The 142,555-nt window shown below is 46.1% G+C and overlaps 5 protein-coding genes and 2 long non-coding RNA genes across 7 annotated transcripts; 5 read left to right on the top strand and 2 right to left on the bottom strand.

The window, feature by feature from the left end:
* The first annotated feature begins 8,265 nt into the window (after nt 1–8,265).
* Nucleotides 8,266–13,509, top strand: LOC123393964 (testis-specific Y-encoded protein 4-like). Its single transcript, XM_045087321.1, has 6 exons — nt 8,266–8,281; nt 8,835–8,908; nt 10,629–11,468; nt 12,868–12,945; nt 13,106–13,234; nt 13,420–13,509. Exons 1-6 carry the CDS (start codon nt 8,266–8,268, stop codon nt 13,507–13,509), a joined length of 1,227 nt encoding a protein of 408 aa, XP_044943256.1.
* Nucleotides 13,510–19,513: 6,004 nt separating this feature from the next.
* LOC123393963 (testis-specific Y-encoded protein 1-like) lies at nt 19,514–21,664 on the top strand. The gene is made up of 5 exons (XM_045087320.1): nt 19,514–19,665; nt 19,838–20,078; nt 20,112–20,373; nt 21,250–21,346; nt 21,460–21,664. The coding sequence occupies exons 1-5, from the start codon at nt 19,514–19,516 to the stop codon at nt 21,662–21,664; spliced, it is 957 nt and encodes a 318-aa protein (XP_044943255.1).
* Nucleotides 21,665–37,793: 16,129 nt separating this feature from the next.
* Nucleotides 37,794–46,517, top strand: LOC123393962 (RNA-binding motif protein, X chromosome-like). The gene is made up of 7 exons (XM_045087319.1): nt 37,794–37,802; nt 39,659–39,833; nt 41,213–41,365; nt 44,188–44,302; nt 45,172–45,297; nt 45,375–45,463; nt 45,947–46,517. Exons 1-7 carry the CDS (start codon nt 37,794–37,796, stop codon nt 46,246–46,248), a joined length of 969 nt encoding a protein of 322 aa, XP_044943254.1. The 3' UTR covers nt 46,249–46,517.
* Nucleotides 46,518–67,300: 20,783 nt separating this feature from the next.
* LOC123393973 lies at nt 67,301–68,279 on the top strand. Its single transcript, XR_006608778.1, has 3 exons — nt 67,301–67,369; nt 67,474–67,565; nt 68,222–68,279. It is a non-coding gene; the product is annotated as an uncharacterized LOC123393973 (long non-coding RNA).
* A 7,597-nt stretch (nt 68,280–75,876) lies between these two features.
* LOC123393972 lies at nt 75,877–76,981 on the top strand. The gene is made up of 3 exons (XR_006608777.1): nt 75,877–75,896; nt 76,002–76,093; nt 76,756–76,981. It is a non-coding gene; the product is annotated as an uncharacterized LOC123393972 (long non-coding RNA).
* Nucleotides 76,982–83,435: 6,454 nt separating this feature from the next.
* On the bottom strand, nt 83,436–105,855 carry LOC123393969 (polyserase-2-like). Its single transcript, XM_045087326.1, has 8 exons — nt 105,690–105,855; nt 104,228–104,487; nt 103,928–104,061; nt 103,522–103,822; nt 93,633–93,768; nt 92,933–93,180; nt 85,003–85,136; nt 83,436–84,078 (listed from the first exon to the last, which is right to left on the bottom strand). The coding sequence occupies exons 1-8, from the start codon at nt 105,782–105,784 to the stop codon at nt 83,806–83,808; spliced, it is 1,581 nt and encodes a 526-aa protein (XP_044943261.1). The 5' UTR covers nt 105,785–105,855; the 3' UTR covers nt 83,436–83,805.
* Nucleotides 105,856–106,357: 502 nt separating this feature from the next.
* LOC123393961 lies at nt 106,358–121,024 on the bottom strand. Its single transcript, XM_045087317.1, has 6 exons — nt 120,919–121,024; nt 120,436–120,598; nt 119,849–120,096; nt 119,314–119,450; nt 107,441–115,886; nt 106,358–106,578 (listed from the first exon to the last, which is right to left on the bottom strand). The coding sequence occupies exons 1-6, from the start codon at nt 120,974–120,976 to the stop codon at nt 106,358–106,360; spliced, it is 9,273 nt and encodes a 3,090-aa protein (XP_044943252.1). The 5' UTR covers nt 120,977–121,024.
* Nucleotides 121,025–142,555: the final 21,531 nt, after the last annotated feature.

Here is a 142,555-nt window from a genome sequence, read left to right as displayed (position 1 = left end):
TGTGTCCTCTGGGTCTATACGCCTTGCAAAGTATGAATTCAGCTGGAGGCCTACCCGTCCTTCCCGCCCTGCCTAACCCTTCCTCGCAGCTCCCTGCCTGTCTCTCCCTCCCTCCCCATTGGAGCACACTCCTCTCCCACCTGCCCCTGTGCCTCTCTTCCCTTCTCTCCCTCCCTCCCATTCCGCCAGCTCTTCTTCTCTGGGCTTCTCTCTCTCTCCTCCCAGACTCCCTCTCATCCCCCTCCCGCTGTCCCCACCAGAGCCTTCTCCCTCTCCAGGGCTTTGCTCCTTTTCCTGCAGTAATCCCAGGAGGAGCCTCCTCCAACGGCTTGGGCAGGAAGGCACATGCTGGTCAGTTTAGATTGTACCAGGAATTCCGCAGTCTGCGCAGTCTCAAGGACTGTCTCAGACATTTTTTTCATCTCCCCATAGACAGCCATGCATTTTTCTCCCTGCAGGGGTGTTTGTTTGTGTTGAGAAGCAGATTGAGAGAGTGACACTTGTGGCGACCACACACCCTGCACTTAGCGCCAAGGGAGTTCCTCCTGCTTCTTTGCGGTCAAAATCCCTCCCCAGGACACACTGACCCGTTCCTTTTAAAGGAGGCCCTCCCATGATGCAACCACAAGGCTGATGGCCTTGCCGTCACTCAGGAGGCCTTCCTGACCCCTCAGGCGGCATGTGTCCTATCCCGCCCACCACAGTACCCCCGTCCCCCCTTGGCTCTTGGACTCTATGAGGTGTGGTTCGGACCGGAAGGACGTGGTGAGTACCAGAGAAAGGGCACATGTGCTGTCAGTGCTCACTTGTCCGTCCCCTCCCCGGCTGGTACTCCACTCAGTGGCGGACACAGACTAAGGCAGAACTTGGAGCAGAGCTAGAGGAAAGACACAAGAGCCCTAGCAAGAAAGTCCGGTGATGAAGGAGAAAGCAAAGAGGAAAAGAGACACAGAGAAAAAGGGAAAGGAGTCGGACAGAGGAAAGCACAGTGGGAGAGTTTGGCCACTGGCTTGGTCAGACAGTGTGCAGAGTTTCTCTTTGGATTAAAAGTCTGGCCCATTAGCATGCTTCCCAGTCTGATCGCGGACCTCCCCTGAAGCTGCTTTGCGGCTCTGTGGGCACCCAGGTGGCCAGGGTCCTTGGCTCTTTTCGCTAATTTAATTCAGGGAAAGTATTTTGTGTGCGGTGTCCTTCTTTAAGGAAAGCCGGGTGGGAGGTGGTGGGCTCGGGAGGCAGATGGTCCCAGCACCCAGCACCTTGGTGGTAGGCTCCTATTCCCTCCACCACTGGGCAGGTCAAGGGGAAAACCACAGGACAGTGATGTGGCTCAGTTGGAGCACCAGCTGATGCCCCCAGGGCTTTTCTCCCATTCTGCTGAGAAGGTGCTCGGGAGGCGTTCGGGGCAGACACGGGATTCAGCTGCTGGATTTCAATTGCGGGTGACAGGCGAGGGGTCCTGGACGGACTGATGAGAAAGGGGCGAGTGGCCCTGTGATAACCTGGGCACTTGTGGGGAAGGCCTGAGATGTGTCTCCGAAAAAAAAAAAATATAACGAGAGGGGTTTGAGAGGCGCGGAAGCCACCCCGGTGGCGGGCAAGGGCAGGCTTCCTGGCTGGCACTGGGGCCTGCCAGGGACAAGCCCCCTGCCCCATAGCTGGTTAGACCTCGGAGGAACCAGCGTTCTGCGCAGGGATCGGAGTCTGTATCCCTCCCGGGCCGCATGCGTGACTACCCGCGCGAGCACGCTGTGTCCGCTATCTCAGCCCCGGATGCACGGAGGCCCTGTGCACATGCGTGCCCCAGACCCGCGCACTCGGATAAGAGGCAGCTGCCCACCCTGGTTCCCAGGTGTCCGAGCTGAACCTGCGGGTGCCCCATTCATCGCCTGCCCTCCGCAGCTGCCCAGGCTCAGGGCCACGGCCACATGGAGAGGGAGTCGTGGTCCTGGGAAGGCGGGGCTGCCTCAGAATCCGGGACCACCTTGGTCCCAGACGGGGGCGGGGTGAGGAGGCGGCTGCCCTCAGGGAGACCGGCTCCCGCGGGCATGCGGAGGTGGTGGTCACGGCTGTGCATGAAGCTGAGGCCCAGCAGGGCCGAGAGGAGGCTGTGGGGGCCAGGAGTTGGTGCTGGTGGTGGAGGATATCGTGGCGGATGAGGAGGTGCCGGCGGTGGAAGACGAGGATGTGCTGGCGGTGGAAGACGAGGAGGTGGGCGCACGCAGAGCGGGTGGAAAAGAAGCGGAAGGAGATGTCGCAGGCAGAGCCGGTGGCCAGGCCCGACACAGCCTGGCCGCACTTGCCGCTCTGCAGGTGGTTCAGGAAGCGCTCCGCTCTGTGGATGTCCAAGCCACCAGGGCCTACTTGCGGCTCAAGCGCAGGATGAATCAGAAGCGGAGTGGTACCTGGCTTGAAGGAGGGCCATCATCCAGGGCATCCCTGGCTTCTGGGCACGCGCCGTATACTTCCTTCATCGCGCCGGCTGGGTTTTGGCTCCTGTGGACCACAGTGGGAGCAGGGCAGAAGGGAGCAGAGCCTGAGCCAGGGGCAGGAGTGCTGAGAAGAAGGGCCCCGCTCCCCCATCCAAGGGCCCCACCCCTCCAGGAGTGGGCACCTGCCAGCAGTAGTCCCCACTGCCAGCAGTGGGCGAAACCCCAGAGGAGTGGGCACAACCTTCTACTGCACAGCCTAGGTGCCGGGGTGTAGTAGAGGGTGGTCCCCCGGGAGGACGAGGGTGCGGGCATGGGCGTTGGTGGGAAAGGCAGGGGCTGAGACCTGTGGAGTCCTCTCTGAGTAGACGCTCCGGGCCAGTGCTTTGTTGCTGTGCACCCCAAGGCCTTGGCTGTACAGAACCCGTTTCAACACTCTCGACTCCTAGTGATGCCCAGTCCCACATGGCTCAGAGCACATGTTGGAAGGAAAGGATTTGGGGGTAAATGGGGCAGATGGAGAGGCTGCCCGCATCATTCCGTGTCCTACAAACCGTGTATCGTTGCAGAGTTCCCGGGAGACCTAGGGTTCTGTGGTGCGCTTGCACTCATTGAGAGTCAGTCAGCAGGCTGCCTGATTTCAGCGGGCCCCGGGACCCTGGACACGGTGCCTGGGTGCTACAAACTCTGTCTCCACAGGCCCTCCAGAAGCCGGCCGAGGCCCCTGGCCCAGGTGCTCCCAGACACGTTTCCTCGCTCCCTGCCTCTCCCTCTCCATGTCCCCCACCCGCGCTCGCTCGCTCGCGCGCTCTCTCTCTCTCTCTCTCTCTCTCAACCCTCCCAGCCCTCCGTCTACGTCTGTCGTCAGGGTTTGGGTGTCTCTGTCTCTCTGTCTCCTTCCACCCGCCCTACCCCATTCCTCCGTGTGTGGCTGACTCTGCCAGGCCCTTGCTCGGGACCCTGGGTGTGCAGCCATGCTGCACGCGAGCGGAGCAGCCCCCTTGTGGGCACAGAAGGTCCCTCAAGGGCCCAGGGCCTCGGGTGAGCACACAAGCAAACGGGGCCGTGAGGGGGACCGAGCCCATCCAGACATCCAGAGTGGTTACTGACTGCCTCCTGGCCCCGCTGAGCACGGGCACAGGCCAGAGAGGACATAGGCAGGGAGAGCGGGCGGGCTCTTGGCCTTGCCCTCTTGGGCCCCGGGAGCTTCAGCCGTGTTGATCCTCCAAGCCAGAATGACGTGATCGTTAAGGAGTATCACCTTAGCATCAGCGGTAGGTGTGGGCTTGAGGTGCAGAGGAGCTGGCGGAGGGCTTCCCGGCATGAGGGCCCGGGGGTGGAAAGGGAGGAGTGTGGGGTCCTCGGGGCATTGCAGGGATTTGGTACAGGAAGGGGGACAGGTCGTCTGTTGAGAGCGAGAGCTGGCGTGGGTCCTAGGCCTCGGAGAGCCTCCCTTAAGTTTCCTCGTCCCGCAGGATATCGGGAGACTCGTTGCACTCCAGTCCGGTGGTTCTGGGATTATGAACGTGGTGCTGCCAGCCGCAGGCGAGACCCCAGCGGCCTGAACTTCTTCAACTGGTTGTGTGACCCCAGCTGCCCAGGGTCCAACTGGATCGCCGGGGTGAGGCCCCTGCGCCTTCGTCAGCAGCGCAGATGCTGGAGTCCCGACTGCTGGGGAACGGGATGGGGGGCCCCGTGCTCAGCTCACCTTTTGTCCCCTACCAGATCATCATCGAGGACCTGTGGCCCAATCCCTTGCAGTACTACCCGAGGCAGGAAGGCGGCCTCTGGGAATGAGCTGAGAGGACGACCTGTCGGTGAGGAGCCAGGAGGGCTGGGTCCAGAGCCCTGTGGGCAGGGGTGCCAGGGGACAGTCAATTTAGTGGCGGGGAAACTGAGGCTCAGAGGAGCTTGGACCCATGGAGCAGGTGGCAGGGTGGGAAGTGAGCCTGCGGGAACTCAGAGCGCACACACAGGGCCGAGGATGGGTCTAGTCCGGCAGGTTCATGCCTGCCATGCTGTCCTTTGGAAAACCCCTGGCCAATCCGGACAAGCAAGGCTCCCCCAGCCCATTTTCCTGAAGTGTCTCCCATGGCTGTCGGCCTCTCTCTCGGTCCTCCTGCCGCTCGTTCGGTTGGCGATGGCCTGCCTGTCTTTGGGAGTCGGGCTCCTTGTCCCAGCCCACTCTTGGACCACGACTCCCTGACGGCCATCCACATGCCTGAGCACCGCGTGTCCCTCCCACATCGTTCACATGTCCTTGGGAATGGTCCCAGGCCATCCCAAGCAGGGTCACGGTGCCCTGGCTGTGGAGGAACTGGGATCCCATGAGTACAAGGCATGCTCACAACATCACGTTCACTATCCCTGGCATCATACATTTTCACAAATAGCTAAGACTTTTGTGTGTATTTTCATGTTTCTCTGTGTGTGTGTGTGTGTGTGTGTGTGTGTGTGTGTGTCTGTGTGTGTGTGTGTCAAGGCATGGCAGCTGTGTGGAAGTGGACATCACAGAGCATGCGCGTTGCACCACCAAGAAGAATCTGATGAGGCCTCCACCGTTGAGAAACCTGCATGGGCTCTTCTCCGTGGTGCTCATCCTGCACGGGACAGCAAAAGGGACAAGGATCAGCAGGGGCAGCGCTAGAGAGGATCCTGCCCCTAGCTGCAGGGTCAGGGAGAAGGGCCATAAACAAGTTACAAAGCACCTTGTGTCCATGTGTGGTTTTTATATTGGGGGCACACAGGAAATGGCAAGGAGGCAATAAGCCTGGTGGGACCCTCCAACCCCCCCCCTGTTGTTGGATTCCATGGGTGGGGTGATGGAGAGCAAGGGGCCAGGGCACAGCCGTTCTTGGCCTGCGGACAGAACCCCACCCTTCCAAGCAGGATCTGACAGAGGAAGGGAAGAGGCGGGTACTCTTGGGAAGTCTTGTTCTGTAGAGCGGGGCGCACAGGAGGGGTAAGGTGCTCCCGAGTGGGGCCCTGGGGTCCCCTGGGCTCCTCGTACCACCGTATTCACATGGCTTGGAGAGCTTTTTCTGTTGCCCTTCAACCTGGAACTGTGCCCTGCATTGCTGAGTTGCAATGCTATGCATCTTCTTGGTCAGCTCCAGCGCAAAACCAAGGGTCGTGGGAGGAGCAAAGATGAGGCTGTCGCTCACGGTCCCTCCCTGTGGCAACAGATCCTCTCCTGCAGTGCAGGGGACAGTTCCACGGATGTGTGAGGCAACGCAGGTGTGCTCCATGGGATGGCGGACATCCTGAGTGTTTATGTGTGAGGGAGCCGCTGAGGGCAGGTCTGCGCCTGTACACGGACCTGTGTCCGTGTGTGTGTGTGTGTGTGTGTGTGTGCGTGTGTGTGAAGGGGCAATGGGGAATGGCCCTATGCCCTCGACCATGTGTATGCATTGTGTGCCTCCCCTCAGTAAACAACCTGTAGTGCATGTGTGTGTGTCTGTGTCTTTCTGGGGCCTCCTTTGTACAAGGGCTGGACAGCTATGGTGTGTGTTGTGGGTGTATGTTTCCATGCGCAGTTCTGTGTCCAGTGTTTGGGCTGAGGGTGCTTGAGTCCGTGACAGAGATAGGATGTGTGCTGGCAATGAGTGTGGGTTTGCATGGGCTTTTGTGCGTGTGCGTGCACGTGTGGGTGTGCTTGAGCGGTTGAGTGTGCATTTCTATGTCAGGGAGGTCGTGTGTTTTCCTCGCATGTGTCTGCATCCTCAGGGAGTGTGCGTTGGAGTATGTGTTTTAGACTGGTGAGAATGTCTGTGTGTCCAATTCTGTGGATGTTTATGGATTGCAGGGCACCAGGGGCAATCTTCTTTTTTGAGCAGGGTCAACAGTGTACGCCTATGCCGGAGACCTTGGATGTGTTGTCGTGTGTGCGTGTGCTTGCAAGCATAGCTGTGTGTGGGGGAGGGCAGGGATGCATGCCTGCGTGTGCTCCGTGTGTGTGTTTTGTGTATGAGCGTAGAGCTCGTTGTGATTGTATAAGTGTGTCAGTTTGTGTGTGTGTGTGTGTGTGTATGAGAGATTGAGAGAGCGCTACGTGTGTGTTCTTTATGACACAGATGATGGGTTTTGTTTACATGCTTCTGTACCCTTAGGGCTATGAGCGTGTGTGCATGCGCTGATGTGTCACGTTTTTATGCCTGTGGGCTCGAGGCCATAGAGGTGGTGGGGTATGCATGTTAGTGTTTTTGGGCACACACGTGTATGATTTTTATGGTGAGGCCAAATGCGTATGCCTGTGCCAGAGTCCTTGTGGCAACTGGGTGTGTCCCGAGTGTTTTTGCAAGCGCCTATGTGTCTCCATGCAAGGGATGGTGTGCAGGCCTCAGATCCATATGCACGAGTGTGTATGTAGTGTGTACAGTGGGTTCGCAAACCGCTCGCCTGTCTGCGTGTGTGTGTGTGTGTGTGTGCAGGCTTGCGTACACGTGCGTTCTTTGAGGATGCAGAACAAGGGTTTTGCTTACATTCTTCCCTTTCCTCAAGGGTAAGTTTGTGTGAGTGTGCATGCTCCGATGTGCTGGGGTCAGTTGTGTATGCCTGTCTGCCAGAGGCTTTGGATGAGGTCTCTTGTGTGTGTGTGACTACGAGTGTCCCAGGTCACACCTGGGAACGTCCTTTTGAGTTGGGACCAAATGTCTATGCCTGTGCCAGAGACGTTCTGTGAGAGCTCTATGGTGTGTGTGTGTGTGTGTGTGTGCTTACGAGCACCTCTGTGCCAGCATGCATGTCTGGTGTACATGCCTGAGTTGCAGAGATACATGTGTGTATTTAGTGTGTTCGGTGTTTTTGCGTGAGCACGTGTGTATGTGTGTGTCTGTGTGTTTGAAAGGAGCCCGATGGGGTGTGTTTGTATTTTCACTCTGTGTGTGTGTGTGTGTGTGTGTGTGCGCGCGTATGTGTGCAGCCGTGTGTGTGTGTCTGTGTGTACATGTGCCATCTCCTTTCTTTTGTTTCAGGGGCCAGGTATGGGAATGCAGAGCCCCCTTCTGAGTGCCTGAATGCCCGTGTGTCCGTGTGTGTGTGTCTGAATATCTGTGCCACCCAGGGAGGTTCACGCTGCTGAGATGCATATGAGGAAGCATCGCCCTTGACCAGAAGCCGTGCAAACTTCCCACGGAGCCTGGTGCCGGGGTGAAAGACAAGGTCGACTGAGGCCCCCGAGGAAAACCACTGAAATGTAGAAGACCGATGTCACCCGTGTTCCTGTATGTTCCTGTGTGGAGGCTCACGAATGAGCTCCTTCTCAGAAAGGAGCAGGTGGTGTGCCTGAGCTCCTGGTGTAAGGTTGGTGCTTACGATGCTGCCTTGGAATCCCCATTCCGAGGAAGGGATGGGCCCTCATGCTTGCCCAGAGGTCTAGGACACAGAAGCTCTGGGACGGCATCCCAGCGGGGGGAGGTCCTGCCCGTGCGGATGGTGGTGCTGGGCAGCGGGAGTTGATGAACAAAAGGCCAGCTATCAGGTCTCATGTCTTCCCTGGGGTAAAGACAGAGTTCAAGTCTAGGGAAGGATGAGCCAGCGCCAAACATGGCCAGTGTCTGGGTTTGGGGGATGGCGATGCCAGTCCTCCAGAGGGCTCCCTGGGGATGTCCTCAAGCACATCCACTGCACACAGCAGGGCTGGGCCTGTAGTTCATTTTCCCTTGGACCCCAGTGCCCGTGCTCGCTACCGGTCTGGCAAGGGGCCTGCCTCTTGCTGACACGGTCATCCTCTCCGGCACAGAAACAATGCTGTGGAGGGAGTGGAGGCCAGGCCTGTGCCGTCACGTCTCTGATGTCGCATCCCTGCCTGGGCCCATATCAGCGCAGCTGGGCCTGCATAATGGCCTTTGGCCCTGGTGAGTCTCTGCTTTGCCACAGATGCGGGGCCGTTGGCCCGACTTGGGTTTGTATGAATTTCTCTCGCGGAGACAATCTGCCTGGGCCCTGGGCCCCGTGTTCTTCAACGTGGAGTGAGATGAGGCCGGGGCTGTCTCAGTAGTCTTCGAGGAGTCCTTGGCTGCCAGCGCCGTAAGCCATGTGTTGACGCATCCTTGGGAACAGAGGAACAGCCCCGCTCTTACTGCCGGCCAGCGAGGGGGAGGGATCTCCGGGGCCACGCCTAGGTCATCAGGTCACTCATCACTCTCACTCGTCCCACTTTCAAATGCTCTGTGGCTACGGGACGAAAAGGTCAGTCTCTCGCACGGAGCGTAGGCAGGGGCAGCTTTTTAAAGGCTGCCCGTTGTGCCGTCGTCTACATCGTCCTAGATGGCTTGAAGACTCCTTACTGACCGGGGCCGCTTGGCGCCCACGATTGCTAGACCCGGTTCCTGTGTAAGCCCCTGTCTGTTTCCACCCTCTCCTCCGCCGCCGTGACTTCCTCTTTGGCTGTCTGACCGGTGTTTTCAGGGAACACGATTGCTGACCTCTTTGACACCACTGGATGGAGCTCTGCTCAGCGGACCGTTGGCTTCCGCAATCGGGTGTGTGTTGGGGGGGGTCCCTTCTGCATAGGTGGTTGTCTTTCGGGCCAGTACGCCTTGCACCCTCTGTACGACCAAAGCCTCCCTCTGTGCCTCCGGCCTTCCTCGCTCTGTCGCTGTGTCTCCCTCCCCACATCTGCACACTCGTGTCCGTCCTCAACTCTGTCCGTCCTTCCCATCGCCCCCCTCGCTCCCCAGCTCTTCTTCTCCCCCTGGGCTATGGTGCCTCTCCTCCCAGGCTCCCTGTCTCCCCCCTCTCTCTGTCACCACCGCAGCCTCCCCCATCTGCAAGGCTGTGCTGTTTCGAGGGCACTTCTGCCTCAGGACCCTCAGGACCCTCCTCTAGGTCAGTTTGGATTGCACCAGTCACGCCAATGCCGGGACCTTTTCAGGGACAGTCTCAGATAATTTGCCTGCTCGCCACAGGCGGCCATGCCTTTTTCTCACTGCAGGCGTCCCTCTCTGCACTGACAGCTAACATGGGCAACGGAGACACTTGGGCCCACCAAGCAGCCTGCCCTTCATCTCCAGGAAGCTCCTCCTGCTTCTTTCTCGGCTCCAAAACCCCAAGGACACACCCACCCATCCTTGGTATGTGAGGCCCTCCCATGAGGCAAGCGCAAGGCTGGCAGCCTTGCCATGCCCCGCGGGGACTTCCTCACACCTCTGGTGGCCGGCATCCTATGTGGCCCATGATCCCCCCCCTGGAGTGCACCTGCATGAGGGGTGGTTCGGACCGAAGGACCTGTTGAGAAAGGACACAATTGCTGTCAATGCGCACCTGGTTGTTGCGCCATCCCCTCCCCGGCTGGTACTCCACTCAGCGAGGGACCCAGACAAAGGGAGCACTCGGAGCAAAGTTGCAAGGAAGACCCCGAGAGCCCTTGCATGAAGGTCTGGCGGCGACGGAAGAGAACGCAAAGAGGAAAATAGGCACAGACGGGAGAGGGAAAGAGGTCGGGCAGAGGAAAGTCCAGCGGGAGCGGGTTTTAGCAGCGGCGGGCTCCCAGAAAGATGCAGTTGGTCCTCGGACTTAAAGTCTGGCCCGTTTGCATGCCTCCCAGTGCCAGTGGGGGAGCTGGCTGAGGCGGGCCTAGAAGCTCTGTGTGCACCCTGGTGGCCAGGGACTGTGGCTCTTGGCTACGTAATTTCAGGGCACGGACATTGTGTGCAGATTCCTTCTCTGAAGGAAAGCTGGGTGGAGCGGGGTGGTGCTGGGCTGTGGAGGGGGGTGGCCCCTGCACGCAGCAGCTTGGTGGTAGGCTCCTGGCTCCCTCCCCCGCTGGGTTGTTCCAGGGCAAATGCGCGACAACAGTGACGCGGTTCCGTTGGAGCATCAGCCAATACCCCCAGGGCTTTCCCCGGGTTCCGCTAAGAAGGAGCGTGGGAGGCTTTCGGGCTGCGGGGAGACATGGGATTCAGCCGCTGGATTTCAAATGCTAGCGACAGGCGAGGGTCCCCGAGGGACGGATGTGAAAGGGAAGAGCGGGACTGTGACACGAGGGCACCAGGCGGGAAGGCCTGCGAGGTGTCTGTGCAGAAACGTTAGGGGTTGGGAGGCGCGGAGGGCACCGCGGAGGAGCGTCCCGGGCGGCCTTCCAGGCTAGCTCTGTCGCCTGCAAGGGCCCAGGAGGGAGGTGGCCACGCCCACGGCCCTATCCCGGGCGATTCCCGGGAGCACCCCCATCCTCTTGGGGTTCGGAGTCTCTGTCGCTCCCAGGACGCATGCGTGACTCCTCCCGGCCCGCCCCGCCGCGCGCCGCTTGGCGGCGGCACCCACCGCCCCGGGTCCCTGTGCGCATGCGTGCCCCAGGCCCGCGCACTCAGACAGGCGGCCGCTGCCCACCGCCGACGCCGGGCGCGGACCAGAACCTGCGGTTCCCGCCTCCATCGCCTGCCCTTCGCAGCTGCCTCGGTTGAGGGGCCCGGCCACATGGAGAGGGAGTCGAGGTCCGGGAAAGGCGGAGCTGCCCCAGAATCCGGGACCACCTTGGTCCCAGACGGGGCCGGTGAGGAGGCGGCTGCCCTCAGGGAGACCGGCTCCTGTGGGCACGCGGGGGCGCTTCTGGCCCTGGAGGCTGCCGGTTTGGTGGCCGCGACTGTGCGGGAAGCTGAGGCCCCGCGTGGCCCAGAGGAGGCCGGCGCTGGGCAGGTGTTGGTGCTTGTGGTGCAGGATATCGTGGGGGAGGTGGAGGTGGTGGCCCTGGAAGACGAGGAGGTGGTGGCCGTGGAAGACGAGGAGGTGCTGGCGGTGCAAGACAAGGAGGTGCTGGCGGTGGAAGACGAGGTGGTGCTGGCGGTGGAAGACGAGGAGGTGGCAGAAGCAGAGCAGGTCGAGGAGCCGAAGGAGCTGTCGCAGGCAGAGGTGGTGCCGCGGCCCGACACAGCCGGGGCCGCCCTTGCCGCGCTGCAGGTGGTTCAGGAAGCGCTCCGCTCTGTGGATGTCCAAGCCACCAAGGCCTACCTGCGGCTCAAGCGCAGGATGAATCAGAAGCGGAGTGGTCACCTGGCTCGAAGGAGGGCCATCATCCAGGGCATCCCTGGCTTCTGGGCACGCGCCGTATCCTTCCTTCATCGCGCCGGCTGCGTTTTGGCCCCTGGGGAGGACAGTGGGAGCAGGGCAGCAGGGAGCAGAGCCTGAGCCTGAGCCAGGGGCTAGAGAAGTGCAAAGCTGGGCCGGGCTCCCCCATCCATGGCCCCCACCCCTCCAGCAATGGGCACCTGCCAGCAGTAGGCCGCTGGGCACGCAGGGAGCGCAAAGCCCCGAGCCCTGGGCCTACCCTTCTACTGCACTGCCTAGGGGGCCGGGGTCCAGCAATGGGTGGTCCGGGAGGAGGTGGGTGCGGCGAGTGCGTGTTGGGGGGAAAGCCAGAGCCTGGGACCTGTGGAGTCCTCTGTGAGTGGAAGCTTCGGGCCAGTGCTTTGGGGCTGCAGCACCCCCACACGCCTCTGCGGTCCCAGAACCCGTGTCAACACTCTGGACTCCTAGTGAAGCCCAGCCCACTTGGCTCAGAGCACATGTTGGAAGGAAAGGATTTGGGGGTAAATGGGGCAGATGGAGAGGCTGCTCGCCTCATTCCGTGTCCTTCAAACCATGTATCGTTGCCGAGTTCCCGGAGACCTAGGGTTCTGTGGTGCGCTTGCACTCATTGAGAGTCAGTCAGCAGGCTTCCTGATTTCAGCGGGCCCTGGGATCCTGGACTCGGTGCCCCGTGTGCTACCAACTCTGTCTCCACAGGCCCTTCTGAAGCCGCCCGAGGCCCCTGGCCCAGGTGCTCCCAGACACGTTTCCTCCCTCCCTGGCTCTCCCTCTCCATGTCCCCCACCCACGCTTGCGCGCGCTCTCTCTCTCTCTCTCTCTCTCTCTATCTCTCTCAACACTCCCAGCCCTCCGTCTACGTCTGTCGTCAGGGTTTGGGTGTCTCTGTCTCTCTGTCTTCTTCCTCCCGCCCTACCCCTTTCCTCCCTGTGTGGCTGACTCTGCCAGGCCCTTGCTCAGGACGCTGGGTGTGCAGCCATGCTGCAAGCGAGCGGAGCAGCCTCCTTGTGGGCACAGAAGGTCCCTCAAGGGCCCAGGGCCTCAGATGAGCACACAGGCAAACGGGGCCTTGAGGGGGACCGAGCCCATCCAGACATCCAGAGTGGTGACAGACTGCCTCCTGGCCCCGCTGAGCACGGGCACAGGCCAGAGAGGACATAGGCAGGGAGAGCGGGCGGGCTCTTGGCCTTGCCCTCTTGGGCCCCGGGAGCCTCAGCCCAGTTGATCCTCCAAGCCCTGCGATGCCCCAGGGCAGAGCATGGGTGACAAAAGGGCAAGCGCTGGGTAGGTTGGGAGGGGCCAGTGCCTGCTGTTTCTGCACAGGCCGCCTTCCGTCCCTGTCTCTCAGTGGGGAAGGGCCGGGGCATTCCTGGTTCTCTTCCCGGCGCCCTTGACGTGGAGGCTCCTTGACCCAAGGCAGATCCTGAATCACCCCCAGTTATCAGCTGTGATAGGTGACCAGGACACAGACATGCTCAGCTACATGACCAATTTAGAGGTTAGCCCTGGAGCCTGAGGCCAGCGGTGGTGCCTTGGGAGTGGGGGTTGAGCTGGAGTGGGTGCGTTTGAGTTGCTGAGAGTTGCGGTCAGTCAGTCAGGCAGAACACCTAGGGTCAACGACCCCTCCCCCTCCCCCTTCTCTTGCTTTCCTGCGGCAGGTGGAGGAACTGGGTCGTCCCAAGTACCGCTGCAGGTTGATGTTTTACTTTGGGAGCAACCCCTACTTCCAGAACGACGTGATCGTTAAGGAGTATCACCTTAGCATCGGCGGTAGGTGTGGGCTTGAGGTGCAGAGGAGCTGGCGGAGGGCTTCCCGGCATGAGGGCCCGGGGGGGAAAAAGGAGGAGTGTGGGGGTCCTCGGGGCAGTGCAGGGATTTGGCACAGGAAGGGGGACAGGTCGTCGGTTGAGAGCGAGAGCTGGCGTGGGTCCTAGGCCTCGGAGAGCCTCCCTTAAGTTTCCTCGTCCCGCAGGATATCGGGAGACTAGTTGCACTCCAGTCCGGTGGTTCTGGGATTATGAACGTGGTGCTGCCAGCCGCAGGCGAGACCCCAGCGGCCTGAACTTCTTCAACTGGTTGTGTGACCCCAGCTGCCCAGGGTCCAACTGGATCACCGGGGTGAGGCCCCTGCGCCTTCGTCAGCAGCGCAGATGCTGGAGTCCCGACTGCTGGGGAATGGGGTCGGGGGGCCCCCGTGCTCAGCTCACCTTTTGTCCCCTACCAGATCATCATCGAGGACCTGTGGCCCAATCCCTTGCAGTACTACCCGAGGCAGGAAGGCGGCCTCTGGGAATGAGCTGAGAGGACGACCTGTCGGTGAGGAGCCAGGAGGGCTGGGTCCAGAGCCCTGTGGGCAGGGGTGCCAGGGGACAGTCAATTTAGTGGCGGGGAAACTGAGGCTCAGAGGAGCTTGGACCCATGGAGCAGGTGGCAGGGTGGGAAGTGAGCCTGCGGGAACTCAGAGTGCACACACAGGGCCGAGGATGGGTCTAGTCCGGCAGGTTCATGCCTGCCATGCTGTCCTTCGGAAAACCCCTGGCCAATCCAGACAAGCAAGGCTCCCCCAGCCCATTTTCCTGAAGTGTCTCCCATGGCTGTCGGCCTCTCTCTCGGTCCTCCTGCCGCTCGTTCGGTTGGCGATGGCCTGCCTGTCTTTGGGAGTCGGGCTCCTTGTCCCAGCCGACTCTTGGACCACGACTCCCTGACGGCCGTCCACATGCCTGAGCACCGCGTGTCCTCCCACATCGTTCACATGTCCTTGGGAATGGTCCCAGGCTATGCCAAACAGGGTCACGGTGCCCTGGCTGTGGAGGAACTGGGATCCCACGAGTACAGGGCACGCTCACAACATCACGTTCACTATCCCTGGCATCATACATTTTCACAAATAGCTAAGACTTTTGTGTGTATTTTCATGTTTCTCTGTGTGTGTGTGTGTGTCTGTGTGTGTGTGTGTCAAGGCATGGCAGCTGTGTGGAAGTGGACATCACAGAGCATCCGCGTTGCACCACCAAGAAGAATCTGATGAGGCCTCCACCGTTGAGAGACCTGCATGGGCTCTTCTCCGTGGTGCTCATCCTGCACGGGACAGCAAAAGGGACAAGGATCAGTAGGAGCAGCGCTAGAGAGGATCCTGTCCCTAGCTGCAGGGTCAGGGAGAAGGGCCATAAACAAGTTACAAAGCACCTTGTGTCCATGTGTGGTTTTATATTGGGGGCACAGGAAATGGCAAGGAGGCAATAAGCCTGGTGGGACCCTCCAACCCCCATCCTGTTGGATTCCATGGGTGGGGTGATGGAGAGCAAGGGGCCAGGGCACAGCCGTTCTTGGCCTGCGGACAGAACCCCACCCTTCCAAGCAGGATCTGGCAGAGGAAGGGAAGAGGCGGGTCTCTCTTGGGAAGTCTTGTTCTGTAGAGCGGGGCGCACAGGAGGGGTAAGGTGCTCCCGAGTGGGGCCCTGGGGTCCCCTGGGCTCCTCGTACCACCGTATTCACATGGCTTGGAGAGCTTTTTCTGTTGCCCTTCAACCTGGAACTGTGCCCTGCATTGCTGAGTTGCAATGCCATGCAGCTTCTTGGTCAGCTCCAGCGCAAAACCAAGGGTCGTGGGAGGAGCAAAGATGAGGCTGTCGCTCACGGTCCCTCCCTGTGGCAACAGATCCTCCTGCAGTGCAGGGGACAGTTCCACGGATGTGTGAGGCAACGCAGGTGTGCTCCATGGGATGGCGGACATCCTGAGTGTTTATGTGTGAGGGAGCCGCTGAGGGCAGGTCCGCGCCTGCACACGGACGTGTGTGTGTGTGTGTGTGTGTGTGTGTGTGTGTGTGTGTGTGTGAAGGTGCAATGGGGAATGGCCCTATGCCCTCGACCATGTGTATGCATTGTGTGCCTCCCCTCAGTAAACAACCTGTAGTGCATGTGTGTGTGTGTCTGTGTCTCTCTGGGGCCTCCTTTGTACAAGGGCTGGACAGCTATGGTGTGTGTTGTGGGTGTATGTTTCCATGCGCAGTTCTGTGTCCAGTGTTTGGGCTGAGGGTGCTTGAGTCCGTGACAGAGATAGGATGTGTGCTGGCAATGAGTGTGGGTTTGCATGGGCTTTTGTGCGTGTGCGTGCACGTGTGGGTGTGCTTGAGCGGTTGAGTGTGCATTTCTATGTCAGGGAGGTCGTGTGTTTTCCTCGCATGTGTCTGCATCCTCAGGGAGTGTGCGTTGGAGTATGTGTTTTAGGCAGGTGAGAATGTCTGTGTGTCCAATTCTGTGGATGTTTATGGATTGCAGGGCACCAGGGGCAGACTTCATTTTTGAGCAGGGTCAACAGTGTACGCCTATGCCGGAGACCTTGGATGTGTTGTCGTGTGTGCGTGTGCTTGCAAGCATAGCTGTGTGTGGGGGAGGGCAGGGATGCATGCCTGCGTGTGCTCCGTGTGTGTGTTTTGTGTATGAGCGTAGAGCTCGTTGTGATTGTATAAGTGTGTCAGTGTGTGTGTGTGTGTGTGTGTGTGTATGAGAGATTGAGAGAGTGGCTACGTGTGTGTTCTTTATGACACAGATGATGGGTTTTGTTTACATGCTTCTGTACCCTTAGGGCTATGAGCGTGTGTGCATGCGCCGATGTGTCACGTTTTTATGCCTGTGGGCTCGAGGCCATAGAGGTGGTGGGGTATGCATGTTAGTGTTTTTGGGCACACACGTGTATGATTTTTATGGTGAGGCCAAATGCCTGTGCCAGAGTCCTTGTGGCAACTGGGTGTGTCCCGAGTGTTTTTGCAAGCGCCTATGTGTCTCCATGCAAGGGATGGTGTGCAGGCCTCAGATCCATATGCACGAGTGTGTATGTAGTGTGTACAGTGGGTTCACAAACCGCTCGCCTGTCTGCGTGTGTGTGTGTGTGTGTGTGTGTGTGTGTGTGCAGGCTTGCGTACACGTGCGTTCTTTGAGGATGCAGACAAGGGTTTTGCTTACATTCTTCCCTTTCCTAAGGGTGAGTTTGTGTGAGTGTGCATGCTCCGATGTGCTGGGGTCAGTTGTTTATGCCTGTCTGCCAGAGGCTTTGGATGTGGTCTCTTGTGTGTGTGTGACTGCGAGTGTCCCAGGTCACACCTGGGAACGTCCTTTTGAGTTGGGACCAAATGTCTATGCCTGTGCCAGAGACGTTCTGTGAGAGCTCTATGGTGTGTGTGTGTGTGTGTGTGTGTGTGTGTGCTTACGAGCACCTCTGTGCCAGCATGCATGTCTGATGTACATGCCTGAGTTGCAGAGATACATGTGTGTATTTAGTGTGTTCGGTGTTTTTGCGTGAGCACGTGTGTATGTGTGTGTCTGTGTGTTTGAAAGGAGCCCGATGGGGTGTGTTTGTATTTTCACTCTGTGTGTGTGTGTGTGTGTGCGCGCGCGTATGTGTGCAGCCGTGTGTGTGTCTGTGTGTACATGTGCCATCTCCTTTCTTTGGTTTCAGGGGCCAGGTGTGGGAATGCAGAGCCCCCTTCTGAGTGCCTGAGTGCCCGTGTGTCCGTGTGTGTGTGTCTGAATATCTGTGCCACCCAGGGAGGTTCACGCTGCTGAGATGCATATGAGGAAGCATCGCCCTTGACCAGAAGCCGTGCAAACTTCCCACGGAGCCTGGTGCCGGGGTGAAAGACAAGGTCGACTGAGGCCCCCGAGGAAAACCACTGAAATGTAGAAGACCGATGTCACCCGTGTTCCTGTATGTTCCTGTGTGGAGGCTCACGAATGAGCTCCTTCTCAGAAAGGAGCAGGTGGTGTGCCTGAGCTCCTGGTGTAAGGTTGGTGCTTACGATGCTGCCTTGGAATCCCCATTCCAAGGAAGGGATGGGCCCTCATGCTTGCCCAGAGGTCTAGGACACAGAAGCTCTGGGACGGCATCCCAGCGGGGGGAGGTCCTGCCCGTGCGGATGGTGGTGCTGGGCAGCGGGAGTTGATGAACAAAAGGCCAGCTATCAGGTCTCATGTCTTCCCTGGGGTAAAGACAGAGTTCAAGTCTAGGGAAGGATGAGCCAGCGCCAAACATGGCCAGTGTCTGGGTTTGGGGGGATGGCGATGCCAGTCCTCCAGAGGGCTCCCTGGGGATGTCCTCAAGCACATCCACTGCACACAGCAGGGCTGGGCCTGTAGTTCATTTTCCCTTGGACCCCAGTGCCCGTGCTCGCTACCGGTCTGGCAAGGGGCCTGCCTCTTGCTGACACGGTCATCCTCTCCGGCACAGAAACAATGCTGTGGAGGGAGTGGAGGCCAGGCCTGTGCCGTCACGTCTCTGATGTCGCATCCCTGCCTGGGCCCATATCAGCGCAGCTGGGCCTGCATAATGGCCTTTGGCCCTGGTGAGTCTCTGCTTTGCCACAGATGCGGGGCCGTTGGCCCGACTTGGGTTTGTATGAATTTCTCTCGCGGAGACAATCTGCCTGGGCCCTGGGCCCCGTGTTCTTCAACGTGGAGTGAGATGAGGCCGGGGCTGTCTCAGTAGTCTTCGAGGAGTCCTTGGCTGCCAGCGCCGTAAGCCATGTGTTGACGCATCCTTGGGAACAGAGGAACAGCCCCGCTCTTACTGCCGGCCAGCGAGGGGGAGGGATCTCCGGGGCCACGCCTAGGTCATCAGGTCACTCATCACTCTCACTCGTCCCACTTTCAAATGCTCTGTGGCTACGGGACGAAAAGGTCAGTCTCTCGCACGGAGCGTAGGCAGGGGCAGCTTTTTAAAGGCTGCCCGTTGTGCCGTCGTCTACATCGTCCTAGATGGCTGTGAAGACTCCTTACTGACCGGGGCCGCCTGGCGCCCACGATTGCTAGACCCGGTTCCTGTGTAAGCCCCTGTCTGTTTCCACCCTCTCCTCCGCCGCCGTGACTTCCTCTTTGGCTGTCTGACAGGTGTTTTCAGGGAACACGATTGCTGACCTCTTTGACACCACTGGATGGAGCTCTGCTCAGCGGACCGTTGGCTTCTGCAATCGGGTGTGTGTTGGGGGGGGTCCCCGCGGGGACTTCCTCACACCTCTGGTGGCCTGCGTCCTATGTGGCCCATGATCCCCCCCCTGGAGTGCACCTGCATGAGGGGTGGTTCGGACCCGAAGGACCTACTGAGAAAGAACACATGTGCTGTCAATGCGCACCTGGTTGGTGCACCATCCCCTCCCCGGCTGGTACTCCACTCAGCGAGGGACCCAGACAAAGGGAGCACTCGGAGCAAAGTTGCAAGGAAGACCCCGAGAGCCCTTGCATGAAGGTCTGGCGGCGACGGAAGAGAACGCCAAGAGGAAAGGAGACATAGACGGGAGAGGGAAAGAGGTCGGGCAGAGGAAAGTCCAGCGGGAGCGGGTTTTAGCAGCGGCGGGCTCCCCGAAAGATGCAGTTGGTCCTGGGACTTAAAGTCTGGCCCGTCAGCATGCCTCCCAGTGCCAGTGGGGGAGCTGGCTGAGGCCGGCTTAGAAGTTCTGTGTGCACCCTGGTGGCCATGGACTGTGGCTCATGGCTACGTAATTTCAGGGCAAGGACATTGTGTGTAGATTCCTTCTCTGAACGAAAGCTGTGTGGAGCGTGGTGGTGCTGGGGTGTGGAGGGGGGTGGCCCCTGCACGCAGCAGCTTGGTGGTAGGCTCCTGGCTCCCTCCCCCGCTGGGTTGTTCCTGGGTAAAAGCCCGACAACAGTGACGCGGCTCCTTTGAGCACCAGCCGATGCCCCCAGGGCTTTCCCCTGGTTGCGCTAAGAAGGAGCATGGGAGGCTTTCGGGCTGCGGGGAGACACGGGATTCAGCCGCTGGATTTCAAATGCTAGCGACAGGCGAGGGTTCCCAGAGGGACGGATGTGAAAGGGACGAGCGGGACTGTAACACGAGGGCACCGGCGGGAAGGCCTGCGAGGTGTCTGTGCAGAAACGTTAGGGGTTGGGAGGCGCGGAGGGCACCGCGGGGGAGCGTCCCGGGCAGCCTTCCAGGCTAGCTCTGGCACCTGCAAGGGCCCAGGAGGGAGGTGGCCACGCCCACGGCCCTATCCCGGGCGATTCCCGGGAGCACCCCCATCCTCTTGGGGTTCGAGTGTCTGTCGCTCCCAGGACGCATGCGTGACTCCTCCCGGCCCGCCCCGCTGCGCGCCGCTTGGCGGCGGCACCCACCGCCCCGGGTCCCTGTGCGCATGCGTGCCCCAGGCCCGCGCACTCAGACAGGCGGCTGCTGCCCACCGCCGACGCCGGGCTTGGACCAGAACCTGCGGTTCCCGCCTCCATCGCCTGCCCTCCGCAGCTGCCTGGGTTGAGGGGCAAGGCCACATGGAGTAGGGGTCGAGGTCCGGGTAAGGCGGAGCTGCCCCAGAATCCGGGACAACCTTAGTCCCAGACGGGGGCGGTGAGGAGGCGGCTGCCCTCAGGGAGACTGGCTCCTGTAGGCACGCAGGGGCGCTTCTGGCCCTGGAGGCTGCCGGTTTGGTGGCCGCGGCTGTGCGGGAAGCTGAGGCCCCGCGTGGCCCAGAGGAGGCCGGCGCTGGGCAAGTGTTGGTGCTTGTGGTGCAGGATATCATGGGGGAGGTGGAGGTGGTGGCCCTGGAAGACGAGGAGGTGGTGGCCGTGGAAGACGAGGAGGTGCTGGCGGTGGAAGACGAGGAGGTGCTGGCGGTGCAAGACGAGGAGGTGGCAGAAGCAGAGTAGGTCGAGAAGCCGAAGGAGCTGTCGCAGGCAGAGCCGGTGCCGCGGCCCGACACAGCCGGGACCGCCCTTGCCGCGCTGCAGGTGGTTCAGGAAGCGCTCCGCTCTGTGGATGTCCAAGCCACCAAGGCCTACCTGCGGCTCAAGCGCAGGATGAATCAGAAGCGGAGTGGTCACCTGGCTCGAAGGAGGGCCATCATCCAGGGCATCCCTGGCTTCTGGGCACGCGCCGTATCCTTCCTTCATCGCGCCGGCTGGGTTTTGGCCCCTGGGGAGGACAGTGGGACCAGGGCAGCAGGGAGCAGAGCCTGAGCCTGAGCCAGGGGCTAGAGAAGTGCGAAGCTGGGCCGGGCTCCCCCATCCATGGCCCCCACCCCTCCAGCAATGGGCACCTGCCAGCAGTAGGCCGCTGGGCACGCAGGGAGCGCAAAGCCCCGAGCCCTGGGCCTACCCTTCTACTGCACTGCCTAGGGGGCCGGGGTCCAGCAGTGGGTGGTCCGGGAGGAGGTGGGTGCGGCGAGTGCGTGTTGGGGGGAAAGCCAGAACCTGGGACCTGTGGAGTCCTCTGTGAGTGGAAGCTTCGGCCAGTGCTTTGGGGCTGCAGCACCCCCACACGCCTCTGCGGTCCCGGAACCCGTGTCAACACTCTGGACTCCTAGTGAAGCCCAGCCCACTTGGCTCAGAGCACATGTTGGAAGGAAAGGATTTGGGGGTAAATGGGGCAGATGGAGAGGCTGCCCGCCTCATTCCGTGTCCTTCAAACCATGTATCGTTGCCGAGTTCCCGGGAGACCTAGGGTTCTGTGGTGCGCTTGCACTCATTGAGAGTCAGTCAGCAGGCTGCCTGATTTCAGCGGGCCCCGGGACCCTGGACACGGTGCCCCGGGTGCTACCAACTCTGTCTCCACAGGCCCTCCTGAAGCCGGCCGAGGCCCCTGGCCCAGGTGCTCCCAGACACGTTTCCTCCCTCCCTGCCTCTCCCTCTCCATGTCCCCCACCCGCGCTTGCGCTCTCTCTCTCTCTCTCTCTCTCTCTCTCTCTCTCTCAACACTCCCAGCCCTACGTCTACGTCTGTCGACCGGGTTTGGGTGTCTCTGTCTCTCTGTCTCCTTCCTCCCGCCGTACCCCTTTCCTCCCTGTGTGGCTAATTCTCCCAGGCCCTTGCTCGGGACCCTGGGTGTGCAGCCATGCTGCAAGTGAGCGGAGCAGCCCCCTTGTGGGCACAGAAGGTCCCTCAAGGGCCCAGGGCCTCGGGTGAGCACACACGCAAACGGGGCCGTGAGGGGGACTGACCCCATCCAGACATCCAGAGTGGTGACTGACTGCCTCCTGGCCCTGAACTTCTTCGTCTGTTTGTCTGACCCCAGCTTCCCAGGGTCCAACAGGATCGCCGGGGTGAGGCCCCTGCAGTCTTCATCAGCAGCGCAGATGTTGGAGTCCCGGCTGCTGGGGAACGGGGTCGGGGGCCCCGTGCTCAGCTCACCTTTTGTCCCCTACCAGATCATCATCGAGGACCTGTGGCTCAATCCCTTGCAGTACTACCCGAGGCAGGAAGGCGGCCTCTGGGAATGAGCTGAGAGGACGACCTGTCGGTGAGGAGCCAGGAGGGCTGGGTCCAGAGCCCTGTGGGCAGGGGTGCCAGGGGACAGTCAATTTAGTGGCGGGGAAACTGAGGCTCAGAGGAGCTTGGACCCATGGAGCAGGTGGCAGGGTGGGAAGTGAGCCTGCGGGAACTCAGAGCGCACACACAGGGCCGAGGATGGGTCTAGTCCGGCAGGTTCATGCCTGCCATGCTGTCCTTCGGAAAACCCCTGGCCAATCCGGACAAGCAAGGCTCCCCCAGCCCATTTTCCTGAAGTGTCTCCCATGGCTGTCGGCCTCTCTCTCGGTCCTCCTGCCGCTCGTTCGGTTGGCGATGGCCTGCCTGTCTTTGGGAGTCGGGCTCCTTGTCCCAGCCCACTCTTGGACCACGACTCCCTGACGGCCGTCCACATGCCTGAGCACTGCGTGTCCTCCCACATCGTTCACATGTCCTTGGGAATGGTCCCAGGCCATCCCAAGCAGGGTCACGGTGCCCTGGCTGTGGAGGAACTGGGATCCCACGAGTACAAGGCATGCTCACAACATCACGTTCACTATCCCTGGCATCATACATTTTCACAGATAGCTAAGACTTTTGTGTGTATTTTCATGTTTCTCTGTGTGTGTGCGTGTGTGTGTGTGTATGTCTGTCTGTGTGGGTGTGTCAAGGCATGGCAGCTGTGTGGATGTGGACATCACAGAGCATCCGCGTTGCACCACCAAGAAGAATCTGAGGAGGCCTCCACCGTTGAGAGACCTGCATGGGCTCTTCTCCGTGGTGCTCATCCTGCACGGGACAGCAAAAGGGACAAGGATCAGCAGGGGCAGCACTAGAGAGGATCCTGCCCCTAGCTGCAGGGTCAGGGAGAAGGGCCATAAACAAGTTACAAAGCACCTTGTGTCCATGTGTGGTTTTATATTGGGGGCACAGGAAATGGCAAGGAGGCAATAAGCCTGGTGGGACCCTCCAACCCCCATCCTGTTGGATTCCATGGGTGGGGTGATGGAGAGCAAGGGGCCAGGGCACAGCCGTTCTTGGCCTGCGGACAGAACCCCACCCTTCCAAGCAGGATGTGGCAGAGGAAGGGAAGAGGCAGGTCTCTCTTGGGAAGTCTTGTTCTGTAGAGCGGGGCGCACAGGAGGGGTAAGGTGCTCCCGAGTGGGGCCCTGGGGTCCCCTGGGCTGCTCGTACCACCGTATTTACATGGTTTGGAGAGCTTTTTCTGTTGCCCTTCAACCTGGAACTGTGCCTTGCATTGCATGCCATGCATGATCTTAGTCAGCTCCAGCACAAAACCAAGGGTCGTGGGAGGACCAAGGATGAGGTGATCACTCACGGTCCCTCCCTGTGGCAAACGATCCTCCTGCAGCGCGGGGGACGGTTCCACGGATGTGTGAGGGAATGCAGGTGTGCACCATGGGATGGGTGACATCCTGAGTATTTATATGTGAGGGAGCCTTTGAGGGCAGATCCACGCTTGCACACGGACGTGTGTGTTTGTGTTGTGTGTGAATGGGCAATGGTGAATGGCCCTATGCCCTCGACCATGTGTATGCATTGTGTGCCTCCTCTTCAGTAAAGAACCTGTAGTGTGTGTGTGTGTGTCTGTGTCTCTCTGGGGCCTTTTTTGTACAAGGGCTGGAGAGCTATGGTGTGTGTTGTGGGTGTATGTTTCCATGTGCACTTCTGTGTCCAGTGTTTGGGCTGAGGGTGCATGAGTCCGTGACAGAGATAGGATGTGTGCAGGGAATGCATGTGGGTTTGCATGGGCTTTTGTGCGCGTGCGTGCACGTGTGGGTGTGTTTGAGCGGTTGAGTGTGCATTTCTATGTCAGGGAAGTCGTTTGTTTTCCTCGCATGTGTCTGCATCCTCAGGGAGTGTGCGTTGGAGTATGTGTTTTAGACAGGCGAGATTGCCCGTGTGTCCAATTCTGTGGATGTTTATGGATTGCGGGGGACCAGGGACAGACTTCTCTTTTGACAGTGTCAACTGTGTACGCCTATGCCGGAACCTTGTATGTGTTGTCCGTGTGTGTGTGCTTGCAAGCATAGCTGTGTGTTTTGGAGGGCAGGGATGTATGCCTGAGCATGCTCCCTGTGTGTGTTTGGTGTATGTAGTGGAGAGCTCATTGTGTTTGTATAAGCATGAACATGGTGTGTGTGTGTGTGAGTGAGAGAGAGAGAGAGAGAGAGAGAGGCTCCGTGTGTGTTCTTTATGACACAGATGATGGGTTTTGCTTACATGCTTCTGTACCCTTAGGGCTATGTGTGTGTGTGCATGCTGAGATGTGTCACGGTTAGTTGTAGATGCCTCTGGGCAGAGGCCATAGATGTGTTGGAGTATGCATGTTATTGTTTTTGGGCACACACGTGAATGTTTTTTATGGTGAGGCCAAATACGTATGCATGTGCCGGAGACCTTGTGTGAATTGGGTTTGTCCCATGTATTTTTGCAAGCGACTATGTGTCTGCATGCAAGGGATGGTGTGCAGGCCTCAGATCCATGTGCATGAATGTGTATTTAGTGTGTACAGTGGGTTCGCATGACCACATGCATATGTGTGTGTGTCTGTGTGTGTTTGTGTGTGCAGGCTTGTGTACATGTGTGTTCTTTTTGGATGCAGAACAAGGGTTTTGCTTACATTCTTCCCCATGTGTTGTGTGAGGTGCATGCTCCGATGTGCTGGGGTCAGTTGTGTATGCCTGTCTGCCAGAGACTTTGGATGTTGTCTCTTGTGTTGTGACTACGAGTGACTGTTGTCACACCTGTGTACGTCTATTTGAATTGGGACCAAACATGTATGCATGAGAGAGCTCTGTGGTGTGTGTGTGTGTGTGTGTGTGTGTGTTTACAAGCACCTCTGTGCCTGCATGCATGTCTGGTGTACTTGCCTGAGTTCCAGAGATACATGTGTGTATTTAGTGTGTTCGGTGCATTTGCATGAGCACGTGTGTATGTCTGTGTCTGTGAGTGTGAATGGAGCCCGTTCGGATGTGTTTGTATTTTCACTCTGTGTGAGTGTGTGCGTGTGTGTGTGTGTGTCTGTGCAGCAGTGTGTGTGCCTGTGTGTACATGTGCCATCTCCTTTCTTTTGTTTCAGCGACCATGTGTGGGAACGCAGAGCCCCCTTCTGAGTGCCTGAGTGCCCGTGTGTCTGTGTCTGTCTGTCCCTGTGAACCAGGGAGGTTCACGCTGCTGAGATGCATATGAGGAAGCATCGCCCTTGACCAGAAGCCGTGAAAACTTCCCACGGAGCCTGGTGCCGGGGTGAAAGACAAGGTCGACTGAGGCCCCCGAGGAAAACCACTGAAATGTAGAAGACCGATGTCACCCGTGTTCCTGTATGTTCCTGTGTGGAGGCTCACGAATGAGCTCCTTCTCAGAAAGGAGCAGGTGGTGTGCCTGAGCTCCTGGTGTAAGGTTGGTGCTTACGATGCTGCCTTGGAATCCCCATTCCGAGGAAGGGATGGGCTCTCATGCTTGCCCAGAGGTCTAGGACACATAAGCTCTGGGACGGCATCCCAGCGGGGGGAGGTCCTGCCCGTGCGGATGGTGGTGCTGGGCAGCGGGAGTTGATGAACAAAAGGCCAGCTATCAGGTCTCATGTCTTCCCTGGGGTAAAGACAGAGTTCAAGGCTAGGGAAGGATGAGCCAGCGGCAAACGTGGCCAGTGTCTGGGTTTGGGGGATGGCGATGCCAGTCCTCCAGAGGGCTCCCTGGGGATGTCCTCAAGCACATCCACTGCACACAGCAGGGCTGGGCCTATAGTTTCATTTTCCCTTGGACCCCAGGGCCCGTGCTCGCTACCAGTCTGGCAAGGGGCCTGCCTCTTGGTGACACGGTCATCCTCTCTGGCGCAGAAACAATGCTGTGGAGTGGAGGCCAGGCCCCGTGGAGGGACTGTTGGGTGCAGACAGGGTTACTGGCAACTTAGGAACGACAATGGTCTCCTTCTGGCCCAGGAGGCCGGAGGGAGAGTAAATGGCTGGGAAAGCTGTGCGTCTCACATGTGTGTGCCCGCACGCGCACACATACACACACACGCACACACACACACACACAGGCACACCATTGGTTTAAAACCCCCACCCCTGCCACGACTATTTGGCCACTCACAGGCTCTGACACATACACTCAGGGTCAACACCGGTCCATCTCCCTCCCCACAAACACACAGTGATTCAGTCACTCTCATATCTTGCCCTGCACACACTCACTCACCCTCCCAGGCACACACCGTCGCACACTCATGTGTCTAGGGACACACTCATACCGATCCACCCACGCTGCCCCGTGATCCCCAGTTCCCTGCTTCCCTAGGACCATGGCTTGGGGCCCCCCAGATGGTCAACAGAGGAGAGGGCGGAATATTGCCAAATGCAAGACCCAGGACACCCACCCGGGTGCTGTCTGTCCCGTGCTGCCCCTGAGCCTGATACGCCTCCTTCCCCTGGTCTGAAGGCAAGTGCCCAATGCCCTCTATCCGCTTATGCTCTACCCCCTACCCTCTATGCTCCCCAAAGGGAAATGCCCTGATAGGCACACCTAGTCCTCCCCAACACCCCAGGCATCATGAACCCCCTTTTGAAGGGCTGAGTGTGCGCCGGCTGCTTCGACCGTCTTGGGCACCGTCCATCTTCTGAGGACATAGCCGTGTGCGCAGTCCCACGGACACACCTATGGCATGCACAGTACCTGTCGCAAGCCTCATCCAGGAGGTGTTGAGACGAGCCCCTGGGTCGCGCCACCCCTGAGCCGTGTCTACTCACCTGAGACACGTCTGCCCAGGGAGGCTGGCAGAGGTTCCAGTCTGCGGCCAGGACAGTGGGGGAGGTATGAGCGTTCGCCTGCCAGGCGCTTCTCTACCCCCAGCTAACATAGAGGCTCCAAGGGCAGCAGCCCTGAGGGTGAGGTTCCCGAGGATCCTTTCTGCCCTTCAGCAGGCCCAGCCCCCTGCCCACATTTGGTAGAGGAACCTTTCCTGTTGCAGTGGCTCTTTCCCAAAGGAGGGATTGGTGGTCAAACGTCACGGATGCTTCTTGTCCCTGCATTGTGCAATGGGAAACGCCTGTTCCGGGTCAGGCTGTGGCATGGATGAGCTGTATGAGCAAGCCTTGCCTCTTGCAGGGTGGGTGGACGTGCCTGAGACTCCAGGAGGGAAGGCTTCTCTCTCTGGGAGCGTAGGGGAGACCGATCTTTTGGGACACTTGGTCTGCAAATGCCGGAGTATCCTCGACGGGCTCCCACATGCTGCCACCTGGCTCTGCTTGTGTTCGTCAGCTGAGAGTGCCGTACGTGTTGTTTCTTCTTTGAGCAGCGGGAGCGGGACAGCTCCCGTGTAGAGCCTGGTCTTAAGGGGTCCTCGGTCCGGGCCATTTCAGGGACCACAGTGGATTCCTCTACGCTTGTGGCATTTGGTAGGGTGTTTGTCAAGGACGTGAAGCCTAGGGGAGAGGAGGGCACAGGGTCCCCCACCCCTAAGCATCTGTCACCTGGGCTCTGGGCACTGGGCTGATGTGGAAGCCTGGCCTGGCCCCTCTCCCGTCCCGGCCCTGCTGGGACAGAAGGGTGAGGCTGTGGAGGGCGGATCCCTTCAGACGCCAGGGAGCCCCCCATAGTGGCAGTACATGGAGGGTGAGGGCGTCTCGGCCCAGGTCCCCACCACTAAAACAGGGAGCCAGGACAGCTAAAGTCAAAACCGCACTTGCTTTCCATTTTACCACCTAGACAGGAGCATGAGGGTATCCTGTTTAGAAGCCCCTGCAAGACTGACTTGTACAACATAAGCCTAAACAAAGCCAGTAAACATGAAACATTGGTCCCTGTCCCATGTTGAGGCAGCGGGTGTCCAGATGCCAGCCCATCAGCCCCATTGACTTGATGATCAAAGCCTTTCTGTGCTCACGCTTCCATATGCAGTTATGTGTACGTGGAAGGCCATACCTGTGTGGTAGTGTTACATCTACCTGCATAGATGTGCATGTATGGGCACACACAGAAAACTTGGTCTGAACACACGTGGGCGTGTCAGCCCACGGCTGTACTGAACACCGCTGGCACCTCAGAATGCAGCTGGCATGAACTCTGCACAGCTCGAACCCCTGCGATAACATTAGTCCGGCCGCCCTAGGAGTGGAGCCATGGCGCAGAGCCATGCATCCACCGCGGATTCAGGAGACGGAGCTGAAGAAGACCTGTGAGAGGGTACAGAAGAAGCCGTGGCCTCAAGAATCGGTATGGAACTGCCGGCATACGTTGAGGATGTAGAATCCCCAGAGCAACCACAACAGGTACCTCCAAGTCCAGGCCACTATACATGTGGCACTTTGACAACTGAGTCCACTGAGATATGGTGTAAAAAATCCGTTTGTTCCTGTAATGTTGGGAGTCATTGGCTTGCATTGGCCCCAAACCAAAAGTCCCAAGCCTAATTTGTACATCCGAAGCCACAGTTTGGGTATTCTCTCTCCACGCGTAGAGGCCAGCGCTGAGGATGTGATGGCCCAACCTACTCTTCCACTGATGATCTGACTTGGCTGGCCCGCAGATGGGAAGGCGAGGGAGGACATGTTCTCCTCTGCAGGCCAGGCAAACTGGGAACCCCTCCCATGGCATTTGTAGTGTTGGCAGAATGCAATGCAAGGTGCTCTTTCCCTAATGGTGAAGGTGCATGCATACATGCTTTGTGTCACCTGAATGCCAGCCACAGCATCTTGCTGTCCGGCCTTCTTAAGGGTACACACTGTAGTCACCTGGCTGATGGCAACTCTCACCACCTTCTCCACAGGATTCGCCCACACATTGTCTCACGGGATAGGCATCTGGGTCTGCTTTGCTGTATTATTGTGGCTCCATGAAAGACTCATGCTGTCTGTCTCCCAAGGTGGGTCAGTGGAATTTCTTTGTACAAAAATAAAATTGTCTCTGATGATCATACCTTTACAGACAATTGTATTCGTGATTTTTCATTTTTCCTAGACTTTCTTTTTTCTTAATTTTAATTTCAATTGCAGTTAATTATATCATGCTATATTACATGCATGTGTTTTTATTGATTCTTCAGTTTCATACAACTATCTTGCCTTTATATACATGTTCTCTGCTTAATTTTTATAATCTTTATAATCCAAGCCACTCTCTGTTGTCTTCTTACCGAGGGGATTTTTAATAATTCAGGTTCTGTTTCTTGTTTTCCTTTTCTTAGCCCTCTGTTAAATTGTTTTATTACATCAGGGAATTCCAAACAAAACTACTCAATACTTTTTTTTTTTTTTTACTACTCAATTCTTTTTAGTTTTATTTTTATGTAGGCTTTGTGTGCATTGTACAATAATCTATGTTTTTACTACTTGAAACTATAAAATACTCTTTATTCTTAACAAATAAAATAGGTTTATTTGTATATGTTTTGGAGTACATGGGCCCCCTAAAGTCATACATAGTGAGAATATAATATGTGTGTGTTTGTTGATGAAATTTATTTTTTTATTATCTTATTCACTATTACACAAATGTCATTTTGGACAGTTCTAAATTTTTGAAATTTCAAATTGTTAAACTCGGTAGACTCTCATTTCAATAGAATAGATGCATTTATAAGGAATAACTGTGGAGAACCTAGGGTTTTAATTCAACTGGTTTGTTTTAATTTATGTTCTAATCTCTTTTTTAAATCACAATGTGACTGGAGTAGTAGTGTTCAGGACAACCACTGGTTTACAACAGACTCTGCATTGCAAGAATCATTAATGATGAAAGTGGTAGTGTTGTTGCCTGTTTATGAAGACTGGATGACTTTGGCTTTTCCACCCAAGGCATGACTGCCTGGTTTAGGGGATGACCTGCTTTTGCTGATGTGGATAATATCCAGGAAAAGTGTGGGCTGACAATGGTAGCAAGTGCCTTTAGACTGGTAAGGCCTATCTGTCTCCAGCTGCCATTTCCAGACACTGGTCTGCACATAACAGCACTTCCAGGAGTCACAGGTTCCTATGAAAGGTAATAGTAGAATTTTGGTTAAATCACTATGTTTTTTAAAGATTTCTCAGAAAGAAGAGAGAGAGAGTGTGTGAGCGCACAAGCAGGGAGAGTGGCAGACAGAGGGAGAGAGAGACTCCCTGCTGAGCAAGAAGCTTGATGTGGCACTTGATTCCAGGACTCTGAGATCATGACCTGAGCTGAAGACAGATGCTTCACCTATGGAGCCACCCAGGCATCCCTAAATCATTAATATTAGACTTTGTTAGTTGTAAAAAAGTAAAACTATTGAAAAAAATAAAGAGGTCTCATATAGTTACAGAATCCAATCAACATAATTACCAAATAGATTCCTCTCATAGATATACTGCTGATAAAGCTACTGACAGTCCATAAAGATGGTGTTTATAAAGGCAAATTAAGGTTTCACATATGATGAAACTTAGGAGGCAGAAATTAGTAGATGCAGAATTATATGAAATGCCTAATTTCTTTGGAAACTACTAAAAGAACTTTTCAGTGTTGATAGTTAAGAATAACAAATGTCAGGAGCAACTGGGTGGCTCAGTGGGTTAAGCCTCTGCCTTCGGCTCAGGTCATGATCTCAGGGCTCTGAGATTGAGCCCTGCATCAGGCTCTCTGCTCAGCAGGGAGCCTACTCCCCCCCCCCCTGCCTGCCTCTCTGCCTACTTGTGATCTCTCTCTCTATCAAATAAATAAATTTTAAAAAAGAATAACAAGTGTCAGATAAACTGGAGATTAATAACATATTTTTTATGGAAGTTTGTTCTGTAATTTTGTTTTTTTCCCATTCAATAAAAATCCAATTTCTTATATTTCTAACTTATTGATTACATGGTTTACACTTTTATAAATAGAAAAAGTTATAGTTTCTATAAATTAGAATTTTTAAAATAGGAAAAGGAGCTGTATACCACATTTGTATCTAAGCCTTTCGCCTGAGTAATGAAGCAGATAATAGAACTGCCAATGTCAGGGTAGAGGTGGGCACAACTTGAAGCTCCCATCACCTGCATCTGTAACATTTCTGGATCCTCATCAGTCTCTCCTAGAAAAAAAGAGGTAAAAAGTAAGAAATCCAAGGGACATAGGCTGCATTTTAACACAAACTATTAAGATGATACCATGATCACTTTAAATTATCTCTAAATTTTAGTTCTAAGAAATTTCATTTATTTGTTATCACCATCTTACTGCAAAAATTTATCCATTATAATTCCCCTGTTTTTAAATGGCATTTCAAATAATTAACAATTTTATTTTTATTTGTAAAATAAATTTCAGACATATCTAGCTTCATTTTCTTAAATATAAATAAAAACAAAGACCTATGTTTTACTTTATTATAAAGTTAACATACTTAGGAAGCAGTTCATGCTTGTTTTATTTATGGAGCTTGACTGTGCATAGAAAGATTTTCCTTGCATTGTTTTGCACATTTTAAAACTTATGGAATTATTATCAATGCTATCACTTTATAAGTAAAACCAATCCCAGGGTATATCTGATTTTGATTAAAAATTAAAATTAATAATGGAGACACTGCTGGTTAGAGTTCTTACCTGCATTTTAACATCAAAAAAATGGACCCTCAATACTGGCGACAAGATGACGGGGAAGTAGGAGAAAGCGCCTTTTCATCCTATACCCTAAAGTGAGCTGATTACCTACCAAAGAACTCCGATTACCCATGAAATCAGCCTGAGATCAGAATTATACACGTCTGGATCTCTACAGGGGCAGAAGATGCCAGTGGGCAGATAAAGCGGAGTGGGAACGGCGGACTGATATTGAAAGATAAACAAAAGGGGGAGAGAGCCACCAGAGGTGACAGGTTGGAAAGTAATACCCCAATAACAGCGAGAGTGCCCTGCATCTGGGGAGCAGCATTAACTTGGGAGACTTGTTGAAAGCACTCCAAAAGAGCAAAGGATCACGGTGGCGGCGGAGGGGAGAGGGGGAGATTGTGGGAATCAGGGCAGCTAGGGACAGGGGCTTAAGTCCTCAGTCCCAGGAAAGCCACCCCTGGTGCTGAAACCTCCTCCTGATGGAGAAACCAGGTCTTGGACCCTAACCGCCAGCGCGCCCGAGAACGCGAGAGGTCCGGCTCCTGTGAGGGGATGGGAGCCACACCAGATGGCAGAACTCACGAGCCCTGTTATAGAGCCTGAGATGCAAGTGCCCCTCATACTCCCCTGAAAGAGGTACAAAGGCCCAACCAGCACCCTTTGATATGCACCATTGTTCAGAGCCTAAGACATGTGCACCAAACTCTCCCCCCAGAGAGGTGCGCAAAGGCCCAGCCTGGTGCTTTCGGATCTGCACCCTGTTATCAGAGCTTGAGACCCACGCGTGACCCACAGCCTCCCCTGAAAGAGGTGTGCGCAAGCCAGGCACTCTTAGAACCAGAAATAAAGACCAGGCACTACCAGCCCGGGTCAGCGGGAAAATCTCAGTGTGTGATTGCTGCTTGGAACCTCTCCAGTGGTCTGGAGCTCCCAGACAGCTGCTGCTGCCCTCGCTTAGGCTACAAGCAAAAGATCCTGCATCACTAGGGACCGAGACTTGGAACCTGCTCTGCCAGCGGCCAAGGGGGAACTTATTTGGGCTCTGTAGCCAGACTGAGGCTTCTCTCTGAGAGGGAGGTCAGGGTGCACTTTGTTTTCCTCTAAAACTACAAAAACCATCAAAACTGGTCAAGGTGAGAGGAAAAAAAAAAAGTGAACAAGCAAAAACCGCCAGAGAACAAAGGCCTGAAAAAAACCAGTTACCTCAGAGCCCACCCCCTTGGCGGGGGGGCGGGAGGACTTATCTCAGAGAACATCATTGACTGAAAACCTATGTGGGAGGCCCCTCCCCCAGAAAACAATTCAAGAAAGAAAGAAAAAAAAAGGCGACTAGAGAACAACCACCACTACTTCGTAGGAAAACTTTTATTTTTTACTCATTCCACTACTCTGGTTCATTTTTTTTTATATATAAATAATTTTTTTAACCTATTTACCATCACAGCGAGCTGTCCAGTACATCAAATTCCATAATAACTTTCTAACCTGAACTTTTTGATACATACACCTGTGTTTTTCTTTTGCATTTCTATATTTGAATTCCTTTTTTAAAATTTTCATTTAGTTTAGTTTATTCCTTTTTATTGTTATTTTATAATATTCATATAGAGTTAAACTTCAAAGTAATATCCACTTTCCCCAATCAATACTACCCCTATAGCTAAACCAATTTTTAATCCCACTTTATCTTAGGAAGTTGAGTCCTTTAACAAAGATATCAAGATACATCCAGGAAGAATCAAAACAAACTTCCTCGCACACACTGAGAATTTACAACCACTCTCCCATCTTTTTCTTCCACCAGTGTGTTTCTGTGTTTGTCCTGATAGTATATAAATCTTACACTTGGGGTTCTTTTTGATGAGGTTCCTCCTCCTTATTTGCATATATTTATATTTTTTTTCTCTTGTCATACACTTTTATCAGTCTTTTTGTTTGTCTGTTTTTGTTTGTCTACTTCATAAATCTTACCTTGGGGCCCATTTGGGCTGAACCTTCTCTTTCATGTTCCCTTTCCTCTCTCTCTCTCTTTTTCTTTTTCTTTTCTTTTGTCTCTCGTTTGGGTGGCGAATCCTGATTGCTCAGAAGTGTTCCACAGTGCACCTTGACTGCACCATGGTCAATATATCCAGCTATATCTATTCAAACATCTCTCACCAAAATGACTAGGAGGAGGAATGCCCAAAGAAGAAAAATACAGAGGATGGACCTTCTGCAACAGAGCTAATCGCTATCAAAATAGACAATATGTTGGAAAGAGATTTCAGGCTAACAATTATCCAGGCAATAGCTAGGTTGGAAAAGCCATGGATGTCCAAACGGAATTGATTAGGGCCGAGCTGAGCGATGAGAGATGATGTTCAAAATGTTAGGGTGGAGCTTAAAGCTACCAGGGCTGAGGTTCACAATGCTCTCAATGAGTTCCAATCTAATCTAAATTCTCTCAAAGCTGGGGTAATTGAGACAGAAGATAGAATTAGTCATCTGGAGGACAAACAGATAGAAAGGATCAGGAGGAAGCCTAGAACAAACAGCTTAGAAACCACGAAAACAGAATCAGGGAAATAAATGATGCCATGAAATGTTCCAATTATTAGAATAGGAATCCAATTGGAATTTTTGGAATCCCTGAAGGGGAGGAGAAAGAAAGAAGTCTAGAAGATATAGTGGAACAAGTTCTTCACGAAAATTTTCCCAATCTCGTGAATGGAACCAGCGTTCATGTACTAGAGGCCAAAAGGTCTCCACCCAAGATTATTCATTCCAAAAAAAAAAATCACGACACCTGTAGACAAATTGAGGAATTATAATTGTAGGTATAATCTCTTGAAAGCCGCTAGGACAAAGAGGCTCCTTATAACAGAGGAAAGCCCATCAGAATAACGTCAGACCTGTCCACAGAGACAGGGCAAGCCAGAAAGGGCTGGCAAGATATATTCAGAGCACTAAATGAGAAGAACATGCAGCCAAGAGTGCTTTATCCAGCAAGACTGACATTCAAAATGGATGGAGAGATAAAGAGTTTCCAAGACCGGCAAGGCTTAAAAGACTATGCAACCACCAAGCCAAAACTGCAGGAACTATTAAGGGGGGTTCTATAGATGAGGAAAAAATCCTAAGAATAGCATTGAACAGAAATAAAGAGACAATATACAGAAAGAAAGACTTCAGGTAACACTATGTCAATAAAAACGTATCTATCAATAATCACTCTCAATGTGAATGGCCTAAATGTGCCCATAAAATGGCACAGGGTTGCAGATTGGATAAAATGACAGGACCCATCCATACGTTGTCTACAAGAGACCCATTTTGAACCTAAAGATACACCCAAACTGAAAGTGAAGGGATGAAGAACCATCTTACATGCCAACGGGCCTCAAAGAAGGCCGGGTAGTGATTCTCATATCAGATAAATTAGATTTTAACTAAAGACTGTAGTCAGAGATACAGAAGGACATACATAATCCTTAGAGGGACTATCCACCAAGAGGATCCAACAATGGTAAATATCTATGCCCCCAATATGGGAGCAGCCAACTACATAAGAAAGTTGTTAATCAAGATAAAGAATCATATGGATATGAATACATTAATAATAGTAAATCTTAACACGCCCCTGTCAGAAATAGATCACTGAAGCAGAAAATCAATAAAGAAACAAGAGCATTGAATGACACACTGGAACAGATGGACCTCATTGGTTTATACAGGACATTCCACCCTAAAACAACAGAATACTTATTCTTCTCAAGTGCACATGGAACCTTCTCAAGAATAGACCACATACTGGGTCACAAATCAGGACTCAACCGATACCAAAAGAATGAGATGATTCCCTGCATATTCTCAGATCACAATGCTTTGAAACTGGAGCTCAATCACAAGAAAAAGTTCCGAAGGAACTTTTCTTTTGTCTCTCCTGGAAGCTAAAGACCACCTTGCTTAAGAATGCTTAGATCAACCAGGAGATCAAAGAAGAACTGAAACAAATCATGGAAACCAATGCGAATGAAGACACTTCAGTCCAAAACCTATGGGATTCAGCCAAGACAGTCCTAAGGGGGAAAATACATAGCCATCCAAGCTTCCCTCAAAAAAATTGAAAAATCTTGAACACAGCAGCTGTCTCTACACTTTAAAGAACTGGAGAATCAACAACAAAAATCAAACCAACTCCATACATAAGAAGGGAAATCATCAAGATTAGAGCTGAGTCAATGAGGTAGAAACCAGAGATACAGTAGAACATATCAATGAAACTAGAAATTGGATTCTTGGAAGAATCAATAAGACGGATAAACCATTGGCCACACTAATCGAAAAGAAAAGAGAGAAAGCCCAAATTCATAAAATTATGAATGAAAAGGGAGAGATCACAACTAACACCAAGGAAGTAGAAACAATCATCAGAAGCTATTATCAACAGTTATATGCCAATATGCTAGGCAACCTAGATGAACCAGATGCATGCCTGGAAAACTAGGAACTCCCAAAATTGACAACTTGAATGAACGATAGCTAGTAACGAGATTGAAGCAGTGATCAAAAACCTCTCCCCCCCACCAAAAAAAAAGAGCCCAGGACCTGATGGTTCCATGGGGAATTCTACCAAACTCTCAAAGAAGAAATAACACCTATTCTCCTGAAGCTGTTTGAAAAAATTGAAGCAGAAGGAAAACTTCCAGACTCTTTCTATGAAGCCAGCATTACCCTGATCCCCAAACCAGGCAAAGACCTTACCAAAAAGGAGAATTTCAGACCAATATCACTGATGAATATGGATGCTAAGATTCTTAACAAGATCCTAGCCAACAGGATCCAACAGCACATTAAAAAGATATCCACCATGACCAAGTGAGATTCATTCCTGGGCTAAATTAATATGGGAAGAGAGAAGAACCCCATGGTCCTCTCAATTGATGCAAAAAAAGCACTTGATAAAATCCAGCATCTGTTCCTGATTAAAACGCTTCAAAGTATAGGGATAGAGGGAACATTCCTGAGCCTCATCAAATCTATCTATGAAAGACCCACAGCAAATATCATCCTCAATGGGGAAAAGTTGAGGCTTCCCGTTGAGATCAGGAACAAGACAAGGATGCCCACTTTCACCACTCTTATTCAACATAGTATTAGAAGTCTAGCAGCAGCAATCAGATAACAAAGAGAAATAAAAGGTATCCAAATGTGCAAGGAAAAAGTTAAACTCTCACTCTTCACAGATAACATGATTCTTTATATGAAAAACCCAAAAGACTCCACCCCCAAAAAACTACTGGGACTCATACAGCAATTCAGCAACGTGGCAGGATACAAAGTCAATGTCCAGAAATCAGTGGCTTTCTTATACACAACAATGAAAATACAGAAAGAGAAATTAGAGAATCGATTCCATTTACTATAGCTCCAAGAACCATACGATACCTCGGAATAAACCTTACAAAAGGGGTAAAGGATCTGTACTCCTGGAACTGCAGAACACTCATGAAAGAAACTGAAGAAGATACAAAAAGTTGGAAGACCATTCCATGCTCTTGGATCAGAAGAATAAACATTGTTAAAATGTCGATACTGCCTAGCGCAATCTATACTTTTAATGCCATTCTGATCAAAATTCCACTGGTATTCTTCAAAGAGCTGGAGCAAAGAATCCAAAAATTTGGTTGGAATCAGAAGAGTCCCCAGATACGGACCCTCAACTCTATGGTCAATTAATCTTCGACAAAACTGGAAAAAATATACAGTGGAAAAAAGACAGTCTCTTCAATAAATGGTGCTGGGAAAACTAAACAGCTATATGTAGAAGAATGAAACTCGACCATTCTCTTACACCGTACACAAAGATAAACTCAAAATGGATAAAAGACCTCAACGTGAGACAGGAATCCCTCAGACTCCTAGAGGAAAACATAGGCAGTAATCTCTTCGATATCAGCCACAGCAACTTCTTTCAAGATATGTCTCCAAAGGCAAAGGAAACAAAAGCGAAGATGAACTTTTGGGACTTCATCAAAATCAAAAGTTTCTGCACAACCAAGGAAACCGTCAACAAAGCAAAGAGGCAACCCATGGAATGGGAGAAGTTATTCCAAATGACAGGACAGACAAAAGGCTGATATCCAGGATCTATAATGAATTTCTCAAACTCAACACACACAAAACAGACACGCATATCAAAAAATGGGCAGAAGATATGAACAGACACTTCTCCAGTGAAGACATACAAATGGCTATCAGACACATGAAAAAATGTTCATCATCACTAGCCCTAGGGAGATTCAAATCAAAACTACATTGATCTATCACCTTATATCAGTTAGAATGGCCAAAATTAGCAAGACAGTATACAACATGTGTTGGAGGGGATGTGGAGAAAGGGGAACCCTCTTCCTCTGTTGTGGGAATGCAAGTTGGTGCAGCCTCTTTGGAGAACCGTGTGGAGATTCCTCAAGAAATTACAAATAGAAATTCCCTATGACCCTGCAATTGCACCCCTGGGTATTTACCCCAAAGATACAGATGTAGTGAAAAGAAGGCCATCTGTACCCCAATGTTTCTGGTAAAAAGCAGGCTCTCATTACATACTGACATTTTTACTTTTATATTTTATGGCTATTTAGCATGCAGAATTTGGGTTTGGCTAAGGATTTTGTATTATGTATGGAGGTAAATTAGACTTACTTAGAATAATTGATGATTCCTCTGTTTTCTGGTTTTTTAAGGGCAAAGGCATGAGTTTGTATAGACATTAATTACTAAATTCTTTCATTCAGTAGATGTTTTATTGAGAACCTATGTGTTAGCTTTTGATAAAGCAACTGAGTAATGGCTATAAATCACATTAGCTATTTTCTTGCATTTGAGACTGTATAAATAAAAATAATTAGTTCCATAAAAATAATTTAAAATAAAATAATAAATAATGAGCAACTTGTTTTATATGTATAAGAATTTCATAAGAAATAAAAGGAGTAATAGAATGTACAGGGGGAGTGGACAGGACATTGTTTTAATCCATAAAGATCAAGGGTTTTAGGATTTTATAAAACTGTGTTTTATAAAGTAAGCAGCCATACATAACTTTGCAGAAAATATTTTGGACGCAGAAATAGCAAATGTATCCCTGGTGTTGGAACTGCTAGTTGTGACTATTTATTTTGGACTGTGGACCATACCTACCAGAAGCCTTGGTTTAGGATTTGAGATTCTTTTCCCAAAGTAATAAAAAATGGCCAGAAAAAAAAATGGCCAAAATGTTTATTTGGGATAATTATTACAAATTAGGTTTTTAAAAATCAAATTGGCCCGGGAGCACAATAACCTTAGGAGATTAAGAAATACAATATTATCTCTGGAAAATGAGAATAATGAAATACCATATTAACAAATTGCTTTCTAGGGACATACTTAAAGCAAAGCTGAATAATAATGGAGTATGGCAAAACATTAAAACCAAATAGTGTTCTATTAAAAGTGAAGAAAGTTACAACAGTACCTAACAGCTGCAGTCATATTAGGAAATTTCCTTTTAATTTTTAACAGAACAAATACTAAAAAATAATACAGAGTCTAAATCATTTTGAATAAGTAATAGTAACTTCTAATTGACAGTACACATTGATATATCCTTGGGATACTGGAAATTTTAAATGATAGAAATGCAAAAATGGGACCTATGTGCCTCAGTCAGTTAAGAGACTGCCTTCAGCTTAGGTCATGATCCCAGGGTTCTAGGATCAAGTTCCACATCCAGCTCCTTGCTCAGCAGAGATCCTGCTTCACCCTCTGCCTCCTCCTCTCTTTGTCTCTCATGAATAAAGAAAGTATGAAATAAGAAAAATGAAGGGAGTTATACATTAGAAAATGAATATTTTCAGGGAGCCTGGGTGGTTCAGTGGGTGAAACCTCTGTCTTAGGCTCACGTCATAATCTCAGGGTCCTGGGAGTAAGCCCCCCATCCAGCTTTCTGCTTGGCAGGGAGCCTGTACCCTCCCCACCCCTGCATGCTACTCTGCCTCCTTGTAATCTCTCTCTCTCTGTCAAATAAAATATTTTTTAAAAAAGAAAATGTATATTTTCATGATATGTGAGAGCAATTAATTATGATACTAGATACTTGAAGGAGTCTCAATAACCAAGACACATGTATGCATACATATTAGTTATCTTAATAACCAATAAATCTATATATACACTGTATACATATAATACAATAACCAACACATACATGTAATCATTCTATACATAAGAGGATTTAATGGAAAGCAGTTATTAGTTAAATGTCTAATATTTGGCAGATGAAGGACCGGATAGTTGTTTTCTTTAGTTGAACTTGATTTTACGTTCAGTAATGAGTAGATTTGTAAAATTTGCTAAATTGGTGCAATGTCCTGATATTATACTTAATCTCTTTAGTCTTTGGATGGAAAAGCAATTAATGTGGAGCAAGCCAACAAACCATCGTTTGAAAGTGGTGGAAGACGGAAGCCACCACCTCCTCCAAGACACAGAGGCAATCCAAGAAATGTGAGGTGTGGAAGAGGAGGAAGTGGAGGAGCAAGAGGGCGTTCCTCACGTGGAGGACACTTGGGTAATGTGTTAAAAATATAAGGATGCAACCATAGGACTGGAAAACAGTAAGTGTGAATGTATGGAAATACCTTATTTGGGGAAATATCTAGGGGAAACATCTAGAGCTTCTTTATATTTACTCAGAAAAAGATTAAAAGCCACTGCTTCACAAAGACATATGTATCTTTGTTGTGTGTATTGGAGGAATAATGAATCATTGAAAATGGTATTTATAGACTTTTTTAGAGAATATGTTTTTTTGTCCCATTTAAGGCAATTTTGTTTTTATTCACTAAACTGATCTTGAGAATATTTTACGTATTTCTGCCACGTATAAAAATATTCCATGAGAGACTATGGACTCTGAAAAACAATATGAGGGTTTTGAAGGGGCGGAGGGTGGGAGATTGGGGGAGCCAGGTGGTGGGTATTATGGAGGGCACATATGGCATGGAGCACTGGGTGTGGTGCATAAACAATGAATTCCGTTACATTGAAAAGAAATTAATTAAAAAAAAGAATATTCAATTTTTTACCTATGAAAATACTGAGGAATGAGAATACATCTAAACATTTTTCTGGTTAAGAAGGTGAAATGATTCTTGATTATTTAATATGCATTTTTGGATTTTATTTATTTATTTATTTATTTGACAGACAGATCACAAGTAGGCAGAAAGGCAGGCAGAGAGAGAGGGGAAGCAGGCTCCCCGCCGAGCAGAGGGTCCGATGTGGGACTAGATCCCAGCACCCTGAGATCATGACCTGAGCTGAAGGTGGAGGCTTAACCCACAGAGCCACCCAGGCACCCCTTAATATGCATTCCTAATATACCAGTAAAATTGAACATAACAAAATTTTTATTGGCTATTATTTAAGTGCATTATAAGAGTTTTATATTAACTTACTCTTTTAGATAAAGAATTTTGATGTATCTTTCCTTTTAGATTTCAAATATGTTGCTTTATTGTGAATATAAAATGCCTCTAGTTGACTTTTTCTAGGTTTTCCAAACTTTCACAATACGTCTTTGATCTGTATCATGTAAGAAAACACTGTTAATTATGAATACTGAAGACCTTACTTAGTTTTGTTTAGTAAAAATTTTCAAACAATGATTGAAACTTAATTGGAGGGGAGAGGAACCATGACTCACCCTAACCCTAAGGTTAACCCTAACCCTAATAAACAAACTGAGGATTTTAGAGGGGAGGGGAGTGGGGAAAGGGTGAGACTGATGGTGGGTATTAGGAAGGGTGTGTATTGCATGGAGCACTGGGTGTTATACATAAACAATGAATTTTGGTACACTATGTCAAAAACTAATGATATATGGTGAATAACAACACAGTAAAAATGTTGATTTTACTTCACTAAAAATATTTTATTTAAACACAGATGATGGAGAATATTCTCTTAACCTCCACATGAGTTCTTCCAGGGGACCCTTTCCAGTTAAAAGAGGTCCATCTTCCAGAAGCGGAGGTCCTCCTCCTAAAAGATCTGCTCCTTCTGCTCCCGGGCGTAGCAATAGAGGGATTGGAGGAAGAGGTAAATATTGTGAATTACCAAAACAGTAGTTTATTATGAATGAAAATCAGTTATTTTTAGGAAGGTGATTTCAAGAAGCAAAATGGAAAGAAAGTATATGGTCATATTTATTGATCACTATTTATTTTGGTTATGATCTAATTCTTTAGTTTTTAATTTTAGATGCATTAGGTGATTAAGAAACAGTGTTAAGACACTAAGTTTTGTATTAAATTAAATCCACATTTGCTTTAGAATGCCTCTTCATATTTTTAAAATTTCCTGCTAACATGCTTTTGTCACTGGGTTCCTTATATTGCATGATTTCCAGATCAAGATTTTCTTGAAAATTAAAATGTCCTGTGAGAGAGCCTTTTGATGTGTAGCATAGTTGGATTGTGTATTTTGATCATCTGGTTTCTGTTAGTTATTAACTAGTTATAAATAATAAATGCAACTTGCCATATTTTTTCCTTTCTCTATTTGGACCATGATGGTGCTTTACTAAAAAGATTCTGTTTTAAATGCAGATGATGGTGGATACACAATCTGAGCATGAATTCTTTGAAAGTGATGTCCTAATCTAAGTTATTAGAAAGTTCAATTTTAAATTCCTAATTATGTGCAAGTATTGTTTTTTTTTTTTTGTGAACATACTAAGAAATGGATAAAAAGATTAGTTGCTTCCAAGAATCCTCTTCTTGGAAAGGAAATACCTAGTATTAAGGATTACATGATAAATAAATAAAAAACATTTTGTTATTTAGACCATCAGAGATCACTATGGGGTTTGATGGTTACTTAAAAAATAAGCCTTGATAGACTTAAAACATTTAAATAATCGACATATAAACTTTAAATAATTATTTAAGTTGGAGGAAATCATAGAAGTACACTTAGTTATGAAGCTATTATCATATAGTTAAGACATATTTGAAGATACAAGTTCATCACTAAGGTTGATGAAGAGATGTTTTAAACCGTAAGGTAACTGTCCTTAGGAAATTTGAAATCACTTGAGAGAATTTAAAGCAGGCAAGAGATAAGTAGAATAAAATATAAGAACAGATAATTTTAAGAAGGAGGGGTAAGATCTTGGATTAAACAGAGTAGGAATCAAGAGGGTAAAGAATGTCTTAGTATAGAAATAGACAATATATTTTCAAATATAGAGAATGTAAAAAGTTCAGTTATTTAATTTGTCATTGCTGTATCTATCTCTTAGGGTAGAAGTTGTCATTATCAGATTTACCTTTCATATGTAGAAGATAAGTGAAACTAAGTATAATTTGCCGTTGTCTTAAATACAGAAGAAGCCTATACATTTCCTATGAAAGAATTAAAATAAAGGAGGGCTGAATTATAGGAACCAAGAATAATAATTCACCTGTGAAGATAATATTTATGGGATAAAATTTCATATTTAGGATACACTGCTTTCCAAATAAGCTCTTAAATAATAATGCTAAAACAGCACTAGGCATCAACATTGCCATCATTACAAAGACCAAGCTATTAGCCATTTGGTATGATAAATTAGAAAATATATGTAAAGAATTTGGCATCTAGTGCCCCAAGGAAAGGTAGTACTGTTGGTGCAAGTGGGATGAATTGAAATTAGTACTTTTTTTTAATCTGAAAAAAGATACATACATATTTCAGTTAGTAAACAACTTGCAGGTTTTACATGTTTTCTTTGTGCTGTTAATATTCATGAACAATTGGTAGGAAAAGAAAAAGAAGAAAAAGAAAATATCTTTGAGCTGGAGCAGCTTTAATGACTGAATTATGTGAATTTTTTGTTTAAGCTTTTGAGAAACACTGACCACAAAGGAACAGTGGACTACAGAAAGCTATGGGAAATACTGAGGTGATAAGGAATATTTAGGAATTAAAGAGAAAAACAGCATTGTAAATGTGCAGAGAGGTATAGAATGCAGGGTATATCACATATACAGAGTATTAGAAGTTTTGCAGTTGGGGCAGTAAATAGAAGATAATGGAGGGGTGCCTGGGTGGCGCAATGGTTTAAGCACTGCCTTCGGCTCAGGTCATAATCTCAGGGTCCTGGGATTGAGCCCTGCATCAGGCTTTCTGCTCGACAGTGAGCCTGCTTCCCCCTCTCTCTGCCTGCCTATGATGTCTTTCTGTCAAATAAATAAATAAAATCTTTAAAAAATTTAAAAAGGATTATTTAAAAGAGGAAATAATGGAGATACTTGATGAAAGCCAGAAAAGGCATAATTCGTTTCATGTAGTGGAGAGACAGTTTTAAGAAAAACAAGGATTTGTAGTAGAAACATATTTGAAATAATTAAAGTGACTACAGAGAAGACAGTAAAGGAAAGTGATGAATAATGGGATAATTACTTAATACCTTAATGTGACTCATAAATCCCTTTGCTTTGACAATAAGCAAGTATGCTTGGCAGTGTCAGTATGTATACGTGGGTAAACAAGAAAGCACATGGTGGGGAATCTCGAAATCTTAAAAAAAGATTATGAAATGACTAAGGTAAATAGGAAAATAGTTTGACACTTAATTGTAATAGCTTAATAAATACTATGATCTTTGAGGAGCAATTGAAACATATCAGCTAATATGCTGATTTTTTTTTTTTTTTTACCTTCTGATGGTAATTTAAAGATTGCACAAGATGGACAGAGAAGGAGAAGATACCAGAAGATGAGACATTCAGAAATATGTAAAAAGCAGGCAAAAAAAAATCATAAATAGTATCTTAAGGGAGAAACCTTTAAAAATTGTGGAAAGAAATCTGTTTTGAATTTTTCTTTTTTATAAAAGTTACTGAGATACTTATTTAAGAGTTTTTAAATTAAAGGTCCACAAACACGTGGAAGAGAAAATTATAGAGATCCTTCACGCAAAGAGCCAGTCTCTTCCCGGAGAGATGACTACATTTCACCAAGAGATGATGGTTACAATACCAAAGATAGGTAAATGAAAATAAAGTATATAAACTGTTAAGTCATAGTAGATCTTTTTTTGTTTTGAAGCGGAATTCACTAACTAGATATTTTAAAGTTAATAACTCAGTAATACTTAGTACATTTACAATGTTAAGCAGTTACCATCTTTATGTAGTTCTAAAACATTTTTACCATCCCCAGATAACACTTAATGTTACCCACCTGATTCCAGGGCCTAACAAACACCTCTCTTCTGTCTCTGGATTTCCCTATTCTGCATAGATTATTCAAATGCAGTCAAAACATTGTAACATTTTGTGTCGGACTTCTTTGGCACAATTGTTTTTTCAAGAAACATGCATGTTATAGCATGAATCCTTATTATGGATTTTTTATGGGTTTTTATATTTCATTGTATATGCAATTACCACATATTTGCACCATTGTACAGTTGGAAGCATTAATCTACAAATATCTGAATACTGTTTTCAGTTCTTTGGGGCATATATTTAGGTGTGGAGTTTTGGGGTCCTATTGTTATTATGTAATATTTTAAGGAACCACCAGCCTTTCCCACAGGGACTGCGCTATTTTACATTTTTACTATCAATATACAGATTCTAACTTCTTTACATTACTAATATTTAATATTTTCTTTTTTAAAAAATCCAACGTATTAGGTGTAGTAAAGAAGTAACTGGTTTGTGTTTTGATTTGTATTTACCTAATGACTGAGTGAGCATCTTTTGATGTACTTGTCCATTTGTTTATCTTCATTAGAGAAAAGTTTATTCAAGTCTGCCAAATGTTTTGTCTTTTTATTGTCAGTTATTTTATGTATATTCTGGATATAAGAAATTACATTTTAAAAATTTGCTGCTGCTTTATTTTTTAAGTTATTCGAGCAGAGATTATCCAAGTTCCCGAGACACCAAGGATTATGCTCCACCAACCAGAGACTATGCTTACCGTTACTATGGCCATTCAAGTTCTCGGGATGAACATTACTCTAGAGGATATAGGTACTATGAAAATTTAAATTTTTATCAAATAGCTGCTTGCAGTTCTTGTTGCATGAATGCCTTTTATTTTACTTTAGTGATCGTGATGGCTGTGGTGGTGGTCGTGATAGAGATTACTCTGAACATTCAAGTGGAGGCTCTTATAGAGAGTCATATGATAGTTACGGTAAGAGTCCAATTGTTACTGAATATTCATGAAATTAGATTCAGCAGACTAGATTGTTGGGCATATATTGTGACTTTTAATTTCACAGGCAGAACTACAGCATGGCCTTTTATTAGCTTGAAGATTCTTGAATTACTTTTTTATTGTCCATAACAGGTTCCTTTTGAGGGTAAATTGATAGTCTCATCAAAAACTTTTGTCATTTTTAAAGCATGATAAAAATATGAACGTCAGAATTTCAACCCCCTTTTAGAAGCTGTGACAGAACATTTACCATTTAACCTAAAACATGCTACATTTTCATTTCCTTTTAAAATAAAAAATAAAAAATCTCATTAGTGCAGCATATTATCTTTTCACCAGAGGCAGATGAAAACATAATTCTTCCAAATATTTAGTACTTAAACTATGATCATGGGTGTAATGATGCCACAAAAATTGTAGTGTAGTAAGTATTTTACTTTATCATTGACCTTACTACAGGTAGCTCCCGTGGTGCACCATCAGCACGTGGGCCCCCTCTGAGTTATGGTGGAAGCAGTCGCTATGATGATTATAGCAGCACACGTGATGGATATGGTGGAGGTCGGGAAAGTTACTCAAGCAGCCGGAGTGATCTCTATATAAGTCGTGAGCGTGGTGGCAGACAAGAACGAGGGTTTCCACCTTCTATGGATAGGGTGTACCCTTCTCCTCGTGAATCGTATGGTAGCTCAAGTTGTGGGGCTTCCAGAGGAGGTCGTGGGGGGAACCGATCTGAAAGAGGAGGCCGTAGTAGATACTAAAAATAAGTTCTCTACCAATTTAAGGGAAAAATTAAAGAGAAAACTTAACTGCAACCTTTTTTTTCTGTTATTCTAGTACTAATAAAAGAAAAGTGTTACTTAAATGAGAAAGGCATACATTAACTTGCCTTCCATGAATTTTTGGATAAGATGTATAAGATGAAAAAGAAGTATTCAAAGTAATTTCACAATTGTTAATGTTAATTGATGAAAACTAGATAAGCTGTTTGAATGTAATGTTTGCATTGTTAAAATTTTTAGAATAAAAAATGCCATGAAATGTTATTTCTTGTCTGAATTTATTACTGACTTAAAGTAAGGGCAAAAGAAAAAAATAGGAAAACAAATTTTTATGGAAGGTGAAATACACTGTTTGCCTAAAATGTCTTTTACTGACACAAGTAACATACTGAAAAGCAGTATGTTACTTCTCCACAGCAAGGGGAACCTATTTTCTACTTGGGCATACTAAGCCAATTGTGTGTTCTTTTTTGTTAACATAGGTGTGTAAAAGATTTGCTACATCTCCAAAAAGGCTACAAAAGAGTGTGTTTGCCTCATTACTCAAGTGTCCTCCTAAAGAAATGATGTAAGTTGAAAGAAAAATTAGATCTTGCAGGATAAGAAGTTGAGGAAATAAAGAAGTAAGCATCCATTTCTTACCCATATTAAAGCAGCAAATGACAAGGGTGGGAGTAATGATAGTGAAACCAGTTTTTCATCTATATCAAAACTTGAGACAGTTAACTTTAGAGAGAATTAAGATTTAATTAAATAAATGCTCCTAGATTTAAAAACATTGGTAAACAAGCAAAAGTATTGGTAAACAAATTTTTGTTCTGGAATTACTCATGAACTATCTTGGGACTATGTGAAAATGTAACTCAAAGGCTTCATATATACTCTCTTACAAACATTGAGTTTTCGGTAAAATTAGGTGAAAATCAATAGGAAGTTTAAAAATTCATTTTTTTATGTTTGGAAGCTGAGTGTCTACAAAGCCTTGATAAGCCTGCCTAATTGAGTCTGGAAAAATACAGGAAAATTGGATTTTTTAAAGGAAAACCATAAGGGAAAACACATACTGGAGCACTGGAAGTTTAACTAAACTAAAAATTCCCTTATGATACTGAAATGGTAAACGGGGACAAAAGGGAAAAACCCAAATTTTGGACTAAAGTAAAAAATCAATTTCACAAGTACTTCCAAAGTACTTAACTTTTAATTCTTAAAAATGCAGACTAAGGGCATCTGGGTAGCTCAGTTAGGCACATGCATTTGACTCAGGTTATAATCTCAGGGTAATTTGACCCATCCCTGCATGTTTGCCTGCTCAGCCAGGAGTCTTTCTGTTCATCTCATGCTTATGCTACCACATGCATGCATAAGCTCTCATTCTCCTTCACATAGTTGTTAAAAATACAGACCAATTTTACAAGAGGGAAGTATTTTCATGAGTAAATGTTGATTAAGATTGGCAATAGGAATACTCAAAAGTTTAGTTAATTTGAAAAACTTAACCCCAAATAGTATTTTTCAAAGGAACCATTGCCATCTTTGTATATTTGGGTGAGATTTTTACCGTTACGAAGATGTTTTTATTCACTAATGCTGTAGGTGTATGAAGATTGAACAAGAAGGATATGAATTTCTCAGCAATCTTGCCTATTTTTACAGTGGAGGACAGGAAATAGCATCTGTGATATTCCAATCTGGGGGCTTTAAACTCCAGAAAGATTCTTGACAAGATGTTGTCATTATGGTAATATAAGTTACGTGGGAAGAGAATAATAACCCAAAATATAAAATTTCTCTCCCACTCATTAACAAGTTAGAGTAAATGTTGAATGAAAATCATAACCAGAACTGAAAGTGTATTTCCTTAAAGTTTTCATAGGAACATAATTCTCAGGGAATAAATTTAACTGTAATGCAGAGTAGAAATTTATTTAAATTGGACTTTTTAAAAAATTTATTTTTTAGGACTAATTTTTATTTTATAGGACTAATAAAAGGAGATGTTTTTGAGTCGGTTCTACATATAGCTTACATTAGTTGGCTTTGAAAGATAGCAATCATAAAATTCCTAATTGAACAAACTTGAGTCAAAGTTAATTATGGGGATGTCTGCAAGGCTCAGTAGGTTAAAGCCTCCGCCTTCAATTCAGATCATGGTCTCTGTGTCCTGGGATCAAGCCCCACATCTGGCTTTGTGCTCAGCAGGGAGCCTGCCTCCCCCCTCTCTCTGCCTGCCTTTCTGCCTACTTGATCTCTGTCAAATAAATAAAATCTTTAAAATGTTAATTATGTGCTGTTCTTGATTCTAGTCATTAAAACTGGTTTGTTATCTTAAAGCATATTATGCTGCTTTTAGAAACTATGTGTAAACAAGGCCACAACAAGTTTCCTGTGTTTATTGATTCAGGAATCAATGTGCATGATCATTCGTAGGTGCTAAACATAACAGCAGTGTTTAATATAGATTCTCTTAAAAAATGGTAATTTTTTAAAAAATTTTTAAAGGAGCTGTAGGTTGATAAGGAATAAATTTCCTCTTTTTAAAAAATCCTAGCTGGAGTATGAGTGACATTTATATGAGGCAGATTAAGAGGAAAAAATTTAACTTCGTATCAATGGGCAATCTACACAAATATGAAATTCCAAATGATGTAGGAAAAACCTTTGGGTTCAAATCCAATGGCCAAGAAAGAATTATTGAGACATCTTCGGTGCAAAAACGTAAATAAAATACAGGGACAGGACCTGTGGGTAGTAAGCTGCACCAGGGTCATGAGGAATGGCCCATTATATACTTTCAAGTTGGGAGAGGTTTAGGGAGAGTGCAAGTCTCTAAGGAGTCTTAGAAACAAGGATTCCAGGATCTTAAGGGGCTAGCTATTGTTGGGGAAAAAGTCATCTATTACCATCTAATAAAACCCGAGTCATGAGAACCTTCAGATGTATATTTGCGGGCCATATGCTTGGAGAATGATTGCCAACATATAGCTTGGTGGGGGGCAGTAGAGATAAAGAAGTTTCCAGGGGAATTTTTATATGTTAAAGAAGAGTTAAAGGATCTTGGGGGTCAGGATCAGGGGGTCAGATCTTGGTTGTTTTTTTTTAATCTTCTATTGATTTGCATTTCTTCCCTCAAGGGCCCAGATTCCCAGCCCCTTCTTAGCACAGAATATAGTGACATATATTGCATTTATCCTGTCTTTGTGATGTGGGAAACAAAGGCAGAAGAAAAATTATTAAATTCCCTTATTCCCTAGAGCTCACTCACAAGTCCTTGAAACAGGCAGAGTGACATTCCTTGAGGAGCACAACTACCTCCATGTTAATACCTTGCTAAGGGATAACCTCTAATTCTGTTCCATGTAAGAGGGTACCCTATCATTTCATTGTTTTTTCTTTCTGCCTCTGCATATGTAAGTACCAAGCGATAAATTATAGAGGCTTTGAATCTTTTCCCCCTTTTCTCTCTCTTTTTTTTTTTAATTTCCTTTTATTTTAAGCATAACAGTATTCCTTTTTTTTTTTTGCACCACACCCAGTGCTCCATGCAATCCATGCCCTCTATAATACCCACCACCTGGTACCCCAACCTCTCACCCACCGGTCAATTCAAACCCCTCAGATTGTTTTTCAGAGTCCATAGTCTCTCATGATTCACCTCCCCTTCCGATTTCCTCCAACTCCCTTCTCCTAACTCCACATGTCCTCCATGCTATTTGTTATGCTCCACAAATAAGTGAAACCATATGATAATTGACTCTCACTGCTTGACTGATTTCACCCAGCATAATCTCTTTCAGTCCCATCCATGTAGCTACAGAAGTTGGGTATTCATCCTTTCTGATGGAGGCAGAATACTCCATAGTGTATATGGACCCCATCTTCCTTATCCATTCGTCCGTTGAAGGGCATCTTGGTTCTTTCCATAGTTTGGCGACCGAGGCCATTGCTGCTATAAACATTGGGGTACAGATGGCCCTTCTTTTCACAACATCTGTATCTTTGGGGTAAATACCCAATAGTGCAATTGCAGGGTTATAGGGAAGTTCTATTTGTAATTTCTTGAGGAATCTCCACACTGTTCTCCAAAGAGGATGCACCAACTTGCATCCCCACCAACAGTAGAAGAGGGTTCCCCTTTCTCCACATCCCCTCCAACACATGCTGTTTCCTGTTTTGTTAATTTTGGCCATTCTAACTGGTGTAAGGTGATATATCAATGTGGTTTTAATTTGAATCTCCCTGAGGGCTAGTGATGATGAACATTTTTTTCATGTGTCTGATAGTCATTTGTATGTCTTCATTAGAGAAGTGTCCATCCATATCTTTGCCCATTTTTTGATATGCTTGTCTGTTTTGTGTGTGTTAAGTTTGAGGAGTTCATTATAGATCCTGGATATCAACCTTTTGTCTGTACTGTCATTTGCAAATATCTTCTCCCATTCCGTGGGTTGCCTCTTTGTTTTCTTGACTGTTTCCTTGGCTGTGCAGAAGCTCTTGATTTTGATGAAGTCCCAAAAGTTTATTTTCGCTTTTGTTTCCTTTGCCTTTGGAAACATATCTTGAAATATGTTGCTATGGCTCATATCAAAGAGATTACTGCCTATGTTCTCCTCTAGGATTCTGATGGATTCCTGTCTGACATTGAGGTCTTTTATCCATTTTGAGTTTATCTTTGTGTCTGGTGTAAGAGAATGGTTGAGTTTCATTCTTCTACATATAGCTGTCCCGTTTTCCCAGCACCATTTATTGAAGAGACTGTCTTTTTTCCACTGTATTTTTTTTTCCTGTTTTGTTGAAGATTAATTGACCATAGAATTGAGGGTCCATATCTGGGCTCTCTACTCTGTTCCACTGGTCTATGTGTCTGTTTTTATGCCAGTACCATGCTGTCTTGGTGATCCCAGCTTTGTTGTAAAGCTTGAAAGATGCCCTTAGTTTTATTTTTGTTTTTCAACATTTCCTTAGCGAATTGGGGTCTCTTCTGGTTCCAAACAAATTTCTGGATGATTTGCACCAGCTCTTTGAAGAATACCAGTGGGATTTTGATCAGAATAGCATTAAAAGTATATATTGCTCTAGGCAGTATAGAAATCTTAACAATGTTTATTCTTCTGATCCAAGAGCATGGGATGGTCTTCCATCTTTTTGTGTCTTTTTCAATTTCTTTCATGAGTGTTCTGTAGTTCCAGGAGTACAGATCTTTAACCTCTTTGGTTAGGTTTATTTCCAGGTATCTTGTTGTTCTTGGTGCTATAGTAAATGGAATCGATACTCTAATTTCCCTTTCTGTATTTTCATTGTTAGTGTATAAGAAAGTCACTGATTTCTGTACATTGACTTCCAGTAGTTTGGGGGTGGAGTCTTTTGGGTTTTCCATATAAAGAATCCTGTCATCTGCAAAGAGAGAGTTTGACTTCTTCATTGCCAATTTGGATACCTTTTATTTCTCTTTGTTGTCTGATTGTGGTTGCTAGAACTTCTAATGCTATGTTGAACAAGAGTGGTGAGAGTGGGCGCTCTTTCGTGTTCCTGATCTCAATGGGAAGGCTGCAAGCTTTTTCCCATTGAGGATGATATTTGCTGTGGGCCTTTTATAGATAGATTTGATGAAGTTCAGGAATGTTCACTCTATACCTTTACTTTGAAGCATTTTAATAAGGAATGGATGCTGGATTTTGTCAAATGCTTTTTCTGCATCAATTGAGAGGACCATGTGGTTCTTCTCTCTTCCCTTATTAATTTGTTCTATCACATAGATTGATTTGCAAATGTTGAACCATCCTTGTAGCCCAGGGATGAATCCCACCTGATCATGTGGATAATCTTTTTAATGTGCTGTTGGATCCTGTTTGCTAGGATCATGTTGAGAATCTCAGCATCCATATTCATCAGTGATATTGGTCTGAAATTCTCCTTTTGGTAGGGTCTTTTCCTGGTTTGGGGATAAGGATAATGCTGGCTTTATAGAAAGAGTATGGAAGTCTTCCTTCTGCTTCAATTTTTTGAAACAGCTTCAGGAGAATAGGTGTTATTTCTTCTTTGAAAGTTTGGTAGAATTCCCCAGGGCATCCATCAGGTCCTGGGCTCTTGTTTTTGGGAGGTTTTTGATCACCTCTTCAATCTCGTTACTAGATATTGGTCTATTCAGGTTGTTGATTTCTTCCTGGTTTAATTTTGGTAGTTTATAGTTTTCCAGGAATGCACCCATTTCATCTAGGTTGCTTAGCTCATTGGCATATAACTGTTGATAATGACTTCTGATGATTGTTTCTACTTCCTTGGTGTTCATTGTGATCTCTCCCTTTTCATTCATAATTTTATGAATTTGGGCTTTCTCTCTTTTCTTTTCGATTAGTGAGGCCGAAGGTTTGTTGATCTTATTGATTCTTTCAAAAAACCAGCTTCTAGTTTCATTGATATGTTCTACTGTATCTCTGGTTTCTACCTCATTGATCTCAGCTCTAATCTTGATGATTTTCCTTCTTATGTGTGGAGTTGATTTGATTTGTTGTTGATTCTCCCGTTCTTTAAGGTGTAGAGACAGCTGGTGTGTTCTGGAATTTCATTTTTTTGAGCGAAGCTTGGATGGCTATTTATTTCCCCCTTAGGACCGCCTTTGCTGTATCTCATAGGTTTTGGACTGAAGTGTCTTCATTCTCATTGGTTCCCATGAATTGTTTCAGTTCTTCTTTGATCTCCTGGTTGATCCAAGCATTCTTAAGCAAGGTGGTCTTTAGCTTCCAGGTGTTTAAGTTCCTTCGGAGACTTTCCTTATGATTGAGCTCCAGTGTCAAAGCATTGTGATCTGAAAGTATGCAGGGAATCATCTCATTCTTTTGGTATCGGTTGAGTCCTGATTTGTGACCCAGTATGTGGTCTATTCTTGAGAAGGTTCCACGTGCACTTGAGAAGAATGAGTATTCTGTTGTTTTAGGGTGGAATGTTCTGTATATATCTATGAGGTCCATCTGTTCCAGTGTGTCATTCAATGCTCTTGTTTCTTTATTGATTTTCTGCTTCCATGGTCTCTTTCTGAGAGAGGTATGTTAAAATCTCCTATTATTAATGTATTCCTATCAAGATGACACTATCTTGATTAACAGTTTTCTTATGTAATTGGCTGCTCCCATATTGGGGGCATAGATATTTACCATTGTTAGATCATCATGGTCGATAGTCCCTTTAAGATTGATGTAGAGTCCTTCTCCATCTTTAACTACAGTCTTTAGTTTAAAATCTAATTTATCTGATATGAGAGTCACTACCCCGGCCTTCTTTTGAGGCCCATTGGCATGAAAGATACTTCTCCATCCCTTCACTTTCAGTCTAGGTGTATCTTTAGGTTCAAAATGAGTCTCTTGTAGACAACATATGGATGGTTCCTGTCGTTTTATCCAATCTTTAACCCTGTGCCATTTTATGGGCTCATTTAGGCCATTCACATTGAGAATGATTATCGATAGATATGTTTTTATTGACATCGTGTTACCTTTGAAGTCTTTCTTTCTGTAGATTGTCTCTTTATCTGTTCAATGCTAATCTTAGGACTTTTCCTCTTTTATAGAACCCTCCCTTAATATTTCCTGAAGTGTCATGTTGGTGGTTGCATAGTCTTTTAAGCCTTGCTGGTCTTGGAAACTCTTTATATCTCCATCCATTTTGAATGTCAGTCTTGCTGGATAAAGTATTCTTGGCTGCATATTATTCTCATTTAGTGCCCTGAATATATCTTGCCAGCCCTTTCTGGCTTGCTAGGACTGTGGTCAGGTCTGATGTTTTTCTGATGGGCTTCCCTCTATAAGTAAGGAGACTTTTTGTCCTACCGTCTTTCAAGAGATTATACCTACAATTATGATTCCTCAATTTGATTATCAGATGCCTTAATGTTTTTTGGAATGTTTAATCTTGGGTGGAGACCGTTCAGCCTCTAGTACATGAACACTTGTTCAAATCGCAAGATTGTGAAAATTTTCATGAAGAACTTTTCAACTACATCTTCTAGACTTCTTTCTTTCTCCTCCCCTTTTTAGGGATTCCAATAATTCTGAAGTTCGAACTTTTCATGGAATCATTTATTTCCCTGATTCTGTTTTTTGCAGATTCTAAGCTGTTTGTTTCCAGGCTTCCTCCTGATCCTTTCTCTCTACCTGTTTGTCCTCCAGATCACTAATTCTATATTCTGTCTCAGTTACCCTAGCTTTGAGAGAATTTAGATTAGATTGGAACTCATTGAGAGCATTGTGAACCTCAGCCCTGGTAGCTTTTAGCTCTGCCATACATTGAGAACATCATCTCTGGTCACTTTCAGTTCAGCCCTATCAATTGAATTGGTCATCCATGGCTTTCTCCGACCTAGCTATTACCTGGATAATTGTTAGCCTGAATTCTCTTTCCAATATATTTTCTATGTTGATAGCCATGAGCTCTGTTGCAGAAGGTCCATCCTCTGTATTTTTCTTCTGTTGGGCGTTCCTTCTCCTAGTCATTTTGGTGAGAGATGACTGAGCAGATGTAGCGGGATATATTGACTATGGTGCAGTCATGGTGCACCCTGGAACACTTCTGAACAATCAGGATTCCCCACCCAAATGAGAGAAAAGAAAAATAAAAAAAAGGAGAGAGAGAGAGGCAGAGAAAAAAAGGAAGATAAAAGAGAAGGTTCAGCCCAAATGGGCCCCAAGGTAGGGTTTATGAAGCATACAAACAAAAAGACTGATTAAAGTATATGACTAGAGAAAACATTATATATATATATATATATATATATTTCTTTCTTCTTGTCATATATTTATTTGCTATATTTATTTATTTCATTATATATTTATTATATATTATATATTTATTTGCATATATATATGTTATTCCCTTATTTGGTAAATATATAAAGTTTCTTCCTTTATTTGCATATATATATATATATATATATATATATACACACATATATATACACATATATATATATGTATATACACACACACACATGATGCCGGCTCGCAGGCATGACAGTCGGCCAACCAAAACACAGTCCTGCTCATGTAAACACACAACTAAGAGATAGACACCTACATACACGACATCCAACACACGTTCACAAAATCTCACATGCGTGCACTGAAACCGACACACACACAAGTCAAGCACACATGCCCACACACAGAGAGAAACCTACACACACATGCCGGCATGCACATGCTGCACATGTGAACATACCTGGCCCCTATGTACATGCAGTCGCATGAAGCCTCGCAACACTTTCACCCATGGGTGTGCAAACACACAAACACAAAGCATAGACACACACTGTTGCCAGGATGCAGGCATCCACACTTCTCACACACGCAAACACACATATTCGAGCACACGAAAAACACACATACATAACACCAACACACACGATGTCCTACACACAGGGCAGCAAAAGACAACATACAATTCCACACACAACATGTAGAATCATACACACATGGTCCCCAGCTTAGAGGAATGCTCAATTGGCCACAGGTACTTCCTCATGTATGTGCGTGCACACACATACATACACACACACATGTGTGCAGGAGCGGAGCTGCCCTCAGCTGCTCCCACATAGAACACACACCATGTCATCCATCCCATGGAGCACACCTGCATTCCCTCACACATCCGAGGAACAGACTCCTCCGCTGGGTGGTGTTACCCACAGAATGATCTGGAGCCACAGGGACCATGGGGGACCGCCTCCTCTTTGGTCCTCCCACGACCCTTGGTTTTGCACTGGAGCTGACCAAGAGCATGGCATTGCAACTCAGCAATGCAGGGCACAGTTCCAGGTTCAAGGGCAACAGAAAAAGCTCTCCAAGCCATGTGACTACGGTGGTACGAGGAGCCCAGGGAAGGACAGGGCGCCACTCGTGAGCACCTTACCACTCCTGTGTGCCCAGCTCTACAGACAAGACTTCCCAAGAGAGCCCCGCCTCTTCAATCCTCTGCCAGATCCTGCTTGGAAGGGTGGGGCTCTCTCCCCAGGCCAAGAATGGCTGCACCCTGCCCCCTTGCTCTCCATCACCCCCACCCATGGAATCCAACAGGATGGGGGCTGGAGGGTCCCACCAGGCTTATTGCCTCCTTGCCATTTCCTGTGCCCCCAATATAAAACCACACATGAACACAAGGTGCTTTGTAACTTGTTTATGGCCCTTCTCCCTGACCCTGCAGCTAGGGGCAGGATCCTCTCTAGCGCTGCCCCTGCTGATCCTTGTCCATTTTGCTGTCCAGTGAGGGCTGAGCCCCACGGAGACGAGCCCATGCATGTCTCTCAACGGTGGAGGCCTCATCAGATTCTTCTTGGTGGTGCAACGCGGATGCTCTGTGATGTCCACTTCCACACAGCTGCCATGCCTTGACACACACACACAGACACACGCACACACACACACACACAAACACAGAAATATGAAAATATACACAAAAGTCTTAGCTATTTGTGAAAATGTATGATGCCAGGCATAGTGAATGTGATGTTGTGAGCATTTCTTGTCCTCGTGGGATCCTGGTTCCTCCACAGCCAAAGCACCGTACCCTGCTTGGGATGGACGTGGCATATGTGGCCCTTTGACGACTGAGATGTGGTTGGAAGAAACCCATCTATTGCTGTAATGCTGGGGGAGACCGGCTTGCAATGGCACCACACCAGTTGCCCCAAGCCTACCTTGTTGGCCCGAAGCCACACTTTGGGTATCCTCTATCCATGAGTGGGGGCCAGCACTGGGGACGTAATGGCCCAGCCTGAAGTTCAGCTCACGGCCTGACCTGTTCAGCTGCAGGGGAAGGCTAGAGAAGATGTGTTCTCCTCTGCAGGCCAGACAGGCTGGGAACGCCTTCCCCATGGCATTTGAAGTTTCACCCGAAGGCACCGGAAGACACGCTGTCTCTGCAAGTGAAGGTACGGGCCTACGTGCTGTGTCACCTGGGAGCCGGCCTCAGCTTCTTGTCTCCGGCCTTTCATAGGGTGCACCCTGTGGTCTCCTGGCCCACAGACATAATGCCCAACTGCCCATCCACAGGGTTCGCCCAGACGTCGTCTCAGGGGAGGGACATCCGGGTTCCCTTTGCCGTATGCCCTTGCTGCACAAAAGGCACGCCTCCCACCGAGCTCCATGCCAAACACACTGCGTGTCACTGGGTAAGTGTGTGTGCTGTGTCAGTGTGAGTGTGTGTGTGTGTGTGTGTGTGTCTGTGTGTGTTTGCACGCGCACGCGTCGGGCGCAACCAGCTGGGTCCCTTTCCCTGGTCACGTGAACAGTAGCTAGTCACAGAGGGGAAGGGGGCTTTTATTTCATGGGAAAGGAGGTTCTGGGACAGGCTTCTGCATCTTGCTTTCTGAAGCCTCGATCTTCCAGAGACCCTGTGGCCAGAGAGTGGGCAGAGAAACAGCGCCGGGAACACAAACACCGAGATGGACCGGGGAAGAGGGAGAGCAGAGCATGGGGAAAGGACAGGCGGATCGATGGATTGAGCCCTCTCGGTCCCCCTTGTCCTGAGCAGACAAGGACATGGCCTGGGGGAAACAGTGGCCGAAGCACTGGCAGACAGTGCCCCAAACTGGCAGACAGCTTCCCCCCGCTGTCTCCTGGAATGGCACTGCTCTGCAATGCCTGGGCTGACAGTCCCCCGCACGCTAGACCAGGGTCCCCGGTGGTGCCTTCGCTGTCCTCAGTCTTCGAGGATTGCGTGGGGGGGAAGGGCCAGGGACAGTTTCTCCTTGACAGGCTACAAACACCGGGCGGAGAGCGTGCTAAAGGAGGCGACGGGATGGAGGGGAAGGAGTTGTGGGCACTGGGGCCTGGGGCTCCTTAGGTAGAGCCCGAGGCCATCCCGGAGGAGGCGCACTGGCTGCCTCCCTGGCCGCCTCCAGCAGGGGGTGAGGGGCAGGGCCTGTGGCGGCCACGCCCACCGCCTTGAGGCTCCTGGGGCCTGGGGTCCCGCCATTGTCCTGGGCGCGGATCAGGCCTCCTGGGCGCCAAGACCCGAAGCGTGCCGCCTCCACCTCTGCCCCGTGGGCTCCTGGCCGGAAGCCCTTGTGCGCATGCGTCCCAGACTCCGCTGGCTTCCGGGAGGAGACGGCGGACGTCCACCCTCCACCGTTCGCAGGGCCGCAGAGCTCCACTGTCCGGCCGCCTGCGGGAGCCGCGCGCTCACCCGCCCCTGCTCCGTTCCCCTGCAGCTGCCCCAGCCGGGCGCCACGTGGGACACGGGACTGCCCCCGAATCCTGACCAACTCAGTCGAGGGAGAGGTCCATCAGGACGCGGCTGTCCGTGGACATATAGCCCCACCCCGCAAGAGAGGCGAAGGTGCTGCTGGGCCTAGGCGGTGGGATGGCGGCAGAGCCTGGGCAGCAAGAGGAAGGCCGTTGGGAGAGAGAGGGCGCCATCCTGGCGGTGGAGCTTGTGCTCGTCGGGGATGACCTAATGTTGGTGTGGCAACTTGTGGTGGTCGGCGTGGCGGAGGACCCCGGGGAGACTGAGGAGGAGGAGGACGATGACGACGAGGCTAGGGAGGTTGAGAGTGAGGCTGAGGAAGACGGGGAGGCTGAGGAGGGAGAGGAGACCGAGGAGGAGGACGACGAGTTGGAGGAGTCCGAGGAGTCCGAGGAGGAGGCTGAGGAGAACCGGCAGGAGGATGGGGAGGAAGAGGAGGCTGAGGAGACTGGTGCGTGGGAAGTAGCGGAGGAAGAAGGGGAGCTGGGGACTGAGGAGGGGGCGCGCCTGAGGAGGAGATGGAGGACGTGAAGCCCACAGAGGAGGCGGCTGAGGAGAAGGGGACAGAGGAGGGAGAGGAGCCAGAGGAGCCAGAGAAGGAGGAAGAGGAGGCAGAGGAGAAGGCTAGAGAAGCTGAGGAGGTGACGGAAGAGGAAGAGGAGCTTGGGATGGAGAAAAAGACGTGGCAGAAGAGCAGGAGTGGCAGGAGGCTGAGGAGGAAGCCGAAGAGGCTGAGCAGGCCGAGGGTGGCAGGGACAAGGAGAGGGAGGTTGAGGATGTTGAGGAGGAGGAGGTGGTGGAGAAGAAAGAAAGAGATGGAGCCTGAGGGGGAAGAGAAGACTGAGGAAGAGGAGCAGGTGGAGGAGGTGGAGGAGCCTGAAAAGGCTGAGGAAGAGGAGGGCCAGGAGGAGGATGAGGAGGCTGTTGAGGATGAGGTTGCAGAGGTACCTGTGCAGGAGGAGGAGAAGGAAGACAGGAGGGAAGAGGCCTGGGAGGGGAGCCAGAAGGAGGGAGACGCGCAGGAGCTGCAGGAGAAGCGGGAAGGGGAAGAACAAAGCCAGAGGCACGGCCAGGTCCGCCCCCGTCCCCGCTCCAGGCTCTCGCGGCCCTGCAGTCAGAGCTGGAGCCCCTGCACAAAGACGCCAGCGGGGCCTGCTCTGGGCTCAAGCTCAGGTTGTGGCAGAGGCGGCGGCGTCACCTGGAACACCGAAGCGCCCTCATCCGGGGCATCCCTGGCTTCTGGGCCAAGGCTGTATCCTTGCTACCTTCATGGAGGGACCCCGATGTGGCCGGGCTAGTGCAGGAGACTCCTGTGGCAGGGGCCCCGGCTCACGCCTCCGTGTTCGGGACGGTTTCGAATTCCTGCTTCCGGGCGGGGGGTGGTGCCCGGTGGGGCCGCAGGTTGTCCTCGATGTGCCGGGCAGGGGGCCGTGGGTCCAGCTTTCTCTGTTAGCGCCCAGCAGGGAACCACCTGACTTAACGAATGCAGCGGGCCGTGCGGGGGCGCAGGGGGCCTTGACACAATCTGTGAGGAGGGAGTGGGTCCCAGTGGTAGGGACCCAAGGCTGCACTTGCTGTGCAGACTTGCTCCGTTGTTGTAGCTCTTTTCTTCTCCAGCCCTGGGAGAGTCCTTGACCCGAAGCAGTTTGGGAACCACCCGCAGCTGTCAGCCATGCTCAGTGAGCAAGATGAAGGCATACTTGGCTCCATGACGGATTTGCAGGTCTGGCCCGGGAGATGGAGGCCGGCCTGGGGGATGGGAGAAGAGGGGATAACAGAAGCGATTTCTCCCCAAGGCCAGGAGGGCAAGGGTCTGCTGGACAGAGATTTCAACCCTCCTCCCCACTTTGCCGCCCGGCAGGTGGAGGAACTCGGGTCTCCCTGTGATCGCCGCAGGGTCCTGCTCTTCTTTCGCAAGAACTCCTACTTCCGCAATGAAGTCGTTGAGAAGGAGTATGTCCTCAGGGCTGCTGGTAAGGGGGCCTCTGCGTGGAGGGGTGGCAGCAGGTGGAGGCGGCAGGGTTGCACCTGATGCATTAGGCAGCGCCTTCGCACGTACCCATCTTCCTGCAGGGTACGAGCCGTCTCATTCCACTCCCATCCAGTGGCACCCCCCTGTTATGAACGGGAGGCCCGTAGCCGCAGACACCACAACAGCAGCCTAAACTTCTTCAACTGGCTCTCTGACCACAGCTTTGCCGGGTCTAGCAGGATAGCTGAGGTGGGTCCCGGGGAGAGACCGCGCACGTGAACCTGGCTGTGTTCCCCAGCCGACTGGGATGGGCCTCTGAGCCCCGCCCCGTTTCCCCTGCCAGATCGTCATGGACGACCTGTGGCCCAATCCCCTGCAGTACTACATGAGGAAGAAGGCCCCAGCCAGCGGAGGAACTGAGAGGAGTGCAGGTGAGAAGACCGGGGCGTGGGTGCAGAAAATGCTCCGTAGGCCTCCGTGGGACCTGGGCGTCCCACATGAAGAAACGGCGGCTCAGCGGAACGCTCAAGAGGCGGTGACCCCGTGTGCAAAGGGCATCAGCATGAGTCAGGGAGTGCGGTGTCAAACTGGTTCTGCCTGGGAAGCTTGAGGCACGCGGGTCAGGCCACACCAACAAGCAGAGCTGGAGAAGCAGGCGCCTCAGCTTTGGGCACCGCCTCAGTGCCTCTTGCCATCCTTGGCACAGAGTTTGGGTTCCCTGGTGTGAAGGCTCATGCGTCACCCCGTTACCTTTCTGTGTTCATCGGTAGAGTTTTCCCAGCCATCTCCCAGGGCAATCTCCTGTGCCCACCGCAAACATCCAGAGAACACTGGCCAGCATGCACAGAGCTATTTGCTACGTGGTTGGAGGACATGTCAGGCGATCGCCATCGAGGCCCGGGGAGAGGGGCAGGGCAGAATGACCTCTGATCCCCGAAGGGTCTTGAACCCTCTAGCAAACCTGTGTATGGCCCATAGAGGATACTCACCGGCCTCCTCATGTGTGCCTGTGTGCCTGTGTGTCTGTGTGTCTGTGTATCCGTCTCTCCCAGGAACTTCAGCATGTTGAGGTGAATACGCAAGAGCCTTGCGCTTGACCGGAAAGAGTCCAGGACCTTTCAGAGGGAGCCGAATGATCAGCTTGGGCCCTCGAGCAGGGACCCACCTCGAGCCTGGTGTCGGGAAGAAACCCAGGGCCGACTGAGGCCTCCTGTGAATTTATTAAAATGTCGAAGAGCGATGTCAGCCGTGCTTACGTGTGTTACTGTGGGTACGCTCGCACACGGTCTTCTTCATGGGGTGCCGGAGCTCATGGGATTCCCTTCGATGCTTACCACGCTGCCTGGGCATCCTTATTCCGTGGAAGGGAATATGCATGCTTGCCCAGAGGTCTAGGTCACACAAGCTCTGGGACTGCATCCCGGCGTGGCGGAGGTCCTTCCCCCGGGGATGGTGGAGGTGGGCGGGGAGAGGAGATGAGCGAAAGGCCAGCTGACTGAAAGGGCTCATGTCTTCCCTGGGGAAATGACAGAGGACAAGGAAAGGGAAGGACGAGCCAGGGCCAGACATGTCCAGTGTCAAGTTTTGGTAGATGGCGAGGACCCTCTTCCAGAGATGCCCCCTGGTGGATGAGCTCAGACACAGCAAGGGTGGGACGGTAGTTTCATTAGTCTCTTGAACCCCAGAGCCAGTGCTCTCCTTTCTTCTAAACAGGCGTGCCCAGGCCCTTGCTGACACAGTCATCCTCAGCCCCAGATACAGCGGGAGCGAGTGGGGGCCAGGCCCTGTGGAGGGACTGTTGGAGAGGGGAAAGTGGGACGAGGGAAGGTAGGAAAGATGACACTGTCATTCTGGTCCACGTGGCTGGACGGAAGAATGAATGCCAGGGAGAGTGTGTGTCACACACACACACACACACACACACACGGACACCATCGGTTTCAAACCGCCCTAAGCCTCAGAATATTTAGCCACTCACATACCCCGACGCATACACTCAGGAGCAAAGCCAACACCCCGCACCCAACACACGGTGGTTTCGGTCACTCTCATGTCCTGACGTGCACACACTCCCTCACCCTCCCAGGCACCCAAAAGTCACACACTCACATGTCCAGAGACTAGCTCACGGATAGGCAACCCCACGCTGCCCCGTGATCCCCAGTTCGCGGCTTCCCTAGGATTTTGGATCCGTGTCCCCAGATGGTCCGTAGAGGAGAGGGCAGAGTATAGCTGAATGCGAGACCCAGGACACCCACCCGTGTGCTGTCTGACCCATGCTGACCCTGAGGCTGATATGCCTCCTTCCCCAGGGTCTGAAGGAAAGTGCCCAATACCCTCTATCCAGTTAGACCACTAAAAGGGAAATGCCTCCAGAGGGCACACCTAGTCCTCACCAACACCCCATGCAGCATGCTCCCCTGGTTAAGGGCCAAGTGCACACAGGCTGCTCCGACCATGTAGGGCAGCGTCCATCTTCGGAGGTTTTAGCCTCACTCCTCCCACTTTCAAATTCTTTGTGACTTTGGGACTAAAAGGCCAGTCTCTCGTTCGTAGCATAGACGTGGCCAGCTTTTCAAAACCTGCTCGTTCTGCTGTCGTCCACATCGTACTCCAGTGCCGTGAAGCCCCATTACTGAGCAGCCCCATTACTGACACAGGGCAGTCCACAATTGCACTACTTGGTGACTGTGTACTCCCTGACTGTTTCCACCCTCTATTCCTCTGTGACTTCCTCACTCGCTGTCTCATGTTTTCGGGAAACGTGACAGCTGCCCTCCTGGACACCACTGGATTTAGCTCTGCTCAGCCCATTTTTGGCTTTCCCACGATTGGGGGGCGGGTCCCTTCCTCACAGGCAATGTGTCCTCTGGGTCTATACGCCTTGCAAAGTATGAATTCAGCTGGAGGCCTACCCGTCCTTCCCGCCCTGCCTAACCCTTCCTCGCAGCTCCCTGCCTGTCTCTCCCTCCCCATTGGAGCACACTCCTCTCCCACCTGCCCCTGTGCCTCTCTTCCCTTCTCTCCCTCCCTCCCATTCCGCCAGCTCTTCTTCTCTGGGCTTCTCTCTCTCTCCTCCCAGACTCCCTCTCATCCCCCTCCCGCTGTCCCCACCAGAGCCTTCTCCCTCTCCAGGGCTTTGCTCCTTTTCCTGCAGTAATCCCAGGAGGAGCCTCCTCCAACGGCTTGGGCAGGAAGGCACATGCTGGTCAGTTTAGATTGTACCAGGAATTCCGCAGTCTGCGCAGTCTCAAGGACTGTCTCAGACATTTTTCATCTCCCCATAGACAGCCATGCATTTTTCTCCCTGCAGGGGTGTTTGTTTGTGTTGAGAAGCAGATTGAGAGAGTGACACTTGTGGCGACCACACACCCTGCACTTAGCGCCAAGGGAGTTCCTCCTGCTTCTTTGCGGTCAAAATCCCTCCCCAGGACACACTGACCCGTTCCTTTTAAAGGAGGCCCTCCCATGATGCAACCACAAGGCTGATGGCCTTGCCGTCACTCAGGAGGCCTTCCTGACCCCTCAGGCGGCATGTGTCCTATCCCGCCCACCACAGTACCCCCGTCCCCCTTGGCTCTTGGACTCTATGAGGTGTGGTTCGGACCGGAAGGACGTGGTGAGTACCAGAGAAAGGGCACATGTGCTGTCAGTGCTCACTTGTCCGTCCCCTCCCCGGCTGGTACTCCACTCAGTGGCGGACACAGACTAAGGCAGAACTTGGAGCAGAGCTAGAGGAAAGACACAAGAGCCCTAGCAAGAAAGTCCGGTGATGAAGGAGAAAGCAAAGAGGAAAAGAGACACAGAGAAAAAGGGAAAGGAGTCGGACAGAGGAAAGCACAGTGGGAGAGTTTGGCCACTGGCTTGGTCAGACAGTGTGCAGAGTTTCTCTTTGGATTAAAAGTCTGGCCCATTAGCATGCTTCCCAGTCTGATCGCGGACCTCCCCTGAAGCTGCTTTGCGGCTCTGTGGGCACCCAGGTGGCCAGGGTCCTTGGCTCTTTTCGCTAATTTAATTCAGGGAAAGTATTTTGTGTGCGGTGTCCTTCTTTAAGGAAAGCCGGGTGGGAGGTGGTGGGCTCGGGAGGCAGATGGTCCCAGCACCCAGCACCTTGGTGGTAGGCTCCTATTCCCTCCACCACTGGGCAGGTCAAGGGGAAAACCACAGGACAGTGATGTGGCTCAGTTGGAGCACCAGCTGATGCCCCCAGGGCTTTTCTCCCATTCTGCTGAGAAGGTGCTCGGGAGGCGTTCGGGGCAGACACGGGATTCAGCTGCTGGATTTCAATTGCGGGTGACAGGCGAGGGGTCCTGGACGGACTGATGAGAAAGGGGCGAGTGGCCCTGTGATAACCTGGGCACTTGTGGGGAAGGCCTGAGATGTGTCTCCGAAAAAAACGAGAGGGGTTGAGAGGCGCGGAAGCCACCCCGGTGGCGGGCAAGGGCAGGCTTCCTGGCTGGCACTGGGGCCTGCCAGGGACAAGCCCCCTGCCCCATAGCTGGTTAGACCTCGGAGGAACCAGCGTTCTGCGCAGGGATCGGAGTCTGTATCCCTCCCGGGCCGCATGCGTGACTACCCGCGAGCACGCTGTGTCCGCTATCTCAGCCCCGGATGCACGGAGGCCCTGTGCACATGCGTGCCCCAGACCCGCGCACTCGGATAAGAGGCAGCTGCCCACCCTGGTTCCCAGGTGTCCGAGCTGAACCTGCGGGTGCCCCATTCATCGCCTGCCCTCCGCAGCTGCCCAGGCTCAGGGCCACGGCCACATGGAGAGGGAGTCGTGGTCCTGGGAAGGCGGGGCTGCCTCAGAATCCGGGACCACCTTGGTCCCAGACGGGGGCGTGAGGAGGCGGCTGCCCTCAGGGAGACCGGCTCCCGCGGGCATGCGGAGGTGGTGGTCACGGCTGTGCATGAAGCTGAGGCCCAGCAGGGCCGAGAGGAGGCTGTGGGGGCCAGGAGTTGGTGCTGGTGGTGGAGGATATCGTGGCGGATGAGGAGGTGCCGGCGGTGGAAGACGAGGATGTGCTGGCGGTGGAAGACGAGGAGGTGGCGCACGCAGAGCGGGTGGAGAAGCGGAAGGAGATGTCGCAGGCAGAGCCGGTGGCCAGGCCCGACACAGCCTGGCCGCACTTGCCGCTCTGCAGGTGGTTCAGGAAGCGCTCCGCTCTGTGGATGTCCAAGCCACCAGGGCCTACTTGCGGCTCAAGCGCAGGATGAATCAGAAGCGGAGTGGTACCTGGCTTGAAGGAGGGCCATCATCCAGGGCATCCCTGGCTTCTGGGCACGCGCCGTATACTTCCTTCATCGCGCCGGCTGGGTTTTGGCTCCTGTGGACCACAGTGGGAGCAGGGCAGAAGGGAGCAGAGCCTGAGCCAGGGGCAGGAGTGCTGAGAAGAAGGGCCCCGCTCCCCCATCCAAGGGCCCCACCCCTCCAGGAGTGGGCACCTGCCAGCAGTAGTCCCCACTGCCAGCAGTGGGCGAAACCCCAGAGGAGTGGGCACAACCTTCTACTGCACAGCCTAGGTGCCGGGGTGTAGTAGAGGGTGGTCCCGGAGGACGAGGGTGCGGGCATGGGCGTTGGTGGGAAAGGCAGGGGCTGAGACCTGTGGAGTCCTCTCTGAGTAGACGCTCCGGGCCAGGGCTTTGTTGCTGTGCACCCCAAGGCCTTGGCTGTACAGAACCCGTTTCAACACTCTCGACTCCTAGTGATGCCCAGTCCCACATGGCTCAGAGCACATGTTGGAAGGAAAGGATTTGGGGGTAAATGGGGCAGATGGAGAGGCTGCCCGCATCATTCCGTGTCCTACAAACCGTGTATCGTTGCAGAGTTCCCGGGAGACCTAGGGTTCTGTGGTGCGCTTGCACTCATTGAGAGTCAGTCAGCAGGCTGCCTGATTTCAGCGGGCCCCGGGACCCTGGACACGGTGCCTGGGTGCTACAAACTCTGTCTCCACAGGCCCTCCAGAAGCCGGCCGAGGCCCCTGGCCCAGGTGCTCCCAGACACGTTTCCTCGCTCCCCTGCCTCTCCCCTCTCCATGTCCCCCACCCCGCGCTCGCTCGCTCGCTCTCGCGCTCTCTCTCTCTCTCTCTCTCTCTCAACCCTCCCAGCCCTCCGTCTACGTCTGTCGTCAGGGTTTGGGTGTCTCTGTCTCTCTGTCTCCTTCCACCCGCCCTACCCCATTCCTCCCTGTGTGGCTGACTCTGCCAGGCCCTTGCTCGGGACCCTGGGTGTGCAGCCATGCTGCAAGCGAGCGGAGCAGCCCCCTTGTGGGCACAGAAGGTCCCTCAAGGGCCCAGGGCCTCGGGTGAGCACACAAGCAAACGGGGCCGTGAGGGGGACCGAGCCCATCCAGACATCCAGAGTGGTTACTGACTGCCTCCTGGCCCCGCTGAGCACGGGCACAGGCCAGAGAGGACATAGGCAGGGAGAGCGGGCGGGCTCTTGGCCTTGCCCTCTTGGGCCCCGGGAGCTTCAGCCCTGTTGATCCTCCAAGCCAGAATGACGTGATCGTTAAGGAGTATCACCTTAGCATCAGCGGTAGGTGTGGGCTTGAGGTGCAGAGGAGCTGGCGGAGGGCTTCCCGGCATGAGGGCCCGGGGGTGGAAAGGGAGGAGTGTGGGGTCCTCGGGGCATTGCAGGGATTTGGTACAGGAAGGGGGACAGGTCGTCTGTTGAGAGCGAGAGCTGGCGTGGGTCCTAGGCCTCGGAGAGCCTCCCTTAAGTTTCCTCGTCCCGCCCGCAGGATATCGGGAGACTCGTTGCACTCCAGTCCGGTGGTTCTGGGATTATGAACGTGGTGCTGCCAGCCGCAGGCGAGACCCCCCAGCGGCCTGAACTTCTTCAACTGGTTGTGTGACCCCAGCTGCCCAGGGTCCAACAGGATCGCCGGGGTGAGGCCCCTGCGCCTTCGTCAGCAGCGCAGATGCTGGAGTCCCGACTGCTGGGGAACGGGGTCGGGGGCCCCGTGCTCAGCTCACCTTTTGTCCCCTACCAGATCATCATCGAGGACCTGTGGCCCAATCCCTTGCAGTACTACCCGAGGCAGGAAGGCGGCCTCTGGGAATGAGCTGAGAGGACGACCTGTCGGTGAGGAGCCAGGAGGGCTGGGTCAGGAGCCCTGTGGGCAGGGGTGCCAGGGGACAGTCAATTTAGTGGCGGGGAAACTGAGGCTCAGAGGAGCTTGGACCCATGGAGCAGGTGGCAGGGTGGGAAGTGAGCCTGCGGGAACTCAGAGCGCACACACAGGGCCGAGGATGGGTCTAGTCCGGCAGGTTCATGCCTGCCATGCTGTCCTTTGGAAAACCCCTGGCCAATCCGGACAAGCAAGGCTCCCCCAGCCCATTTTCCTGAAGTGTCTCCCATGGCTGTCGGCCTCTCTCTCGGTCCTCCTTCCGCTCGTTCGGTTGGCGATGGCCTGCCTGTCTTTGGGAGTCGGGCTCCTTGTCCCAGCCCACTCTTGGACCACGACTCCCTGACGGCCATCCACATGCCTGAGCACCGCGTGTCCTCCCACATCGTTCACATGTCCTTGGGAATGGTCCCAGGCCATCCCAAGCAGGGTCACGGTGCCCTGGCTGTGGAGGAACTGGGATCCCATGAGTACAAGGCATGCTCACAACATCACGTTCACTATCCCTGGCATCATACATTTTCACAAATAGCTAAGACTTTTGTGTGTATTTTCATGTTTCTCTGTGTGTGTGTGTATGTGTGTGTGTGTGTGTCTGTGTGTGTGTGTCAAGGCATGGCAGCTGTGTGGAAGTGGACATCACAGAGCATGCGCGTTGCACCACCAAGAAGAATCTGATGAGGCCTCCACCGTTGAGAAACCTGCATGGGCTCTTCTCCGTGGTGCTCATCCTGCACGGGACAGCAAAAGGGACAAGGATCAGCAGGGGCAGCGCTAGAGAGGATCCTGCCCCTAGCTGCAGGGTCAGGGAGAAGGGCCATAAACAAGTTACAAAGCACCTTGTGTCCATGTGTGGTTTTATATTGGGGGCACAGGAAATGGCAAGGAGGCAATAAGCCTGGTGGGACCCTCCAACCCCCATCCTGTTGGATTCCATGGGTGGGGTGATGGAGAGCAAGGGGCCAGGGCACAGCCGTTCTTGGCCTGCGGACAGAACCCCACCCTTCCAAGCAGGATGTGGCAGAGGAAGGGAAGAGGCGGGTCTCTCTTGGGAAGTCTTGTTCTGTAGAGCGGGGCGCACAGGAGGGGTAAGGTGCTCCCGAGTGGGGCCCTGGGGTCCCCTGGGCTCCTCGTACCACCGTATTCACATGGCTTGGAGAGCTTTTTCTGTTGCCCTTCAACCTGGAACTGTGCCCTGCATTGCTGAGTTGCAATGCTATGCATCTTCTTGGTCAGCTCCAGCGCAAAACCAAGGGTCGTGGGAGGAGCAAAGATGAGGCTGTCGCTCACGGTCCCTCCCTGTGGCAACAGATCCTCCTGCAGTGCAGGGGACAGTTCCACGGATGTGTGAGGCAACGCAGGTGTGCTCCATGGGATGGCGGACATCCTGAGTGTTTATGTGTGAGGGAGCCGCTGAGGGCAGGTCCGCGCCTGCACACGGACGTGTGTCCGTGTGTGTGTGTGTGTGTGTGTGTGTGTGTGTGTGTGTGTGAAGGGGCAATGGGGAATGGCCCTATGCCCTCACCATGTGTATGCATTGTGTGCCTCCCCTCAGTAAACAACCTGTAGTGCATGTGTGTGTGTCTGTGTCTCTCTGGGGCCTCCTTTGTACAAGGGCTGGACAGCTATGGTGTGTGTTGTGGGTGTATGTTTCCATGCGCAGTTCTGTGTCCAGTGTTTGGGCTGAGGGTGCTTGAGTCCGTGACAGAGATAGGATGTGTGCTGGCAATGAGTGTGGGTTTGCATGGGCTTTTGTGCGTGTGCGTGCACGTGTGGGTGTGCTTGAGCGGTTGAGTGTGCATTTCTATGTCAGGGAGGTCGTGTGTTTTCCTCGCATGTGTCTGCATCCTCAGGGAGTGTGCGTTGGAGTATGTGTTTTAGACAGGTGAGAATGTCTGTGTGTCCAATTCTGTGGATGTTTATGGATTGCAGGGCACCAGGGGCAGACTTCTTTTTTGAGCAGGGTCAACAGTGTACGCCTATGCCGGAGACCTTGGATGTGTTGTCGTGTGTGCGTGTGCTTGCAAGCATAGCTGTGTGTGGGGGAGGGCAGGGATGCATGCCTGCGTGTGCTCCGTGTGTGTGTTTTGTGTATGAGCGTAGAGCTCGTTGTGATTGTATAAGTGTGTCAGTGTGTGTGTGTGTGTGTGTGTGTGTGTATGAGAGATTGAGAGAGTGGCTACGTGTGTGTTCTTTATGACACAGATGATGGGTTTTGTTTACATGCTTCTGTACCCTTAGGGCTATGAGCGTGTGTGCATGCGCCGATGTGTCACGTTTTTATGCCTGTGGGCTCGAGGCCATAGAGGTGGTGGGGTATGCATGTTAGTGTTTTTGGGCACACACGTGTATGATTTTTATGGTGAGGCCAAATGCGTATGCCTGTGCCAGAGTCCTTGTGGCAACTGGGTGTGTCCCGAGTGTTTTTGCAAGCGCCTATGTGTCTCCATGCAAGGGATGGTGTGCAGGCCTCAGATCCATATGCACGAGTGTGTATGTAGTGTGTACAGTGGGTTCACAAACCGCTCGCCTGTCTGCGTGTGTGTGTGTGTGTGTGTGTGTGTGTGTGTGTGTGCAGGCTTGCGTACACGTGCGTTCTTTGAGGATGCAGAACAAGGGTTTTGCTTACATTCTTCCCTTTCCTCAAGGGTAAGTTTGTGTGAGTGTGCATGCTCCGATGTGCTGGGGTCAGTTGTGTATGCCTGTCTGCCAGAGGCTTTGGATGTGGTCTCTTGTGTGTGTGTGACTGCGAGTGTCCCAGGTCACACCTGGGAACGTCCTTTTGAGTTGGGACCAAATGTCTATGCCTGTGCCAGAGACGTTCTGTGAGAGCTCTATGGTGTGTGTGTGTGTGTGTGTGTGTGTGCTTACGAGCACCTCTGTGCCAGCATGCATGTCTGGTGTACATGCCTGAGTTGCAGAGATACATGTGTGTATTTAGTGTGTTCGGTGTGTTTTTTTTTGCGTGAGCACGTGTGTATGTGTGTGTGTCTGTGTGTTTGAAAGGAGCCCGATGGGGTGTGTTTGTATTTTCACTCTGTGTGTGTGTGTGTGTGTGTGTGTGCGCGCGTATGTGTGCAGCCGTGTGTGTGTGTCTGTGTGTACATGTGCCATCTCCTTTCTTTGGTTTCAGGGGCCAGGTGTGGGAATGCAGAGCCCCCTTCTGAGTGCCTGAGTGCCCGTGTGTCCGTGTGTGTGTGTCTGCATATCTGTCCCACCCAGGGAGGTTCACGCTGCTGAGATGCATATGAGGAAGCATCGCCCTTGACCAGAAGCCGTGCAAACTTCCCACGGAGCCTGGTGCCGGGGTGAAAGACAAGGTCGACTGAGGCCCCCGAGGAAAACCACTGAAATGTAGAAGACCGATGTCACCCGTGTTCCTGTATGTTCCTGTGTGGAGGCTCACGAATGAGCTCCTTCTCAGAAAGGAGCAGGTGGTGTGCCTGAGCTCCTGGTGTAAGGTTGGTGCTTACGATGCTGCCTTGGAATCCCCATTCCGAGGAAGGGATGGGCCCTCATGCTTGCCCAGAGGTCTAGGACACAGAAGCTCTGGGACGGCATCCCAGCGGGGGGAGGTCCTGCCCGTGCGGATGGTGGTGCTGGGCAGCGGGAGTTGATGAACAAAAGGCCAGCTATCAGGTCTCATGTCTTCCCTGGGGTAAAGACAGAGTTCAAGGCTAGGGAAGGATGAGCCAGCGCCAAACATGGCCAGTGTCTGGGTTTGGGGGATGGCGATGCCAGTCCTCCAGAGGGCTCCCTGGGGATGTCCTCAAGCACATCCACTGCACACAGCAGGGCTGGGCCTGTAGTTCATTTTCCCTTGGACCCCAGTGCCCGTGCTCGCTACCGGTCTGGCAAGGGGCCTGCCTCTTGCTGACACGGTCATCCTCTCCGGCACAGAAACAATGCTGTGGAGGGAGTGGAGGCCAGGCCTGTGCCGTCACGTCTCTGATGTCGCATCCCTGCCTGGGCCCATATCAGCGCAGCTGGGCCTGCATAATGGCCTTTGGCCCTGGTGAGTCTCTGCTTTGCCACAGATGCGGGGCCGTTGGCCCGACTTGGGTTTGTATGAATTTCTCTCGCGGAGACAATCTGCCTGGGCCCTGGGCCCCGTGTTCTTCAACGTGGAGTGAGATGAGGCCGGGGCTGTCTCAGTAGTCTTCGAGGAGTCCTTGGCTGCCAGCGCCGTAAGCCATGTGTTGACGCATCCTTGGGAACAGAGGAACAGCCCCGCTCTTACTGCCGGCCAGCGAGGGGGAGGGATCTCCGGGGCCACGCCTAGGTCATCAGGTCACTCATCACTCACACTGGTCCCACTTTCAAATGCTCTGTGGCTACGGGACGAAAAGGTCAGTCTCTCGCACGGAGCGTAGGCAGGGGCAGCTTTTTAAAGGCTGCCCGTTGTGCCGTCGTCTACATCATCCTAGATGGCTGTGAAGACTCCTTACTGACCGGGGCCGCCTGGCGCCCACGATTGCTAGACCCGGTTCCTGTGTAAGCCCCTGTCTGTTTCCACCCTCTCCGCCGCCGCCATGACTTCCTTTTTGGCTGTCTGACCAGTGTTTTCAGGGAACACGATTGCTGACCTCTTTGACACCACTGGATGGAGCTCTGCTCAGCGGACCGTTGGCTTCCGCAATCGGGTGTGTGTTGGGGGGGGTCCCTTCTGCATAGGCGGTATGTCTTTCGGGCCAGTACGCCTTGCACCCTCTGTACGACCAAAGCCTCCCTCTGTGCCTCCGGCCTTCCTCGCTCTGTCGCTGTGTCTCCCTCCCCACACCTGCACACTCGTGTCCGTCCTCAACTCTGTCTGTCCTTCCCATCGCCCCCCTCGCTCCCCAGCTCTTCTTCTCCCCCTGGGCTATGGTGATTCTCCTCCCAGGCTCCCTGTCTCCCCCCACTCTCTGTCACCACCGCAGCCTCCCCCATCTGCAAGGCTGTGCTGTTTCGAGGGCACTTCTGCCTCAGGACCCTCAGGACCCTCCTCTAGGTCAGTTTGGATTGCACCAGTCACGCCAACGCAGGGACCTTTTCAGGGACAGTCTCAGATAATTTGCCTGCTCGCCACAGGCGGCCATGCCTTTTTCTCACTGCAGGCGTCCCTCTCTGCACTGACAGCTAACGTGGGCAACGGAGACACTTGGGCCCACCAAGCAGCCTGCCCATCATCTCCAGGAAGCTCCTCCTGCTTCTTTCGGCTCCAAAACCCCCAGGACACCCCCAACCATCCTTGGTATGTGAGGCCCTCCCATGAGGCAAGCACAAGGCTGGCAGCCTTGCCATGCCCCGCGGGGACTTCCTTACACCTCTGGTGTCCGGCGTCCTATATGGCCCATGATCCCCCCCTGGAGTGCACCTGCATGAGGGGTGGTTCGGACCCGAAGGACCTGCTGAAATAGGACACATGTGCTGTCAATGCGCACCTGGTTGGTGCACCATCCCCTCCCCGGCTGGTACTCCACTCAGCGAGGGACCCAGACAAAGGGAGCACTAGGAGCAAAGTTGCAAGGAAGACCCCGAGAGCCCTTGCATGAAGGTCTGGCGGCGACGGAAGAGAACGCAAAGAGGAAAGGAGACACAGACGGGAGAGGGAAAGAGGTCGGGCAGAGGAAAGTCCAGCGGGAGCGGGTTTTAGCAGCGGCGGGCTCCCCGAAAGATGCAGTTGGTCCTCGGACTTAAAGTCTGGCCCGTCAGCATGCCTCCCAGTGCCAGTGGGGGAGCTGGCTGAGGCCGGCTTAGAAGCTCTGTGTGCACCCTGGTGGCCAGGGACTGTGGCTCTTGGCTACGTAATTTCAGGGCAAGGACATTGTGTGCAGATTCCTTCTCTGAAGGACAGCTGGGTGGAGCGGGGTGGTGCTGGGGTGTGGAGGGGGGTGGCCCCTGCACGCAGCAGCTTGGTGGTAGGCTCCTGGCTCCCTCCACCGCTGGGTTGTTCCAGGGTAAAAGCCCGACAACAGTACGCGGCTCCGTTGGAGCACCAGCCGATGCCCCCAGGGCTTTCCTCGGGTTCCACTAAGAAGGAGCGTGGGAGGCTTTCGGGCTGCGGGGAGTCACGGGATTCAGCCGCTGGATTTCAAATGCTAGCGACAGGCGAGGGTTCCCAGAGGGACGGATGTGAAAGGGACGAGCGGGACTGTAACACGAGGGCACCGGCGGGAAGGCCTGCGAGGTGTCTGTGCAGAAACGTTAGGGGTTGGGAGGCGCGGAGGGCACCGCGGGGGAGCGTCCCGGGCGGCCTTCCAGGCTAGCTCTGGCGCCTGCAAGGGCCCAGGAGGGAGGTGGCCACGCCCACGGCCCTATCCCGGGCGATTCCCGGGAGCACCCCCATCCTCTTGGGGTTCGGAGTCTCTGTCGCTCCCAGGACGCATGCGTGACTCCTCCGCTTGGCGGCGGCACCCACCGCCCCGGGTCCCTGTGCGCATGCGTGCCCCAGGCCCGCGCACTCAGACAGGCGGCTGCTGCCCGCCGCCGACGCCGGGCGCGGACCAGAACCTGCGGTTCCCGCCTCCATCGCCTGCCCTCCGCAGCTGCCTGGGTTGAAGGGCAAGGCCACATGGAGTAGGGGTCGAGGTCCGGGTAAGGCGGAGCTGCCCCAGAATCCGGGTCCATCTTGGTCCCAGATGGGGGCGCTTCTGGCCCTGGAAGCTGCCGGTTTGGTGGCCGCGGCTGTGCGGGAAGCTGAGGCCCCGCGTGGGGAGGTGGAGGAGGCCGGCGCTGGGCAGGTGTTGGTGCTTGTGGTGGTGGATATCGTGGGGGAAGACGAGGAGGTGGTGGCGGTGGAAGACGAGGAGGTGCTGGCGGTGGAAGACGAGGAGGTGCTGGCGGTGCAAGACGAGGAGGTGCTGGCGGTGGAAGACGAGGAGGTGCTGGCGGTGGAAGACGAGGAGGTGGCAGAAGCAGAGCAGGTCGAGAAGCCGAAGGAGCTGTCGCAGGCAGAGCCGGTGCCGCGGCCCGACACAGCCGGGGCCGCCCTTGCCGCGCTGCAGGTGGTTCAGGAAGCGCTCCGCTCTGTGGATGTCCAAGCCACCAGGGCCTACCTGCGGCTCAAGCGCAGGATGAATCAGAAGCGGAGTGGTCACCTGGCTCGAAGGAGGGCCATCATCCAGGGCATCCCTGGCTTCTGGGCACGCGCCGTATCCTTCCTTCATCGCGCCGGCTGGGTTTTGGCCCCTGGGGAGGACAGTGGGAGCAGGGCAGCAGGGAGCAGAGCCTGAGCCTGAGCCAGGGGCTAGAGAAGTGCGAAGCTGGGCCGGGCTCCCCCAACCATGGCCCCCACCCCTCCAGCAATGGGCACCTGCCAGCAGTAGGCCGCTGGGCACGCAGGGAGCGCAAAGCCCCGAGCCCTGGGCCTACCCTTCTACTGCACTGCCTAGGGGGCCGGGGTCCAGCAGTGGGTGGTCCGGGAGGAGGTGGGTGCGGCGAGTGCGTGTTGGGGGGAAAGCCAGAGCCTGAGACCTGTGGAGTCCTCTGTGAGTGGAAGCTTCGGGCCAGTGCTTTGGGGCTGCAGCACCCCCACACGCCTCTGCGGTCCCAGAACCCGTGTCAACACTCTGGACTCCTAGTGAAGCCCAGCCCACTTGGCTCAGAGCACATGTTGGAAGGAAAGGATTTGGGGGTAAATGGGGCAGATGGAGAGGCTGCCCGCCTCATTCCGTGTCCTTCAAACCGTGTATCGTTGCCGAGTTCCCGGAGACCTAGGGTTCTGTGGTGCCCTTGCACTCATTGAGAGTCAGTCAGCAGGCTGCCTGATTTCAGCGGGCCCCGGGACCCTGGACTCGGTGCCCCGTGTGCTACCAACTCTGTCTCCACAGGCCCTTCTGAAGCCGGCCGAGGCCCCTGGCCCAGGTGCTCCCAGACACGTTTCCTCCCTCCCTGCCTCTCCCTCTCCATGTCCCCCACCCGCGCTTGCGCTCTCTCTCTCTCTCTCTCTATCTCTCTCAACACTCCCAGCCCTCCGTCTACGTCTGTCGTCAGGGTTTGGGTGTCTCTGTCTCTCTGTCTCCTTCCTCCCGCCGTACCCCTTTCCTCCCTGTGTGGCTAATTCTCCCAGGCCCTTGCTCGGGACCCTGGGTGTGCAGCCATGCTGCAAGTGAGCGGAGCAGCCCCCTTGTGGGCACAGAAGGTCCCTCAAGGGCCCAGGGCCTCGGGTGAGCACACAAGCAAACGGGGCCGTGAGGGGGACTGAGCCCATCCAGACATCCAGAGTGGTGACTGACTGCCTCCTGGCCCTGAACTTCTTCGTCTGTTTGTCTGACCCCAGCTGCCCATGGTCCAACAGGATCGCCGGGGTGAGGCCCCTGCAGCCTTCATCAGCAGCGCAGATGTTGGAGTCCCGGCTGCTGGGGAACGGGGTCGGGGGCCCCGTGCTCAGCTCACCTTTTGTCCCCTACCAGATCATCATCGAGGACCTGTGGCCCAATCCCTTGCAGTACTACCCGAGGCAGGAAGGCGGCCTCTGGGAATGAGCTGAGAGGACGACCTGTCGGTGAGGAGCCAGGAGGGCTGGTTCCAGAGCCCTGTGGGCAGGGGTGCCAGGGGACAGTCAATTTAGTGGCGGGGAAACTGAGGCTCAGAGGAGCTTGGACCCATGGAGCAGGTGGCAGGGTGGGAAGTGAGCCTGCGGGAACTCAGAGCGCACACACAGGGCCGAGGATGGGTCTAGTCCGGCAGGTTCATGCCTGCCATGCTGTCCTTCGGAAAACCCCTGGCCAATCCGGACAAGCAAGGCTCCCCCAGCCCATTTTCCTGAAGTGTCTCCCATGGCTGTCGGCCTCTCTCTCGGTCCTCCTGCCGCTCGTTCGGTTGGCGATGGCCTGCCTGTCTTTGGGAGTCGGGCTCCTTGTCCCAGCCCACTCTTGGACCACGACTCCCTGACGGCCGTCCACATGCCTGAGCACCGCGTGTCCTCCCACATCGTTCACATGTCCTTGGGAATGGTCCCAGGCCATCGCAAGCAGGGTCACGGTGCCCTGGCTGTGGAGGAACTGGGATCCCACGAGTACAAGGCATGCTCACAACATCACGTTCACTATCCCTGGCATCATACATTTTCACAAATAGCTAAGACTTTTGTGTGTATTTTCATGTTTCTCTGTGTGTGTGTGTGTGTGTGTGTGTGTGTGTGTGTCTGTGTGTGTGTGTGTCAAGGCATGGCAGCTGTGTGGAAGTGGACATCACAGAGCATCCGCGTTGCACCACCAAGAAGAATCTGATGAGGCCTCCACCGTTGAGAGACCTGCATGGGCTCTTCTCCGTGGTGCTCATCCTGCACGGGACAGCAAAAGGGACAAGGATCAGCAGGGGCAGCGCTAGAGAGGATCCTGCCCCTAGCTGCAGGGTCAGGGAGAAGGGCCATAAACAAGTTACAAAGCACCTTGTGTCCATGTGTGGTTTTATATTGGGGGCACAGGAAATGGCAAGGAGGCAATAAGCCTGGTGGGACCCTCCAACCCCCATCCTGTTGGATTCCATGGGTGGGGTGATGGAGAGCAAGGGGCCAGGGCACAGCCGTTCTTGGCCTGCGGACAGAACCCCACCCTTCCAAGCAGGATGTGGCAGAGGAAGGGAAGAGGCGGGTCTCTCTTGGGAAGTCTTGTTCTGTAGAGCGGGGCGCACAGGAGGGGTAAGGTGCTCCCGAGTGGGGCCCTGGGGTCCCCTGGGCTCCTCGTACCACCGTATTCACATGGCTTGGAGAGCTTTTTCTGTTGCCCTTCAACCTGGAACTGTGCCTTGCATTGCATGCCATGCATGATCTTGGTCAGCTCCAGCACAAAACCAAGGGTCGTGGGAGGACCAAGGATGAGGTGATCACTCACGGTCCCTCCCTGTGGCAAACGATCCTCCTGCAGCGCGGGGGACAGTTCCACGGATGTGTGAGGGAATGCAGGTGTGCACCATGGGATGGGTGACATCCTGAGTATTTATATGTGAGGGAGCCTTTGAGGGCAGATCCACGCTTGCACACGGACGTGTGTGTTTGTGTTGTGTGTGAATGGGCAATGGTGAATGGCCCTATGCCCTCGACCATGTGTATGCATTGTGTGCCTCCTCTTCAGTAAAGAACCTGTAGTGTGTGTGTGTGTGTCTGTGTCTCTCTGGGGCCTTTTTTGTACAAGGGCTGGAGAGCTATGGTGTGTGTGTGTGTGGGTGTGTATGTTTCCATGTGCACTTCTGTGTCCAGTGTTTGGGCTGAGGGTGCATGAGTCCGTGACAGAGATAGGATGTGTGCAGGGAATGCATGTGGGTTTGCATGGGCTTTTGTGCGCGTGCGTGCACGTGTGGGTGTGTTTGAGAGCGGTTGAGTGTGCATTTCTATGTCAGGGAAGTCGTTTGTTTTCCTCGCATGTGTCTGCATCCTCAGGGAGTGTGCGTTGGAGTATGTGTTTTAGACAGGCGAGAATGCCCGTGTGTCCAATTCTGTGGATGTTTATGGATTGCGGGGGACCAGGGACAGACTTCTTTTTTGACAGTGTCAACTGTGTACGCCTATGCCGGAACCTTGTATGTGTTGTCCGTGTGTGTGTGCTTGCAAGCATAGCTGTGTGTTTTGGAGGGCAGGGATGTATGCCTGAGCATGCTCCCTGTGTGTGTTTGGTGTATGTAGTGGAGAGCTCATTGTGTTTGTATAAGCATGAACATGGTGTGTGTGTGTGTGAGAGAGAGAGAGAGAGAGAGAGGCTCCGTGTGTGTTCTTTATGACACAGATGATGGGTTTTGCTTACATGCTTCTGTACCCTTAGTGCTATGTGTGTGTGTGCATGCTGAGATGTGTCACGGTTAGTTGTAGATGCCTCTGGGCAGAGGCCATAGATGTGTTGGAGTATGCATGTTATTGTTTTTGGGCACACACGTGAATGATTTTTATGGTGAGGCCAAATGCGTATGCATGTGCCGGAGACCTTGTGTGAATTGGGTTTGTCCCATGTATTTTTGCAAGCGACTATGTGTCTGCATGCAAGGGATGGTGTGCAGGCCTCAGATCCATGTGCATGAATGTGTATTTAGTGTGTACAGTGGGTTCGCATGACCACATGCATATGTGTGTGTGTCTGTGTGTGTTTGTGTGTGCAGGCTTGTGTACATGTGTGTTCTTTTTGGATGCAGAACAAGGGTTTTGCTTACATTCTTCCCCATGTGTTGTGTGAGGTGCATGCTCCGATGTGCTGGGGTCAGTTGTGTATGCCTGTCTGCCAGAGGCTTTGGATGTCGTCTCTTGTGTTGTGACTACGAGTGACTGTTGTCACACCTGTGTACGTCTATTTGAATTGGGACCAAACATGTATGCATGAGAGAGCTCTGTGGTGTGTGTGTGTGTGTGTGTGTGTGTGTTTACAAGCACCTCTGTGCCTGCATGCATGTCTGGTGTACATGCCTGAGTTCCAGAGATACATGTGTGTATTTAGTGTGTTCGGTGCATTTGCATGAGCACGTGTGTATGTCTGTGTCTGTGAGTGTGAATGGAGCCCGATGGGGTGTGTTTGTATTTTCACTCTGTGTGAGTGTGTGCGTGTGTGTGTGTGTCTGTGCAGCAGTGTGTGTGCCTGTGTGTACATGTGCCATCTCCATTCTTTTGTTTCAGCGACCATGTGTGGGAACGCAGAGCCCACTTCTGAGTGCCTGAGTGCCCGTGTGTCTGTGTCTGTCTGTCCCTGTGAACCAGGGAGGTTCACGCTGCTGAGATGCATATGAGGAAGCATCGCCCTTGACCAGAAGCCGTGAAAACTTCCCACGGAGCCTGGTGCCGGGGTGAAAGACAAGGTCGACTGAGGCCCCCGAGAAAAACCACTGAAATGTAGAAGACCGATGTCACCCGTGTTCCTGTATGTTCCTGTGTGGAGGCTCACGAATGAGCTCCTTCTCAGAAAGGAGCAGGTGGTGTGCCTGAGCTCCTGGTGTAAGGTTGGTGCTTACGATGCTGCCTTGGAATCCCCATTCCGAGGAAGGGATGGGCTCTCATGCTTGCCCAGAGGTCTAGGACACAGAAGCTCTGGGACGGCATCCCAGCGGGGGGAGGTCCTGCCCGTGCGGATGGTGGTGCTGGGCAGCGGGAGTTGATGAACAAAAGGCCAGCTATCAGGTCTCATGTCTTCCCTGGGGTAAAGACAGAGTTCAAGGCTAGGGAAGGATGAGCCAGCGGCAAACGTGGCCAGTGTCTGGGTTTGGGGGATGGCGATGCCAGTCCTCCAGAGGGCTCCCTGGGGATGTCCTCAAGCACATCCACTGCACACAGCAGGGCTGGGCCTATAGTTTCATTTTCCATTGGACCCCAGGGCCCGTGCTCGCTACCAGTCTGGCAAGGGGCCTGCCTCTTGCTGACACGGTCATCCTCTCTGGCGCAGAAACAATGCTGTGGAGTGGAGGCCAGGCCCCGTGGAGGGACTGTTGGGTGCAGACAGGGTTACTGGCAACTTAGGAACGACAATGCTCTCCTTCTGGCCCAGGAGGCCGGAGGGAGAGTAAATGGCTGGGAAAGCTGTGCGTCTCACATGTGTGTGCCCGCACGCGCACACATACACACACACGCACACACACACACACAGGCACACCATTGGTTTAAAACCCCCCACCCCTGCCACGACTATTTGGCCACTCACAGGCTCTGACACATACACTCAGGGTCAACACCGGTCCATCTCCCTCCCCACAAACACACAGTGATTCAGTCACTCTCATATCTTGCCCTGCACACACTCACTCACCCTCCCAGGCACACACCGTCGCACACTCATGTGTCTAGGGACACACTCATACCGATCCACCCACGCTGCCCCGTGATCCCCAGTTCCCTGCTTCCCTAGGACCATGGCTTGGGGCCCCCCAGATGGTCAACAGAGGAGAGGGCGGAATATTGCCAAATGCAAGACCCAGGACACCCACCCGGGTGCTGTCTGTCCCGTGCTGCCCCTGAGCCTGATACGCCTCCTTCTCCTGGTCTGAAGGCAAGTGCCCAATGCCCTCTATCCGCTTATGCTCTACCCCCTACCCTCTATGCTCCCCAAAGGGAAATGCCCTGATAGGCACACCTAGTCCTCCCCAACACCCCAGGCATCATGAACCCCTTTTGAAGGGCTGAGTGTGCGCCGGCTGCTTCGACCGTCTTGGGCACCGTCCATCTTCTGAGGACATAGCCGTGTGCGCAGTCCCACGGACACACCTATGGCATGCACAGTACCTGTCGCAAGCCTCATCCAGGAGGTGTTGAGACGAGCCCCTGGGTCGCGCCACCCCTGAGCCGTGTCTACTCACCTGAGACACGTCTGCCCAGGGAGGCTGGCAGAGGTTCCAGTCTGCGGCCAGGACAGTGGGGGAGGTATGAGCGTTCGCCTGCCAGGCGCTTCTCTACCCCCAGCTAACATAGAGGCTCCAAGGGCAGCAGCCCTGAGGGTGAGGGTTCCCGAGGATCCTTTCTGCCCTTCAGCAGGCCCAGCCCCCTGCCCACATTTGGTAGAGGAACCTTTCCTGTTGCAGTGGCTCTTTCCCAAAGGAGGGATTGGTGGTCAAACGTCACGGATGCTTCTTGTCCCTGCATTGTGCAATGGGAAACGCCTGTTCCGGGTCAGGCTGTGGCATGGATGAGCTGTATGAGCAAGCCTTGCCTCTTGCAGGGTGGGTGGACGTGCCTGAGACTCCAGGAGGGAAGGCTTCTCTCTCTGGGAGCGTAGGGGAGACCGATCTTTTGGGACACTTGGTCTGCAAATGCCGGAGTATCCTCGACGGGCTCCCACATGCTGCCACCTGGCTCTGCTTGTGTTCGTCAGCTGAGAGTGCCGTACGTGTTGTTTCTTCTTTGAGCAGCGGGGGAGCGGGACAGCTCCCGTGTAGAGCCTGGTCTTAAGGGGTCCTCGGTCCGGGCCATTTCAGGGACCACAGTGGATTCCTCTACGCTTGTGGCATTTGGTAGGGTGTTCTCAAGGACGTGAAGCCTAGGGGAGAGGAGGGCACAGGGTCCCCCACCCCTAAGCATCTGTCACCTGGGCTCTGGGCACTGGGCTGATGTGGAAGCCTGGCCTGGCCCCTCTCCCGTCCCGGCCCTGCTGGGACAGAAGGGTGAGGCTGTGGAGGGCGGATCCCTTCAGACGCCAGGGAGCCCCCCATAGTGGCAGTACATGGAGGGTGAGGGCGTCTCGGCCCAGGTCCCCACCACTAAAACAGGGAGCCAGGACAGCTAAAGTCAAAACCGCACTTGCTTTCCATTTTACCACCTAGACAGGAGCATGAGGGTATCCTGTTTAGAAGCCCCTGCAAGACTGACTTGTACAACATAAGCCTAAACAAAGCCAGTAAACATGAAACATTGGTCCCTGTCCCATGTTGAGGCAGCGGGTGTCCAGATGCCAGCCCATCAGCCCCATTGACTTGATGATCAAAGCCTTTCTGTGCTCACGCTTCCATATGCAGTTATGTGTACGTGGAAGGCCATACCTGTGTGGTAGTGTTACATCTACCTGCATAGATGTGCATGTATGGGCACACACAGAAAACTTGGTCTGAACACACGTGGGCGTGTCAGCCCACGGCTGTACTGAACACCGCTGGCACCTCAGAATGCAGCTGGCATGAACTCTGCACAGCTCGAACCCCTGCGATAACATTAGTCCGGCCGCCCTAGGAGTGGAGCCATGGCGCAGAGCCATGCATCCACCGCGGATTCAGGAGACGGAGCTGAAGAAGACCTGTGAGAGGGTACAGAAGAAGCCGTGGCCTCAAGAATCGGTATGGAACTGCCGGCATACGTTGAGGATGTAGAATCCCCAGAGCAACCACAACAGGTACCTCCAAGTCCAGGCCACTATACATGTGGCACTTTGACAACTGAGTCCACTGAGATATGGTGTAAAAAATCCGTTTGTTCCTGTAATGTTGGGAGTCATTGGCTTGCATTGGCCCCAAACCAAAAGTCCCAAGCCTAATTTGTACATCCGAAGCCACAGTTTGGGTATTCTCTCTCCACGCGTAGAGGCCAGCGCTGAGGATGTGATGGCCCAACCTACTCTTCCACTGATGATCTGACTTGGCTGGCCCGCAGATGGGAAGGCGAGGGAGGACATGTTCTCCTCTGCAGGCCAGGCAAACTGGGAACCCCTCCCATGGCATTTGTAGTGTTGGCAGAATGCAATGCAAGGTGCTCTTTCCCTAATGGTGAAGGTGCATGCATACATGCTTTGTGTCACCTGAATGCCAGCCACAGCATCTTGCTGTCCGGCCTTCTTAAGGGTACACACTGTAGTCACCTGGCTGATGGCAACTCTCACCACCTTCTCCACAGGATTCGCCCACACATTGTCTCACGGGATAGGCATCTGGGTCTGCTTTGCTGTATTATTGTGGCTCCATGAAAGACTCATGCTGTCTGTCTCCCAAGGTGGGTCAGTGGAATTTCTTTGTACAAAAATAAAATTGTCTCTGATGATCATACCTTTACAGACAATTGTATTCGTGATATTTTTTCATTTTTCCTAGACTTTCTTTTTTCTTAATTTTAATTTCAATTGCAGTTAATTATATCATGCTATATTACATGCATGTGTTTTTATTGATTCTTCAGTTTCATACAACTATCTTGCCTTTATATACATGTTCTCTGCTTAATTTTTATAATCTTTATAATCCAAGCCACTCTCTGTTGTCTTCTTACCGAGGGGATTTTTAATAATTCAGGTTCTGTTTCTTGTTTTCCTTTTCTTAGCCCTCTGTTAAATTGTTTTATTACATCAGGGAATTCCAAACAAAACTACTCAATACTTTTTTTTTTTTTTTACTACTCAATTCTTTTTAGTTTTATTTTTATGTAGGCTTTGTGTGCATTGTACAATAATCTATGTTTTTACTACTTGAAACTATAAAATACTCTTTATTCTTAACAAATAAAATAGGTTTATTTGTATATGTTTTGGAGTACATGGGCCCCCTAAAGTCATACATAGTGAGAATATAATATGTGTGTGTTTGTTGATGAAATTTATTTTTTTATTATCTTATTCACTATTACACAAATGTCATTTTGGACAGTTCTAAATTTTTGAAATTTCAAATTGTTAAACTCGGTAGACTCTCATTTCAATAGAATAGATGCATTTATAAGGAATAACTGTGGAGAACCTAGGGTTTTAATTCAACTGGTTTGTTTTAATTTATGTTCTAATCTCTTTTTTAAATCACAATGTGACTGGAGTAGTAGTGTTCAGGACAACCACTGGTTTACAACAGACTCTGCATTGCAAGAATCATTAATGATGAAAGTGGTAGTGTTGTTGCCTGTTTATGAAGACTGGATGACTTTGGCTTTTCCACCCAAGGCATGACTGCCTGGTTTAGGGGATGACCTGCTTTTGCTGATGTGGATAATATCCAGGAAAAGTGTGGGCTGACAATGGTAGCAAGTGCCTTTAGACTGGTAAGGCCTATCTGTCTCCAGCTGCCATTTCCAGACACTGGTCTGCACATAACAGCACTTCCAGGAGTCACAGGTTCCTATGAAAGGTAATAGTAGAATTTTGGTTAAATCACTATGTTTTTTAAAGATTTCTCAGAAAGAAGAGAGAGAGAGTGTGTGAGCGCACAAGCAGGGAGAGTGGCAGACAGAGGGAGAGAGAGACTCCCTGCTGAGCAAGAAGCTTGATGTGGCACTTGATTCCAGGACTCTGAGATCATGACCTGAGCTGAAGACAGATGCTTCACCTATGGAGCCACCCAGGCATCCCTAAATCATTAATATTAGACTTTGTTAGTTGTAAAAAAGTAAAACTATTGAAAAAAATAAAGAGGTCTCATATAGTTACAGAATCCAATCAACATAATTACCAAATAGATTCCTCTCATAGATATACTGCTGATAAAGCTACTGACAGTCCATAAAGATGGTGTTTATAAAGGCAAATTAAGGTTTCACATATGATGAAACTTAGGAGGCAGAAATTAGTAGATGCAGAATTATATGAAATGCCTAATTTCTTTGGAAACTACTAAAAGAACTTTTCAGTGTTGATAGTTAAGAATAACAAATGTCAGGAGCAACTGGGTGGCTCAGTGGGTTAAGCCTCTGCCTTCGGCTCAGGTCATGATCTCAGGGCTCTGAGATTGAGCCCTGCATCAGGCTCTCTGCTCAGCAGGGAGCCTACTCCCCCCCCCCCCCGCCTGCCTCTCTGCCTACTTGTGATCTCTCTCTCTATCAAATAAATAAATTTTAAAAAAGAATAACAAGTGTCAGATAAACTGGAGATTAATAACATATTTTTTATGGAAGTTTGTTCTGTAATTTTGTTTTTTTCCCATTCAATAAAAATCCAATTTCTTATATTTCTAACTTATTGATTACATGGTTTACACTTTTATAAATAGAAAAAGTTATAGTTTCTATAAATTAGAATTTTTAAAATAGGAAAAGGAGCTGTATACCACATTTGTATCTAAGCCTTTCGCCTGAGTAATGAAGCAGATAATAGAACTGCCAATGTCAGGGTAGAGGTGGGCACAACTTGAAGCTCCCATCACCTGCATCTGTAACATTTCTGGATCCTCATCAGTCTCTCCTAGAAAAAAAAGAGGTAAAAAGTAAGAAATCCAAGGGACATAGGCTGCATTTTAACACAAAACTATTAAGATGATACCATGATCACTTTAAATTATCTCTAAATTTTAGTTCTAAGAAATTTCATTTATTTGTTATCACCATCTTACTGCAAAAATTTATCCATTATAATTCCCCTGTTTTTAAATGGCATTTCAAATAATTAACAATTTTATTTTTATTTGTAAAATAAATTTCAGACATATCTAGCTTCATTTTCTTAAATATAAATAAAAACAAAGACCTATGTTTTACTTTATTATAAAGTTAAACATACTTAGGAAGCAGTTCATGCTTGTTTTATTTATGGAGCTTGACTGTGCATAGAAAGATTTTCCTTGCATTGTTTTGCACATTTTAAAACTTATGGAATTATTATGCTATTATTATGCTATCACTTTATAAGTAAAACCAATCCCAGGGTATATCTGATTTTGATTAAAAATTAAAATTAATAATGGAGACACTGCTGGTTAGAGTTCTTACCTGCATTTTAACATCAAAAAAATGGACCCTCAATACTGGCGACAAGATGACGGGGAAGTAGGAGAAAGCGCCTTTTCATCCTATACCCTAAAGTGAGCTGATTACCTACCAAAGAACTCCGATTACCCATGAAATCAGCCTGAGATCAGAATTATACACGTCTGGATCTCTACAGGGGCCAGAAGATGCCAGTGGGCAGATAAAGCGGAGTGGGAACGGCGGACTGATATTGAAAGATAAACAAAAGGGGGAGAGAGCCACCACCAGAGGTGACAGGTTGGAAAGTAATACCCCAATAACAGCGAGAGTGCCCTGCATCTGGGGAGCAGCATTAACTTGGGAGACTTGTTGAAAGCACTCCAAAAGAGCAAAGGATCACGGTGGCGGAGGGGAGAGGGGGAGATTGTGGGAATCAGGGCAGCTAGGGACAGGGGCTTAAGTCCTCAGTCCCAGGAAAGCCACCCCTGGTGCTGAAACCTCCTCCTGATGGAGAAACCAGGTCTTGGACCCTAACCGCCAGCGCGCCCGAGAACGCGAGAGGTCCGGCTCCTGTGAGGGGATGGGAGCCACACCAGATGGCAGAACTCACGAGCCCTGTTATAGAGCCTGAGATGCAAGTGCCCCTCATACTCCCCTGAAAGAGGTACAAAGGCCCAACCAGCACCCTTTGATATGCACCATTGTTCAGAGCCTAAGACATGTGCACCAAACTCTCCCCCCAGAGAAGAGAGGTGCGCAAAGGCCCAGCCTGGTGCTTTCGGATCTGCACCCTGTTATCAGAGCTTGAGACCCATGCGTGACCCACAGCCTCCCCTGAAAGAGGTGTGCGCAAGCCAGGCACTCTTAGAACCAGAAATAAAGACCAGGCACTACCAGCCCGGGTCAGCGGGAAAATCTCAGTGTGTGATTGCTGCTTGGAACCTCTCCAGTGGTCTGGAGCTCCCAGACAGCTGCTGCTGCCCTCGCTTAGGCTACAAGCAAAAGATCCTGCATCACTAGGGACCGAGACTTGGAACCTGCTCTCCCAGCGGCCAAGGGGGAACTTATTTGGGCTCTGTAGCCAGACTGAGGCTTCTCTCTGAGAGGGAGGTCAGGATGCACTTTGTTTTCCTCTAAAACTACAAAAACCATCAAAACTGGTCAAGGTGAGAGAAAAAAAAAAAAAGTGAACAAGCAAAAACCACCAGAGAACAAAGGCCTGAAAAAAACAAGTTACCTCAGAGCCCACCCCCTTGGCAGGGGGGCGGGAGGACTTATCTCAGAGAACATCATTGACTGAAAACCTATGTGGGAGGCCCCTCCCCCAGAAAACAATTCAAGAAAGAAAGAAAAAAAAAAGGTGACTAGAGAACAACCACCACTACTTCGTAGGAAAACTTTTATTTTTTACTCATTCCACTACTCTGGTTCATTTTTTTTTATATATAAATATTTTTTTTAACCTATTTACCATCACAGTGAGCTGTCCAGTACATCAAATTCCATAATAACTTTCTAACCTGAACTTTTTGATACATACACCTGTGTTTTTCTTTTGCATTTCTATATTTGAATTCCTTTTTTAAAATTTTCATTTAGTTTAGTTTATTCCTTTTTATTGTTATTTTATAATATTCATATAGAGTTAAACTTCAAAGTAATATCCACTTTCCCCAATCAATACTACCCCTATAGCTAAACCAATTTTTAATCCCACTTTATCTTAGGAAGTTGAGTCCTTTAACAAAGATATCAAGATACATCCAGGAAGAATCAAAACAAACTTCCTCGCACACACTGAGAATTTACAACCACTCTCCCATCTTTTTCTTCCACCAGTGTTTCTGTGTTTGTCCTGATAGTATATAAATCTTACACTTGGGGTTCTTTTTGATGAGGTTCCTCCTTTATTTGCATATATTTATATTTTTTTTCTCTTGTCATACACTTTTATCAGTCTTTTTGTTTGTCTGTTTTTGTTTGTCTACTTCATAAATCTTACCTTGGGGCCCATTTGGGCTGAACCTTCTCTTTCATGTTCCCTTTCCTCTCTCTCTCTCTTTTTCTTTTTTTCTTTTCTTTTGTCTCTCGTTTGGGTGGCGAATCCTGATTGCTCAGAAGTGTTCCACAGTGCACCTTGACTGCACCATGGTCAATATATCCAGCTATATCTATTCAAACATCTCTCACCAAAATGACTAGGAGGAGGAATGCCCAAAGAAGAAAAATACAGAGGATGGACCTTCTGCAACAGAGCTAATCGCTATCAAAATAGACAATATGTTGGAAAGAGATTTCAGGCTAACAATTATCCAGGCAATAGCTAGGTTGGAAAAGCCATGGATGTCCAAACGGAATTGATTAGGGCCGAGCTGAGCGATGAGAGATGATGTTCAAAATGTTAGGGTGGAGCTTAAAGCTACCAGGGCTGAGGTTCACAATGCTCTCAATGAGTTCCAATCTAATCTAAATTCTCTCAAAGCTAGGGTAATTGAGACAGAAGATAGAATTAGTCATCTGGAGGACAAACAGATAGAAAGGATCAGGAGGAAGCCTAGAACAAACAGCTTAGAAACCACGAAAACAGAATCAGGGAAATAAATGATGCCATGAAATGTTCCAATTATTAGAATAGGAATCCAATTGGAATTTTTGGAATCCCTGAAGGGGAGGAGAAAGAAAGAAGTCTAGAAGATATAGTGGAACAAGTTCTTCACGAAAATTTTCCCAATCTCGTGAATGGAACCAGCGTTCATGTACTAGAGGCCAAAAGGTCTCCACCCAAGATTATTCATTCCAAAAAAAAATCACGACACCTGTAGACAAATTGAGGAATTATAATTGTAGGTATAATCTCTTGAAAGCCGCTAGGACAAAGAGGCTCCTTATAACAGAGGAAAGCCCATCAGAATAACGTCAGACCTGCCCACAGAGACAGGGCAAGCCAGAAAGGGCTGGCAAGATATATTCAGAGCACTAAATGAGAAGAACATGCAGCCAAGAGTGCTTTATCCAGCAAGACTGACATTCAAAATGGATGGAGAGATAAAGAGTTTCCAAGACCGGCAAGGCTTAAAAGACTATGCAACCACCAAGCCAAAACTGCAGGAACTATTAAGGGGGGTTCTATAGATGAGGAAAAAATCCTAAGAATAGCATTGAACAGAAATAAAGAGACAATATACAGAAAGAAAGACTTCAGGTAACACTATGTCAATAAAAACGTATCTATCAATAATCACTCTCAATGTGAATGGCCTAAATGTGCCCATAAAATGGCACAGGGTTGCAGATTGGATAAAATGACAGGACCCATCCATATGTTGTCTACAAGAGACCCATTTTGAACCTAAAGATACACCCAAACTGAAAGTGAAGGGATGAAGAACCATCTTACATGCCAACGGGCCTCAAAGAAGGCCGGGTAGTGATTCTCATATCAGATAAATTAGATTTTAACTAAAGACTGTAGTCAGAGATACAGAAGGACATACATAATCCTTAGAGGGACTATCCACCAAGAGGACCCAACAATGGTAAATATCTATGCCCCCAATATGGGAGCAGCCAACTACATAAGAAAGTTGTTAATCAAGATAAAGAATCATATGGATATGAATACATTAATAATAGTAAATCTTAACACGCCCCTGTCAGAAATAGATCACTGAAGCAGAAAATCAATAAAGAAACAAGAGCATTGAATGACACACTGGAACAGATGGACCTCATTGGTTTATACAGAACATTCCACCCTAAAACAACAGAATACTTATTCTTCTCAAGTGCACATGGAACCTTCTCAAGAATAGACCACATACTGGGTCACAAATCAGGACTCAACCGATACCAAAAGAATGAGATGATTCCCTGCATATTCTCAGATCACAATGCTTTGAAACTGGAGCTCAATCACAAGAAAAAGTTCCGAAGGAACTTTTCTTTTGTCTCTCCTGGAAGCTAAAGACCACCTTGCTTAAGAATGCTTAGATCAACCAGGAGATCAAAGAAGAACTGAAACAAATCATGGAAACCAATGCGAATGAAGACACTTCAGTCCAAAACCTATGGGATTCAGCCAAGACAGTCCTAAGGGGGAAATACATAGCCATCCAAGCTTCCCTCAAAAAAATTGAAAAATCTTGAACACAGCAGCTGTCTCTACACTTTAAAGAACTGGAGAATCAACAACAAATCAAACCAACTCCATACATAAGAAGGGAAATCATCAAGATTAGAGCTGAGTCAATGAGGTAGAAACCAGAGATACAGTAGAACATACCAATGAAACTAGAAATTGGATTCCTGAAAGAATCAATAAGACGGATAAACCACTGGCCACACTAATCGAAAAGAAAAGAGAGAAAGCCCAAATTCATAAAATTATGAATGAAAAGGGAGAGATCACAACTAACACCAAGGAAGTAGAAACAATCATCAGAAGCTATTATCAACAGTTATATGCCAATATGCTAGGCAACCTAGATGAACCAGATGCATGCCTGGAAAACTAGGAACTCCCAAAATTGACAACTTGAATGAACGATAGCTAGTAACGAGATTGAAGCAGTGATCAAAAACCTCTCCCCCCCACCAAAAAAAAAAAGAGCCCAGGACCTGATGGTTCCATGGGGAATTCTACCAAACTCTCAAAGAAGAAATAACACCTATTCTCCTGAAGCTGTTTGAAAAAATTGAAGCAGAAGGAAAACTTCCAGACTCTTTCTATGAAGCCAGCATTACCCTGATCCCCAAACCAGGCAAAGACCTTACCAAAAAGGAGAATTTCAGACCAATATCACTGATGAATATGGATGCTAAGATTCTTAACAAGATCCTAGCCAACAGGATCCAACAGCACATTAAAAAGATATCCACCATGACCAAGTGAGATTCATTCCTGGGCTAAATTAATATGGGAAGAGAGAAGAACCCCATGGTCCTCTCAATTGATGCAGAAAAAGCACTTGATAAAATCCAGCATCTGTTCCTGATTAAAACGCTTCAAAGTATAGGGATAGAGGGAACATTCCTGAGCCTCATCAAATCTATCTATGAAAGACCCACAGCAAATATCATCCTCAATGGGGAAAAGTTGAGGCTTCCCGTTGAGATCAGGAACAAGACAAGGATGCCCACTTTCACCACTCTTATTCAACATAGTATTAGAAGTCTAGCAGCAGCAATCTGATAACAAAGAGAAATAAAAGGTATCCAAATGTGCAAGGAAAAAGTTAAACTCTCTCTCTTCACAGATAACATGATTCTTTATATGAAAAAACCCAAAAGACTCCACCCCCAAACTACTGGGACTCATACAGCAATTAAGCAACATGGCAGGATACAAAGTCAATGTCCAGAAATCAATGGCTTACTTATACACTAACAATGAAAATACAGAAAGAGAAATTAGAGAATCGATTCCATTTACTATAGCTCCAAGAACCATACGATACCTCGGAATAAACCTAACAAAAGGGGTAAAGGATCTGTACTCCTGGAACTGCAGAACACTCATGAAAGAAACTGAAGAAGATACAAAAAGTTGGAAGACCATTCCATGCTCTTGGATCAGAAGAATAAACATTGTTAAAATGTTGATACTGCCTAGCGCAATCTATACTTTTAATGCCATTCTGATGAAAATTCCACTGGTATTCTTCAAAGAGCTGGAGCAAAGAATCCAAAAATTTGGTTGGAATCAGAAGAGTCCCCACATTACTAAGGAAATGTTGAAAAACAAACATAAAACTGGGGCATCACGTTACCTAATTTCAAGCTTTACTACAAAGTTGTGATCACCAAGACATCATGGTACTAGCATAAAAACAGACACATAGACAGTGGAACAGAGTAGAGGGCCTAGATACGGACCCTCAACTCTATGGTCAATTAATCTTCTACAAAACTGGAAAAAATATACAGTGGAAAAAAGACAGTCTCTTCAATAAATGGTGCTGGGAAAACTAAACAGCTATATGTAGAAGAATGAAACTCGACCATTCTCTTACACCGTACACAAAGATAAACTCAAAATGGATAAAAGACCTCAACGTGAGACAGGAATCCCTCAGACTCCTAGAGGAAAACATAGGCAGTAATCTCTTCGATATCAGCCACAGCAACTTCTTTCATGATATGTCTCCAAAGGCAAAGGAAACAAAAGCGAAGATGAACTTTTGGGACTTCATCAAAATCAAAAGTTTCTGCACAACCAAGGAAACTGTCAACAAAGCAAAGAGGCAACCCATGGAATGGGAGAAGTTATTCCTAATGACAGGACAGACAAAAGGCTGATATCCAGGATCTATAATGAATTTCTCAAACTCAACACACACAAAACAGACACGCATATCAAAAAATGGGCAGAAGATATGAACAGACACTTCTCCAGTGAAGACATACAAATGGCTATCAGACACATGAAAAAATGTTCATCATCACTAGCCCTAGGGAGATTCAAATCAAAACTACATTGATCTATCACCTTATATCAGTTAGAATGGCCAAAATTAGCAAGACAGTATACAACATGTGTTGGAGGGGATGTGGAGAAAGGGGAACCCTCTTCCTCTGTTGTGGGAATGCAAGTTGGTGCAGCCTCTTTGGAGAACCGTGTGGAGATTCCTCAAGAAATTGCAAATAGAAATTCCCTATGACCCTGCAATTGCACCCCTGGGTATTTACCCCAAAGATACAGATGTAGTGAAAAGAAGGGCCATCTGTACCCCAATGTTTATAGCAGCAATGTCCATGGTCGCCAAACTGTGGAAAGAACCAAGGTGCCCTTCAACTGATGAATGGTTAAGGAAAATGTGGTCCATATACACTATGGAGTATTATGCATTCATCAAAAAGGATGAATACCCAACTTTTGTAGGAACATGGAGGGAATAGGAAGAGATTATGCTGAGTGAAATAAGTTAAGCAGAGAAAGTCAATTATCATATGGTTTCACTTATTTGTGGAGCATAACAAAAAGCATGGAGGACATGGGGAGTTAGAGAGGAGAAGGGAATTGGGGTAAATTGGGAGGGGAGATGAACCATGAGAGACTATGGACGCTGAAAAACAACTTGAGGTGTTTGAAGTGGCGGGGCGGTGAGAGGTTGGGGTACCAGGTGGTAGATATTATAGAGGGCACGGATTGCATGGAGCACTGGGTGTGGTGAAAAAAATAATGAATACTGTTATGCTGAAAATAAATAAAAAATATATAAAAAAGAAAAATAATGGACCCTCCATCTCACATGTCTTAGAACCACTGTCCTAATACGCAAAGTAACTACTGACCTGGTTTGAGAACTCTTGGCCCAGAAAGCCAGCATTCTGAGCTATTGAAGTTCTTTAGATGTCCCAGGGGTGCTAAGAGCTGAATGGGAGTCTGGACCTCTTGAAGGAGCAGCAGTGCTAGATCATTTCTTGCTGCCCCACTCACCAACCGAAATCTCTCATGCAGTAGAATGTTAGACACCTTAACAACTCTCAGAGATGCTCCAGGGTGCTTCAGGCCCAATATTACAGCAGTATCTTCAGGATTCCTAAGTATGTAATTCAAGACCAATTAGGGTATATTCTAATTATTGGCTCGAAAATATAAAATTAATTTAAAAAAAGAAAATACATATATAATTTAAAAATTATGAATATATTCATTGGGAAATATGAGAACTTAGCAGCCATCAGTTATTAGGCATTCTAATGTATTTCACTAGTTATGAAGTACAATGTTCCTACTTAACCTGTAGGGAATTCGGAACCCTACAAAAACTCAAAATTCATACACAGTGGAATTAGAAAGGTATTAGCTAAGACAGATATCAATCAAGCACATTGAGGCAAATTACTTGCTTGGCCTGATACAAAGATGTTATAGAGATAAGAGATACTGTTTAAAGATAATATGCAGTAAATTAATCCAAAGAAGATTTCTATTAACTAATTTGAAAATACTGTAGTAAAGTGTAGTAAAGTGAAGCAGATGCAAACTTACATGTTTCTGACACAATGGGCAGCAGTGAGAACCCAAGAGCTGCTAACAATGGAACCGCTGCAAATTTGATTGCCACAGCTGATGATCATGGCTTGCCAAGGCATGGTATATCGTAGAGAAATTCGGTCTGCTAAAGCTGAGAATAATAGTAAATTCAGTAGCCCATCTTTAAAAGTTTTCATCCTTCCTAGTCCTGCTAAGCTCATCATTATTATCAAAATTGGCTTGCAAACACAGTCTATATAGTTACATATATGCTACTTCCCTAAAAAGAATAATTGCCTTATTGTTATGTTCCAAATCCATCATTTCTTTATGGCCCATTTTAATTACATTTCATTTGTCAAAATATTAGGAACTATTATAGGTCTCATCCCAAGTGGAATTCTTTTTCAGCTGTTAGCTTACTTAGTTAGGTGTCACTAACATAGTAAACAATAAAAATGACGCAAAATTTTATTTGACTATTTATTAGAGAAATAAATTAAAAAGTTAACTTAAGTGGTACTGGAGGAACTGAGCTTTTAAACCACTTTTAATTTTTAAATACTTTTAACATTTTACTGACACTTAGGAGAGAATGCTGGTGTCACAGAAGGAAGACCCTACAGTCATGTCACCCAGTGAACAAAACTACATAACTATCAAATTATCTGAAATGCAACAGAAATTGATCTGAAGACTGAGAGAACAAATTACACAACTAGAGACAGAAGAAGCCATATTAAGAAGGCAGAAAGTTTGTAGATGTGGTTTAGGAGAAAAATAGATCATGGCCACTGCACTGAGTAGGGAGGCATGGTGGAAAAGAAGGGTGACAGACACACCAGCATGCACATACACAAGGAAAGCAAACCCCTTAGGAATTAGCTTGGAAAGAAAAAGGGGCTGAATGCTGTAATTTCTTGCAACTAGCAGGCTGAAGACTGTAAAGACCTACCAGAGCCAGTAGGCTTGGCTCTGGGAAAGTTCAGAGGCACTGTCACTTCTCCTAGAAAAAAGGCAGGTAAATAGACTGGAACATAGAGTGGGGAAACAGCAATATGAAGAGCATCTGGGGCACACAGCAGAGAGGCTTCATTTTAGAAGATGTCCCAAAGAGGTAGTGTTCACAAAAAGACCATCTCCAGGAATAAAGGATCTAACAGGCACCATTTACTTCCTTTGCCCCTCAGAATAAACACAGGGCCACCTGTGGTAACCAGTGCACATGGTCACTTGCCACACAACTTGTTTACATCAAGCTCCACACCTTTGTGCTCTGGCAGGGCTGCCCTTCTCAGTCAAATTTGTCTCAGTCTCAGTCTGGTGGATTTTTCACCACAGTGGGCTTCCCCATAAGCCCAGCACAAACCCCTGCCTACCCGTATCTCCCAACGTGAGAGTTTTGTGAAGACTTGGCTCCAGAGGCAGTGCAAATACTTTTCATTTCATAAGAAGTCCAAAGCACACATAGTAAAAATCTATCACATTAGGCCAGAGACTAAACACTGCCCAGAGCAGGCAAAGAGAGCCTATATAGAAGACTGGCTGGAATGATAAAGTGGTCAGAATGTAACAAGAGAACAAATGCAGTGCACACTGGTGGCATGCCTAAAAGTGGCAGCCTGTGGAGAACAGGGATACTATACAGCAGGAAATTACATAACCTCTTCTTCCTAAGGTCACTACCATCCAGAAAAGGAAATGTAGTTAACTTCCCCAACACAAAGAAACAAGCACAGATACTTAGAAAAAATCAAAACATGGAGAAATTTATCTTCAATGAAAGAACAAGATAAGGTTAGGGCCAGATGTCTAAGCAAAACAGAACTAAGTAACATGACTGATACAAGATCCAAAATAATGGTCATAATAATACTCACTGAATTGAGAAAAGAGCAGAAGACATCAGTGAAACCACTAACACAAAAAAAATAACATCAGAGAAAAAGAGCTCAATAAATGAATGAGAAATATTCTCATTCGAAGATTAGGATATGAAGATTAGGAACAAAGATTAGGATAGCAGAAACAGAGCAACACATTAATGATCTAGAAAACAGAATAAAGAAGACAGAGAATAATAATGACAGAACTAATTAAGCTGAGCAGAAGAGAGAAGAGAGCAGTACACAAAATGAGAAAAAACCTAGTGACTCCATCAAATGTAGTAACATTCATTTTATAGGAGTCAGAAAGAAGAGAAAAAATGATAAGACTATTTACTTAAAGAGATAGTAGTTGAATCTTCCTTAATCAGGAGAAGAAAATAAATCCAGATCCAAGAAACACAGAAACCACTCAACAAAAAACAGGTCCATGACAATATATTACAGTTAAACTAGCAAATAGAGTGACAAACCAAAATTTTGAAAGCAGCAATATAAAATAAGACAGTTACATACTAGGGAAAGTCCATAAGGAGAAGAGTGGATTTTCAGCAGAAAGCAGTGGCATGATATATTCAAAGCAAAGTGCTAAATGGGAAAAATCTGTAGTCAAGAATATTCTATACAGTAAGGCTATAATTCAGAACAGTTTCCCAGAAAAGGGACAGCTAAAGGAGCTAGTGACCAATAAACCAGTTCTGCAAGAAATATTAAAAGGGGACACTCTGAGGGGAACAGGAGACCAAAAGTTATTGCATGAAGGTAGGAAACATAAAGGCAGTAAAAATGAATATTTTTATAAAATGTTGAGTAAGGAACTAAGAAGATAAAAGAATTTAAAATATAAAAGCATATGGGAAGCCTCAGTGGCTTAGTAAGTTAAGCAGCTGCCTTGGGGTGAGGTCATGATCTCAGAGTCCTGAGATCAAGCCCCGCATGGGGGGAGGGGTCCCTGCTCAGCGGGGAGTCTGCTTCTCCCCTTCCCTCTGCCTGATGCTCCCCCTGCATGTGCTTGCTCTCATTCTCTCTCTCTGTGTCAAATAATAAAACCTTAAAAAATAAAATAAAATTTAAAAGCATCGAGGGCCTGGGTGACTCATTTGGTTGAGCCCCTTGATTTTGGCTCACAGTTGTAAGATCAAGCCTCAAGTCCACCTCCATGTTGGACAGAGAGCCTGTTTAAAATTCGCTTCCTTTCTCTGTACCCCTCCCCTCATATTTGTCATTTCTCATATATATATATATATATATATATATATATATATATGCATATATTAAAATGAAAGGAGGAGAATAATGAATGGTTTTAATGTAAATGACTGTCAACTTAATATAGACTTTTATATGTAGATGTTATTATATACAAACCTAATGGTAACAATAAATCAAAAACACTAACAAATATGGAAAGAATAAAGAGAAAATAATCCAAGTATATTACTAAAGAAAATCAGCAAACCACTAAAGAGGGAAATACAAGATATGATCAAAGAAAATCTTCATAAACAACAACAAAATACATTGATATGTATTTATAAATAATTATGTTGAATGTAAATGGACTGAATATTTCAATCAGAAGACAAAGAGTGACACAAAAGATAAAAAATAAGACCCATTTCTATGCTGTCTACAACAGACCCATTTATACCTAAAGACACTTGTGGATTAAAATTTTAAGGGATGGAGAGACATTTCTCTTATGAATTATTATAAAAAGAAAGCTACAGTGGCAATTTTTTAATGGGACAAACTGGACTTTAAAACAAAGACTGTTAACAAGAGACAAAGAAAGGCACTATACAATCATAAAAGGATAATCCAATAAGATTATGTAACAACTGCAAATATTTATACATCCAGCATGGGAGCACCCAAATACATAAAGCAGTTAATAACATTTAGAAACTCATTAGTAATAAAACAATAATAGTTGGGGCCTTTAACACCACACTTAAATCAATGGACATACCATCCACACAGAAAATCAACAAGGAAACAAGAGTTTTAAATGACATAATGGACCAGATAGACTTAACATATATATGTGTGACATTCCTTCCTAAAGAGCAGAGGGCACACTCTTTCCAAGTGCACGTGAGTCATTGTCTAGAATAGATCACACATAAGACCACAAAACAGGTCTCAACAAATTTTAGATTCAAGTCATACTATGCATCTTTTCTGACCACAGTGCTATAAAAGAAGATGGCATCCACAAGAAAAAAAAAATCTGGAAAGACCAAACATATGTGGAACTTAGAGTCAACCAGGTTATCAGAGAAGGAATTAATAAAGTACATTGAAGCAAATGAAAATGAAATCACAATAGTCCAAAACTGCTGAGCTTTATCAAAAGTGGTCCTAAGAGGGAAATAACATGGGCCTACCTCAACAAGCAAGAATGTCAGAGTGGGAGACAAATCATGACAGACTACGGACTCTGGGAAACAAACTGAGGATTTCAGAGGGGAGGGGGATTGCAGATGGGTCAGCCTGGTGATGGGTACTAAAGAGGGCATGTACTGCATGAAGCACGGGTGTTACATATGCAAATAAGGTCTCATGGAACACTGCATCAAAAACTAATGCAGTGCTGTATGATGACTAACATAACTAGGTAAATAAATAAATAGTCTGAAATAAACCACCTCATCTTACACCTAAAGGAGCTAGAGAAAAAATAATAAACAAAAAAACTAAATCCAGGAGAAGGAAGGAAATTATAAACATGAAAGCAGAAATAAATGATATAGAAACTAAAAATAGTAAAAACAACAACAGTAACAACAACAACAGAACAGATTAATGAAACCAGGAGCTGGTTCTCTGAAAAATACCAATAAAATCAATAATCCTCCAAACAGATTTATCAAGAAGAAAAGAGGAAGAACTAAAATAAATAAAATTACAAATGAAAGAGGAGAAATAACAGCCAACGCCACAAATATACAAATAGATATACAAATAATTATAAGAAAATATGAGAAACTATATGCCAACAAACTGGACAACCTGCAATAAATGGGTAAATTCATAGAAACAGGAAGAAATTGAAAATTTGAAAAGGCTGATTATATATAATCATACAAATTGAATCAGTAATAGTAATGATAAAAAAAAATTCCCTGCAAACAAAAGTCCAGGACCAAATTGCTCCACAGATGAATTCTACCAAAGATTTAGAGGTACTAATGATTCTTCTCAAGCCATTCCATAAAACAGAAAAAGATCATGTCCAAATCCATTCTATGAGGACAGAATTACTCTAAAACCAAAACCAGAGAAACCCTCCACTAAAAAAGACCACAACAGGTCAACATCTATGATGAACATGGATGGAAAAATTCCTGATAAAATACCAGCAAGTCAAATCCAACAATACATTAAATAAATTATTCACCCAATTAAATGAGATTTATTCCTGAGTTGTGGGGAGTTCAATTATCACAAATCAATCAGCATGATATACCACATCAATAAAAGTATTAAAACCATGTGCTATTTCAATATATGCAGAAAAAGCATTTGATAAAGTAAAAATTCATTGATGAATTTAAGTCCTCAACAAGGTAGGTTTATAAGGAACATACTTCAACATAATAAAGGCTGTATATGAAAATTTCACAGTTGACATCATCTGCAATGGTGAAAAACAGAGCTCTCTCGCTAAGGTTAGGGAAAAAAAACAAGGTTATTTATCCACTCTCACCACTGTTATTAAACACAGTATTAGAAATCCTAGCCTCAGAGAATGAGAAATGAAAGAAAAAAAAAAAGGCATCCAAATCACCAAAAAAGAATTAAACTTTCACTATCTGCAGATGACATGACATTCTATATAGAAAACTCACCCTCCAAAAAATTTCAGGTAGAACTGATAAAACAAAGTCAGATGATACAAAATCAAAATACAGAAATATGTTACATTTCTATGACTAAGAATGAGCAGCAAAAAAGGAGAAATTAACTATTTGTAGTTTCACCAAAAACAATAATTATCTAGGAATAAATCTAACCAGAGGGATGCAAGACCTTACTCTGAATTGTAAAGTATGGATGAAAGAATTTGTAGAGCACAGGGAAAAAATGACAAACATTCCATGGTAATGCACTGGAAGACAAATTACTGTGAAATTATCTGCAACCCATAGCAATCTATAAATTTAATGCAATCCTATAAAAACTATAAAATACTATAAAAATCCTATAAAATTTTATTAGAGCTAGAACACTCTAAACATTTGTATAGAACCAAAGAAGAGTTTTATTTTTTTTAATTATTTTTACATACATATGTTTTATTATTATGTTCAGTTAGAAAATTTTTAATTGTCAAAGTGATGTTGAAAAAGAAAAACTAAACTGGAAGCAGCCCAATTCTAGCCTTCAAGTTACATTACAAAGCTCTAATGATAAAAATAGTATTGTACTGGTACAATGTATACAGATACATAATACATAAGAATAGATCAATGAAACAGAATAGAAAACCCAGAAATAAACCTACAATTTTGTCTCAATTAATATTTGACAAAGCAGGAAAGAATATCCAATGGGAAAGGAACTCTTGTCAACAAATGGTGCTGGATAAACTGGACAGACACATCCAGAAGAATGAAACTGGACCATTTTCTTACACCACACACAAAGAAAACCTCAAAGTGGATTAAATATGAGAACTGGAACTATTAAAATTCTAGAAAAGAACACAGATGGTAACTTGTCTTGATATCAGCCACAGAGATTTCTTATTAGACACATCTCCTGAGGCAAAGGAATCGAAAGAAAAATTGAACTACTGGGACTTCATCTAGGTAAAAAAAAATTGTACAGCAAAGGAATCAACAAAAATAAAAGGCAGCCTACAGAACAGGAGAAAATATTTGGAAACAATATATCTGATAAAGGGTTAATATATAAAATAGAAATATAACTTGTTAAAGTCAACACCTAAAAAACCAATAACCCAGTTAAGAAATGGTCAGAAGGCATGAATAAACATGAATAGACATCCAGATGGCTACCAGACACATAAAAAATGTTCAATATATCATTCATCATCAGAGAAATACAGATAAAAACCACCATAAGATATTACCTTACACCTGTCAGAATAACTAAGATAAAATATATAAGAAACAACAAATGTTAGCAAAGATGCAGAGAAAGAGGGGACCTCTTCTCTTGCACTGTTGGTAGGAATGCAAATTGGCACAGCAAACTTGGAAAACGTTCTAGAGACTCCTCAAAACATTAAAAGTAAACTGCCCTATGACTGAGCAATTGTGCTACCAAGTATTTACCCTAAGAATAAAAAGTATTGATTCAGTACTATATCTGCACCCTGATGTTCATAATAGCAATGTCCATAATAGCCAAGATGTGGAAGGAGCCAAGATCCCCATCAGCGGATGAACGGATAAAGAAGATGCAGTGTATATGCATACAACACACACACACACACACACAGACACACACATACACAGTGGAATATTACTCAGACATCAGAAAGGACTGAAATGTTGCCATTTGCAATAACATGTATGGAGATATAGGGTATTATCATAAGCAAAATAAGTCATTCAGAGAAACTCAAATATTATATAATTTCACTTGCATTTGAAATTTAAGAAACAAACAAACAAGCAAACAAAAATGAACAAAGGGACAAAGAACAAGAGAAGCAAAACAAAAAAGAAACTGTTAACTCTTGAGAGCAAACTAAGGATTGCCAGAGGGTAAATGAAGAGAATGGGTGAAATAGTGATGGGGATGAAAGAGTACACTTCTTGTTGCGATGAGCCCATGGCGTAAGGTATATGTGCAGCTGAACTGAGCACCATGGTGTTGTATGGAAGTATAGAATCACTATATCGTAAATTAATTGAAGATAATTTAATACTCTGTATGTTAACTGGATTTTAAATAAAAAATTATAGAAAATAAAACCTTAGGGTGATGTCCAATTGTTACTTTAAGTATGATTTTCAGGTTCATAAGTTGGAAAGTTATGTTTGGAGTTTGTCATAAAAGTTTTGAATTGAAGAAATAGCTCATACATATAAAAATTAAAATATGGAAAAGATATGTATAAAAGGAATAAGGGTAGAGAGTAGCTGAAGGTAGAAACTAGACTATTGAGGGAATTACAGTATCTAAATCGTCAAAGTGATAAAGACTTTGAAATATCTGAGCAAAGTTGAATAATCTCACTTGTGTTTTAAATTATCCTTTACTGTCATTGCAGACAAAAGGTTGATATCCAGGATCTATAAAGAACTCCTCAAACTCAACACACACAAAACAGATGATCATATCAAAAAATGGGCAGAAGAGGGGCACCTGGGTGGCTCAGTGGGTTAAAACCTCTGCCTTCAGCTCAGGTCATGATCCCAGGGTCCTGGGATTGAGCCCCACATCGGGCTCTTTGCTCAGCAGGGAGCCTGCTTCCCCCTCTCTCTCTCTTCCTGCCTCTCTGCCTGCTTGTGATCTCTGTCTGTCAAATAAATAAATAAAATCTTTTAAAAAATGGGCAGAAGATATTAACAGACACTTCTCCAATGAAGACCTACAAATGGCTATCAGACACATGAAAAAATGTTCATCATCACTAGCTATCAGCGAGATTCAAATTTAAACCACATTGAGATACCACCTTACAGCAGTTAGAATGGCCAAAATTAGCAAGACAGGAAACAACATGTGTTAGAGAGGATGTGGAGAAAGGGGAACCCTCTTAACACTGTTGGTGGGAATGCAAGTTGGTGCAGCCTCTTTGGAGAACAGTGTACAGATTCCTTACGAAATTAAAAATAGAACTTCCCTGTGACCCTGCAATTGCACTCCTGGGTATTTACCCCAAAGATACAGATGTAGTGAAAAGAAGGGCCACCTGTACAGCAGCAATGGCCAATATTTATAGCAGCAATGGCCACAGTCGCGAAACTGTGGAAAGAACCAAGATACCCTTCAACTGATGAATGGATGAAGAAGATGTGGACCATATACACGATGGAGTATTATGCCTCCATCTGAAAGGATGAATACCCAACTTTTGTAGCAACATGGACGGGACTGGAAGAGATTATGCTGAGTGATATAAGTCAAGCAGAGAAAGTCAATTATCATATGGTTTCACTTATTTGTGAAGCATAACAAATAGCATGGAGGACATGGGGAGATGGAGAGGAGAAGAGAGTTGGGGTAAATTGGAAGGAGAGGTGAACCATGAGAGACTATGGACTCTGAAAATCAATCTGAGGGTTTTGAAGGGGTGGGGGGTAGGAGGTTGGGGTACCAGGTGGTGGGTACTAGGGAGGGCACAAATTACATGGAGCACTGGGTGTGGTGCAAAAAAAATGAATACCGTTACACTGAAAAGAAATAAAAATAAAATAAAGCATCCTTTACAATGGATATGACAGTAAGAAAATGATAAATAAGTTTAATCAGGTGAAAATATAATATGAAGAAATATGACCATGTTAGAAATAAATTCGTAAGGAAAGAAAAGTGAGGTTGTTAGTGATAATAATGAGATATTTCATAATAGTAAAAGAAAGATGGTTCACAATGTAAGATATTTCAATATATGAATTATTACATATTACAACCAAGAAATTATATATTAACTTGAAATTCTGATATTACATTTATAAGACTCTAAAATAGTAAAGAAGTTTATGCTAGAAGAATTAAAAAGTTTGAGAGTCTATACTCACCTTGTTTCCTCTTTCTATTCTGATAATATCATGAGTATCACAGTAAGAAAATTACTAAAATCATGTAATCTATATAAGAAAGAAATATTATGAACTTTAAATAATACACCAAGTATGAAATACCTTTGAAAGTTATGAGGTTAATGATTCCTATTAATTGGTTGTATTAAAAACTCATGCATTTCTCTGGGAAAAAAAAACTCTCCCCCTCCTTATCTAATTCCCTATCCTTTTCTTTTCTTTCTTTCCTTATTTTTTTAATGCCTCCCTCACTACCATTTTCTTGGGCCTTACTCTGAGGCTGTGGCAGAGAGATGAACTGAGGCTTAATAGAAGCAGGAGTGGCAGTAAAAGCCGAGGCATTCATTGAAGTAGAGACTGAAAGGGAGATGGAAGCAGAAGTAGTCATGGCCCCTTGCTGTGACCATGGTGCATGGCTGGGTCGTGTAACTCCTTGAAGCCAAAAAAGGAACGGGCTCACTTGGCTGAAGACGTAGGGCTTTGTGCAATGTTCATCGAAGTGACTCAAAATTCCCACCTGCACCCATGTGTCCTTTTGTTGTAGATGGCACACCAGAGGTGCCCCTAAGTCACCCTGCAAGAAACAAGAAGAAAATGTCCATGTACATACTAAAGGAGTCTAGGAAGTAACTTCTGGTATTGAAGAAAAACTGCTTTCCACACCCCTCAACTCTATCACCTTACAGCCAGCCTCGCCCATAGCTTTCTTGGCTTCCACACAGAAAGTGAATTCATTCAGCTTGGGCCAAAACTGGGCACATGTGCTGACTTGCAGAATGCTTAGGTGTCTTTTTTGCAGAATTCCAGGACTTCCTAGTAGAAAACATACAATAGAAAGGATTTTAGATTTACACTAGGTGAGGGACAAATATGGCTGAAGTAAAAGATAATGACAAATATTCTATTACATGAGAGTATATGATTTTCTTTCCAAATATATCATACTATGCCATCCCTGTAAATATTAAGCATTACTTACCTCTCATGAGGGACCAACTGGGTAGCCAGCAGTCATACAGCTGTATATTTTTCTCTTGCTCCAGGTTCTCCTCTAGGCAAATAGGAAGCACCAGTGGTTGGAAATGTAGTGGCTGTTTCAGGAAGATTAGCCCAGGACCCAAAGGTCCCTTGGGACCTAGGTAGGGCATGGCACGATGAATGCCTACAGTTTGAGCTTGAGCAAGCTCCTGAAGATCAATAAGTCCCACTTGGACCAGGGCCAGTGCTTCTGAGTTTTTTCTGGGAAGGAAATTTACCAAGCATTTTATTATTACATATTTTGATGTGAAAAAGAACTCTGGAGTTAACATGAGTCAGATAAAGTGTAGGTGAGCATTAATGTACTACTCCTATTCCCTTCATTACTTCTGTCTTATTAGGAACACTACATTTAGACACCTTCAGGGATGAGGAAGTAAATGTTACAATGCACACCATTTCTTTGTCAAAAATTAAATTATTAGGCATCCTAATATTTATTTTTAAATAGTGAAATACATTTTTAAAGTTAGGAGTTGAAATATCTCACTTAACAAAATATAAGTAACTATGCACAGTTCTTTCCTTTCTGGGGACCTTTGTTTTCTTTGCTTTTTTTAATGGGTTAACTTCACTATGTTAAACAAAGAAATAAAACTATACTCAAAAGAGGAAGATGTGGTCCATATACACTATGGAGTATTATGTCTCCATCAGAAAGGATGAATACCCAATTTTTGTAGCAACATGGATGGGACTGGAGGAGATTATGCTGAGTGAACTAAGTCAAGCAGAGAGAGTCAATTATCATATGGTTTCCCTTATTTGTGGAACATAACAAATAGCATGGAGGACATGGGGACTTAGGAGAAGGGAGTTGGGGGAAATTGGAAGGGGAGGTGAAGCATGAGAGACTATGGACTCTGAAAAACAATCTGAGGGTTTTGAAGGGGCGGGTGGTGGGAGGTTGGGGGAACCAGGTGGTGGGTTTTAGAGAGTGCACAGATTGCATGGAGCACTGGGTGTGATGCAAAAATAATGAATACTGTTATGCTGAAAATAAATAAAAAATAAATTATAAAAGAGCATTTTTCAAATAGTTATAATTCTTCTACAGATTCATATTTTTAAGAGATAACAGGTTGAAGTCAGAAAATGGAAAACTGTGAGCCTTACCATTTAAACATTCCATCATTTTATTATAGGTAAAATTATACAAAAATAGGGTATCTTTTTATACACCTATTGATTTGGATCCTGAAATTATCTGTGAAAAACAGGGAAAGCACTAATTTAAGGATACTTAAGGATATGACAAGATACAAGAGGAGATGCTTTCTCTATAGTTAAGAAAATGTATCAGATGAGATTACAGCAAAAATATATACTAAATTTGATTTCTGTAGCAAACAAAGAATATGTACCTTCTTTAAAGAATCTTGAAATGACATATTCAGACTTACATGAAATTTGCACATCTAGCTGTAGTAAGGATCCACTGTTCATTCAGTATAGAACCAGCACAGAAATGGGAGAAAGAGAGTTGCACAGAAACCATCCAAGGAAATTCACCCAATTCAGCTTCCCAGCAGTTGGGGCAGTGGGGAACAAGGCCAGGTCGTAACCCACATTCTGCAGAAGGAATCCATGTTTTTAATAGGTTGAAGTTAGTATTATCACCTCCTTTACCTGAACAGTTTGATTTCCTATATTTTGACTTTATAAAAGTGTTTATAAATTTTCAACTTTAGGAAAATGCTTGAAAAAATATATATTTTTAATCCTATAGAGTTGGGGATGGGAACAGAAATGGCCTGTATACACTCTCTGAAAATAACATGTCTTTTCATTCCTCAAACAGAATAAACCATTCTAAGCACTAGAAGTATGTCAATATTATGCTCTGAAAGGATCTATATTTATAAAACAAACTGATTCTAGCAAAAATTAGTCTTCTCTCAGTATGTGGACATCTGTTAAGATTTTATTATCCATTCCCCATTCTCTTATCAAAAAACTGCTTTGAATTTTGACCTGTCCAAATCCTGGTCCAGGTCCAAGACCTGACCTGACCTATACAGAAATTCTTGTCTTAGGCTCCAACAAAGATCTTGGTCCCAAGGATTATAACTCAAATAGATGCCCTTAACTTGCCTGTGGCTTCATGAGAAATAACAGCTGTCTTGAAGAGCCAGAAAGCCTGGGTACTCTCTTTCCAAACCACACTTAGGCGACATTCAGCCAAAGAAACATTGAATTCCGAATACTTGAGAGGATCTTCTTCAGGCTGTTTTGACTTGGTTCCAGATTGAGATCCAGTCATCAGAGGAGGTTCTTTTGTTAAAAGTGTGGCTGGAGCAGCAAGAAGATATGAAAAAGTATGAGAAAGAATGGTCTTTTTATAAATTTTAAGGAAGACAGTTCCTTGATAGAGCTATCAGGAGAGGAGGCTAAAGGCAGGAGAACAGTTTGAGAAAAGGCTGCTTGAGAAAGAATGAAGCAAGGAGGGAAAATGCAGAATAAAGGGAATGTGCAAGAAGAAATGACCAAACAGAAACGGGACAATGCACATGGTGGTAGGAGAGAACAAGGAAGAAGAAAGGGAAATGATGGAGAGAGGGGGCTAAGAGAAGTAGATGTTACATGAGGGCTTCCATTTGTTTTGATAACTTGTAATTTATTAACAAACTGCATGTAATGAAGGCTTTCAGGAAGCCAAATACTTGAAAAGGGAAGAAAGGGAATGTTTGTGAGCTCACTCAAATGGAGAAAATTGACTTGATACTGCCTTTCTGTTGTACCTATCTCAGTTGACAAAGCTATTAAATATTGATGTGGGGAAGGAATTACTTCTATTGGTAAAAAAGGTACATGTTTAGACCAGGAACCAAAATGGCTAGTTAAGAGAGTTGCTCCAACTATGGACTCTGAAAAACAATCTGAGGGGTTTGAAGTGGTGGGGGGGTGGGAGGTTGGGGTACCAGGTGGTGGGTATTATAGAGGGCACGGATTGCATGGAGCATTGGGTGTGGTGAAAAATAATGAATACTGTTTTTCTGAAAATAAATAAATTAATTAAAAAAGAGAGAGAGAGTTGCTCCATCTGGCTTCAACCTCAGAAGGAGCAAATGATATAATTCTATAAACTTTATAATGCTTTGGGATCCAGTTCTGATTTTGTTATGTTTATGAATAGCAAAGGATGCATTAATACCAGTTTCAGGTTGGGCCCAGGATCTGACTGCTTGAGTTTCAGGATGGATCCAAGGGTGAACCATACCAACTTCAGGCTGCAACCTGGAGCTGAAGATCTGAGATTCGGAATTGGTCCATGGTCTGATTTTATTCATTTGCATGTAGAACCAAGATTTAAGTGCATCAGCTTCTAGCTTCATCCAAGGTCTGACTTTCTGGATTTCGGAGTAGGTCCAGGGTTGATTCACAGTACCTCTCTGCTGAGTCCAGGGGTGATTTGTACCAACTTCAGCCTGACTCCAGGGGTTGGCAGACAAGGAGTCAGATTTAATCCAGGGTCTATTTGTATCACTCTGAGTCTGTAACCAAGATGTAATTGTATCAATCTCAGATAAAGTTGGAGGTTTTACTATTTGCCTTTCTGTCTGGGTCCAAATTTGGATTGTTTCAGTTCCAGTCTGAGTCCATGATCTAATTGTATTAGTTTCAGACTGGTTCCGAGGTTTTATTGAATCCATTTGAGTCTGGAACCAATGTCTTATTACTGTACCAGCTTCTTTCTGGGTAAGGGGGTATATTTCTACATTTTCAGACTGGGTCCATGATCTAATTGTAACAGTTTCAAATTGATTCCAAGGTTGCACTGTACTAATTTCAAGCTTGGTCCAAGATCTGACAGTACTAGTTTCATACTGAGTCCAAGAACTATTTATACCATTTTGAATCCTGGAAAATGTCATTTCAGATTCAAGGTGGGACCAGGGCTTAACTACATTATTTTGACTCAGGTGCCAAAATGTGCCTGAATTTCCTTCAGTCCAGATACTGACTGACTGAGTCTCAGCCTGGATCCAGGGTGTGATTGTATTACTTTTAGACTGGCTCCAGAGGCTGAATATACTAGCTTCAACCTGACTCCATGATGGCAAGACATCATCTCCAGAAAGGGTCCAGGTTCTTATTTTGTCTCTTTCAGACTTATTCCAGAGGGGGAATACACCAATTTTAGTTGGAACCCATGATATGACTGCAGGAATTTCATGTTTGGCCAAGGGCTCAAATCCCCCAATTTCAAACTGTGTCAAAGTACTCACTGTTTGAAATTCTGAGTGGTCCCAGGTTCTTACTCTCTCTGTTTCAGTTTTAAACCAATATATGCTAATATCAGTTTCAGATAGGGGCGAGAGTCTGGCTTCTTGAGACAAAGGCACTATCCATGATACCTGTGTTTCAAATTCAAGTAAAGTCCATATATTGATATTATTAATTCCAGGATGTGTTGATAGAAAAGATGTTTGATTTTCACTTTGAATCAAGGATTGAGTAGTATCATTTTGAGGATGCAATGAAATACTGAATATACTAGCTTCAGGCAGTATCCAGGATTCCTTAGACTCAGATATAAGCCTTGTCCAAAATATGACCATATCAGCTATACTTGGTGTATAAGAATTTACTGCTTGATATTCAGCCCAAGTCCAGGATGTAACCGTGGAAACAGCAGAATGTGTCCAGGTTTTTATTAATGAATATTCATTCTGAGCCCATATGCTCACTGTAGAAGCTTTAGTCTCTGTCAAAGGATTTAGTGGATAGGAAACCTGGGTCCATGGTGTGACTGTAGAAACAAGCGTCACTGTCCACGGATTTATTACTGGAAACATACCTTGGTTCCATGATGTGACTCTAGATGTACCAGCCTCTGTCCAGGGATTTACTGCCGGAGTTACAGCTTGGGTCCATGATGAAACTCTGGAAGTGATAGCCTCTATCCAGGGATTTAATGCTCGGGATACAGCTTGGGTCCATGGAATGAATCTGGATGCCCCAGCCTCTGTCCAGGTATATTTTGCTGGATGTACAGCTTGGGTCCATGAAGTGATTCTGGAAGTGATGGCCTCTGTCCAGAGATTTACTGCTGGAGGTACAACTTGGGTCCATGGAGTGACTCTGGAAGTGATGGCCTCTGTCCAGGGATTGACTGCTGGAGGTAGAGTTTGGGTCCATGGAGTGACACTGGAAGTGATGGCTTCTGTCCAGGGACTTACTGCTGGAGGTACAACTTGGGTCCATGGAGTGATTCTGGAAGTGATGGCCTCTGTCCAGGGATTTACTGCTGGAGGTACAACTTGGGTCCATGGAGTGATTCTGGAAGTGATGGCCTCTGTCCAGGGATTGATTGATGGAGGTACAATTTCATTCCATGGAGTGACTCTGGAAGTGATAGCTTCTCTCCAGGGATTTACTGCTGGAGGTACAGCTTGCGTCCATGGAATGATTCTAGAAGTGAAAGCTTCTGTCCAGATATTTATTGCTATAGGTATAGCTTGGGTCCATGGAGTGACTCTAAAAGTGACAACCTCTGTCCAGGGATTTACTTCTGGAGGTTCAGCTTGGGTAGAAGTGACAGTCCAGGGATTTACTGCTGGAGGCACAGCCTGCGTCCATGGAATGAATCTGGATGCACTAGACTCTGTCCAGGGATTTACTGCTGGATGTACAGCTTGTGTCCATAGAATGTCTCTGGAAGTCACAATCTCTGTCCAGGGATTCAGAGCAAGAGCCTGACCCTGAGTTAATGCTATGACTGTGTCACTCTCAAATTGTGTTCCAGTTTTAACCAGTACAGATTGAATTTGGGTGAATTGTGGAAATATTCCAAAAGTAGACCATGGATTTACTATTTTGGCTTGGGTCCAAATTTTGTCTGGTGAAGCTAACATCTGTGTCCAAGGTTTTGTTCTTGAAGATTCATCCAGGACCCACACTGTGACTGTATCTGCTATAGATTTTGTCCAGGGATTTAATTCTAGAGATTCAGCTTGAGCCCACAATATAATTGTATCAGCTACAGTCTGTGTAAATGAACTTACTGCTGGATATTCAGCTTGTGTCCATGGAATGACTATGGACGCCACAGGCTCTATCCAAGGATTTACTAATGGAGATTCAGTCTGAGTCCACAATGTACCTATACTCCCCTCAACTGATGGGTTTAGGGCTGGAGATTTGTACTCTGTCAAGATATTTACTTCTGGTGATTCAGACTGTGACCATGGATTTATGGCTGGAAACTGAACCTGAGTCCAAGTATTTACTGATGGAGATTTAGTCTGTGTCCATTTTGTGACTCTATCAGCTCTAGGATTTTGATTTACAGCTAGATGTTCAGTCTGCGTCCACAATGGGACTATGGAAGCTATAGCTTCTGTCCAGGGAATTAAGGGTGGAGATTCTGACTGAGTCCACATTTTCACTGTACCTATCTCAGTGTCCAAAGTACTGGACAACTCCAGTGTCCAAAGTTTTACTTCTGAAAATTGATATTTGGTTCCTGGTATGACTTTAACAGATACAGTATCTATCCAGGGATTTATGGTTGGAAAAAATCCCATAGTCCATGGTAAGAATGTTTCAGAAAAAGCCTCTGTCCAGGTGTTTTCTTCTGGCAATTCATTCTGGGTCCATGGTGTGACTAAGTTATTTTCAGGCTGTGTCCAGGGATTTATTGCAAGAGATTCAGCCTGGATCAACAGTGTGACTATAACATTTTCAGGTTGTGTCCAGGGATTTATAGTAGCAGATTCAGGCGGGGTCCATGGTGTGACTGTGTCAGTTTCAGACTGTGTCCATGGATTTACTCTTGAAGACTCAACCTGAGACCATGATCTAAATGTGTTAGTTTCTGGATCTGCCCAGGGATTTAATGCTGGGTATCTACCATGGGTCTTCAGTGTGACTAGATTAGTTTTGGCTTGGGTCCAGAGATTTACTGTAGCAAATTCAGCCTGGGTCCATGGTGTGACTATGTTAGTTTCAGACTGTGTCCAGGGATTCACTGCAGGAGATTCAGTCTGGGTCCACAGTGTGACTATATCAACCCCTATGGTCTGTGTCAAGAGATTTATGATTTCAGAATTTGCCTGGGTCCCGAATGTGACATTACCCATTTCAAATGTTGTCCCGGGATGTACTGAAGGATATTCAACTAGGTTCATTGGTGTTACGGTGTCACCTGAAGCATCTGTCCAAGGATTTACTGCTAGGGACTCACCATGAGTCCATGGTGTGATCGTGTCAGGTTCTGTCCAAGGATTTATTTTTAAAGATTCACCCTGAGTCCACCGTATGATTGCATCAGTTTCAGACTGTGTCCAAGGATATACTAGAGGTGATTCAGCTTGATTCCACAGTATGATTGCATCAGATACTCCCTTTGTCATAGACTTTATTGCCAGAGATTCAGCATAAGTTAGTGGTGTGATTGTGAAAGCTACAGCCTCTGTCCAGGTTTTCACTGATGGAGACTGATCATGAGTCAACAGTGATACTGTGAAAGCTACAGCATCCATCCAGGGATTTACTCCTGCAGATTCAGCCTGGTTCCATGGTATTACTGTGGCAGCTACAACCCCTGTCAGTGAATTTATTGTTGGTGATTTTGTCTGGGTCCATGATGTGAGAGTGGAAGCTATAGTCTCTGTCCAGTGATTTACTACTAGAGTTTCAGTCTGGGTCCACAATGTGATATCAGCCAAAGGGTCTATCCAGGTCTCTAATGCAGGAAATTCATCCCCAGTAAATGATGTGACTGTACTGGATACAGTTTTTGTCCACTGAATTACTGCTGGAGGTTCACTCTGGGTCCACTGTATAACAGTATTGGTTACAGGCTCTGTCCAGGGATTTAATGCTATGGAATCAGTCAGGGTCTGCAGTGTGTCCACATCAGCTATAGATTGTGACCATGGATTTACTACTGGAGATTCAACCTGGGTCGACAGTATAACACTATCAGACACAGTCTCTGCCCAGGGATTTACTGCTGGAGAATCAGCCAGAGTCCATGATGAAATTATTTCAGCTATAGGTTGTGGCCACGAATTTATTACAGGAGTTTCTGCCTGGGTCCAAGCTGTGACTGCATCAGTTTCAGATTGTGCCCAAGGATTTATTTCTAGATTTCCCTTGTTGGTCCACAATGTGGTACTATCAGTTTCATATGGTCTCCAGAAATTTCCTGCTAAAGATTCTGTCAGAGTCCATGTTATAAGTGTATGGGTTTTAGACTTTTTCCAGGAATGTAATAATGGAGGCTCATCCTGAGTCCACACTGCGACTGTATCAGCTACAGGCTGTGTCCAAGAATTTACTGCTAAAGATTCAGTTTGGGTCCACTGAGTGCCTGTCCCAGCTATAGAATCTATCCAGGGATTGACTGCTGGAGATTCAGCCTGAGTCCATAGTAGGACAGTGTTAGTTTCAGACAGTACCCAAGGATTTACTGCTGGGGACTCAACCTGTGTCCATGGCTTGACTATATCACTTTCAGACTGCATCCAGGGGTTTAGTGCTGAGGATTCAACCTGTACCCATGGTGTGACTATATCACTTTCAGACTGCATCCAGGGGTTTAGTGCTGGGGACTCCACCTGCATCCATGGTGTATCAGCTGCAATTTTTACCCAAGGAAGTACTTCTTGAGGTTCACTCTGGACCCACTGTGTGACTGTATCACCTACAGAGTTTGTCCAAGGATTTATGACTAGGGATTCATCTGGGGTCCATGATGTGACTATATCATTTTCAGACTGTATCCTGGGATTCACTGCTGGAGATTCAGCCTGTGTCCTCATGGCTGTATCAACTATAGTCTTTGTTGAAGAATTTATTTCTGAAGGTTCATTATGGTTCCACTGAGTGACTGTATCATCTATAGGTTGTGTCCAGAGACTGGCCACTGGCAGCTCAGGCTGAGTCAACTGTGTAGCTGTATGAGACAAAGGATATGTCAAGAGCTTTTGTCCTGGAAATTCAGTCTTTGCCCATGTAGTATCAGGTAAAACCTCTGTCCTATGATTAATTGCTGGAGCTTCTCCTTGGGTTGAGACTATAACTGTTTCAGTTTCAGTCCGTATCCAAGGATTAACTTCTGGAGTCTCAGCCTGCACCCATGCCCATGGTGTCGATGTATCCCCTTCATTTTGTGTCCCAGAATTGATTATACCTACATATGGCTGAATCCAAGGATTTGTGTCAGATTCAGACTGTGTCCAGAATCTAATTTTATCACCTTCAAGCTTATCCCAGGGCCTTACAGTATAAATGTCCTGATGTATCCAGGCTCTTAACTTGTCTGCCACAGGCTGGTTCCATGGCCGGACTATTTCTGTTTTGGACTGTATCCATGGCTGGGATGCTTGGGATACTGACTCTGTCCATATTGTGGCGGTGTCCACTTGAGTCTGGAACCAATGTCTGACATTGTTAGCCTCAGATTTAGTCCAAAACCCGGCTATGTCACCTTCAGGTTGGGTCCAGAAGTGAGTTGTCTGAAATTCTGTCTCAATCCAAGGTTTTAATGTATGCATTAGAGTTTGAAACCAAGATCTGACTCTATCAGCTTCAAGCTCAGACCAGGAAATGGTTGTTTGAGATTCAGGTTGGCTCCATGTTCTGACTGTATCTGTTTGTATTTGCAACCAAAGTCTAGCTGCATCATCTTCAGGCTTTGTCCAGGGTGTAATTGTATTAACTTTAGATTGTGTCCAGATTTTCAATGTTGATGCTTCAGGTTTCATCCATGGTTGGATGCTACCAGCTTCAGACTGAGTCCATGGTCCTATTATGTCAACTTCAGGCTGAGTCCAAGGGTAAAGTGTTTGAAAGTCTGGCTGGGAACTTGTTCTCATTTGATTAGACCTAGTCCATAACCAAGATCTGGCCATACCAGCTTTAGGCTTGTTCTCAAGTCTGACTGTTTTAATTTCAGTTTGGGTCATGGATCTAATTATATCTGCTTCTGGTGGGGTCCAATATTTGTCTTTACCATTTTCATTCTGGTCGCTAGCTCTGAATATTTGAAACTTAGGCTGAATCCAGGATCTGATTTTTTCAGCTTTAGTCTGTAACCATGGTCTGATTTTATCTGCTTTCAGCTGAGTCAGTTGTTTTCTTGTTTGGGTTTCTGGCTGGGTCCAGGTTTGGACTATGTCAGTTTCAGATTTAGTCAAGGGTCTAATTGTAACAGCTTTAGGCTGAACAAAAGGCTTAATTACATTTGTAATAGTAGGTATCAAAAACCATGTTGTATCTGCAGTTTGAATCTGGGGTTTGAAAACAATAGACTCATCATGTTCAATCAATGGACTTATTCTATCCATTTGACTTGATGCTTTGATAATACTGGTCTTATATTTTTCCCAAGATTTAATATTATTGCTTGAAGATGGAATCCAGGTAAAAGGAATATTAAGTGCTGAGGAAGTCCATAATTGAGCTGACTTAGATTCAGGAAGACTCCAGTATTCATTGGTCTTTTCTATAAGTTCTTGGGATCCACCTAAATTCAAGACTGACTTGAACCAAGGTTCCAAGGTAAGAGTTACTGTAGGATACAGAGATCCATCTGCATTTAGTGTGGAATGGGTCCAGAATTCATTTTTATTAGCTGTTAAAGGAACCCATCCATTCAAGTTGTAAGTTACTGGTTTAAAAGCAGTGTGAACTCTATCAACTACATGGTGTATTTGGCTTCCAACATTCTCTTCAGTAGATTGGATTTGCATCACTGTTTCTGTTTTATCAGGTACAATATGTTTCCAAGGTGCAATGTCAGGGGTAATTTCCAGCCAGGGTCTAGCTAGAGGTTGACCATGAAAAGGAAACCTACTAGATTGAACTTGAGACTGTACGGTATTAACCCCAGAAAGAAGTTGGGATCCATCTATGCCATTTGAAAACAAAACACTGGATATAGCAGAATTAACTAATGGCAGTGTATGAAGCCCAATTTTACCAGCTAAAGGATTAACCCAAGAATTTACTGAATTGGTAATAGTTTGGTTTTGATAGTTCATTGTATTTTTCTGAAGAAGGCCCCAGGGTATAGATTTATCAGGTGTTGGAGGCTTTGGTGTTCCAGAAATAACCAAAATTTCAGAAGTATCAACTGTTGGGGTATTCCAGGGTTCCGACATATCAGAAGGATCCCACTGTTTAGTAACAAGAGATGTCCAAGATTGTATCATTGGGAAGTGGCTAGGTGAGGAGAGCTGATTAGTTTGAAGATGTAACTCTCTACTGCCTGGAAAATAGTCTTGATTATTTGAATGAAAAAATATGGGAGGAGGATTCCGGCGCTGTCTGTTCAGTGGGAAAGTGCCTAATGTTCTCTTCCATGACTGTAGAGAGAATCCAGGGGAGGTCAAAATGGCAGTTTCCCTGTTCAGGCTGAGCCTGTCTAGTGGACCATGTTCTAACCCTGGAGTAAAACTGCAGAGTAGAGAAAAAATAGGATCCAGTGTCTTCTGGGATGTCTTGATAAGCCAGTTCATCCAAGATAAATATGGAGCTGTCTTGATGACAAGAACAGGGTCATAACAGGCCATTGAGGATTCACTGACCAAGCCTACCAGTTTCCAGTGTTTGCCAAAAAGGCAGAGAACAGGACTACCCTGCTGTACCTGAATGAGGAAAAAAGATAAGTCATATTTATATAAGACAAACAGGCAGATAAACATATATAGTAGGTGTATATTAAAATATATGTAACAAATTATATGTAAATATATATATATAAATTATAAAATATATGGCTACATATGTATGTTATAAATAACATTTATGTTATACACATAGTATTATCTATAAATACTTTAAAATATATATAATTTATATATTTTTTACCATATATCCATGTGACATGGTGAACAATAATAAATGTTACCTAGTTCATACTTCACAAAGGTCTAGAATATGATTTACACACACATAATTATAATTCAAATTAAAGGAGAAAAAACAAATGACAGAGGATATGTAGAAAAAACTCCAAAACACTAAATAGCAATTACATATTCAACATTTAGCATTTTCCTTTGTATCACTTATTCTCTTTGCCGAATATTTCTAGGCAGGGCACAACTTATACAATCATTTGTAATGACTATGTTCATTCTTACCACCTCCATTGTCATTACTCTGATTCAGGATGTCATTTCTTATTTTCAAGTCATCATCACTGCTGCTATTCTCTCACACCCAACCTTGTTTCTTGCTTTATTCTCCTTCTGACAGGCAGATATTCAGAGTAAAAGCCAAAGGCATTTTTACTCAGTTCAACATTTTTTCTTTGTTCATTTTAATACCATCATATTTGCTTCATTCTTCACAGAAATTTTTCCAAAGTAGTCTCTTTCTGCCTGGAATTGCCTTCCTTCATGGGATTTACTTGGACTGATCTCTAAAGGGCTTTAAGGTTTTGTTCAAATAGAACATTTTTAAAGACATTCTGCGTTTCTCCTACTTTGGATAGCACATTTTCATCATTTTGGTATCACCAATTATTTTCTTAAAAGTACGTTTTAGGGTTGCCTGGGTGGGTCCGTGGGTTGGGCCTCTGCCTTCAGCTCAGGTTGTGATCCCATGGTTCTGGGATCGAGCCTGCATTGTGCTCTCTGCTTGGCAGGGAGCCTGCTTCTCCCTCTTTTTCTGCCTGATTCTCTGCCTGCTTGTGATATCTCTCTCTGTTTCAAATAAATAAAATATTTTTTTTAAATTTGTTTTATACCCTTAAAGTTTTACTTTTTTATTTCATTCCCATAACTTGGAAATAAGCTTCATGAGGATAAAGATAATTATTATTTTTTTTAAATGTTAAATCTTAAATAGTACCAAATCATGTTTAGGCAATCAATGTTTAATGAATGAATGATCTCTTACAGTTTTTGCAGTTCATGCTAGACTATTTTGAGAAAATAACTGTGAAGAGTATAAAGGTAGGTTACTAGACTTGGTTGGTTAGATTCCTAAGTAAATCTGACTTACTTGATTTTTTAAAGGCTGTGTTTCATACTACTTTCCAAAACAGAAAATGCTTGATTTTTCTGAAATCCACATTTTTGGCATTAAAATTTTTCTGTGACTTTAAGGGCTTCAACATCAATTCCATGCACCATTATTTCATAATATGGTCCAAAAGGTTTTCTTTTCTCACTTTCACTTTTTAAATATTTTTCTAACCATGTTCCCCCTACAAATTTTGCCACTCAAATATTTTCTGTGTATTAAATGGTCATTACATTTGCACATCTTATCTCTATGGCAAAGAGCTACTTTCCTCTCAAAATTTAAAAAATCCCCTTCAGGGTGCCTGGGTGGCTCAGTGGGTTAAGCCGCTGCCTTCGGCTCAGGTCATGATCTCAGGGTCCTGGAATCCAGGCCCGCATTGGGCTCTCTGCTCAGCGGGGAGTCTGCTTCCCTCTCTCTCTCTCTCTCTCTCTGCCTGCCTCTCCATCTACTTGTGATTTCTCTCTGTCAAATAAATAAATAAAATCTTTAAAAAAAAATCCCCTTCAGCTATCCAAATGTAGATATAATTGTCATCTCCACTGTTCACAATAAAGACTTCAATAAGAACATTAACAAAATTATATTTTACCAATATGTTGCACTATTCTCTCCTATTAAATCATAAATTCTGGTGACCTGGCCCAGGCTGGGATCTTCTAAGAACTGGGACCAGGGCTGTTTTCTCTCTGTACTCTATCAATCTGTAATCTAACATGCTGCAGTTACATGGTCTCCCTTAATTTCAAGTTTACCAAATATTGATTTCAACACTGTTTTTTTTCTTTGTTTTTTTGGGTGTGAGAAAGTTTTGGCAATATGTTTGTTAAGAAGAATTTGATATCATTTCGTATCCCTTTTCCAGCACGGATTCTAACATTTCCTTATTTGTAAATTTCAAAAATGTTTTTAATTTTGCCTATCTTATTTTTTTTATTTCAAATTTCTTTGTAGCTATTAGTGACTTCTTAAATTTTATCTGTTACAAACTAAATATTACTCTTTCTAAAATGCAATATATGATCTCCTAGGTAGAACTTTAGGAAAAAAGATCACACTGGTCTTTAAACCTTTCATGTTTATAATATAATGGCAATGTTTATATATTATATGAAACCAACAATTCAAAATCAATAGTATAAATATTGATCTATACAATTTTATGCTTTAAAAGAAATTCTGAATATTTTGTTCATTGCTACTATGATTTCTTTAAACATTTCAACATATTTCTTTTAATTCTTTGAACACATTAATAATGCCTGCTTTGAGATATTTTTCTGCTAAATGCATCTGGCTCTACTCAGAGCCAGTTTCTATTTATTGTTGTTTTTTATAGAAGTACTCAAATTTTCTTGTTCTTTGCCTGTGTCTTGCTTTTGTTGTTGTTAAAAGCTGTATATTTTAGGTAATAAAATTGATTCACTTTTCTAATATATATATGTAGATTTATGTTGGTAGTGGTAGTGGGTACTCCTCATCACTAATTCTGTTAAATATTTTTGCATCTTCAAGATGGAGAAATAATAATTTTATCTCTAACTGAAAACTTTTAAGTACTCAGTGTGTATTTATAAAACTGAATTCTAACAACCCAACTCAATCCAAGGATAACCTGTTCTTCCCATTGCTTTGGATATATTTAAACAAGTTTTATAATAAACAAGTTTTATAAAGAAATTTTACTGATGAAAGTATTCCTGTTTTATTTGTAATCTTAAACATAAATATATCTCTGAATTTTTTCTGACATAATATACATATGTATATATTATTATATATAATCACATGAACATTAACAGTGGGTTGCATGTGAAAGCAAAAAAACTTTCTTTTTCATTAAAGGAATAACATCCAACACGTTATCTAACCCTCTTAAATGTTTAAGTGTACAGTGTAAGATTGTTAACTGTATACACTAGGTTGTTCAGCAGATCGCCAGAACGTATTCACCTTGCATAAGTGAACTTGTATTCATTTTATATTTTACATATGTTTTTATGTCTCCCCCCAATGGTAACTTTGCCCTTATAAAGTAAGTACCCAGCAGTCTTCTTGTGGCTGGCTCCAGATGCATAAATTGTTACTTTTGGTCAGGTGGATGTGTTGATGGTGGCAAAGTGAGAGGTCCAGCAGTTTAACTGACAGCGTTTTGATACTGGTTCCAAAGTTATTGTGCTCTGAGGGAATAGAGATAGAAAGGACTATGAGATATAGGTTATTATATTATTATGATCTATTACTAGGTTGGTATAGCTTCCAATCTTCTAATACAAAATTACCAAGATATTCTGACTTCTCCTTTCCTTCCATCTTATCTCATACAAATTTATCTCATATTTTCTTGGATTTTTTAGCTGTACTTAAATCCTTCTTACATGATGTAACACAGAATATTATAACCTGTGATATCATTACTTTACCTTTTTTACTCCATATAAAGTGGAATAGTATGGATTTAATTATTTACAAGATTCTTTAACTTCCTATTTTATTTTTACATTATTTTGCTTTGCTTTTCTATATCATTATATGAGCTACATTTATGATATGGCAGAACATGACTCTTGTGGCTTACTCTGATATTGGTACACCCTGCAGTGTCTGTACTGGCAGTTATTACAGCTCTTCCAGAAGATGTTGTGAGTCTGATAAAGTGGTATTTTTTTCCCTCTAATAGGGTACTGCAGAAGGACCACTCCTATAACTCCTTTGACTGGATTCATTCCAACTTGTGGATCAAAACTGGGGTGCAGGCATATTTTTTTGCCAATTAAGAAATCTTCTTGGTCAGTGATCCCTGAAATGTCAGAGTGCAAATGTTTCCTAAAGGAATAGAAAAGTGAAGTACAGAATAATGAAGTTAGACTGAGAAAAAACATTTCATTTTACTTCCATTTAAGCTGAAATTTTAATGGAAAGTTTGTACTTAGTTAACAATATAATCCAACAAATTTCTATTTACATGCCTGTAAAATGATGCTCTACACTACACATTGAATAGAATTTGACTTTTAGAACTCCAAACTTCATGTTAATATATTATTTTTCAAAGACAAAGTCCCTTGAATGCATCAGTATCCAATGCGAATAAAATTAATTTTGGAAAAAATATAAAATGTATATATAACTATTATCTCTTATTGTGACTCTAACTGTACTTACAGTTTACTCAGACAGCTGGCTGTGGAGAGGACCCACCACCGATTCAGAATAACACCCTGGCAGGTTTCAGCCATGGACACTAGCCATGGGTTGTTTCTGGATGCTGTCAATGGGGCAAACGTTGGGGTCAATGAGCTTAACCACTGCTTTTGAGAATTGGGTACTAAAAGGGAAGATAAGGAGGGGAAGAAGTAAATATAACATGGAAAAAAAACATCTTTCTGTATGATTAATGAGATTTGTCATCTTACCTTTGTTTGTTGAAGATGGGAAACAAGAGAATATAGAGAATAATGAGAAAGGTAAATAAAAGTGGCAAAATGTAAGATGAGGTGAAAGAGAAGCATAAGTAGTAGCAAATGAGGTAAACATCACGGAGAAAAACAGAAGATATTTAAAAAGATTAAGGAAAATCAAAAATATTTTCCCAGTATTAAGACAAACAAGAAGAGAAAAAAAAAATCCCAATTAGCTGTAACTTACCACCACAGCAGTGAAAAAACAGTCCCCAAAACTGGTAGAGGCAAAGTGGAGATCTCATGTTGGCTCAAGTGGATGTGAATGCAAAACAGTGTTCTACTTGAGTAGCTGCCAGGGTTGAGACTGAAATTACAAGATATAGAATGTTTGACATCATAATACTTATAACTGCCTTCTTATGAGATAACTGCCTTCTTCTATTATGATCACCACACTAGAAATGTTACACACAACAAATTTATTCAAGTAAAATATAATTTAAAAATTAAAAGAAACTTTATTTAGTTCAAGGTTAACCTTCATTTTTGGAGTGAGACAATGAATATCATTCCAACACCCTGTAAAGAATATTACCTATTTGGCATTACCATGTAGCTTTACTTACCTGCCACATATACATGCTAATTAAAAGAATTAGACCCATATGATCTAACACAGAAATAAGTTTATGAAATACTGATTAATAATAGTTTAAAACAATTTACAGATCAGTATAAAAAATGATAGAAACTAAAACTGTGGAAAATTATCTCAAGAGCTGTAGATACTTCTCTCTGATGAAAATCTCATGCAAAGAGCAACAATTCAATAAATTTTACCTAATCTCATATAGAGTGTACTATAAGTTGAACACATAATTCTGAGGAAAGGAAGCCTTGGGCTTCATAGGGTTCTCAATTCAGTGGAAGAATATATTAAGTTAAGATTAGTTTCTGCTGGATAGAATAGAAAACATAAAATTTATTATATTAAAAATGTATATTATATATATGATATATAGATAGCATATAACATCATATCATGATATATATCATATATATCATATATCTAATTGTATATCATATAATCAATATTATCTATATGATATATATCATATATATCGTTAGATATCATATGTCATGATATCTAACAATATATATGATATCTATATGATATCTATATATGTATAATATACAGAGATATATATAGATCTATATCTATATCTAGATATAACATATATATGTATAATATGTTATATATAACATATTATATATGTGGAGATATATATATATAGATATATATGTAGATCTATATATAACATATTATATGTATATGGAGATATATATATCTATAATATGATATCTATATAGATATCATATAACATCATGAGATACCAGTGAAGTCAGCTTCATGATTTTATCTGAGTTCATTCTATCATTCTGGTCAGCAATTTTACTTTGAATTCCATCCTTAAAAAGACTAAAAAATGCTTTATCTCTATGATGCCCTTGTACAGAACAGCAATTAAAAACAGAAGAGAGAGCAAAGACAAAATCTAATGTTTTCCATTTAAGTCTTTATTCCATTTTGAATTTATTTTTGAAAATGGTCCAGTGTCATTCTTCTGCATGTGGCTGTCCAATTTTCCCAACAGCATTTGTGAAGAACCTGTCATTTTTCCTTTGCACATTCATTTCTGCTTTGTTGAAGATTAGTTGGCCATAGAGTTAAGGGTCCATTTCTGGGCTCTCTATTCTGTTCCATAGATCTTTGTGTCTGTCTTAATGACTACAGCTTTGTAATACAGCTGTAATACAGCTGTAATACAGTCTGGATCGTGATGCCTCCAGCTTTGCTTTTCTTTTTTAAGACTGCTTTGATCACTTGGGGTCTTTTCTGGCTGCATACAAATTTTATTTTACATTATTTGAAAATAATGTAAAATAATGTAAATAATGTAAGGTTTATTTGTTCTAGCTCTGTGAAGAATGCTGGTGGTATTTTGACAGAGATTGAATTAAATTTGTACACTGCTTTGGGAACTATGGAAATTTTAACGATGTTTATTTTTCCTATCCGTGAACATGCAGTATTTTTTCATTTCTCTGTGTCCCTTTCAATTTTTTTCACAAGTGTTAAATTTTTGCAGAGTACAGATCTCTTACCTTTCTGGTTAGGATGATTTGCAGGTATCCTATGGTTTGGGTGCAACTGTAAATGAGATTAAATTTTTTTTCCATTATTATGCTGTGTTAGTCACCACATAGTACATCATTAGTTCTGTTTTTTTTATTTCTTTTCAGTGTAACAAAATTCATTGTTTATGCACCACACCCAGTGATCCATGTAATACGTGCCCTCATTAATACCCACCACCTGGCTCACCCAACTTACCACCCTCCGCCCCTTTAAAACCCTCAGGTTGTTCTTCAGAGTCCATAGTCTCTCGTGATTCACCTCCCCTTCCAATTTCCCTCAATTCCCTTCTCTCTATCTCCCGTTGTCCACCATGTTATTTGTTATGCTCCACAAATAAGTGAAACCATATGATAACTGACCCTCTCTGCTTGATTTATTTCACTCAGCATAATCTCTTCCAGCCCCTTCCATGTTGTATAAAAGTTGGGGATTCATCCTTTCTGATGGAGGCATAATACTCCATAGTGTATATGGACCACATCTTCCTTATCCATTCATCCGTTGAACAGCATCTTTGTTCTTTCCACAGTTTGGTGACCATGGCCATTGCTGCTATAAACATTGGGGTACAGATGGCCTTCTTTTCTCTCCATCTGTATCTTTGGGGTAAATACCCAGTAGTGCAGTTGAAGGGTCATAGGGAAGCTCTAGTTTTTGATGTAGTGCTCCATGATTCATTGTTTGCATATAACACTCAGTGCTACATTCAATCTGTGCTCCCCCTAAATAACCCATCACAAGGCTCACCCAACTTTCCACCCCACCTTCTAAAATCCCCAATTTATTTCCTGGAGTCCGTAGTATCTCATGGTTGTTGTTTATTTATTTATTTATTTTAGTTTGTTTACTTAGGCAGCATATAGCACATCATTAATTTCTGGTGTACAGTTCAAAAATTCCTAAGTTGCTTGTAACACCCAGTGCTCATCACGATAGCTGTCCTTCTTAATACTCTAGAAAGGAACACAGGCAGCAACTTCTTAAACCTTGGCTGTATCACTTGCTTACCAGACACGTCTCTGGGAGCAAGGGAAACAAAACCAAAATAAACTTTGGGACCTCATCAAGATATCAATGTTCTGGACAATGAAGGAAACAATCAATAAGACAAAAAGGTAACCAATGTAATTGGAGAGGATATTTGAAAATGACATAGCTGATAAAGGGTTAGTATCCTATTCAAAGTCTATAAAGAAATGATCAAACTCAACACTCAAAAAAATAAAAAAAAATCCAATTAAGAAATGAACAGAAGACATGAACAGACATTTGTCCAAAGAAGACATAAAATGGCCAATAGATACATGAAAAGATCCTCATTGTTCATCATCAGGGAAATACAAATCAAAACTATATTAGGCATAATACTCCATAGTGTATATGGACCACATCTTCCTTATCCATTCATCCGTTGAAGGGCATCCTGGTTCTTTCCACAGTTTGGTGACCGTGGCCGTTGCTGCTATAAACATTGCGGTACAGATGGCCCTTCTTTTCACGATATCTATATCTTTGGGGTAAATACCAAAGTGCAATAGCAGGGTCATAGGGAAGTTCTATTTTTAATTTCTTGAGGTGGTGGGTATTATAGAGGGCACGGATTGCATGGAGCACTGGGTGTGGTGAAAAAATAATGAATACTGTTATGCTGAAAATAAATAAATTTAATTAAAAAAAACTACATTAGGATGTCAACTAACCCCTGTCAGAATGGTTAACATATACAACACAAAAAACAACATGAGTTAAGGATGATGCAGAGAAAGGGGAACCCTCTTATACTGTTGGTGAGAATGCAAACTATTACAGCCACTCTGAAAAAAAGTATGGAGTTTCCTTAAATAGTTAAAAACAGAACTACCTACGACTCAGCAATTGAACCATATATTTATCCACGTACTAATTGCACTAGGTATTTATCCAAAGGATACAAAATTACCAATTAAAAGGGGCACATGCACCGCACTATTTATAGAAGCATTAAATTCCAAAGCTTAACTATGAAAAGAGCCCTAATATACATTGAGTAATGAATGGCTAAGGCATATGTGGTATGCATATAATGAAATATTATCGACCAAGAAAAATAATGCAATTTTGCCATTTACAAAAACATGGATAGAATTAGAGGGGATTATGCTAAGTGAAATAAGTCAGTCAGAGAAAGACAAATACCATATATGTAGAATTAAGAAACAGAACAGATGAACACACGGGAAGGGAATAAAAGAGAAGGCGGGAAATCACAGGAGTTCAACTACAGAGAACAAACAAAGCTTGTTGTAGGTGAGGTGGGCAGAAGATGAGCTAAAATAGGTTATGAATATTAAGGAGGAATTCATTGTGATGAGCATTGGCTGTAATACCTGAAGGGTGAATCCCTTCCTGAAACCAACATTACACTATATGTTATCAGGAATTTAAATAAAAACAACAACAACAACAAAAAAGACAAAAACAAAAACTAATGTCTTCCAACAGATTTAGACATTTAAAAAACTCAATGAGTAGTGTTTTATCTCCCTGTGTTTCCATGACAACTCCATTTTTTTTTCTCCTTCCTTTCTTCACTATTTTGTGAAAGGCACTAATCTAATAATTTAAGGTTTATCAATGGCCTTTAAAATAACAAACTTATAAAGTGATTGTCTTTATATTGTTCATCAGTAAAAATGAGAGCACAAGACTATAATAATAAATAATGGATTCATTGACTATAAAATGCTATTAAACTAATGCATTGAAATCTGGGTGATGAATAAAATTAAGCAAACAAAGTAGGACAAGGAATGGGGTTCCTACTCTTTGTTTAGATGCCTATGTGAAGAAATAAAACACATATTGTCCAAGACTTTTAAGGAAAGCCAGTGTAAATAAAATAAAAATAAGAGAGAGTGGAAGCAACATAAAGATAGAGAGGAAAATATTTACCCAATATTAACAAATCCATAAGGCCCCTCTCTACCTGAAACAGGGATCAGGGGTTTTTTATACTGGGTTTTTAATTATTCTAAAAGGTAACTAGAAATGATGGTGGAGTAGAAACACCTTAAACTCACCGCATCCTATACATATGCCAAGATAAGGACTGCATCAGTGTATCCAACTTAGAAAAGGACTTAGAAAAAACTATCAGATCAGACTATCCACAGTTAATCACAGAAAAGAAGGCCATATAAAAAAGGGTAAGTGGGGAAAAGACCTCACGAGGATCCAAACTCTTGATGAAACACCAAAAATGGGAGGGATACAACAAGCATAGTACAGGAACAGACCCCACACAAGGAACCACAGACACAGGAGGCCTGCACTGAGAAGACGAATCCGCATATCATTTGACTTCAAAAAACAGAGCTTAATTTTCTGAGCTATTAAAATCAGTAGTACTTAACTCTGGGCATTCTAAAAATCAGCAGGTACAAGTCTAGGAGAGCCAGAGGACAAGAAGAAACAGAGCCTCTATCCTTTTTTTTAATTTTTGTTTTTCAGCACAATAGTATTCATTGTTTTTGCACCACACCCAGTGCTACATGCAATCTGTGCACTCTCTAATACCCACCACCTGGTTCCCCCAACCTCCCACCCCCTGCCCCTTCAAACCCCTCAGATTGTTTTTCAGAGTCCATAGTCTCTCATGGTTTATCTCCCCTTTCAATTTCCCTCATCCCCCATTGTCCTCCATGTTATTTGTTATACTCCACAAGTAAGTGAAACCCCATGATAATTGACTCTCTCTGCTTGACTTAGTTCACTCAGCATAATCTCTTCCAGTCCCATCCATGTTGCTACAAAAGTTGGGTATTCATCCTTACTGATGGAGGCATAATACTCCATAGTGTATCGACCACATCTTCGTTATCCATTCGTCTTTTGAAGGACATCTTTGTTCTTTCCACAGTTTGGTGACTGTGGACATTGCTGCTATGAACATTGGGGTACAGATGGCCCTTCTTTTTACTGAGTCTCTATCTTTAAACAATGCCCCTAATATACAGCATAGCGACAGCACTTTGAAAAACTACTAGGGGACACAGGAAGGAAATGTATTTACTAATCTCATAACATGTGCTGGAGGGGCAGGGATCTTTAGGAGACTTCTCGAAGAACAAAAGAGCTAGCATGTACCATTTCCCTCACATTCAGAGTCTAGATGCCCAGACATATAGGAGTCAATGCAAACACTCTTCACTCAGCCTGCTAATTCCACCTGATGTATGCTCCTATGCATTTTCCTATGCTCCTGTGGATCCACTCCATTCAACCTGACCCACTCAACAAGCATCCATCTAAAGTAGCTCTAGACCCAAAATAATTTTGCAAGGAAGCCCAAGCAGGGATTGGTGCCACTCCAAATTGAATCCTGCCATGGTGCATTCATGGTGATAGGAACATAACCAAACTCAGTCATGGTATACAATCTTGTGTGAATGCAGTCCAGCAAATGTGCTGAAGTCAAGCATCTGGTATGACTGAAATATAAGACCATGCTGGCTCTGTATCATGCCTTAACAGCACAGGGTCACAAAGCTTCCCAGTGCATCCATAGCAGACAAAGGGGGACCACGTCATTTCACTGAAGTGAAGGTAAATAAGCCTCAACCAAAATATAGCACAAATCCAGGAACAAATAGGAGATAGCTGTGAACCCTGGGGACACTTCCCTATAGGGCATATAAGACTTCCGAAGACCACTACTTTCAAAACCAGGAGATGTAATTGAACTCCCTAATTTGTAGTCACAAATGAAAGAACGAGACAAAAAGCACAGCAAAAGAGCTAAATGAAATGGAGATAAACAGTATGCATAATAAATAATTTATTTTTTCAAAAATTTAAAATTATTTTTATAACACTGGATTAGTTTTAGATATATGACATAGCTTTTTTAAATTATACTTTTAAACAACTATCGTATAATTGACATGTAACATTCGTTAGTTTCAGGTGTACAACATAAATGACTTTGCATTTGTATATTCTATGAAAAGATCACCATGATAGTTTTAATTCACATTCATCAACACACAGCTACAAGTTTTTTTCTTGTGGTAATATCTCCTTTTTTTAAGATTTGTTTATTTATTCAAGAGAGAGCAAGCATGCATGCCAATGGAGGGGAGGTGCAGAGAAAGAGAATCCTCAAGCAGATTCCAGCTGAGTGTGGAGCCTAGTGCAGGGCTTGATCTCACCACCCTGAGATCATGACCTTGCTGAAACCAAGAGTGGGATGCTCAACTGAGTGAGCCACCCAGTAACACCCAGATCTAAGTTTAAAAGATTTTTTTATTTTGAGAGAAACAGAGAGAGTAGGGGAAGGAGTAAAGGGAGAGAGAATCAATCTTAAGCAGACTCCCTGCTGAACGCAGAGCCCCAGGCGGGACGTGGTCTTACAACCCTGAGATCATACCTGAGCAGAATTTAAAGTAACAATCATAAAATTACTGCTGGATTTGAGAAAAGAGTGGAGACATCAGTGAGACCCTTAACACAAAGAGAGAAAATACAAAAAATAAGCCATCACACATGAAGAACTCAATAACAAATTAGATCAGTGAGCTGGGAGACAAAGTATAGAAAGTAATCAAGCTAAGCAGTAAAAAGGAATAAAAGTATAATATAAAATGTGAATAAGCTAAGGGATCTCTGTGACATTATCAAACATAATGTAGTTACATTATAAGGATCCCAGGAAGTGAAGAAATAGGGTAAAAAAATTATTTGAAGAAGTCAGCTGAAAACTTCCTAAATATGGTGGAGGACACAGACATCCATATCCAGGAGGCACAGAGAGCTCCTGTCAAATAACACCAAAGAAAGCCATCAAACCACAAAGGAAGGGGCCAAGAGAAGAAAGGAAAAGAGAAGAGTTAAAAAAAAAAAAAAAAAGTTTTGGGGGCGCCTGGGTGGCTCAGTGGGTTAGGCCACTGCCTTCGGCTCAGGTCATGATCTCAGGGTCCTGGGATCGAGCCCCGCATCGGGCTCTCTGCTCAGCACGGAGCCTGCTTCCCTCTCTCTCTCTCTCTGCCTGCCTCTCCATCTACTTGTGATTTCTCTCTGTAAAATAAATAAATCTTTTAAAAAAAAGTTTTAAAGATGGCAAAATAATTGTAAATTAATTAAACCCTTCAATAAAAATATATACAGAGACTGAATGGATAAAAAAAAAAAGACCATCTATATGTTATCTAAAGGATTATCACTTCAGACCTAAAAACACATGCAAATAAAAAATGAAGAAATGGCAAAACATTCACAATGTAAATAAAAGCAAAAAGAAAGCTGGAATATTAATACTATACCAGACAAAACAAACTTTAAAGCAAAGACTGTAAGAGGAGACAAAGAAGATGGGAACAGCTAAAAACTTAAGTAACTATTTACAGACATATAGGAAGAAATTACTACTACCACATAAAGCTAGAGGACTTAGTAACCCAATTATATCAATAGATCATCCAATCAACAAGGCAAGATGGAATTGGGAGGGAGACAAACCATAAGTGACTCTTAATCTCACAAAACAAACTGAGGGCTGCTGGGGGGAGGGGGTTTGGGAGAAGGGGGTCGGATTATGGACATTGGGGAGGGTATGTGCTTTGGTGAGTGCTGTGAAGTGTGTAAACCTGGTGATTCACAGACCTGTACCCCTGGGGATAAAAATATATGTTTATAAAAAATTAAAAAATTAAAAAAAAAGTAAAGTAAAAAAAAGATCAACAAGAAAACAGTGGCTTTGAATGACACATAGAACCATATGCATCAAACATATATATTCAGAACACCCAACCCAAAACAACAGAATACACATTCCTTTCAAGTGCACATAGAATAGTTCCCAGAAAACATCACATGTTAAATCACAAAACAGGTCTCAATAAATTCTCTAAGATTAAAATATAAAATCATATGTATCTTTTCTGATCACAATAGTGTAAAATGAAAAATCATTGACAATGAGTAAAAGGGAAAGAATAGTTTATGATACCAGTCTCTGTGAGAGAGATAGGATGATGGGGTAGTAGGAGGACCCTACTTCTGTGTGCATCTAGCTTCCTTGGTTCACTGTTCCGTGCTATCTGCCTTTGAGTTTTTCAACTGCCATCTCTCCAGAGGGAGAGAAGCACCATAGAACTTTATCCTAGTTAAGGCTGCTGACATTTTAAAGTCTAGTCTTCAATCCCTGTTGGCTTTTCCTCCAACACAACTAGTCTTTTCCTCCAACACAACTAGATAACTATCAAATCAGTCTGAAAATGCAAGAATTCAACACACACAAAAAGAACAAGAGGCAGTACCGAAGGCTAGGGACCTAATCAATACAGACATTGGTAATATGTCAGATCTAGAGTTCAGAATGACAATTCTCAAGGTTCTAGCAGGGCTCAAAAAAGGCATGGAAGATATTAGAGAAACCCTCTCGAGAGATATAAAAGCCCTTTCTGGAGAAATAAAAGAACTAAAATCTAACCAAGTTGAAATAAAAAAAGCTATTAATGAGGTGCAATCAAAAATGGAGGCTCTCACTGCTAGGATAAATGAGGCAGAAGAAAGAATTAGTGATATAGAAGACCAAATGACAGAGAATAAAGAAGCTGAGCAAAAGAGGGACAAACAGCTACTGGACCACAAGGGGAGAATTCGAGAGATAAGTGACACCATAAGACGAAACAACATTAGAATAATTGGGATTCCAGAAGAAGAAAGAGAGAGGGGAGCAGAAGGTATACTGGAGAGAATTATTGGGGAGAATTTCCCCAAGATGGCAAAGGGAACGAGCATCAAAATTCAGGAGGTTCAGAGAACGCCCCTCATAATCAATAAGAATAGGCTCACACCCCGTCACCTAATAGTAAAATTTACAAGTCTCAGTGACAAAGAGAATATTCTGAAAGCAGCCCGGGAAAAGAAGTCTGTAACATACAATGGTAAAAATATTAGATTGGCAGCTGACTTATCCACAGAGACCTGGCAGGCCAGAAAGAGCTGGCATGATATTTTCAGAGCACTAAACAGGAAAAACATGCAGCCAAGAATACTATATCCAGCTAGGCTATCATTGAAAATAGAAGGAGAGATTAAAAGCTTCCAGGACAAACAAAAACTGAAAGAATTTGCAAATACCAAACCAGCTCTACAGGAAATATTGAAAGGGGTCCTCTAAGCAAAGAGAGAGCCTATAAGTGGTAGATCAGAAAGGAACAGAGACCATATACAGTAACAGTCACCTTACAGGCAATACAATGGCACTAAATTCATATCTCTCAATAGTTACCCTGAATGTTAATAGGCTAAATGTCCCTGTCAAAAGACACAGGCTATCAGAATGGATAAAAAAACAAAACCCATCTATATGTTGCCTCCAAGAAACTCATTTTAAGCCCGAAGACACCTCCAGATTTAAAGTGAGGGGGTGGAAAAGAATTTACCATGCTAATGGACATCAGAAGAGAGCAGGAGTGGCAATCCTTATACCAGATCAATTAGATTTTAAGCCAAAGACTATAATAAGAGATGAGGAAGGACACTATATCATACTCAAAGTGTCTTTCCAACAAGAAGATTTAACAATTTTAAATATCTATGCCCCTAACGTGGGAGCAGCCAAGTATATAAACCAATTAATAACAAAATCAAAGAAACACATCAATAATAATACAATAATAGTAGAGGACTTTAACACTCCCCTCACTGAAATGGACAGATCATCCAAGCAAAAGATCAGCAAGGAAATAAAGGCCTTAAACGACACACTGGACCAGATGGACATCACAGATATATTCAGAATATTTCATCCCAAATCAACCTGAGGACAGACAGAGCTCTATAATTAGAAGGAGAAAAAAGGCCACATCAAAGAAGGTAGGAACGTGTTTTAAGGGAAGGCTGTTCACACTGTGGAGGAGAGGGAGCAGTTGTCACAGAAATACAAAGAGAAAGAGAGAGAGAGAGAGAGGTGGCGGGGGGGGGGGGAAGACCACACAGGGGAATGCACAAGGAGAACTTTTCCCCAAAATAACTGACTAGGAAAATGAGAAGGGCTGATTTTTGTAATTCTTGCAGCCAGGAAGGATTGAAGACTAGACTTTAAAGGGTCAGCAGGCTTAGCTGAGATAGAGTCTTATGGTGCTCCCCTGCCTCTGGAGAGAAGACAGTTGAACAACTCAAAGGCAGATAGCACAGAAACAGTAAACCAAGGAAAGCCATATGCACACAGAAGGTGGATTGCTCACTCTTCTTACAGATAATCTGTTAAAGCCACTGTTCACAGAGGTTCTCTGGGGACAAAGTGTATAAAAGGTGCCATTTCCCTCCCTGCCTCTTAACATGAATGCAGAGATACCTGCCAAGGGCAGCTCAGCCCTAATACTGGCTCCCAGCATGATTTTCTCAGGTCCATGCCCCTGAGCTCTGGCACAACTGCACATCTGGGCCAAACCTTTCTCAGTCCCTGGATGGCTAGCCCCTCCAATACAAGACCAGTGAAAACACCTGAAACAGCCTGTCCCAAATCTTGGAGTTTAAAAGGGAACAGACTGGGCTAGAATAGAACTCAAAGTGTCCTGCTCCTGGCAGAAGGCAGGCAAACAACCCAAAGACAAACAGTATAGAAACTGAGATCTGAAAACAAAACAAAACAAAGCAAAACAAGACAAAAAAAACTGGGACACACATTACAGAGATGATTCAGTCTTCTCACAATGTTTCTCTGAGGTCAACAAACATAGAGACCCCTCTCCATGTACAAAGGAGATTTCTGGGACCATTCTGCTGTCTGCTCCTCAGTGTAAACATAGAGTCACCTGCAATAACCTACTGGTTATTGCACTGACAATGGCAACTTGACTAGCTTCCAGCAAGTCTCACAACCCTGAGATTTAGAAGTACTTCCCTTCTTGGTCAAACTTGCCTCACTCCCAGTGTGGTGGGCCTCTTCACAAGACCAGCAGATATCCCTGTTCACATCATGGCTCCTGACCAGAGAGCTCTTCAGGATGTCAATTCTGGTAGAAGTAGCATCAGGTCTCATTTCACAAGGAACCCTCTTGCACTGTTGCTGAGAATGCAAACTGAGAATGCAAATTACTTGGAAAATGGTATGAAGCTTCCTCAAAAAGTTCGAAATAGAAGTACTCTATGGTTTTTGGACAAGATGGTGGGGAAGTAGGAGGAGGCACCTTTTCAACCTGTACCCTAAAGTGAGCTGATTACCTACCAAAGAACTCCGATCACCCATGAAATCAGCCGGAGATCAGAATTATACACGTCTGGATCTCTACAGGGGCAGAAGATGCCATTGGGCAGGTAAAGCGGAATGGGAATGGTGGACTGCTATCAGAAGATAAACAAAAGAGGGAGGGAGCCACCAGAGGCGACCGATTAGAAAGTAATAACCCAATACAAGAGTGCCCTGCGACTGGGGACCAGCATTAACTTGGAGTCTGGTTGAAAGAGAAAAGGATTGCAGGAGGAAATTGTGGTAATCGGGGCAGTTAGGGACAGAGGCTTAAATCCCCAGACCCAGGACAGCGGCCCCTGGTGCTGCGCCAGAGAGAGTGCAGCAGAGAAACCAGGTCTTGGTCCCTGACAGCTCGCCTGAGAGTGCATGGGGTCCAGCTCCATGAGGGGCTGGGAGCCTCACCAGCCAGTGGAAGCACAGACTTTTTGCTGTCCCCTACCATGCTATCAGAGCCTGAGTAGTGCCCCACACCTTCCCCTGAGAGAGATGTGCGCAGGCGCCAGCCCGGTGCTCTCCAATGGAGAAAGACCAGGCACTCCCAGCCTGGGCCAGGGGGAAAATCTCAGTGTGCGATCACTGCTTGGAACCTCTCTAGAGGTCTGGACTTGCCCAGACGCCACTGCTGTCATGGCTTGGGGGACAAGCAGGAGTTCCTGTGTCCCCAGGGACTGCGATTCGGACCGTGCTCTGCCAGCAGCCAAGGGGGATCTTATATGCTCTGGAGCACCCAGAGGGGAACAGACTGAGGCTTCTCTCTGAGAGGGAGGTCTGAGTGAGTGCCGTTTGCTTTCCTCTAAACCTCCAAAAACCACCAAAAGCCATCAAGGAAGGAGAAAACAAATGAACAAACAAAAAAACATAAAAACCTCCAGAGCACAAAAGCCTGAAAAACTGGTTTCCTCAGAGCCCACCCCTTTGACGGGGGTGGGGGGGGTGGGGGGGTGGGGGGGTGGGGTGGGGAGGTGGGGGTGGGGGTGGGGGGGGTGTCTTAATTCTGGGAACTTGGCCTGAAAATCCACCTGGCAGGCTCCTCCCCCAGAAAGCCAGCCGGGGTGGTGGTGGGGGGAAAGATGACAAGAGAACTACCACTACTTCAGAGATACAACTTTTATTTTTAATTCGTTCCCACTATTCTGGCTCATTATTTTTAAATACAGATAATCTTTAACCTATTTACCATCACAGTGAGAAGTCCAGTACATTAAATTCCATAAAAACCTTTTAACCTGAACTTTTTGATACATACACCTATGTTTTTCTTTTGCATTTCCATTTTTTAATTTTTTTAAAAATTTTAGTTTAGTTTAGTTTATTCTTTTTTTTTAATTTTTATTTTTCAATATTCATATAGAGTTAAAGTTCAAGGTAACTCTCTTTCTCCAATCAATGCTGCCCCTATAGGTAAACCAATTTTTAATTCCTCTTTATCTTAGGAAAGTTGAGTCCCTTAACAAAGTTATCAAGATACATCCAGGAAGAATCAAAATAAACTTCCTTGCACACACTGAGAATTTATAACCACTCTCCCATCTTTTTCTTCCACCAGTGTTTATGTATATTTGGGTATGTCCTGATAGTTCATAAATCTTATAACTTGGGGTTCCTTTTGACGAGGCTGTTTTTTTTTCTTTAATATATTTATATATTCTCTTGTCATATACTTTTTAAAAATTTTTCTTTTATTTATTTATTTTCAGTATAACAGTATTATTTTTTAAATTTATTTTTAGCATAACATTATTCATTATTTTTCCTTTTTTAATTTATTTTTTTATTTTCAGCATAACAGTATTCATTATTTTTGCACCACACCCAGTGCTCCATGCAATCCATCCCCTCTATAATACCCACCACCTGTTTTATCAGTCTTTTTGTTTCTCTGTTTTTGTTTGTATACTTCAAAAAATAGAAGTACTCTATGATCCAGCAATCACACTACTGAGTATTTACCCAAAGAATACAAAAACACTAATTCAAAGGGATGCATACATTCCTGTGTTTATAGTGGCATTGCTGACAACACCAAAGATATGGAAGCAGTCCAGGTATCCACTGACTGACGAATGGATGAAGAATCTGTGGGATATATAATGGAATAGTATCCAGCTGTAGAAGGAATGAAATCTTGCCTTTGGCAATGTCATGGATGGAGCTAGTGGATAATGTGAAATTAAAAATGTCAGAGAAAATGCCACATGACTTCCCTTGTGTGGAATTTGGGAGGCAGAACAAATGAACAAAGGGAAACAAAAGAGAAAAAGGCAAGTCAAGGGACAGACGTTTTGACTAGAGAGAGGAAACAGATTGTTGCCAGAGAGGAGGTGGGTAGGCACATGTGTGGAAGAGGTGATGGGGATTAGAAGGGCACTTGTCATGATGAGTGCTGGGTTATGTATGGAACTGATGCATCACTATACTACACACCTGACACTATTATAACACTGTATGCTAAGTATTCTGGAATTCTGGAATTCTGGTATTAAAATTAACACTTTAAAAAGGTTATTAAAAAACAGTGGGGCAATACCAAGACAACTGTAATCACATTTGCGAAATACACTATTAAGGAAAATAATCCTAAAAGTAGAAAAAGGGACAAAAGAAGTTTCCAACTGGCAAGGGAAGCTCAATGTCTAGCTGAAGATCTCTCCACGGAAACATGGCAAGCCATAGGGAATGATATGATATAGTCAACGTGCTGAGTAGGAAAAGTTGTTGGCAGTCAACAATGCTCAAAGCAGGAAGGACATCATTCAGAAGAGATAAAGAGTTTCCCAGATAAAAACTATTTGAGTTTATGATCACTAAACCAGTACAGGAAATATTAAAGGAGGCTGTTTGAGGGAAAGGAGAGATCAAGAGTACAAACTCAATAAACTATCACAGAAATCTCTAGAAATGAGAAAACAAATGACAAAACAGAAATGCACACCATTAAATACAAATTTATCAATAATTACTCTGAACGTAATCATACTAAATGCTCCAATCAAAAGACATAGGATGTCAGAATGGATAAACAAATAAGATCCATCTACTTGCTGCATATAAGAGATGCATTTTAGACCTAAAGACACCTACAGACTGAAAGTAAGGGAATACAGAAACACTTACCACACAAATGGATGTCTATAGAAAGCCAGAGTAGCAATACTTATGTCAAACAAACTCTATTATAATCAAAGACTATTAACAAGAAATGAATTAAACTATATCATAATAAAGGGGTCTATCCAACAAGAAGATGTACAATTTTAAATATTTATGCACCCAATGTGGGAGCACCTAAATATATAAAAAAATTAATAACTATTTATTTCAGACCCATATAAGACAAAGACTGAACTGAGGCATCTTAAATTAACATTCTCAATAACCCCAAACTTAGCAAAAGAGAGATAAAGTCTACATCAAGGGACACATATCTACCTCAGTGAATCATCTAAGGGTATCCCAAACTATCTCAGAGAGCCCACCCCTGAGACCATCAGACCCCACACCAGAAATCCCCGACTCTTTTCCCAAGGCCCACATATAAAAACTTTGTCTAAATTTGGGAATATAGACTCAGATTTGGCATTCAGACATCACCTGGGGTGTATAAATGTGCCATAGAAGGACCCAAATGTACCTCAGTAAGGCTGAAGCATACCTTAAGTAATCTAGACACCTCAGGAAAACAGGATCAGACTAAAAGAGTTCTGCTAAGTCTCACAACACCAAGATTCAGGGACCCCTGGGTGGCTCAGTCAGATAAGTGCTTGCCTTGGGCTCAGGCCATGATCCCAGGATCCTGTAATTGAATCCCACATCAGACTCCTTGCTCAGCAGAGAGCCTGCTTCTCCCTCTGTCTGCTGCTCTTCCTGCTTGTGCACGCTCTCTCTCGCTCTCTCTCTCTAACTAAGTAAAATCCTAGAAAGAAAAAAAATGTGTGCATACTTTTGGGATGTCTGGGTGGCTCAGTCAGTTAAGCCACTGCCTTCTGCTCAGGCCATGATCCCAAGGTCCAAAGATTGAGTCCCTCGTCAAGCTCCTTGGTTGGCGGGGAGCCTGTTTCTCTCTCCACCTCTGCTTGCCACTCTGCCTGCTTGTGTGCTCACTTTCTCTCTCTCTCTCTCTCTGACAAATAAATAAGTAAAATCTTAAAAAAATAAATAACACTCATATTCAGCTCAGGCATCCAAAAAAGAACTAAAGGGCCTTATACTCTTGAAAGTGAGGCGGGGAGAGAAGAAGGAAGGGAATGAGGGAGGAGGGGGCAAGGAGGGAGAGAGGAGGAAGGAAGGGTCCAAAACTACACATGGTGGATCCCAGATCAGCATAGTGATATGGAGATTTGACTCAGACACCTTCGGAGACTACACAGATGGGCCCACACTCAACACTAGAGTCTCACATCCACGTAAGGATCTCAGATTCAGTAGAGGTTACCAAGATTCAGCTCTGGAATTAGAGAGCACAGCTAAGGATACTCAGGTTCCTGCTAAGGATATCTCTAACAATGTCAGAGATGTGTAGCTCTAGTTTAAGAGTATAGACACACACCCGGAACACACACTCATTTCTGGGTACTCTGGCACATCTCAGGGGAAAAAAAATCAAGGTATGCAGACTCACATCACTCATCATATAACATCACTGTAGTGTCTACTAGCCACTTTTGGAAACCAGAGATCCAAGTTAAGAGATCCAAGACCCAGATCATGAGATACAGATTTCAGGTAAAGCATTCCTTGATTATATCACTGGGGTCTCAGCTCCTTAAAGGAAGACCCACTTCCACCACAACAGACCAAAACTCATCATAGAGAACCAACTCTACCTAGGTATAAAACCTATGGGAGCCAGAAAAAAAAACAACTGAGCCAGACATCATCAGTACACCCAGACTTAGATGAGAGGACTTCACATTACAAGTCATGTGACTATACCCTAAAATTGGGGATCCAGGTAGGGAGGCACAAAAACTAACACAGAAGTTCAAATTTCCATGTAAAGGATACAGATTCAAAATGGGACTCAACTTATTTTAGTTATCTCCAAGTAATACATCATAACCACAATCAACCCAAAGAACCCTAAATCCACCTTATATGATACAGACCCACCTCTTGAAATTCATTTCAAGAGACAATACACACTGAGAAAACCAGAGTCAATACCGTAAGGGGTTCCAAAAGAAATTCAAGGAATTATACCAAATAAAGACATTTAAGAAACAGAAGGCATCTATTCTATATCCTCCTAATCATGCATAGACATAGCTTTGGTAACTCCAACAAGTACCTCAAAAGATCCACACTCAGCACAAGTTATGTACGACCTTCCACAGAAGACAGCGTCTCATACAGAGGACCCACTATACTCCTCAAACAACACACCATTCCTCAAACAACACACCAGTACATGTTTCCAAAAACCCACCTCAGGGTCCCATATTCATCTCAGAAAACAAGACTCAGCTAAGAGGATTGGAACTAGGATAAGGAGTTCCCAAGGCTTTATCAGGGAAGCCTCGCCATGTAAAAATACATCAGAGAACACATACCCAGAGGGCATTTTATTTGTGTGTTTTACAAATGACTAAAACAATTAGGACCTTAGACACCAACAACAGGTTCCAGAGCATCTCTCTAAAAAGCCAGGGAATACAAGTCTCATCCCAAGGAATAGCAAAGGAGTCTTTCCACATCAAATATCCAGAATATCATATGTATTTGAGAACTAGCACCATATTGAAAGGAGCAGAGGGTCATAATGGCTGCAGAATCACCTCAAATAAATCAAAATACACCTCAGGGATCCAGACCCACTTTAAAGCATCCAGAATTACTTAGGTCAACCAGGATATATTTCACATATCCAGAATAAACTAGGGCATCCACAACAATGGGATTTCAAAACATGTCTCAGGGCCCTCCAACAAAATTAAGAGAACCCATATTTGGTTTATGGATGCAGATTAATCTCAGGAAGTGCAGACCAACCTCAGAGAACCCAGGTATTGCTGTTGAACCCCAGACTGACATAGGGAACCCACACTAAACACATGTAATGCCATACAATAAATCTTAAGTCCCTGAACCATCTGAGGCAGCCCAAGACCTCATTGAAGGATACATACTCACCTAAACACTGCACATGTAAGCACTTTTCTACCAGACTCAGGACAAGAGACTGTAGAAGTACTTAACAAAACAGTGAACTTGCTTTGAGATAATTAAAACACTGTAGGACACAAAACATTACAGGAGACCCTAGGCAATCTTAAGGGTCCCCAGACACATGTCAACCAACCCCAACACACCTCAGGAGGCCCAAACAACATGTGAAGATGTATACTCAGTTTAGGATCCAGTTCATAAGTGCCAGATTCAATTTGGGAGACTCTAGAACTACCTGAGGTAACCTAGATCAGCTCAAGAGACACCAGACCCACAAATCACCTAGGAGTACACCAGAGAAACCAGGTAAACTAGATTCAGATCAAGGACCCCCAGGCATCATTGTAGGGTCTCAGGCTTTCACAATAAACCTGTATATGCCTCACTGGATGCTGCTTTTGTTTGGGGAAACATACACTGCTCAAACATCCCTCAGACAATACTCCATAGTACCATGGGAAAAACATTTTATGGATTAAGATCTTTCTAAAAGATACAGATTAAGCTCAGGGGACCACTACATTAAACCTAATATCCAACTCTGTTCAGGAATCTCCAGATAAAACTCCAGATAAATGGGCTTCCTATTTATGACAGGGACTCAGTATTCCTCAAGAGTTTCAAACAGCTTAGGGCACACAAGACAATACAGCAGGTCATTCTAACCACAATCAGTCCCAGACCTACAGGAGGGTGCTTAAAACCTGTTACATATGATACAAGATGCAACAAAAGGAAATCATACTTACTATGTATCAATCCAATACAGGCATTCCCAAATGATATCTTTCCAAATCAACTCTTTCACAGAAAGGAACTCAACTTTCTCAAGGATCCCTGAACCCAAGTGAGGGAACCATGGAGACATTTCTCAGAATCCATACTCAGTTCAGGAAACCCTGGATAACACACCATAGAACTCCAGAGAATTTAAATGACTTCAGGAAAAATTAAAGGTCCTAGTATTCCTGGAGAAAAATATCAAAATAAAGGGAATAAGGCTTACTTCAGGTATCCACAAATAACACCATGAAAGTCTACAGTCAGTGCAAGAGTTATCAGACCCAACACAGGGAATCTCAAATCTACCAGATTCAGCAGAGTACTCACACTCAACTAAGAATATTCCAGACCCCGCTCTAAGGGACACAGAATCAACTCAAAGAAATGCAGAACCACATTAGGGTACCAGACTCATTTCTGGATGCAGAGAATATCCAAAAAAGAAATCATTCAGGTGAGAAAATAGCAGATAAGCCAAAGACACATAACACAGGTGAAAATAGTCTCCTCAAAGTTCTATAAATTATTCTAGACACCTTTCTGATCTTAGTACCTCAAAAGATGTCCCAGACCTAGTTCCCGGAACAAAGAGTTGGTTCAGAAGATATCAAAAAGGGGCGCCTGGGTGGCTCAGTGGGTTAAAGCCTCTGCCTTCGACTCAGGTCATGATCCCAGAGTCCTGGGATTGAGCCCCACATCAAGCTTTCTGCTCAGTGGTGAGCCTGCTTCCCCGCCTGCCACCCTCACGCTGCCTGCCTCTCTGCCTACTTGTGATCTCTGTCAAATAAATAAATAAAATCTTTTAAAAAAAGATATAAAAAAGATACACATGCCACGCAGGCATCCCCCATACAACACATGAGGTGGAGGGGCCCAAGAGCACATTTCAAGGAACCTAAACACTCTCCTACAGGACTCTTGGACTAAACTCAATAAACTAAGATCTTTGACATTTGATTATATATCTACCTGTTGATTTCAAATTCATTCATTCCCACCAGGATACACTTCAGGGTTCCACCTGTCCTGAGGGAGATGTGATTCAATTCGAAGGATACTGACATAAAGCCAAGTAGACCCAGATCAATCTTACAAAGTTCAAGACTTAGATGAAGAGGTTAAAGAGCTAAAGAAGTCCCAGTGCCAACTTAGGAGACACATAGTCTGTTCAGAACCCCGACTCATCTCAGGCATTCCCAAATAATATACCAGTGGGCCTACACTCACCACAGGAGAATTTAGACACAACACAATGACTCAGACTCAGCTCAGGAGGTAGCAGCCAAATGGTCCCAGGCCAAATTCAGAGAACTACAACCCTAAAGAATGGGGTCAAGTACCCCTAGAGCAGATGCCACAGCTCTTGACTGACTAGGACTTAGCTCACACATGTACAAGTAATACTCAAAATACCCTCATTCAGTGTATGAGAAATCAGACCTAGTTTAGTGAACCACAAACCAGATACTCTGAGTCAGGAACCCCAAACCTGATCAAAATACCTTAGTATACTTCAGAAACACCAGACTAAGCTCATATATTGCCAAGCAATATCTTAGGCTCAGAACTCACACTCAGCTAATAATATTCCAGATATAGCTCAGAGTAACCCAGAACCAACTCAAAGAAACAGAGAAGCACAATAGTGAATCCGGAATCAGGCCAATGCCCCTGTTAAGGGGCTCTGATACACTCTGTGGGTCCCAGAATAACTATATTATTAGAACCACTTCGGGACTTTCAAAGCACACTCTACAAACTGTGACTCAGCTCAGGCCTCTCCAGAAGACAAACAAGATCACACAAAACACAGGTTAGGAGATGAAAACCAAACCTAAGAGACTTATGTTATGTCAGAAAATAAAATATTAAATTTATGCCTACCAAAATGGCTAAATATACTCCCAAAACTACTTCAGGATTTTCAGATCCATATCAGAAGATATGGAGAACCAGAAAGGGCTCAAGAGTCTTAAAATTTCATACCAAGTAGACTGGACACAGCTCAGGTGTCCTGGGGTTAGTTCAGAAGATTAAATTCAATCTAAATATGGGGAGGTAGGTTCAGTTTAAAATATATCAGATCTACCTTGAAGATGACAGATACAAAAACAAACAAGATCACAGATCCACTTCAGGGGACCCTATATACACTTCAGGACATTTCAAACCCATCTTCAAAAACCCCAAACCCAAACTACTTTAGAGAATCTAGAACCAACTAATGGGACACAGATTTAGAAGCCCCCAGACACAATTTGGATATCACAGATCCATCTTAGGCTCAGATGATCATCCTATCAAGGGTACCAGATTCACCTCAAAAGTCTCAAGTCTACCTCAAAGGAACCTACCTGAATTACCAAGGGATTATGGCCCACCTCAAAGGATATATCCAATCTTACGCAACCAAGATTAGTTCAGGGGACCACATACAACATGCCAGGTGGCTTCAGACCAAATTATGGGAATTAGATTCACCAAAAAGCATTTCTG

The sequence above is a fragment of the Mustela putorius genome, unplaced genomic scaffold (genome assembly GCF_011764305.1).
Source record: "Mustela putorius furo isolate JIRA1106 unplaced genomic scaffold, ASM1176430v1.1 tig00001094_pilon_pilon_pilon, whole genome shotgun sequence".
In the NCBI taxonomy this organism is placed as follows: domain Eukaryota; kingdom Metazoa; phylum Chordata; class Mammalia; order Carnivora; family Mustelidae; genus Mustela; species Mustela putorius.
The sequence above is the reverse complement of the archived record's forward strand: the minus strand, read 5'-3'. Positions and strand labels throughout refer to the sequence as shown.

What these genes read in the sequence shown, in the direction of transcription:
- LOC123393969 (XM_045087326.1), bottom strand. Translation starts at nt 105,784, where the DNA reads ATGGTTTCTGTGCAACTCTCTTTCTCCCATTTCTGTGCTGGTTCTATA. An exon ending in GCTAGATGTGCAAATTTCAT is followed by an intron (nt 104,488 to 105,689) that starts GTAAGTCTGAAT and finishes TTTCCTTCCCAG; the next exon opens with AAAAAACTCAGAAGCACTGG. An exon ending in TGGGCGAGGCTGGCTGTAAG is followed by an intron (nt 103,823 to 103,927) that starts GTGATAGAGTTG and finishes TGTTTCTTGCAG; the next exon opens with GGTGACTTAGGGGCACCTCT.
- LOC123393963 (XM_045087320.1), top strand. Translation starts at nt 19,514, where the DNA reads ATGCGTGACTCCTCCCGGCCCGCCCCGCTGCGCGCCGCTTGGCGGCGG. An exon ending in GGCTTGGACCAGAACCTGCG is followed by an intron (nt 19,666 to 19,837) that starts GTTCCCGCCTCC and finishes TGGCTCCTGTAG; the next exon opens with GCACGCAGGGGCGCTTCTGG. An exon ending in TGGCGGTGCAAGACGAGGAG is followed by an intron (nt 20,079 to 20,111) that starts GTGGCAGAAGCA and finishes GAGAAGCCGAAG; the next exon opens with GAGCTGTCGCAGGCAGAGCC.
- LOC123393961 (XM_045087317.1), bottom strand. Translation starts at nt 120,976, where the DNA reads ATGAGATCTCCACTTTGCCTCTACCAGTTTTGGGGACTGTTTTTTCAC. An exon ending in GCCAGCTGTCTGAGTAAACT is followed by an intron (nt 120,097 to 120,435) that starts GTAAGTACAGTT and finishes CTATTCCTTTAG; the next exon opens with GAAACATTTGCACTCTGACA. An exon ending in CTGGGCCCAACCTGAAACTG is followed by an intron (nt 106,579 to 107,440) that starts GTATTAATGCAT and finishes TTGCTGCTCCAG; the next exon opens with CCACACTTTTAACAAAAGAA.
- LOC123393962 (XM_045087319.1), top strand. An exon ending in CTCACGTGGAGGACACTTGG is followed by an intron (nt 39,834 to 41,212) that starts GTAATGTGTTAA and finishes ATTTAAACACAG; the next exon opens with ATGATGGAGAATATTCTCTT. An exon ending in AGAGTCATATGATAGTTACG is followed by an intron (nt 45,464 to 45,946) that starts GTAAGAGTCCAA and finishes ACCTTACTACAG; the next exon opens with GTAGCTCCCGTGGTGCACCA.
- LOC123393964 (XM_045087321.1), top strand. An exon ending in GCTACATGACCAATTTAGAG is followed by an intron (nt 12,946 to 13,105) that starts GTTAGCCCTGGA and finishes TTCCTGCGGCAG; the next exon opens with GTGGAGGAACTGGGTCGTCC. An exon ending in GCGGTAGGTGTGGGCTTGAG is followed by an intron (nt 13,235 to 13,419) that starts GTGCAGAGGAGC and finishes CTCGTCCCGCAG; the next exon opens with GATATCGGGAGACTAGTTGC.